The 144,179-nt window shown below is 45.7% G+C and overlaps 1 long non-coding RNA gene and 1 pseudogene across 1 annotated transcript; both read left to right on the top strand.

Moving 5' to 3' along the window:
• Nucleotides 1-33,600: 33,600 nt before the first annotated feature.
• LOC147668349 (uncharacterized) lies at nt 33,601-34,778 on the top strand (annotated as a pseudogene).
• Nucleotides 34,779-45,405: 10,627 nt separating this feature from the next.
• LOC147668348 (uncharacterized) lies at nt 45,406-139,662 on the top strand. The gene is made up of 3 exons (XR_015304124.1): nt 45,406-45,539; nt 111,651-111,751; nt 139,612-139,662. It is a non-coding gene; the product is annotated as an uncharacterized LOC147668348 (long non-coding RNA).
• Nucleotides 139,663-144,179: the final 4,517 nt, after the last annotated feature.

The raw sequence follows: 144,179 nt of genomic DNA, 5'->3' as shown, positions 1-144,179 counted from the left end.
ACTACGCTGCTGCTGCGCATCATGTTATTACAGTACACACTCATGATAATCAAATTCATTGCTAGGCAGATCCTCAACTGGAAAGACAGGCAGGCGTTACAAGTCATTTTATAAATATATTTTGTGAGCACAGTCTCTCACCGGCGTTAGTCGGACTCTCGGGGAAGAGACTTGCCGGAGGACACTCAGGTGTTCTAGTGTCTCTATCGCAATGATCGGGCGACAGGACGAGGAGTCGGTTAATTTATTTGTTCTTTATGATTATGATTTGTATTCTTCTCTACACAATGTGACCGTGACGCACTGACGAGCTCAGACTCGGAGTCGACGCACCGCTCACAGTGACGCACTCTCCCAGTGAGGCGCCGCGGACCGTGACGTGACCATACACAGCACCGTGACGCGTCACCAATTGCGCACAGCGCGCCGTGCGGGGGCTGTCCCAGGGCCGTCACATCGTCATAGGGTAAGATTGACGGCCCTGGGACCCAACTGCTGGCTGGCTGCCTGGGCAACTTCAAGTAAACCAAACCCAATGAGTATGACTGTAAACAACACAGCGCTTACGCGCGCCGTCGGAGGCCGCCAAATCCTGCCAGGGGGCTGCCAGTGATAGTTCCAATCCGAATCCGATCCGATCCTCGGCTCGGTGACGGTCGTCGTGGCGGCCCCTTGGGTTTGGCGGCCCTGTGCAGGTGCACAGTTTGCACATGCCTAGGGCCGGCCCTGTGTTGTGGGCGTTGTTGTCGAGTCGATCCTTGAATGCTGATATCTTGGTGGATCGGATCAGTTGGTGGTGTTTGCGGGTGGCGTTCTTGAAGGTGGTCATGTTGTCAGCGGTTGGGTTATTTCGCCAGGCTTTCTCGAGGGTGCGACAGATCTTCTTGGATTTCTTAAGGTCATCATTAAACCAGGGGGCTTTTTTGCTGCCTTGCTTGATTTAATGGTTTTTCAGGGGTGCTAATTCATCCGCGCTGTGGGTGATCCATTGTGTGAGGTTGGTGGCTGCTTGGTTTGGGTCCGATGATTTTGCAGGAGGGTTTTGGTGGAGCGATGTGAAGAGCTGGTCGGTGGTAATTTTATTCCAGTTTTTGCGGGGAATTGGTTGTGGGTGGTTGTGGGTCGTAGTCTTTTTGTAGTTGAAGTGAACGCAGCTGTGGTCCGTCCAATGGAGAGTTGTGGTGTGATTAAAGGAGATATGCTTGATGGAGGTGAAGATTGGGTCGAGCGTGTGCCCGGCAAAGTGGGTGGGGGTGTTAACAAGTTGTTTGAGTCCAAGATTGGCGAGGTTGTCCAAAAGGGTGGTGGTGTTGTTGTCGTTGTTCTTTTCCAGGTGGAAGTTGAGGTCTCCCAGTAGGATGTAGTCCTCAGAAGGGAGGGCGTGAGGGCTGATGAAGTCAGTGATGTCTTCGCTGAATTGTGCGCGGGGTCCGGGTGGTCTATAGATGAGGGTGCCCCTGAGTGTGGTCTTAGGGTCGGTGTGAATCTGGAAGTGAAGGTGTTCGGCGTTTGTGAGGTTGTCATCTGAACTGGTCGTGATGTGGATGGTGTTTTTATGAACAATGGCGATTCCTCCTCCTGTTTGGTTGGTGCGGTCCTTACGGATGATCTTGTAGCTGTCCGGGATGGCTATGGCGATGTCGGGGGCAGAGGAGGCTGTAATGACAGCGTTTTTGGCTTTATTTAGCAGTGATATAGATCATTAATCTTGCTCGCATCTAGTATAGGTATTCTTAGCCTGTGTTGGCCCTTTTAAGCCCTTTTTCCAGACCTAGAAGAGGATAGCTGCTTAATATGCCTTTATTCTTGACTTTCACCTGTCTATTGCCTATTGGCTTTGACATATTAGACACATTGGTATGGTTTATGTAGGTATTCTGACAGAGCTAAGGAGCATTTCACCCCTTTCAGGCCTACAGGCCTAGAGCTAGAGGGACTCCATCTTGATGAAGCTGAGAGGCTTTTCAGGGCAAAGGCAAAGTTTATAGTTAAGGCTGTTGTGTGCTAGAGGAAGATCCAGTTAGGACCGCTTCTTATCCGAAGAATGTGTTTTTCTCTTGGGCCCAGACGTAACAAGCAGATGGCCACTGCGGTTGCGTGGAAGCCTGGGAGCTGGCACAGGAATTCGGTAAGAGACAGCCCTCTGCTGGAAATTTCCATGAGGGGAGAGGAATCCATATTAGCGAGCTACAGGAGAGGAGGAGTGTTCATTCCAGCTTGTGTGCAGTTCAGTTCAGTTTGGAGTTCAGTTCAGTTTGGAGTGCAGTGCAGCGTGGTGCTCAGAACAGCTTGGAGCACAGAACAGCTGGGAGCTCAGTTCAGCTTGGAGCTCAGAACAGCTTGCAGAGAGAGAGAGGATGTCTGCTGGAGCTGCAGAATAGAGTGCAGTTCTTAAATGGAGAAAGAAGGCAGACGATTGCTGAAGATGAGGAGAGAGAAAGCAGTGCAGAGAGCATCAAAGAAGGCTGTCAGCTGGAGCAACTGAACCAGAGGCGTGGTGATGTGGTGAAGGAGGGAGAGACAGAGAGAGCCCTAATCCCACCAGAGGCAGAGAGAGAGCCCTAATCCCACCAGAGGCAGAGAGAAATCTTCCTTCTAATAGGTGAGGTAGTCTGAACCAATCACACTTACATCTTAATCTTATCTTTATTCCCTAGGCTTTTGCATTGCTAATCTTTTCCCTTTCAGCGGAGTGTTCCTGTTATGTTTAATCTTTTCTCTTTCAGCGGTGTGTTCTACCTATAGTCTTTGTCAGTTCTGTGTAAAGGTTTATATTGTACTAATAATAAATGACCCCATTAATTAGTGAATTAGTGTGCCTGAGTTCTTTAATGATAAAGTTATCCTGGCTTCTAGCCAGTTGCTGTTGAGCCACTGAAGAATCAGAAGGGAGTAGGAGCGCTTAAATCAAGAAATAACTCAATCACATAGTGTGTATCCCATGCAGTGAGGGTAATCCCCTTTTCTAGTAGTATTACTGTTTGAACAGATGCTACCCCTGATCAGGTAAGTAATAGTGAGGGAGAGAGGAGACCTGCAACTAAGGGACCACACCCTCCCATAATTCTGTAAACAGCGTCTTCTGTTCCAAAGCATAGGTAACCTTTTTTCCTCCTAGTCAGATGTCATAGCCAGAACAGATGTTGCCCCTGATCCGGTAAGTCTGAATGAATAGGGAGAACAGGGAGCCCTTGAGCTGGGGAATTGTTGACACTAAGTAATTCGGCTATCCCATAATATTATTGTAGTAGTAGATCCTTAGTGAAGAGACTTCCCAATATATATATATATGTATAGGTGTTCATAGGAATGTGGTCGTCGTTGATATGCGGCGTTAGTGAGAACGCTGGGGAGGATTACCAGCGCTGATACCCACAGGATTGTGGCTTGAATAAGTGAGAGCGCCAGGGGGGACACTGGCGTGGAGATCGACAGGATTGTTGATCGTTTGGAAAAGGGAGCATTGGGTTCTGCAGGCCCATGTGTAGTCGCACCGGATTGTGCGCAATATCTGCCCTAGGGTAGACCGGTCTGGGTCTGAGTGGCCGCGAGACCAACTGATGTGAATATAAGTGTGGTGTAGGGTATGGATATCCCTAGTAATTAGTGAGTATTCTTAGTATCCCTATAGATTTAGTGGTGTTTTTAATAATATGAGCTTGTATATTGCGAGTTCCCCATCCTCAGGTAGGTACTCAGGTGCCTGGATAGTTGGTCCTGAGGAGGGATGTGATTACGTTCTGGCTGGGTTGGAGGGGCCCCTAGGGGCTGATCCCATCTACTCAGAAAATCCAGTCATAACATCTGGCGTCACGAACTGTTTACCTATCCTGTGTGTCCTGGCCATGTGCTTAGAGAGGTTCCCATGTGTTGTGAGTGAGTGCCATGAACGCCATAACATCTGGCGTAGTAGAACAGTTTACAAAACCTGTGTGTCCTGGCCATGTGCTTAGAGAGTTTCCCATGTGTTCTGAGGGAGTGCCCTGAACGCCGGTTCCATCTGGCGTAATGTTGCAGTTTATGTAGCATGTGTGGCCTATGGGCTTGAACAGTTGCAGCGTGAGGAGATTGCATTACATCATGGCATTTGGCTTATTCAGGGTGGAAGGAATGGTTTTCATCTTGGTGTTTAAACTGTCAGGGTTGAAGGATGGCATTACATGAGGAAGCCAGTTACATCTTTGTGATGGTCCAATTGTATAAATGTGTGTAAAAAAAAAATGCTTTTAAATTGCCCATTAAATTGCTTGCTGCATTTGCTTATGCTGTGCAATGTGAAATGTGTTCATTGTAATATGATCTGTGGAGTTCTTTGAATATAGCTCCTTGTAAATATGACTTGTGAATAGCGCCATATTATTGTGGCTTATGAGGTGCATGTTCTCATGTTGATCTGCTGTGTTGCTTGTGAATGGTGCTTTGGATATATTCCTTGTGAAAAGCGTGTCATTTTTTGAGTTTGTTTACTGTCTTGTAAATATGGCTTGTGAATAGCGCCATTTTAATGTGGCTTGTGAGGTGCATGTTCTTATGTTGATTTGCTGTGTTCCTTGTGCATTGCGCCTTGGATTTATTGTTTGTGAAAAGCTTGTCTTGTAAATATGGCTTGTGAATAGCGCCATGTGGTCATGGCTTGGATGGAGCATGTTATCATTACGTTAGGCAGGGGAGAGCTGGATCTCTCTCGGGTGCTTGGGGATAACGTTTTGAAAATATGTGTACGTGTTATCTGTAAACGTGAAGAAATGTGCTCATGATTTTCCCATGTATCTGCAGACGTTGGGAAATGATTGTGCTTGAGCTGCCAAAGGGTTAATATCTTGAGTTGAGATGGCAGTCTTTATTTTTAACATGCTGTCAACATGCATGGTTATTTGACCTGACTATAAAAGTCAGTGGATTATTTGATGGTTTGATTTTGACTTCTTTTTTTGGTTCCTTGGTCTGACTATGTGCTTTGTCAGCTTTTTGGACGGAAAGGTACCATCTTGTGCTTTGCAAAGGGTTCTGTTCATTTCACATTCTTTTTGAAATGCGTCTAGGAATTTGTGTGGGTTTGCCTTGGAACTGTAAGTTATAAATCACCCAGTCGGATTGATAAAGGGTTTGCACGGAGAGAGACAATGAGTGAAATGTTACAAAAAAAAAAAAAAAAAATATATAAGATGGCCCGTTAGAGTGCACGCTACGGAGCTGTTTTCATTAATTATTTCTTTGAGGGTTTTCCATCTAGACAGGAATGTGCTGGTTGCAATGATCACAGGTTGAGAATAATCAATCTTGCCCGACAGTGCATGGTAACATGTGCTTTTAATTAGTGGAAGGCAACCATGTGCCTTTGAAAAAAATGTTAAAATGTAACATTATTATTTTCCCAAATGTAAATTAAAATGTATTCTTTTATAAATGTGTCAGCAAAATCTTTTTTATTAAGTGAACCAATTCAGTTAGGAAATAATATGTTGTTTCTTAGTGTATGAATGTGGCCCTTTTATTAGGCTGGCTTGAATGGCTTGCATGTTAAATTACACTGTAATGTAAAATGATATAATGCCCCTGGTTAAATTAAATACAATGTTGAAATGTATCTGCATTTTATGTTGTTTTACAAATTATTTCTCTTTCAGCAGCTGACAATGGACCATGTTAATTCGTTTTTTTCCCCAAATGCAGAATGTATAATCTTGTGTGCAAAAGTTAGTTGCCACTTTCTAAATAAGTGCCCATATTTTAAATGTCTTGCCTTTAGCTGAATTAGTTAGACAAAAGTCTTTTTAGAAACTGGAGCTTTTAATTGGCAGTACACTGTAACAGAATTGTTTTTTTTTTTAAATGCTAGCTTCCGTTAGTTAGAAAATCAGGCCTGAGAACAGGCAAAGGAATTTGTTTGTCGACCTTGGCAGACCAGCTGGTTTGTGCAGACGAGTTTTTTTTTCCTTCATTCTGCAGGTTTCGATCACGTCCCTGTTCGTTATGATTGGCTACAATCCAATTTTCTTCCGCGAACGGCTTGTTTATTTAAGGGCGGGGTGACCTGGCTCTTCCCTTGGAGTTAGTTAGTCGTAATGGGCCTGGGCGGGCTTCTCTGACCAGGGAAATGGGAGGCTTGCAGTGCCCTGCTGATGCTGTGAGCTCATCATTTGGCGATAATCCAAATTACTTCATACTGTAGCCTGGCTCCTGCTCTGAAGGGAGGGGCTGGCTTAGAGAGGATTAGGGTATGTTAGGCCCTGCGAAATATTATTAAAAGTTAAATTTTGAATGTTTTTAATTAATTAGGATATTTTCTTTTCAATAATGAAAGGCACCCGGGGTGCTTTTTAAATGGAAAATTTTATTTTGCAAGAATAATGATACTTGCTCTCTTGTTCCTAGGATTGCTAAGTTGTGGTTGTGCGTGGGTCCCTCCCCCTTCCACTTCTTTTCTTGTTTTAGTTTTTTACTTTCATGTTTTTATTTTAGTTTATTATTTTTGGATGATGGAATCAGACCAGACCAGACCAGACCAGAAGGGTGATGGATGGCCGCATCGGAGGAAGTGTCCGGCTACCGAAGAAGCAGGGTGGTGGCCTACACTGAAGAATTTGGACTGAGTTACATAATTCCTTGGCCTGCATTTTTTGTTGACATCACTACGAGCAGGCCCCACTTTAAAAAAAAAAAAAAAACACAAACATGTTTTATTTGGGACAGAATTATACATGTATTTCGTTGCATAATCCCTTGGACAAGCAGGCCCCACTTTTAAAGCAAAAAACATGTCACCTATTATAGTTTTTCTGTTTTCTTCAAAACAGTTTTTGCCAATGAAGGACTTTTTTTTGAATGGTGGTGCACACATGTGTTCCACAGTATGATGTAAAACGGCGGTTTTAGGCTTGGTGTTACACCAGCTCTCTTGTAGAAATGGGGTTGTTTTTTTTTTACTGTTCTTACATTTTCACCTTGATTGATCAAAGGGTGGTTACCTTAAACTTTGGATTGTTCTGGGTGGTGTGTCTTTTAGTATGATTATGTATTAATGTTTGCCCAGACCTTGAAACAGTACTTCTCAGATTTCACTTTAAATTGACAAATGTCAGTAGGTAGGCCTCATTTAGGCCCATTGTTATTTTCATCCCACAAACATGCCCCTACACCAATAGTTTCATGAGTCATCATTAGCTTAAGTTGCCTATAGTAGGTAGGGCTCATTTAGGCCCTTTGTTGTTTTCTCATTAGGAGTTGAAACACATTTAGTTCTTAAATTGACAATAGTAGGTAGGCCTCATTTAGGCTTAAGTTGTCCGAAGTAGGCCCCATTTAGGCCCCTTGCTGTTTTCATTCAACACATAAGTCCCTACATCACTAGATTTCACCAGTTATCATTAGAAGTTGAGGCACATTTAGTTTGAGGATGCTTTGGTTAGTTTCTGTTGTTATCAGATCCAATCTCAGATATGTTTCAGCATTCAAGTCAAGGGTGCTTTGATTTGTTTCCAGTTGGTTGTTAGGTTTGTATTCCTTACAATTGAGTTTCAGGTGGAATTTCCTTAAGTTGTCATTGTTTTTAGGGAGTTTTTTAGGTTTTGATTTGTTGATAGATTGTGTTGATGTTTGTTTATCTGGATGTTATTGTTTATAAGATGTTCGCAAGATAGGGATCTAAGGGTGGATGGCAGAGTTTTTGGGCTCTATTTGGCAGTGATATAGATCTTAATCTTGCTCACATCTAGGATAGGTATTCTTAGTCTATGTTGGATAGATTATGTTGATGTTTGTTTAGATGGTTGTTGTTGTTTACTGATGCTCGCAAGATAAGGATCTAAGGGTGGAATGTAATGACAGCGTTTTTGGCTTTATTTAGCAGTGATATAGATCATTAATCTTGCTCGCATCTAGTATAGGTATTCTTAGCCTGTGTTGGCCCTTTTAAGCCCTTTTTCCAGACCTAGAAGAGGATAGCTGCTTAATATGCCTTTATTCTTGACTTTCACCTGTCTATTGCCTATTGGCTTTGACATATTAGACACATTGGTATGGTTTATGTAGGTATTCTGACAGAGCTAAGGAGCATTTCACCCCTTTCAGGCCTACAGGCCTAGAGCTAGAGGGACTCCATCTTGATGAAGCTGAGAGGCTTTTCAGGGCAAAGGCAAAGTTTATAGTTAAGGCTGTTGTGTGCTAGAGGAAGATCCAGTTAGGACCGCTTCTTATCCGAAGAATGTGTTTTTCTCTTGGGCCCAGACGTAACAAGCAGATGGCCACTGCGGTTGCGTGGAAGCCTGGGAGCTGGCACAGGAATTCGGTAAGAGACAGCCCTCTGCTGGAAATTTCCATGAGGGGAGAGGAATCCATATTAGCGAGCTACAGGAGAGGAGGAGTGTTCATTCCAGCTTGTGTGCAGTTCAGTTCAGTTTGGAGTTCAGTTCAGTTTGGAGTGCAGTGCAGCGTGGTGCTCAGAACAGCTTGGAGCACAGAACAGCTGGGAGCTCAGTTCAGCTTGGAGCTCAGAACAGCTTGCAGAGAGAGAGAGGATGTCTGCTGGAGCTGCAGAATAGAGTGCAGTTCTTAAATGGAGAAAGAAGGCAGACGATTGCTGAAGATGAGGAGAGAGAAAGCAGTGCAGAGAGCATCAAAGAAGGCTGTCAGCTGGAGCAACTGAACCAGAGGCGTGGTGATGTGGTGAAGGAGGGAGAGACAGAGAGAGCCCTAATCCCACCAGAGGCAGAGAGAGAGCCCTAATCCCACCAGAGGCAGAGAGAAATCTTCCTTCTAATAGGTGAGGTAGTCTGAACCAATCACACTTACATCTTAATCTTATCTTTATTCCCTAGGCTTTTGCATTGCTAATCTTTTCCCTTTCAGCGGAGTGTTCCTGTTATGTTTAATCTTTTCTCTTTCAGCGGTGTGTTCTACCTATAGTCTTTGTCAGTTCTGTGTAAAGGTTTATATTGTACTAATAATAAATGACCCCATTAATTAGTGAATTAGTGTGCCTGAGTTCTTTTATGATAAAGTTATCCTGGCTTCTAGCCAGTTGCTGTTGAGCCACTGATGAATCAGAAGGGTGTAGGAGCGCTTAAATCAAGAAATAACTCAATCACATAGTGTGTATCCCATGCAGTGAGGGTAATCCCCTTTTCTAGTAGTATTACTGTTTGAACAGATGCTACCCCTGATCAGGTAAGTAATAGTGAGGGAGAGAGGAGACCTGCAACTAAGGGACCACACCCTCCCATAATTCTGTAAACAGCGTCTTCTGTTCCAAAGCATAGGTAACCTTTTTTCCTCCTAGTCAGATGTCATAGCCAGAACAGATGTTGCCCCTGATCCGGTAAGTCTGAATGAATAGGGAGAACAGGGAGCCCTTGAGCTGGGGAATTGTTGACACTAAGTAATTCGGCTATCCCATAATATTATTGTAGTAGTAGATCCTTAGTGAAGAGACTTCCCAATATATATATATATGTATAGGTGTTCATAGGAATGTGGTCGTCGTTGATATGCGGCGTTAGTGAGAACGCTGGGGAGGATTACCAGCGCTGATACCCACAGGATTGTGGCTTGAATAAGTGAGAGCGCCAGGGGGGACACTGGCGTGGAGATCGACAGGATTGTTGATCGTTTGGAAAAGGGAGCATTGGGTTCTGCAGGCCCATGTGTAGTCGCACCGGATTGTGCGCAATATCTGCCCTAGGGTAGACCGGTCTGGGTCTGAGTGGCCGCGAGACCAACTGATGTGAATATAAGTGTGGTGTAGGGTATGGATATCCCTAGTAATTAGTGAGTATTCTTAGTATCCCTATAGATTTAGTGGTGTTTTTAATAATATGAGCTTGTATATTGCGAGTTCCCCATCCTCAGGTAGGTACTCAGGTGCCTGGATAGTTGGTCCTGAGGAGGGATGTGATTACGTTCTGGCTGGGTTGGAGGGGCCCCTAGGGGCTGATCCCATCTACTCAGAAAATCCAGTCATAACAGAGGCGTTCATCCAGGTTTCTGTAAGAAAGGCGACGTCCGGCGATTTGGTGTCGAGTAGGTTCCAAAGTTCAATGGCGTGTCTGTGGACCGAGCGGGTGTTGAGCAGGATGCATTTCAGGTGGTTGGTGCAGGAGTTCTGTTTGGAGTCTGTGGATTTGGTGTGGATCCTGATGCAGTCGAACTTGCAGGAGTAGCAGGTGAAGGGTCCATGGGTTTGGCCTGGGGTGGCTTGGTTGCAGTTTGGGAGTCGGCCGGGGTTAAGTGCTGAGAGGGTTGCGCGTCGTACGTTATGCAGGTGGAGTTGGTTTTGCGAGGACCAGGGGGTCTGGCGCTGGGCGCGGTCCATGCGTGGACGGGCGTAGACGGGCTTACCTTTGGCGCGCCTTCGGCGCGCATGGGGCGCTTCCGCTGCGCGTGAACGCTGCGGGCAAATGCGTCTGACATAAGTGGATAGTGGAGGGGGCGGAGCAAGGGAGGAGCAGCTGGGAGGCGGGAGCGGGGTGGAGAGGACGGGCTCCGAGGCACAACAACAAGATGGCAGCAAAAGCAAAACCGAAACAGGATGGGGCACAAAGTAGGACACAATCGGGTATTAATAATTGTAAATCAATCAGTGATGTGAGCGCTACTATTACAACAGCGCAAACGAGCGGTACCAGTAGGTTGGGCCGTCCGACAGGATCGCGCTCTATGCTGACGACGTGCTATTCTTTCTCACGGACATAAATAGGTAACCACTGGGAGCCTCTTCCTCTTCCCCGCCAAGTACAGTAACGTATGTTAAGTGTCTGGTTCCATCAAAAATCTCTCTATGGCATAAGCCGGATCACTCCGATCTCCATACCGCCACTCGTTTAACACCAACAAATGGGATGCTTGATAATAGGATAGGATATCCGACGCCGCCATGCCACCGCAATACCTAGAAAGGAAGCAGGTGCGGAGAGCCACACGTACAGCACCCCCTGCCCAGAGGAAGCGGCCTAGTGCCGAGTTAACCTGGCGAAACCACTGCGGAGAGACAGGATAGGGGTGGTTCTGCAACTGATAGAGCAGACGAGGGAGGGCCACAATCTTGAAAATGGCCGAGCAGCCATACAGGTTCAAGGGCATACGGGGCCATGTTTTCATGTCTCACCGAACCCTGCCCCAGACTGGAATGATGTTGCACTCCCAAGAGACTCCAGGTATGTCCATTAGAAACACCCCAAGGTACTTAATACCCCCTGTTGCCTCCTGTAGAGCCAACGCCCAGTTACCAAGTGCCACACCATTTCCCAGGGTCCATAAAGTGGATTTCCTCACATTAAGATGAAGCCCTGGGCAGTATATGATACATATAAGAGGGGTCCCCGCAAGACGTGTTATGTCTAACACACACAAACTATATTTTAGAACTAACAAAACAAGAATACAGAGAAAATCAATGAAAATCAAGGTACTGTAATTTATTATCAATACCACGGAATAGTTTCACATTCAAACATTATATAGCCCCAGACAAGGAAGGGAGGGAAAGGGGAGGGGGAGTGCTCGAGGGAGTGTAAAGTCAAAAAAGGTAAGCACAGTCAAGAAATCATGTGATAAGTACAAAAGCTTCCAACAAAATTATAACAATTCAAATACATAAGCCAAAAAAATTGAAACTGTTAAGGGCATGTGCCGGAAGTTCAAGGGGAAAGTCGTCGACGTTTCGACCCCTATGTGTAGGCTACGTTAAGTCCTTAGGCGGGGTCTTCATCAGGACATATGCAGGAGGAGGGTGGGGCAATCCTATCTAAAAAATTAATAATGAAATAAAGGAAGTTAATTGTCTACGTTGTAGTACACTATAGCCATCTCATTTAGACTGTAGTGGAGAAATAAAGTGCTGATTGAAGAAAATTACCATGGAGTCGAGGCCCGACTGGGCTCAAGACGTGGAGGTTAGACGGACCGTGCAATAGTCGTGGTCGATCTCAGCGATATTAATTCGCAGAACTGCAGAGGAGAAGGGGTGGAATAAGCAACCAGTGAAAGAGATTCAATGACATGATACATGCACTACTAGTTTGGAGACCAAATGGCCTTACAAGACCCGAATGGTAAGTTTAGTATGGCACATACAGGTCAGAGGTGCACATAAGGTGCTAGTACTAGAAAATTAAAACCACTGTATTTGAGGATCTGTATATTACTTGTTAACTTGTCTACTAAAACAGACCACAGACGGCCTCTGAATTACACTACAAAAGTCCCATGCATTGCATAAGGGGCCGAAAGGTCAGCTGATTATTTAAGGGAGTATTTGTGTAAGGCGGAAGCCAACGGGTCTCGGACTGTCGTGGATCGCTGTAATTAAAAAACAAACCAACGTTGTAGGCTTTACAAGGCAAAAACACTTCTCAGTTGCAAGATATGCAGCGGGGCGTTTGAAGAAATCGCAACAGCATGACATACCTTTGTTTACAGAGCGGAGGGCCATGTTAGATCAAACATTCTTACGTAACAGCACGTCGGTACTCTGTGGTAGAGTGATTAACCCGCGTCCGATGGATGATAACAGACGGGGGACGGGCTGCCACACCGTCAATTTCGATAATCGGTTAACCTATGGGGGAACCGGGGATGTCGGTCAGGGTCAGAATGAGTAAATTGACGTAGGTTAACTGCAAAAGCGATCCGAATCACACCTACTCATTGATTTTCTCTGTATTCTTGTTTTGTTAGTTCTAAAATATAGTTTGTGTGTGTTAGACATAACACGTCTCTCTTGCGGGGACCCCTCTTATATGTATCAAGATTCAGGCGAGGCAGGATAGCGTGTAGGTAAACCCAGCTCAGCGAGTAAAAGGCTCTATCTATATCAGCCAACAAAAGCGCCGCCTGAGTTCCGGTAGCTCGCATCATTTCCAAAGCCACTTGGGCCCGCCTAATGTTGTGTCTGGTAGCTCTGTGCGGCATTAAACCGGCCTGGTCCGAATGGACCAGGGTGGTGATCAACGGGAGGAGGCGGTTAGCGAGGGCTTTGGCCAGTATCTTCGCCTCAAAATTCAGAAGTGAGATAGGGCGATATGATTCATGACGATCTGGAGGCCTCCCTGGCTTGCAGAAGACCACTATCTCGGCATGCCTCCAATCCCTCGGTAGGCGGCCAGACTCTCTAGCAGCATCCAACGCCTTCTTAAAATGTGTCGCTAATTGGGGATGGTATTTCCAAAAAAACTTGCACGGGAACCCGTTGGGCCCTGGGGCATTCCCTGCGTTCAATTCTCCAAGGGTCTTCCCTAATTCTTCTGCGGACAGTGGAAGCTCAAGACGATTGCGCTCTTCATCAGGGATCCCCCGTGGTGGGAGATCCGCCAGAAATGTATCTACGGCCTCTGCTGGGAGGGATACCCTAGGGGCATATTGTGCCGCATAATAGCGCGCGAAGCCGTCAGCAATTACCGCTGAATTTGACAGAGAATCTCCGGCCTCATCCCGTAGCGCCGGCAGTGTCTGTGCTTGGAACGTGCCCTGGCACAGTCTATACAACATCGTGCCGGACTTATCCCCCCACTGTTAGATTCTGCTCTGCGTTGCAAGCCACACCTGACGTGACTCTTCAAGGTGTAGGGATGCAGTGTCTCTCAGCGCCTGCAGCAGCCGTCTTATATCCTCCTCCACCCCGTCTCTGTGCATTGTCTCTCCAGAGTGCGGACACGATCCGCTGCCCTCTCTAGATCCTCCCATCACGCCCCACGAGCTTTCGCGCACCAGGCTATATCTACTCCACAGAGTGTGGGCTTCAGAGCCTCCCAGAGGGTCATATCATCCAACCCGACCTCTCATTATCATCACAGTAGTGGGCTATGGCCTCTCGCATATGAGACTGGTAATCGTCCTGTTGCAGGTGCCAGGTAGAGAGGCGCCATCGAAATGGCTGCCGCCTCCTCTCTAGAAGGATATCAATCGCAATGGGGGAGTGGTCAGAGAGCCCACGCGGTAATATAGCCATCGATTCCACTCTCCCTATCTTGGTGCAGGGAACGAGCATGTAATCTAACCTTGAGAAAGATTTATGGACCGCCGAAACATAAGTGTATTCCAGACTATGTGTATGCTGATAGCGCCATGCATCCGTCCATCCCATGCCCCTCACCATGTCATTCAATCTCGTACGGGTAGTTACCGGCTGCCCACCACCCGGCCTGTAGCGATCCACATTGCCATCCATAACATCATTCCAGTCACCTCCGATCACAGCCAGCACATCCGGAATCTCGGTCCAGACAGTGAACAGTTTCTCCAAAAGAGACCATTGCAACGGGGGGGAGCATACACACTACCAAAGACTACTGGCTCACCACCAATCGTTCCCCTGACAAACACGTATCTGCCCTGGGCATCTACCCACTGTGTAGAGTGGACATAAGACACCCTACAGTGAATCATTACCGCCACTCCCCGGGATCCCCTGACAAAACCAGCGTGGAACACCTGCTGATATCCATAGCACTGCAAGCTAAGGGTCTTGGTACCTAGGAGATGAGTCTCTTGCAACAGTAGGACATCTGCCTTCTCTCTTTTCCCCTGTCGCAGCACGGCGCCCCTTTTGATTTTATCCAGCATGCCCCTTACATTCCAGCTCACTATTCGCAGCGCCGCCCTGGGGAGCTCCGAAGCAGGACCTCTAGCCGCCATCAACCGGGTAAATCTGCAGTCGCCTGGGCGCAGGGGAGTGTAGCTGCCTACATATCATCAATCGAACCTGGTGGACCATCGTGCTGTAAAGAGCTGCCCCTATTTTCCCCAAACTCACGTGCCCGTGCACCCCTAAGCCCCGAACCAAACCCCAACCCAACTCCCCAAGTACTGGCCTCCCCCTCCCCTATACCTCAGCAACGTTGAAGTATCTGTCGAGGTGTAGGAGCGCCCCAACCCCCAACGGGAGGTCGGCGGCCACTCACTCCAATGGATCCCCATAAACCACACCCTCAATCCCCAACTAGCCCCGCAAGGGGACAATCAACGCCTGTGGAAAACCGGGCTGCTGCTACCCTGAGGCAAATGTCCGCCTTGCAGTCCGCCCCCCCACCCTCCCCCATCCCGCATCCCATAACTGATAGTCTAAGTCTATAACAGAATGTCGGTGCTTCCAGCAATCGTTCATCATCTCTGGCTGGGCCGCTTGTATCCGCTTGCGGATCCCACCTTGCAACACAGCTCAAATAAGTGGCTCATGTCCCATCGCCTTTCTGAGTGTCTGGAGGAGCGGTCTCCTCCGCAGCTCCCTTCTTGGCGGGGGACCTTCTGGTGGAGCGGGACCTCCAGTTGCAATTACTACTACGAGAGCGTCGGTGGGTCTGCCGCGGCGCCATCGAGGACGAATCAGAATCCCGAGCTGGTGGAATGTGCGGCCAAACTCGAACTGTCTCATCAGTCCATGCGAATACTTCTTCCGGAGAGTTGAAGAACAGGGTACGTGATTGATAAACCACTCGCAGACGGGCCGGATAGAGTAGAGCATACTGGATTTTGAGGCCTCTTAGGCGAGCCTTGGCCTCTGTGAAGGATTGCCGTTGTCGCTGCACCAGCTTTGTATAGTCCGGGAATATCAGAATCCGTTGATTTTCACACATGAGGGGTTCCTTCAAACGGGCTTGTCTCAGGATAGTGTCCCGATCATGATAATTAAGCAGTTTGGCTATTACCGGTCGTGGGCGCTCCCCAACTGGTGGCTTCAGAGCAAGCGCCCTGTGCGCCCGCTCTATGACAAAGCAGCGAGAGAGGGACTCTGGTGGCAGCCAGCCCTACAGCCATTGAGTGAGAAAGGCCTCCATATTCCCTTTTTCGCAATCCTCCGGAAATCCAACAAACCGTAGGTTGTTGCGCCGAGCCCGCCCTTCGGTATCTTCCGCCCGGAGCGCCAGGCCCTTCTGAATCCCTTCCATGTTAGCCACTTTCTTCTTCAATATTGCCACATCATCCTCCACTCCGGTGATCCTTGTTTCGGCCTCAGTGATGCGGGCCACTGCGTTTCGTAAGTCCTGGCGCAATAGAGTAACATCAGCCCCAACTGCCCCAATTTCGGCGTCTAAGGTGTCTCTAGATTGGGTGATCGCCGCCAGGAGCGCTGCATTATCCGGCCCCTGGGGTGGGGGTCTCCCGGAGGCCCCGGCCGTCCCACCTGCGCCAGTGAATTTGTCAAGGGTGCCTTGTTTCGAAGCTCCGCTGCCGCCCCGCCTCTGGTCATGATCTGTAGCTGGTGGGGTCAGTTTTGTAGGAAAGCCTCACCTGTGAACCACGGGGTTTCGCTGCCTCGACCCGGGGGGTCCCCTCCGGCAGCCGTCCGCCAGCAGGCCCACTAGCTATTCTCCCCGCGGGGCACCGGGCTCAGACGGTCAGGCGATCCACAGCACGGTCTGCCCCCGGTGGCTCGCCAGACCGAGCAGCCGTCCTCAGCGTCTGTTTCGTGGACCCCCGACACCTCCTCAGCATACTCCAAGCTATCATGCAGCTCCACCTACTCCCGCTCAGGATATGGTCGGGCAGTCTCTAGGCCCCGTGTCACCCTTGGCCGCTCGGCGTGGTCTGTCTATAGCCGATGGGGACGGCTGAAAGGGGGCCCACGTCATGCACTGTGTACTGCAGTGCGTTCCCGGTGCCCAGAAGATCACTGTACCGCAGCTAGGGGGCCCCCCCAGGGGGCACGCCGCGGCCCGACCCGACCGCCGAGTCCTGGGCAACTGTAATTCAAACTGGGCGCCAGCCAGTGCACCCCACCTCAAGAGCAGCCCACTCGCGTCCCGGAGACCCAGTCCGCCGCGGCCCGATCCGATCGCCGGGCCCCCAGCGTCAGCCCCTCCACTCCACCGCCTCTCGAGACTGCCGCCGCGCACCCCGGTGCACACTCACCGCAGGGGTCGCGCCTCCGGGCCCAGGCGTCTCTCAGGGTCCCTGCCGCCACCTCCGGCCAGCCGATCAATGCCCCGCAGGTCGCGACCACTCAGCAGCCGTCCAGGCCCCCCGGTGCAGCGTCGGGCCGAAGATCAACTCCGCTAGTGTCCGCTTGCCAGTGTCTTCACCCCGTTCGAAGGCGGGCTGCTCCGCGGCCCCGCTCGGCCGTCCGCCGTCAGCCGTCGCACTCCCCGGGTGCCTCCAAAATCGAGGTCCCGGCGCCAGTCCTCAATGTAGGCCGCTCCGCCTCCGGGGCCGATTGCACGCGAAACGTGCCGCCGATGCGGTTCAAAGTCGCCCTGCACCTGCCGGACACCTTCCGCTACACCTCACAGCCGCGGGACAAGCACGGGTGAGGGGGAGGCAGGATAATTGTCTGAAGGATTAATCGGCGGGACGGAGCTCTCCTAAGCCACGTCCGCCATGTCGGCTGCCTTAGCCACGCCCCCCACATTTTAATCATTTTTGTTTTATTATTTTAATAGGAGTTTTTACTTATGGTTTACAATAGTATTATCGTAATTTGTTATGCCTGTCTTGAAACAGGAAACTGTTTATATTGATGATGGTTTGCAATGGTTTTAATTAACTTCACATTACAGTATTACCTTGCCTTACCTTACCTCGAGGTATCTGTGTGTCTCTAGGTTGTGAGTGGGTGTTTAAAACGGGACACAATAGAGTTCATGAGTTGAGACTGAAGGCAGTGTGAGCTTTTCAAAGTGTCTGTCAGTAGTTCACAAAGGTCTTCAGAATACAAGCTCATCTAACTCTTTGCCTCTCTTCAGGGTGTACAGAGCAATGGCCACATGTGCCAATTGTAAATTAGAATCTATGCAAAAGTGTGTGAAGGACGTACACAACTGTTGAAATATTAAAAGGGTTCAAGAAATGAAAATGTAGTGCTTACACATGACTGGGTGCACTGGGTATCTGGTCTGGTGGGGTAAAGTAAAGGAGGATCAAGGATGTGCATTGAGAAGAGAGTGAAAAAAGCATGCTGATAAGGAAAGAGGTGAAATATAAGATATGCAGATGCAGGATTTCAGAAAGATTTAGGGGGCGGGCATTATCTGTTTAACAGAGACTGCAGAAGAAAGTGGTGCTAAGAGAACAGGAGTGAGTCAGACACTCCAGAGACCACTACCCCGTCCACCCACCTTATATTGTTAAATTCAGAGTCTTGTGTTTTCCAAATTGAAAGTTATTCAATTCTAATTATTCACAACAACATGATTGTTGTTACTTATTTATCTGATATTACTAGCAAGCAATGTCAAAGCAAGTAGGTTTGGCTTGTTTAAGGTGCATGTGTCTCACTGAGTGATTTATCTGTTGCCAACTCAGGACCAAAACTATAAATAAAGTATAAGGTTGGATAAGCCTGTATGGTACCAGCTGCGTAGGCTACGATGATAAGAAATATCATAAAGGGACCTGCAGAGCAGCTAGCTTCCTGAAAACTATTATCTGCATGTCGATCTCCCACACTGCAACAAAAACATGGTGATGGATGGAACACTTTAACCGCATCGATGCTGCGGCGATTTTAGCGCTGTGCGGCAATTTTTAAATTACCGCGTTACATAACGAGCTCAGCTCGTCATCAGCACACGCCACCCGTGGGTGATGACGAGCTGAGCTCGTCATCAGCATCGAAAGGGTTAATGAATCTGAGCCACTGGCAATCGCTTGATCATTTTTCAACTACTATGGCACTCTAGACAAAGGTTTGCTTTATGCAAATCAGCACTGAAACTGCTCCACGTGGGAGCCATTTGTCTCAAATTGCTAGGCAGAAGGAACCACAAGCAACCAGAGACCGGTTTAGGCTTGCACACTCTTCTTTGACACCCCTGAAGTTTTTGCCTGGACAGACAAAGAGATACATGTGAAGCTCCAAATGCCGCCCCGTCTTGACTCAGACTCCTCTTCTAGTGACCTGCTCGGGCGACAGTCCAAGCCTAAACCGGTCTGGTGTTGCTCGTGGTTCCTTCTGCCTAGCAGTTTAAGACAAATGGCTCCCATGAGGAGCAGGGTCAGTACTGATTTGCACAAAGACAGGCTTGAATACCTTGAATAGTGAGCATGGAACCCATGTCTGGGCACACCCGTCGCACTTAGGGCGCCAAATGCAACAACAAATAAGGTAATGAATGGAATGCCTGAACAAATCTCAGCCACTGGCAATTGTTCAGGGCTGCATTCCAGTCCATTGTTTTTCAACCAGCATGCCACTCTAAACAAAGGCCAGTCTTATGCAAATCAGTACTGATTCTGTTTCTAATGGGAACAGTTCGTCCTGATTTAGTTCGTACACCACCAGGCATGGTTGATTTGTATATGGCTGGGTCTAACCGAAGGTGGCACTATGGTCAAAAAAACAATGGACTGAGATGCGGACTTGAGTATTTACCAGCATCAGAGATTATTTCAAGCATCCCAGACATTATTTTTTGTCAACTTCAGAGTGACGCCCTAAGTGCAAATGTAATGCTCAGATGTGGGTCATATGCTCCCTTTGCCACTGAAAACAAGCTGTACCTGACTCTCCCTATGCATTCTCGGACTGTACGTGAAGCACCCCCATTGACTGAAACATGTGACTCTGATCTTCATCTCCTGTCCAAAACTGAATATATTAGTTTAGCTGCCTCCCGTGTAGGTATCCCTGGACTATCGATCTACAATTCCCGAGCTGTTAGCAAACTAGCCTGCCTGATGGTTAAGTCACTTTACCATACTTCAACTGTTTTATCTGAATTTCTCGTTAGATGCGCAGGGTGAGCGTCGTGCTATTCTGCGAAATAGAGCTGCTATTGACTATTTACTTTTAAAGCATGATCATGGATGTTCTGATTTTGAAGGGCTTTGCTGCTTTAATCTTTCTGACCATTCTAAGTCCATCCAGCACCATATTAATGCATTACATGATTTGTCCCGAGAAATACGACAACATTTAAATCAATGGTGGTTTGATCGGCTTTTTGGGTGGTTACCAAATTTGCATTTACTTTGTCCAATATTGGGTGGTTTATTTCTAGTAATTTGTTTCCTCATTGTTGTTTGTTGTTTTATTCAATGTATTCTATCTTTTTTAGTTATGTTCCGTCCACGTGTTATGACTAGATCTTTTAGTTATGCTTCCTATTATTCTATTATTGATCTACGTCCAACCTGATTATCTTATACTTTCGATGGTGTTGTACATTGGTCAAGGGTGGAATGTAATGACTGAGATCCCGGTACTGATTGGCTTGGCTATGACCATTACCCACCACCATCTCAGTATATGATGTAGTTTCGACTCTTATTCCACCTATTTGCAGGGCTTTCCTATAGACTTTGACAACCTTATGCTGTCTTATACACTGTTTTTACTCCTTTTTGGGCCTAAAGGCCTGTGCTCGAGCGAAGCTATGTTCTTTTCTGACACCATCTTGCTGAGTCTCTTTAGGTGAAAGGCGATATTTTACTTTTAACATGTAATTTGCTAGCAGTGAACCAGCACGGACCGGTTCTTATCGGAGGAATGTGCTCTCTCCATGCCGGAGCCATAAAAAACGCTTGGCCAGCTGCTGTTGTGAGACTGGTACGAGGAGGTACAGGAATCCCATGGGAGCGGTAGGCGGGTCCTTCCAGAAGTTTCGAGAAAGGGCTAGGTTCCATATTAGTGAAAGCGGGTCCAAGTGAGGGTGAGATGAATTGATGGTCTGTGAGACGATGGTCTGGGGGCTTTGATGGTCTGGTGAAACTTCACGGTGCAGACATGCAGTCGTGTTCGTGGAGCAGAGAGTCTTGGCCTAACCAGAGAGGGACAGAAAGAGAGTTGGACCCTTTCTTCGAACTACAAATGCCTAGAGATATGGTCAGATGTTCCATGCATATCTAACTTTATCTAATTTTGCTTTTCATTTTCAGGTTCTATGTGTATGTATGTGTTGATATTTAGTTATTATTTCTTTCTTGTCACCCTTATTATCATGTAATAAAGACCCTTGGAATGTGTATTTGGTCCTTATTCTTTGTAAAGGAAGGTCGGGCCCCTTTTTTACCAAGTACTTACAGAGGGATGGGCAATTTCCCCTCTAATGAGTAATTGTAGATACGGAAGGGAAATTGGCTCCTAAGCAGGAATACCAGAAATATTAGTAGATTAACCAAACATAGCGTACGAGGGATGTACTGATTTGTCACTGGAAGGTGTTACTTGTGCAGATGCACGTTGTTCGTCGGGAGACGTTGCTAATTCGCACCGGGGTGAGTTGCTCGCGTAGGTATGCGTTGTTCGTCGGGAGACGTTGCTGATTCACACCAGGGTGTGTTGCTCGTGCAGATGCGCGTTGTTCATCGGGAGACGTTGCTAATTCGCACTAGGGTGCGTTGCTCGCGTAGGTGCGCGTTGTTCGTTGGGAGACGTTGCTGATTCGCACAGGGGTGCGTTGCTCGCGTAGGTACGCGTTGTTCGTCGGGAGACGTTGCTGATTTGCACCAGGGTGCGTTGCTCGCGTAGGTACGCGTTGTTCGTCGGGAGACGTTGCTGATTCGTCGGAATACGTTGCTATACATACCCTCGGAGCTATGACTTATCTCATCTTTAGTAGTTAGTTCTATTACTTTCTCAGGTAAGTATTCTAAAGTGTGGTGTTCTTAGGCAATCTGGGAAAGGACTCGGATGAGTAATGACTGCATAGTCCACTGAAACACCCGAAGAAGCGGAAAAATCAGTCATTACAACCATGTATTATGATTATGCATTATTTGTAATTCTGTATATAAGCCATTATGGCATTTCATGCATTTTTCTCTGTAATGCGTTTTTAACTATTCTGTATTAAAATTAGGGCTCCTGGTTTATAGTATTTATTTTTTTAACATTTACGTCTGTATTTATCTATATTTATTTTTGGGACATTTTATCTGTATTTATCCATATTTATTTTTAGTTTTGTGTATAAATTAAGTTTTAAAACAGTACATTTCCATATTTATTTAACTGATAGACACACACTCGTACCTTGATGTCTGTAGTGATTTAGCGTGATTTCGCGAATTAAGCTGCCAAATATTAGGTAGCAATGCATCCACTAAATATTAGCATTACACCACAGATGTATGTTGACATATGCCAAATTATTTAAAGAGGTTTCATCCTGTTTTTAGTTTCGCAGGATCTCCACCTGCTCAGCTGTTGGGCTGCAATTCATGAAAGACACCACGGAGAGTCACTTAAAATAAGCACAATTTTCAGTTTTTATCCACTTTTAAAAATATATGCAGACAGAAAACACATAGTTTTCGGTCTGTATTTAGCAACAAAAATCCGTTAAAACGGAAAACAGGGAGCCTTAATTATAATCTACTTTTTGCCTGATTTTTTTCAGTCTTTTACGCTATTAATATTTATTTCTGTTTAACTCTGCTTAACTGCATCGTTCTGATGTAAAGTTGTTGTGTTGAGGTATGTAGCTTGTGTCCCGGCACGGACCCCTGATTCGGTACTAGAGTGCTCAGGTCGTGCCGTGCTGACGGGGGACAGTTGGTGGATGGTGACAGATTGGAGCAGACGTGTTCTGGTGTTGCTGTATCATTGTACCATGAAACTTAATTTTTACTACAATCGACTTCGGAGCATCTTTGACAATTTGGCGACAATCCCGGGATTGGCACCACTATACGGACAGCCGTTCACATGTGCATTATTGTCGTGTTTTTTTGGGGGGTATGGGGTAATCATTAAAGTCTACGTAATTGATTTGCATACTTCCGCCCGTCCTGCCGCCCGCACCTGTGTTTACTGGTATTTCTGCAATTTGGAGTGTTTTCTACATTTCTACCTCTTCATGGCTATTTTCAACTTTGTTGGGACCCCTTGGCATCATTCAAAATATTACTGGACACTCACCGAATCCGTTGCCCTGAGGATTCCGGGTTCGGAGTTCTTTCTTTGCGGAGTCAATCTTCTGGAGTATTCAGTCTCTTTGGTCTGTGTGGCAGCTCTACAACTAGTTACAGGCACTCTTGCCTCTACATACATCTCGATGTCATGCATACGTGACTCACCACGTCGTTGCATGTGTTGCGGCCATTTTGGTATGCCCCTGTACTTCATTTACAATTTCCTCAGAGGCTTTGCATGTTAGACAATAGTCGTGTATCCTGAGGCACGGTGAGGTTTTCCTTATACTATTGGAAGTATTTACCAAGCATTGTGGAGGATTTATAATCGATTCTGGAGTATCGTTGTCTTGTGGAGGAATTACAATTAATCGTTTTCTTTCTCAAGGGTGAAGTTTGGACGCTATTTAACTGTTTAGCTAACAATTCCCTTACATACTTCTACATAGTCCTGACTTTAATTCTATTCAATACCTGAAAATTGAGGTTCTTGTGGATTTAAATAAAAAAAAAAATTTCTCTTGGTCTTTTTCTGTCTGTGTAACTATGTCCACACAGAACTACAGCTTACCTCCTTCTCAGTGTTTTGGCCAGCAGGCAGCTCACCATGTATGAAGTGGCCAGAATGGAAGGCTTATTTTTTAAATTATATTGAAACTTTAGATGTCCAAGGAAAAATGACAGCGGCGCAAAAAAGGATTTTTTTTTACATTTCGTAGGACCTGAAGGACTTAAAGCATTTAATCAAATGCCAAGAGTAGGTGGGGGTAGTGATCAAAATGTGTTAACCGCAGCAAAAATGTGTTAACCGTCCTGACGCTTTCAGAAGCGGTCGCTCCCTTCGCCCCCAGCTCCTGCCTGGTATCGTTGGCTGCGCTCTTGTTGATTTGCTGATCGCATTACTGCTGCCTCCTACATAGCATAGCGCTGTAGTGCGAGTGCCATTGTAGATTATTAAAGACATTTGTAGCGCTTTTGGGATAATTTAACACAGTGCTTTGATTCGCGCTTTCATAGCTGTAGCGCTATTTGTGCTGCTTTGTTTATTGTGCATTGCCTGTTTTTGACTCGATTATTGTCCCGCGTGCAAGACACATTGTCTCAGCCATTGTTGATTCTCTGTGCCCCAGCCTACCTCTAGTTTAGTTTTCGCTGCCATTTTAGTTGTTGTTGTGCCTCAGAGCCCGTCCTCCACAGCCCGCCCCGCCTCCCAGGTGACCCTCCCTCCCACGGACTGCATAGCTCGCTCCCACACCCGTAAGCGCTGTGACCGTCCTGACGCTTTCAGAAGCAGTTGCTCCCTTCGCCCCCAGCTCCTGCCTGGTATCGTTGGCTGCGCTCTTGTTGATTTGCTGATCGCATTACTGCTGCCTCCTACATAGCATAGCGCTGTAGTGCGAGTGCCATTGTAGATTATTAAAGACATTTGTAGGTCTTTTGGGATAATTTAACACGGTGCTTTGATTCACGCTTTCATAGCTGTAGCGCTATTTGTGCTGCTTTGTTTATTGTGCATTGCCTGTTTTTGACTCGATTATTGTCCCGCTTGCAAGACACATTGTCTCAGCCATTGTTGATTCTCTGTGCCCCAGCCTACCTCTAGTTTCGTTTTCGCTGCCATTTTAGTTGTTGTTGTGCCTCAGAGCCCGTCCTCCACGCCCCGCCTCCCAGCTGACTCTTCCTCGCCCCTCCCCTCCCTCTATCAACACATATGACAGATGCTTTCACGCGCAGCGGTTCGCGCCCCATGCACGCCGAAGGTGCGCCAAAGGTAAGCCCGTCTATGCCCGTCTGCGCCTGGACCGCACCCAGTGCCAGACCCCCTGGCCCCCGCAAACCGCACTCCTCCCGCATAACGTATGACGCCGCCACCCTCCTAGCCCTTAACCCCGGACGCACACCACAATGCTACGAAGCTGCCCCGGGACGTACCCACGGTCCCTTCGTCTGCCACTCCTGCAAATTTACCAGCATCAAGACCCATACCATATCCACTAACCCCAAACACAGCTCCGACTCTAACCACCTGAATTGCATCCTGCTGAACACCCGCTCGGTCCACAGACACGCCACCGAACTCTGGGACCTACTCGACACTGCTTCACCGGACGTCGCTTTCCTTACAGAAACCTGGATGAACGCATCATCAACACCCGACATCGCCATAGCCATCTCGGACACTTACAAGATCACCCGAAAAGACCGCTCCAATCAAACAGGAGGAGGCATCGCCATCGTCCATAAGAACACCATCAAAATCACGACCAGCTCCGACGATAACCTTGCAACCGCCGAACACCTCCACTTCCAGATCCACACCGACCCTAGGACCACACTCAGAGGCCCCCTCATCTACAGGCCTCCAGGAACCCGTAAACAATTCAGCGAAGACATCACTGACTTCATCAGTCCACATGCCCTCGCCTCCGAGAACTACATTCCACTAGGAGACCTCAACTTCCACCTGGAAAAGAAAAACGACAGCAACACCACCACCCTTCTTGAAAACCTGGCCAATCTCGGCCTCAAACAACTTGTTGACACCCCCACCCATGTAGCCGGACATACGCTCGACCCAATCTTCACCTCCAGCAAACACATCTCCTTCGATCGCACCACAGCTCTCCATTGGACGGACCACAGTTGTGTTCACTTCAGCTACAAAACCACCTGGACCCACAACCCCCCACAACCTATTCCCCGAAGAAACTGGAACAAAATCACCACCGACCAACTCCTCACATCGCTCAACCAAAACCCACCCGCCCTCTCATCGGACCCAAACCAAGCTGCCATCAAATTCAAACAATGGATCACTCACAGTGCTGACGAATTAGCACCCTTGAAAAACCATCACACCAAACAAGACAGCAAAAAGGCCCCCTGGTTCAACAATGACCTTAAGAAATCCAAGAAGCTATGCCGTACTCTCGAGAAAACATGGAGAAAGAACCCAACCACCGACAACATGACCACCTTCAAGGCAGCCACCCGCAAACACCACCAGCTGATTCGATCCACCAAGAAATCAGCATTCAAGAATCGACTCGACAACGCTCATAACAGCAAGGAACTATTCAACATCGTCAAAGAATTCACCAACCCCACCGCAGCCTCAAACGACATCACTCCCTCCCAAGACCTCTGCGATTCGTTATCCTCCTTCTTCTACAACAAAATTGCCGACATACATAACAGCTTCGAAAACAATTCCAACGAACAATCCTCTCCACCCCCCTCAGAACCTAAACCGCCCTCTAACAACCTCAGCGCCTGGAACCCAATCACCACTGAAGACACCATCCGCCTAATGAATTCCATCCATTCTGGCTCGCCAACCGACCCATGTCCCCACCACATCTTCAACAAAGTAGACTCCATCATCACACCCCATCTCCGTGATGTCATCAACTGCTCCTTCAACTCTGCTACCCAAAAGAGACCTTCATAATATAATATAATATGCTAAATAGGGAGGTGAGAAATAGGTGTTGTTAATTCCTATTATTTTCAGCATTATAACATGCTATCACCGTTCGCATACTATGGACTAGTAACTATGCTGATAACTTTGATACTTATAATCTGTTTGTTAGTATTGTATAAGATACTGCGTTTGAGAACATTGCATTGATTAATAAATATTTCAAATATGCACGTGTCCTCTTTACTTCACGTTCTGGTTTGAAATGATTATAGAGCGAAAGAGTGTTCATGTGTTCCACGATTCCTGAGGTATCATAAGTTCATGTTCTGGTTTGTCTAAGACATTGGGAGTTTATTATGACCAATGAGACACTGTAGCTATCTCGGTAAGGGGATTTCTGATACTAAGGTGAGTTTTGGGTCACCCTAATTCACTAAGGTTCTAGATCTCTATGCACAGTTTTGTGGGAGAACAGAAACCCTGCTACATGACGCCCATACGTTGGTGGACTTATTTCATGACACTCGAGTAGTATATCATTCAAACCTTAACCCCTTCATTCCAGTTTCCGGAAAACGGTGGTGTCGGACAACCTACCTATTTTTGAAATAGGTCTTTTCAAGCTTGAATTTATCTAAACCGGTTTCTTTGAATTACTACCCAGTTGTGCTACAAAGTATTCTTTGTTTTTTCGGGTTCCTGTGCTACCATGGCACAAGCCGTGGACATCCCGCAGCATAGTCGCATTGCGGTGCGTGACCACTTGAGGGCTTTTAATGTCCCTGTGGAAGGCTTGGCTGTGGTTCTGGTGGTGAGTGCGGAACATGCTTACCCGTACGAACTGTTTTATTCGTGGGTGACATTTCCGGTGGTGGACGCTAATTCTGGAGTGTTCCATTCATACACTGCCTCAGCTGTACCGGCGGCGTATGCTCCGTACAGGGCACTGGAGGTTCCTATTGATGCTTGGCAGCATGGAGTTTGGTTTGGTGGCGCCCTACCACACGCTTTAACCGCTCCGAGGTTAGGTCCTTTGTCCATTTCGGGCACAAATTGGCCCGCTTTGGCTGGATTCACTCCTCACCCTAATCGCGCCACTTGTAACGTGGCTGATCTGCGGCAGCTTCATGAAGTCGCAGTGGCAGTGATTAGAGCGCTTGTTCATTACACAAGCCGTAATGTTCAGGACGCAGCCCCTAGGGGTGCGCAGCTTCGAGCAGAGCAGGCTGGTTTAAAAATCAACCCTGTCATGGTTAATTCCGTAATGGGCAAAAAGCCCCAGGATAAGGATGATTTTACTTTCTGGCTTGCGGAGAAATTCGGCCAGCTGGAAGCTGTGTTTCCTAATACGAATCCTGGTGACAAACACCGGATTCTTAAGCTTAGTTTACCGAAAGATTTGGCCCCTGAACTTGTTGACTGTGAGACCTGGGGTAAGACTTTTGCAGCGGTCTATTCGAGGTGCTATGGCACCCCGTCTGTGACCAATCTGGGTGCGGTCCTTGAACGTGTTCAAGACGACCACGGACCGGAGTCGGCGGTTGAGTTGGGTATGCGCCTGTGTGGCACCTTTGATGTAGTTTGTGATCTGATCCTTGCAAATGTCAAGGGGGATGCAGTGAACTTTCAGGTTGCTAACGCTTTAGCGTTAATTCCCGAGGCCGAGAAACCCCGTCAGTTGGCAAGGATAATTGTGGCGGCTTATAAAACGGTTGGCCACAATGCAAAGGGTCTTAAGGCTTTTCCTGATAAAGAGAAAAAGCAGCCCCAGGGTCAGTCTTCGGAAATTAGTGGACAACCTAAGTCCAAGAAACAGAATTGGCCTAAAAAGCAGAATCAGGGTAAGCAAAAACAACAACATACACAGGTTTCTGCTCCTGCGTCTCCGTTGCCTGCGCAGTCGGATCTAGTTTATGATTTGCGCGATCGCGCAATGATTAAATCACCTGAAAGGTTTCAGGCTTCTGACCAACGCTCTCCTCGTTCCTTTCAGGACTCATCGGCTCCGTCAACCGGTGGTGGAGGGGGCGGCAGGGGCCGGGGTGGCCAGCAAGGACGTGGTCAGCCCCGCCCGCGTAACGGTGGAGAGCAGCAGGACGGCGCTACGCCCAAGAGACCACAGTTTGCCACGAAGAAAGTCGCCGCCCTGACAGCGCATCGATATGCCCCAGATAGTGAGAACGCGGCTTCGGAATCTGACGTGGGCTCTGACCTTGCTGGACAGCGCGGCAGAGATTACCATAGTGAGAGAGGCCCTCCGTCCACTGTTGAAGGTGACAGCGACTGACACTTATGTTGTAATTGAAACTGCTGATACGCATGTTGCTCCCCCTGAACGTCTTTTTGAAATTGTCCTGTTAATCGAAGGTGACATGCAGCGAACTGTAAAAGGGGTATTTTGGGAAAATCTTTCGTCTACGTATGACATTTTGCTTTCAGAGGCTGACTGGCCCCCACCTTTTGTTCTCGCAGCTCCGCGAGGGGAGGAGGTGATCCTCCCCAGTTTCGCGCACACTGTATCGAGAGTGGAGGCGCTGCATTTTGCAGAAGAGTGGGCTCTGGCGCTTGCGCCGGCTGTGTACCGCAATCAATGTGGCTGGGAAAAATTGTCTCCAAGCCATGAGATTCCGTTACGGTCTCAGCCGCAGCCGCAGCCTCAACCTCAATATCCCATACGGCGTGAAGCCAAAGCTTCAGTCGCAGCTATCCTTGAACAATTGGAATATCAAGGTGTAATTGAAAGGTGTGTGTCACCGATGAATAACCCCCTTTTTCTTGTAAACAAGCCGGATGGCTCATATCGTTTGGTTTTGGATTATAGGCATTTAAACTCGCATTGCCGTAACTGCGCAGTACAGAATACTCATGGCTCTGCTTTAGTGAATAGTCTTGAGCGTAAACGGTTCAAAACCACGCTTGACATTTCCAATGGTTTTTATGCCCATAGATTAGACGGTCTAAGTTCCCAATGGACCAGCTTTACATGGGGCGGTGTGCAAAAAATGTTTCGCGTCTCCCAATGGGCTATAAGAATAGTCCTGGAGTATTCTCCGCCCGCATAGTCTCTCTTTTGGAGGGCTTCGACCCAGTTGCTTGTTCGTATGTGGATGACATTTATCTCACAGACGACGATCTTTGGGAGCATCTGTGTCGAGTAAATAGCATAATTTGTAACTTTGCAGACATTGGTTACAAATTTAACTTTGCAAAGTCGCACATTGCAGAGTACACAGTGTTGTTTCTCGGCTACGAGCTTAACAACGAGGGAAAGGGGTTGGCACCTCACTTCCTGGAGAAATGCGCACAGTTGCGATCTCCGACAACACTGAAAAAATTACAATCTTTGCTGGGTTTTTTGAATTTCGGGAGGACATACATTCCGGAATATGCTCAGCGTATCAAGCCTTTGTATGCTTTGATACAACCATCTTTTTCCAAATCATGCTGGCTGCCTGAGCATTCAGCCGTTCTGCAGTCTTTGCAGGCTGATTTGCTCGCTTCTGAATATTTACAGACTCGTGATAACCAGACCAACCTGGTGATAAGAATTATCCCTGGGGCGGTGGGTTTCACGTACCTGACTTTTAATGAAGGAGATACAGTTCCTATTGCTTACAAGTCACACTTGTACACTTCGGCTGAACTGCGTTTTTCCACTGTGGAGAAAGTTTTAACGGCTGTGCAAATGGCAATTCTTAAAGAACGTGCCCGGTCACAAGGAAGACGCATGTTGGTTGTTACCCCGTGTCCTGCCTTGGAGGCAGTTACGAAAGCCAGTGTACCAAATTCCAAAGCTTTGCACCCTCGGTGGATTCAGTGGGCTACATCCTTGACATCCCAGGATGTCACGTTTATATTTGACGCCACTTTACGGTCGCAGGAGTATTTACAGTATGAATTTGTTCATCCTGCTCCTTTAGCAATGCGGCCGTTGGAGGATTTCCATTGCATCATTTACACTGATGGTTCGGCGCAGGTTGCGCATGGCTCAAAACACGCCTACGTTTCCGCTTGCGCCATTGTGGTCGGTGCCATGGTGAACGATGAGTTAGAATCCAGTGTTGTGCACACGCAAACACTTGGAGACTGCACTGCACAACTAGCAGAGCTTCGTGCTTTGATGCTTGCGTTGGAGTACGCAGACCCTTCTGTGACGACTTTAATCGTAAGCGATTCTTACTACTGTGTCCAGTCTTACAATGAAAACCTGTTCTTTTGGATTCAGAATGATTTTCATGATTCCAAAGGTAGCACAATAAAACATAAAATGATCTGGGTCCGAGTGGCGGAACTTAAAGACAGGCTGCCACTCGTGTTTGTAATTCATACTCTCGGCCACCAGCGCGTGGGAGTTCACGCTGTTGGTAATTCGCTTGCTGATGAAGCGGCGAAGTCCGCAGTATCTAAATACTTAGTTGCAGCTGTTACACGGTCCAAAAGTAAAATAGATGATGACATTTTGGCGGCTGTTGCTGCCAATGAGAAGGGAGGTAAATATCCTACGGGGTTCCCTTCGAAGTACACATACCACTTAAGTCCTGACAAGGTTCCTTATGTGAAAATTCCTGATGTTGGTGAACGGTTGGTTCCCAACTCGGATCGCAGAGCTTCTCTGATTACAGCGGCTCATGAAGGTGTGGCGTCTGCGCATGCGGGCGTCTCAGCCACTGTAACTCAGTTACAACAGAGGTTCTGGTGGCGGGGACTGTACAAACAGATGCGTGATTATGTCCTTCAATGTGACATTTGCCAGCAGATCAAGCCTTCGACTGCTGCGCGTCCGCCACAGACACAGTTGTACATTTCTAATAAACCACTAGGATGTGTTTATTTAGATCACTGCGGTCCATTTTCATCTGATACTGCGTATAAGTATATCTTAGTAGCAGTTGATTCATGCACACGCTTTGTGTGGGTATGGCCCCATCGCAGCGCTGATTCACGGACTGTCATAAGAGATTTGCGTGTCTTTGTAGGGATTTTTGCCTGTGGTACCTTCCATTCGGATCAGGGTCCGGCTTTCGCTTCTAAAGCGAATAAGGATGCTATGGTTTCGTTGGGGGTCCAAGTCAAGTTTTCGAGTCCGTACAGGCCCGAGGGCAATAGTGTAGTGGAACGAATGAACCGTGACTTAAAGCAATCTTTGACAGCACGAGTTATAGGCCTGGCAGAAACTGGCTGGCCCACCTTAATGGCATGCAGCGTGCTCTTAATAATCTCCCTAGAAGGTCTCTGGGTGTGCGGACCCCATACGAAATGCTCTTTGGTATCAAGATGTATGTTCCTGACCTTGACAGCCAAGACTGCAAAGCCCAGGCCGCGGCCTTTGACGTAGATGAACATTTCAATGTTTTACAGAATCTACAAAAGACCAGAGACAGTCTAGCTAAGGAACATTTGCCCTCCACCTCGGATGATGCGTTGCAGATCCCGGTAGTTGGCTGGCTACCCCAAGTTGGAGAACTGGTTCGGGAGAAGATCGATAACAAGAAAGAATTTGGTCCTTCATATCGTGCACCAGTTCGTGTTCTTGGAGTGAAGGGCACAAGAACAGTCATTTTACCACCACTTCCAGGTCGTAAAGAAAACAGGTTTATCTCTATTGACAATGTCAAGACACACAGGGTGGCCGATTCTTCATAGCATGACACCAGCAGTATCCTGTCCTTCCGTTGTGAGGCATTCTGTGTTGGCCATTACTTCAGGTGCTGAACCAGAGGTGCATATCGAGATGCCTGTTGTTTCCTCTCCATTATTAACTACTCTTGCTGTTAACGACAATGATGATCTGAACTATACCTACCCTACAGATTTATCAATGCCCGATTTGCAGACTCATTTGGCCGCAGAATCCAGATTTTCATTTGACTCTAATTCAACACATTCGAGAAAACCATCACGTTTGGCCGAATATGTCACTTTATTTAAAAAACATTTTTTGATTCCCCCTTGGACATACATTTGGATGATTCTTTTTTCTGTTTATCTTTTTATGTCAATTGGTTTTGTGTTTTATTTTTTCCGTCTGATTGATGGACATTATGTCAAAGAGAGAATAGGAATACGGCACCTTAATGGAACTTTGAGCCCACTTTCCTCTTCGCATTCAGCACTCAGATTGAAAAGAGAACTGAATACAGTTAACATCACTGCTTGGCCTGTTCTTGATGGAATTGTGTGGGATGCGGTTCGGTTTCAAATTCATGGCCCCACTGAAGTGATTCATGTTCCTAATGTGCTTAGGGTGAATATGGGGGATGTAGTGAAACAAAACATCCGGTCTGATGATTGGGATATTAAGGCAGTTGAATCTTTATTCAATGATTTAAAATATTATGCTGCCTTCGATGCTGAGGATTTATACTTAGATTATGTTAATTATGGTGATTTGTTTTGTTTTCAACATTATGGAAATCATTTTTAGCATAAAACAAATTCCAGGAGGGTTCCTGTTAATTATACACAGTGGGAACATTGCCCAGCTCCATTACAAGGGAGCTCCAGTACATTTCTGGAAAAAGACACTTATTTTACGGACTTTAATCAATCAAATCCTGAGTCGTTTTATTTTAAAATGACACAAAAAACCATGTCCAAGGTTAGACTTACCGATACAAAATTGCTGTATTCGAAGTCCTTTCTAGACAAGTTAGCTGTGGATGGCTACGAGCTATGGAAGGAGATAATTGATCTTAAATCGGTTTGGGGTACCAAAAATTGGCAGGTACAAGGCACTGAGGCTTTGCATCGTGCATGTCTCATCCCGAATCACATGTTGTTTCTAAATTCAACCATTTCTCAAACAACATGCTTTGGATTGGCTACTTCTAAAAAATTAAATACACCAATTATCCCAGAATTGGAAGAATATTCGGGTTGGGGTGATTACACAGAATTGTCCATTCGTGATTTACAAGCACTGTTGCACAATTCATCCTTTAATGTATCCAGTTTGGATCCAAAGGGTTGGCTAATGTGGCATAGAAGCTCTGATTCATGCCAACGTCGTTTTCTGGGTTTATCTGAAGGTTTTACACAAGTCAGGCCTGATCCCCGTTTTGAAACAGATCACACAGTTACTACGTACTCAGTGGGCAAATTATGTCAGAATTGGCTACAACATTCCACATTAGCTGCAGTTAAACTACATCTGTCCCAATTGAGTGATAATGTGGATTTAAATGATTTTATAAAAGGTCCGGCAAAAGGTAGAAGCAAGCGCTGGATTTATGCAGTGTACAATGAAATCTGGAAATTTTCACAGATTGAAGCTGCTAAACGCTTAAGAGCTATTGACCAAGCTAATTTGGAAAAAGTGCTTGCAGTGGTCGATAACAGTATTAACATGCTTTCTTCCAGAATTTACACGTTGAATAATATTGTTTCCTCAGTTGTAGATATTGTGCATGATGAGGTATCTGTATTATACCATGGTCTAAATCAATTGCGTTCTGTGATACAGTTTGCCTGGACCCTGCAAACACTTAAGTCAGGTCGAGTGCCTTGGAGCTATATGAACGTTTCTTGCCTGTTTGCCCCATTTAATTTGACTGATAAACAGCGCATGCTTTCAATGCGTGATGCATCTTTTTCAATGTTACATATTGAACGGTTAGAATCTTTACCTTTTTCTGTAGCTGAAGCCACTGCTGCAACGTGGGTTATCCATGGATTAATTACATTACCATTTGCTTTGTACAAATTCACTAATTGTATGCAGTATATTGCTATAGGGAGATATGAACCGCTAGGCAGCGCATTCCTCCATGAGGCTTGGTCCTTACCATACACATACAGATGTTTGAAGGATGGAAAAGAAGTGAATCTTAAGGGTGAAGAATGCACGCAGTCACCTGACCGCTCATTAATATGCAGACACATCCTGTTACACGGTTCTTGTAACCAGGACCGGCCTAATTTAGCCTGCGTTTTGAAAGGCACACCGGTTCCGGCAATAGTTCCCACTTTTACATGATTGACAAATGGTAGTTATTTGCTGTTAAATAACGAGGAATGTTGTGGGTTAATAATCGGTATCGCTTATGTGGTAACTGTATCTGAACGTGTGGTGTGTTGCAAGAACGTGCTATATCCCCCCACGCATGGGAACTCAGATGTTTCCATTTGGCCACGCATCCCAGCCTTGAGAGCGGAGTTCAATGGATTGAGCAGAATAAGAGCCCTTTTGTCTCAAAAAGAAGTGGCCCTGAGCTCGGCCCGTGAAAATTATGTCCTTCACATAGCTAACACACGCACAGAGGTGCAGGCACTTTTAAATACTGACTTGCCATTTCATTTCTGTGAGCTGGTACATCAAATCTTTAATGCCTCCTCCACGTCTGGGCTCGCAGATTTTTTTAAATTAGTTAGCAGTGGCCTCGTGACTACATTTGAAAAGATTTTTGGTATCATTCCAACCTTTTTCCATTCTATATTTTCAAGTTTGTTTGGCGGATTCCCTGTTTTACTGGCTTTGGCTGCAGGCGTTTTGATATTGTTTTGCTTCATAAAACATGGATGCCCATCCTGCGCAAGAAGCCGTTCAACGCCTCCTCACACTGTTTCGTAATCGGATGCTTGATTGCTATGGAACATTGCCGCTTGCAACTTTAAGCACGGCTTATAGACTATAATTTCCATTCACCGACTTCACATGTGTCCAACCTGTGTTTCATTGCCTGAGCTGCGATTTCGACTGGGCCATTGATTTGTGTCTATGCTTGGAGACCTCTCCTGACGTCGATTTTGATCACCTAATGAGCCTCGTAGTTGCTCACGAGTTGATTTGTTCTGGCGAAAGGATTATGGCCTTGGCAGCGATACATGGACTACTGGGTCAATGGGGCATATCTGCAGCGGCGCATGACTTTCTGGCACACAGCGTTCTGGAGAACCCACCGAGTTGTCTTCTGATGTTACAAGAGGATCCGGTGCTGGAGGAGCACGTGTGTTCTTTCCCATTACTGAATTGGATTGCTGAACTGTTTTCGGATGATGGCAGTGATTTCATACTGGAGGCTGTTGCTGCTTATTTTGCATATACTGTCCAATCATGAGAAGTCTTGGAGATTTTGATTGCTATGGCACGTGACTTTCCCGTTACTGAATTGGATGGTTGAACTGTGTTCGGATGATGACAATCATGCGATGCCTTGGAGATTAACATTGATATGGCACATGACTTTGGGTTTTGGATAAGTGCCTCTTTTTCTTCCAGACAATTGAATATATGCGGCCTGGAACTATATCCTTGTACTTTTGAGGCCTTGCAAAAGACTTTTTGATCTCGATTTTTTGGCCACTATAGGAATTCATACATATGCATTCATACATATTTTTTAGCTTAGCTCAATATTATTGAACTCTGCTTTCATGTTATGGCTCTGAATTAGTATTGCCTTTCCCTTTTATTTGACCGTGCTCCGATCATTGGGGGGTTGTCATATAGATACTTCATTACATATATTGTGTTAAGTTAGCATGAGTGTATTACATGTCTAACAGCCATTTTTCCTTCGGGCTTCAGTTTTGCACACGGCACATACTTGTTGTTGTAGCTTTCAACCTAGAAGCGCATGTGATTTATTTGAGAATAATATGTATTACTATAATATCAGTTTTGCTTGATACACTGTCTGAACAGTGAGTGCTAAAATCTCTAAGAATAACTCGTACAAGGTTGCTGGGAGGTCTGATCTTCGCACCACTTTAGACATAACATAAATACAGTTGCTGCCAATATTGGGCTCTACGCGGGTTTAAGATAGAGTTACAGGAAATGCAGAACACACTTGAAGATGCTTCGCATGCAGAGAGCTGTTAGCTGATGATGTGATCTACTCATCCTGACATTTAGAGGTATGGGCCCGCCCTGTTAAAAACCCTAAAGAGACCTTCATAATATAATATAATATGCTAAATAGGGAGGTGAGAAATAGGTGTTGTTAATTCCTATTATTTTCAGCATTATAACATGCTATCACCGTTCGCATACTATGGACTAGTAACTATGCTGATAACTTTGATACTTATAATCTGTTTGTTAGTATTGTATAAGATACTGCGTTTGAGAACATTGCATTGATTAATAAATATTTCAAATATGCACGTGTCCTCTTTACTCCACGTTCTGGTTTGAAATGATTATAGAGCGAAAGAGTGTTCATGTGTTCCACGATTCCTGAGGTATCATAAGTTCATGTTCTGGTTTGTCTAAGACATTGGGAGTTTGTTATGACCAATGAGACACTGTAGCTAGCTCGGTAAGGGGATTTCTGATGCTAAGGTGAGTTTTGGGTCACCCTAATTCACTAAGGTTCTAGATCTCTATGCACAGTTCTGTGGGAGAACGGAAACCCTGCTACACCATTCCATGCCAAAGTCATTGAGATAGCCGTCAATAGCCAACTCGCCGCCTTCCTTGAATCCAACAACTCCCTCGATCCCTCACAATCCGGCTTTCGAGCCAAACACAGCACCGAAACCGCCCTCAGCAACAGACGACATCCGAACACTACTGGACAACGGAGAAACAGTGGCCCTCATTCTACTCGACCTCTCCGCCGCCTTCGACACTGTCTGTCACAGCACCCTCATACAACGCCTCAGCAACATCGGCATAAAAGGAAAAGCCTTGGACTGGATCATCTCATTCCTAGCTGGGAGAACTCAGAGAGTCCGACTTCCCCCATTCAAATCAGAGGCCACTGAAGTCATCTGCTGTGTACCACAAGGATCATCACTCAGTCCCACCCTCTTCAACGTTTACATGAGTCCACTCGCTTCCATCGCGCGTCAACACAACCTTAACATCATCTCCTACGCTGACGACACCCAGCTGATCCTTTCCCTCACCAAAGACCCCAACACCGCCAAAACCAATCTTCACGAAGGCATGAAAGAAGTAGCCGTATGGATGAAAAACAGCCGCCTAAAACTTAACTCAGACAAAACGGAAGTGCTCATCCTAGGATCATCCTCCTCTGCCTGGGACGACTCATGGTGGCCTTCGGATCTGGGCTCAGCACCCATACCCACAGACCAAGCACGTAACCTTGGCTTCATCCTAGACTCTCGATGACCAAACAAGTCTACGCCGTCTCATCCTCCTGCTTCAACGTACTTCGTATGCTCAAACAAATCTTCCATTGGATCCCCGCCGAGACAAGAAAGACTGTCACCCACGCACTGGTTACGAGTCGACTAGACTACGGAAACACCCTCTACGCCGGAATTACAGCCAAATTACAGAAAAAACTCCAACGCATCCAAAATGCATCAGCGAGACTCATTTTGGACATCCCTCGCCAAGATCACATTACCGGCCACCTGAAAGACCTCCACTGGCTTCCCGTCAACAAGAGAATAACATTCCGTCTCCTCACCCACGCACACAAGGCCCTCTACCAACTAGGTCCCGAATGCCTCAACACTCAACTATCCTTCTACACACCCACCCGCCAACTAAGATTCTCCAATCAAGCCCTCGCCGCAGTTCCGCGTATCCAAAGATCCACCATGGGAGGTAGATCCTTCTCCTACTTGGTGACCAAGACCTGGAACTCACTCCCCACCCACCTCCGCCTTACACAGAACCACATCTCCTTCAGAAAAGAACTTAAAACCTGGCTATTCGATAAATAATGAACCCCCTCCCCAATGGCCTTGAGACCCTCTGGGTGAGTAGTGCGCTATATAAATTCTTGAACTTGAACTATTTTGACCGTTACTTTTCACCAAAAGTGTGTATTGGCATTTTAAGGTACTAATTCTTTCAAAGAAAGCAAGGTATTGATGAATCAATAGACAGTTCTGCATCTGTGTTAAGAACATTGTCATTGGATTGTCAGTTTGGAGGGTTACAAGAAGATTTTATTAGAGACCAAGTGGTGGTGCATGTAAGAGGCCCGCTATCTAAGATAGACTGTGGGTGAATGGTGATTTTAAGCTTGATAATATTTTAGCCATAGTGAAAAAGGCGGAAATGTCTAGCAGAAGCGCTAAGGAAGTAAAAGTTGAGGATAATAGGAAAAACAGTGGACTTGTGGCTAAGGTAGGGAGTGGTAAAGTGAAAAATGATGGTTACAACAAGAAAGAAACAGTGAATATAAAAGATCGCAATGTTGATTTTGACAGGGACAAGCTTAAATGTTACAGGTGTGACAGTAAGTTTAATTTGGCTAACAACAAAAATTGCCCAGCCAATAAGCAAACGTGTGCTAGGTGTGGTGTCATTGGACATTTTGCAGAGGTGTGCAGGAAGGGCAGAAACAATAAAGTGAAGTGTGTCGAAGAGGGAGAGTATTGTGAGAGTGAATTTGAGAGCAAAGACACAGAAGAAGGCAGGTCATTTGTGTTAAATATAAGAGATACTTCGCCAATTATTCTAAACATTGATAACCCTATGATTAAAAGGAAGCTTATCTGTGACATGACGAATGGGGGAGTGAAGGTACAAATTTATGCTGACTCTGGGTCCCCATACTCCATAGTAAATGAGAGTGTGTGGACATCCAAGTTCGTAGTAAAGCTGGGAGATAATTTAGAGCCACCTGATATCAGCCCTGAGGGGTATTCGGGCGAGAGGATAGAAATAATTGGGCTTTGTACCCTTGTTCGTTTAGGTTTAAAGACTGTGAATGTGTAGCTAAGTTGTATGTGTCAAGACAAGGACCCTCAGTTCTAGCGTGGTTTGAACAGGGAAAATTTGACATTATACTAAATCCAAACAGTCTCGACCCCGTCATGGTCGTTGGTGAGTACGATGGATGTGCTAAGTATATGCTAAATAAGTTTCTTGAAGTATTTAGAGACGACATTGGGGAATTGGTTAATTGTAAGCACCGGATTATTTTGAAGGAAAATGCTTGTCCTAACATGTATATGGCAAGGAATATTCCGATAATGGTGAGGAATGAAGTGGTAAAAGAACTCAAAAAATTAGTTGAGGGTGATATCATAGAAAAAATTGAATTTCCAGATGGGTTTCTCCTATTGTGGTTGCAAGACGCACTAACTGTAATATCAGATTGTACATCAACTTGCGCCACCTTAACAATAACATTGTGATTGAGCAATTTCCTTTGCCACGCATCAGTGAAATGTTGGCATTGGAGGACAAAGCAACATTTTTCTCCTGCAGTGACCTATCGGCCGCCTATCATCAGATCGTGCTACACAACAATTTTCAAAAGTAGACTGCTTTCATTACACCGTTTGGCTGTTTCCAATTTAAGAGGATGCCTTTTGGTCTTGCCTCAGCAGCAGCGGTGTTTCAACGTATTATAAATAACATCTTTTGAGATTGTAAGAATGATCTTTGCTTTCAGGACGATATTCTTGTTTTTGGCAACAACAAACCGGAGCATGATTATGCGCTAGAGAAAGTCTTGGGAAGAATATGTGTAAATGGTTTAACTGTGAAACACTTGAAATGCAAATTTGGTGCCACTTCAGTTGCACATTTGAGACATGTGCTTTGTGGGGATGGTATTAACCTCAAACCTGACCTTGTGGAGGCCATTCATTTAGCACCATCCCCGAATTCCAAGGATGATGTGAGGTCATTTTTGGGTTGACTGAATTTTACTCCAAATACATACAGAACTTTTCATGCAGAATTTTCAAAATTAGACAATTATTAAAAAAGAAGAGTACATGTGTGTGGGATGCGGAGTGCGAAAAAGAGTTCCAGGATGTTAAGTTATCAATTGTTGAAGCAGCTGCTCTTAGCAGCTTTGATCGTCAACTTACTTGTGTTATTATGAAGGATGCCAGTTCAAAAGGTTTGGGAGCTGTGCTAGCACAAAAACTTGAAAACATTAGTGAATCTATAATAGCTTATCTTCAAGGGCATTGTCCCCTACTGAGGAGAAGTATTCCACCATAGAAAGGGAGACTTTGGCTTGCGTTTGTAACCTTGAACATTTTAGGGTTTTTGTTTGGGGCAAACAGTGTGAAATTAGAAGTGATCACAAACCTTTAGTACGATTACTTACCACCAAAGGGATGATCAAGGCTTCTGTAAGAATAGCTAGAATGTTTGTGAGATTACAGGACTTTATTTAAAAAGTGGTATATGTTCCTGGTAAAGATAATGTTACAGCTGATTTTTTGGCAAGACTATCGTTATCTTTGAAAGAGAATGTCCAGAATAAATGGGACAATTTTCACATCGCCTTAGTACATGCTGAAGGTGCTATGCCTATTAACCGCATGCGCACTAGCGGGTTTTCCCGCTGCGCGCTGAAGATTCGAAATTCGCGGTTTACGTGACAAAGCCAGCTCGTCAGGCGCGCAGCGCAGGTAACGCCCATGACGAGCTGGCTTTGTCATCCGCATCGAAGGGGTTAAGAGTGAAACTTGGTGTGAAGATTATTTGAAAGATGAGACTTTGCAAGAAGTACAGAGGTGTATAGTTGAGTGTTGGCCTTCCAAGAAACACATTTGTCCTGAAGTAAGGGGTTTTTCGGAGGTAAGGAATGAGTTATCTTGTGACAATGGTACCATTTGGAGAGGTGATAGAGAGGTTCACCCTGCATGGATGAGACACACTATAGTTATGCATGACCATGAGGGACACAATGGTATTGTCAGAACCAAACAGTTGGTGAAAAAAACTTTTTGGTGGCCAGATGTTGATACTTTTATAAAAATGCATAGTTGGAGATTGTTTTAGTTGTGCAAATGCTGATAAGTCATTAAAAACGTTGAGGCCTAAAATGGGTGAGCATTCTATTCCTAAAGGCCCTTGGGAGACCATTGCTATGGACATCATGTGGCCAATTGGTTGCAAGAGCAAATATATTGGAAAACACACCAATATGTGTTTTCCAAGTGGCCAGTCATAAAAGACACACTATAGTTATGCATGACCATGAGGGACACAATGGTATTGTCAGAACCAAACAGTTGGTGAAAAAAACTTTTTGGTGGCCAGATGTTGATACTTTTATAAAAATGCATAGTTGGAGATTGTTTTAGTTGTGCAAATGCTGATAAGTCATTAAAAACTTTGAGGCCTAAAATGGGTGAGCATTCGGATAATGAGGATAATGAGGAAATATGAATTTTTATGATCTATTATGTCCCCTATCGTAGACCCCAACGGCTCCATGTACGTGCTTCAAGTACATGTATGTTCCCTCCACTTCCAGCTATGAAGACGCAAATACATTTGCGTCCAACGTTAACATGTCCTCTTTCAGATCCACCATGAATGGGTCAGATATTCCGTTCCTAAGTGTGCCTTGCCAACGTCTTTACATGGTGCACTTTTCACGTTTCCCCTGGCTCTGGCGAGTTAGGCCCTGATTTCTGCCATCGAGCTTTTTCCTGCCTTCTGTCTCTGGATGCTACAGCCTGGACCTGCATCTGTATCCATGACCTTTGTCTTACTCCCTGCGCGGCTAGCGGTGCCTGGCTCGGCCTGCTTGCCTGCCAAGACTGTATTCAACCTTCAAGTTATCTGCTCCGCTCCTCGAAAATACATTCCTGTCTAGTAGTTTAGGAAAACATCCTTCCCAGCTGCAGAGCAAAGGGCCCGGCCTCACTGTCTCCATGCAAGTAATTCATAGCTCCCGTTACCATGGTAGGCCCATGGCCCCTCACATCTCATGTAGACACGTAGTCGCATATGCCCGCACTAGCAGTCAGTATAGAATAGCCTCTGCCCGAGAGACCTTTCCTTCTAGATAATACAGTTCCTCAAACACAAGATATTAGATATGATTTGGGATTAGGTTGTTCTGACACCCCAGACTTCTGTCTCCTCATGTAAGGCTAAATGTCAAGTCCCCTTCACCCTCCAGTTCCACGTCAATCACACGTCATGCTGCTGCGCGCGCATCTCTGCCACATATTTCTGCTGACACTGCAGGATTCTTCTATGGATCCACCCATCTGTGATACGTTTCATATGACGTTGTCTAGCACACACCTCTGTGTACGCCCTCATGCACGCCTTCTGTTACGCACATGTTTCCTTATCTCGTTTCTCTCAGCTGTTACGCCTTCTGCATCTGTCACTATTGTAATGCATTGACTATATATATGATATCCTGTCAATAAAGTATTGTTTATCCCTTCCTGAACCTTCGTGGTGATGGAACATGATTGCCTGGTTCGAACTAATTCCTTTTTAAGGAATAAAACCCCTTTTAAAAACTCAAATGCCCCGGATTCTGCCTCTTATTTTTGACTGAGTTATTCTTATTGAACTTTACCGCATAAATTAAGTATAGGTAATTTAAATTTACCACAAGGTAAGGAATGAGTTATCTTGTGACAATGGTACCATTTGGAGAGGTGATAGAGAGGTTCACCCTGCATGGATGAGACACACTATAGTTATGCATGACCATGAGGGACACAATGGTATTGTCAGAACCAAACAGTTGGTGAAAAAAACTTTTTGGTGGCCAGATGTTGATACTTTTATAAAAATGCATAGTTGGAGATTGTTTTAGTTGTGCAAATGCTGATAAGTCATTAAAAACTTTGAGGCCTAAAATGGGTGAGCATTCTATTCCTAAAGGCCCTTGGGAGACCATTGCTATGGACATCATGTGGCCAATTGGTTGCAAGAGCAAATATATTGGAAAACACACCAATATGTGTTTTCCAAGTGGCCAGTCATAAAAGTTTTGGAGAGTAAACACTGATGCAGTATTGTTGTTTTTGGATGAAGTGTTTACAAAAGAATGTCTATCTATACGTATTATCACCGACAATGGTGTGCAGTTCTTATCTAATAAGGGGAAAGATTTTTTTCAGAGAGTTGGGGCCAGACACTGTACCACCTCTTTGTATAATTCCAGTGGGAATGGTATTATTGAAAGGTTTAACACAGAGTGCTCAAATGAGCGATACAGATTGCAGGTGTGGAAGATGACAGATGAGAAATACAAGTGCTAAAAACTGTGTGGAAATATAGTATTTACCTTAAATGATATGACTGATTGTTCCCCTTTTCAGATCATGAGAGGCAGGTTACCTAGGACCAAAAGTAACCTGTCATGGTTAGTAGCATCTACTAAAAGTTCTGTTGATTTGGACAAAATCGAGCAGTGAATTGAGAGAACCCATACTGTCAACAAGGATAGATTTGACCAAAAGAAAGAAGGAAGGATCCTGTGATTCAGAGAGATATGCTTGTGAAAGTAAAACAAAAACATGGAAAGTGAGTGAACCTTTGTTGGGAAGGATATTTTTTTAAAAATATGTGAGACTCACATGAAGTACGGAATCTAAGCAGAATTGCTGTCCCGAAGGGAGAGGAAAAATTGTGTAAAGAGGAACGTGTTACACTTAAGAAGGACTTTGATGTGGGGGAATATGTTGAAAGGATACAATTAAAAGCGGATATAGTGAAAGTGTCATAATACAAAGGTCTGGAAGTAGCGAAGAAGTTTGTATACAAGAATGCAGTAGAGATCCTGTCGTTCACAGTCCCACGAGCAATGTAGAAAACATTATTCCATGTAATGAGAATGGACATTGCGTTCTCAACCCTGGCAATAATTCTATGCCTCATGTATTAGAAGTCAAACGTTTCCGAAAGAGGCCTGGGTGGTTATCAGATTTAGTTGCTCGCATTAGAGATAAGTTGTACATGTAAATGTTATGCATTTTCATGTTTCTGGTTAAATATTTATTTATTCACATTTTTTTGTTTTCTTTAAAGGAGGAATATGTGTTGTGTTGAGGTATGTAGCATGTGTCCCAGCATGGACCCCTGATTCGGTTCTAGAGTGCTCAGGTCCGTGTGGTACTGAGGGGGGGGGGGGGGGGGGGGGGGCAGTTGATGGATGGTGAGGGGTTGGAGCCGACGTGTTCTGGTGGTGCTGTATCATTGGACTTAATTTTTACTGCAATCTACTACGGATCAGAAGAGATTGGCTTTCTATCGCCCTGCTCGCTCACTGCGCTCGGAATCCCTTTTCACGGCTGTGGTTCCTCGCGTGAGGAAGGCCCGGATTGGGGGGCGCTCCTTTAGCCTCAAGGCCACCCAGCTGTGGAACTCGCTTCCACTGGAACTTCGCAGCACTCCCACCCTGCTTCAATTCAGAAGGAATTTGAAGACTTGGCTTTTTAACCTTTCTGTTTAGGTGGATTTTCTTCTTTGTTCTCGCCTGGGCTTTTGTTTTTTCTTGTTATGTTGTTATACACTGTAGCTTCATGTGGAAAGCGCCGGGACACTCTTTTAGAGTAGCCGAGCGCTATATAAACATATTTTAACATAACATAACATAACATAACATCAAGTCTCTAACCGCTCGATCAAATAGGGACACTGGAGCCAAATTACTTAGGAACATTTTGGAGGTGGTGAAATATTGGGGCTCAGATGATTATTGGGGTTCGGCTTCCACAATACTGCCATTTCCTAATGAACCTCAACTGAGTACAGTTATTACCGAATTATTGAATAAAGTTTACTATGCATGTCAATAGTTTGTTGGAAACGGTTCAGTTTACTATGTCTTCCATTGAGCCAAAAGATAAGGGCTGCCTCATGGCTGGGATCAGCGAACAGGCACACTATTAGAGGGGGAAACACGTATGAGACGGCCAATTCATCAATAACTTTCTGTTCAAAGTTTTGTATTACATCTCAAAACGAGCTTCCTTCCGGAAAAGAGGTAATAGTAGAACGGAGAATAAAAAAACACCATAGAGGAGCGAATAAATCATGCATGCAAATGAGCCCGATTCAGACGGGAGACTTCCGATTTCCGAAGCCAAAAATTGCTTTATTTTGGCTCTCTCCTGCCTGAAATTGCCTCTGCTTCAATAAAAGTGAACAAAGAAAATACATTCTCCCGTTTATTTTATTTTTCAAACTCCCACTGATCTTTTCTAAACTGTTGTCATGTATGCAACAATACACAATATATTCACACCGGTATCGCAAATTGTACATACGAATTTAAATAAAAGTGTCGGTTGATATTCAGAAACAAAATGCCAGTCTCTGCTGTCGCTGTCACCTGTATAGGTCGCCGTTTCTTCGTGAGCCTCTAGGGACAGATTCCCTGCTGCGTCACATGACAGTTGGCGTTATGCTGTGACGTCACAGCCTCGTCTGCGCCGCCTAATAACGGAGTCCCGGTTGTCCGGGTAACGAGGGCGGAAAAGACGTCACAGACTCGTCTGTGCTTCCTAATAACGGAGTCTCGGTTGCCTGGGTAACGAGGACGGAAGTGACGTGCAGCTGCGGCCGGCTGTTGGAGCTGGATGCGAGTGGCGGCGGGTTTGAAGCAGAGAGAGGCGGCTGTGCAGTCCCAGTGCGGGCGGCCTTGAGAGCCGTGGCCGGCTCCGAGCTCAGCTGGTGAGGAGAGGCAGGTGGGCTGCGGGGAAGTGGATAGTAGGCCGTGACAGGAGGGACTTCCCACCTATCCTGTCTGATAATGCTGCCGCTGAATCCAAGTGAATGTGGTGCTGTCCTTCGACCAGCACCTCACAACCTCTGCCCCAGGGGCACCTACATGCTATATATGCACACCTATCTCATATCACTTCTCATGCCAAGGATCCTAAACAGCAGGCGCAAACCGACGAGCAACACACTTCCTGTAACACAACAGCTCCTTACAGCACACTATTGTGTGTCATTGTAATGTCCCCGTTCAAGCCTGGGTCTTTTCTCACCCTCACACCTTTGTGTTAGTATCTTAACTTGCTGTCCACCTCGATTGATGTGAATCGTCAATCAGTCAACTCAGCATTTGTAAAGTGCAACATTGTCACCCCTGGGGGATCTGGGCACTGTGTCTCTGTCGAAGAGCCAGGTCTTGAGTCTCTTTCTGAAGTCTGCCAGCGAAGGGGCTGTATGAAGCTGAAGGGGAAGGCTGTTCCAGGTCTTGGCACCGAAGTAGGAGTGGCCGCAGCTGCATCGGATACAGGATGTGTGTGCATGGGCGAGTGAAGAGGAGCGCAGGTGTCTAGCAGGTTAGTGAAAGTTCAGTCTGTGGTTGAGGTAGGCAGGTCCTAGGTCGCGGAGGGCTTTGTAGGCGTGTGTGAGGATTTTTAACTAGCATCTTTTCTGGATGGGGAGCCAGTGGAGGTCTCCCAGGTGGGCGGCGATGTGGGTTCTTTTGGGGACATCCAAGATGAGTCTGGCTGTAGCGTTCTGTATGGTGTGGAGATTTCTGACGTGCTGGGTGGAGATGATGGCATAGAGGTCGTTGCCGTAGTCGAAGCGACTGGTGACGAGGGTGACGCTCTTTCTAATGTTTGTTGGACTCCATCTGAAGATTTTGCGGAGCATGCAAAGTGTGTCGAACCAGGAGGAGGCAACTGCGTTAACTTGTCGTTTTATGAGCAGTTGGCTGTTGAGGATGATGCACAGATTGTGTGCGTGGTTGATCGGTGTGGGTCCGAGTTCTGCAGGTCACCAGCTGTGGTCCCATGTTGAGGTGTTCTTCCTGAAGATCAGCACAACGGTTTTGTCGAAGTGGAGTTGGAGACAGTTGTCTCTCATCCATTCAGCTACGTTGGTCGTGGCGTTGCAGAAGTTGGTTTTGGCTTTGGAGGGGTCCTCTGTGAGCGAGAAATGTGGTTTCTTAAAGATTGCCATTGCTTAGTACGGACAAAGTGGCATGTTTTCTTCCACCCATTCTAGTTCCTTTATTCCGTGTTTAACCAGATCATTGTCCTATTTCATTTTTGAAAATCATTTACCACTGGACAAGGTCCTACATTTTACATATCTAATGTTGCAGTCTGATGCACCAGAATCCAATACGCTAACCTCTCGTACAGGTGATCGCAATGTTAAGTCTTTACTGTAAGAGTTGAAATTATAAACATGCTATCTAAATAGGCACCTAATGTGTAATAAAATAGCATGTGGCATTTGGCAACATGACTGTTTTTCTAGAATGTTCAACAAATGAATGGTTGCATTGTTCCATGACACTATGTATCTAGTACCACTTTAACAGCTTCTTTTTTATATATTGCTTTATGCCTCACTTTTTCATTTTTAAGCCCTGTGATGTTATTACCAAATTGCATGGGTGGAAGGAGAAATAGAGGTAGTTGTGGCAACTAATTGATATGTAAATTTGAGCTAAAACCAAGAAGCGGTCTGGCTTGGACCAAAGAGTCGAATTGTGTGTTGCGCAATGAAAAGACCAATCATTTCAGTAACAAGATTTGTCTATTTTAACTAAGTGGCAAGCAATGTCTTGAAGAACTATTTAAAATGTGAACGCTTTATGATCCTGGTAGCTGTTGGAATCTGATGGACATTTGCTCTGGTTAAAGGAATGGGCCTTAATTTGTTTATTTATAGCACTATATGTTAACATTACAGTGAGTAATGTTTATTAAAATTAATCATTTCTGAACAAGAACTAACAATTCTGTAAAAATATCCTTCCCTGCATACTCTAACTATGATAGCAAGAGATAATTCAGTGTGTGTTGTGCAGTATTGCATGGTAGCATTTATATAGCACTTACTACTAGTGTGCTGAATGAAGTACTTGTCTATACGGGTAGCATGTTACACTGTTTAGCACATATGGTTGGGAGAGTGTTGTCTTAGCATTGAACCTATGTGGGAAGTGTTTCCATGTTATGCATGATGACCACCGAATTGAAGTCATCGTGTTATGGGACGCAGGGCTCGGCAGTGTGATGAGTTTGAGAGTTAGACATGCAATTTATGTTTTGACATACTTGCAGCATTAGTTAGCTCTGCAGATCCCTTTTTAGTTCTCACCTGTGATGCTGCATGCCCTGTCACTTGTGAGAAATATTGTATAATATAAGTGGTTTAGAGCCTGCCTATTGCTTAACATTAGTTGGCTTCCCTCTCATTCCTATTTACTGCCTTCTAATTAGTCAGTGTGCTGGCTACACTTCCTCTTCTTTTGGATGGAGCATAAACCAAATACTGATTGCTTCAACTTGATTGCTATCCTTCCGCTGACTGCGCTGTATTGAGACTCTACTTACCATTTGCAGCTATGTTTTGCTATGCCACACACACATCGAAGAAGCCTTTTTCTCATTTGAAATGGATGTTTATTGTGACAACAGATTTTATCTCCTATTATTCCGCCAACAGATGTTATCTGATTTCAAATGTATTTTTAGTAAGACATAGGTGCGATTGTTTTCTTTTATTTTATTTTCCAAATGTCATTTTTTTTCTTTTCAATTATGCAGAGATTAATTGGTTTGGTCAGAATCACAGGGGTGTTGTGCTAAGACCTAACACGCATTGGAAAGCCAATAGTTCTTACCTTTTGAAACTATTGGCTCTGCCATTGCCCTTTGTTCTCGCTGTGCCGCATGGGCATTGCTGACTTTGGCAATGATTGTAGCCGAACTGTATAAAAGTATGGCTTCTGCGCAGCATGGCTGAAATAATTTTGAAAAAGGACTATAATAGATCCAGCGCTAATGCATTTCAAAAGTGCATTATCCTTGGCTGTATCAGAGCACTTTGTTAAATTAGTTTTGGCTACACTGCAAAGTATCCGCTGTACAGCATGGCTACAAAATGTTGCCAAAGCCATTGGGCCTCATAGACTGAACCTATTGGCTTTGCCAGTGCTTGTTGGTATCTGTAGTTATTTTAAAGGGCTAGATCACAGCACTGTTTCTGTATTGTTTGCTACATTAAGTTCGACCACATTGCTGTTGGTATATTTCTGAGTTAGGACTATGTAGAGCAGCAGCCTATTTCTTACATTGTCCTCACAAATAACATTTCCAGCTGTGACCTTTTACACATATTTGCATGCAGAACAATGTTGGATTAGTTTCTCTGAAACAAAACTTGATATACATCTAGCTTCACACAACATTATCACAATACCCTGAACATCATGTACAAGGTCTAGTTTCGCACTACATACAAATGTCATTACTATCTTCATCCACGGGGCGACAGGGCTATCTACATATCCATAACATCGCAAGGCTGCTTTCTATTATAAAAGAAGAGCATCCTGCTAGATTAGCAGAGGAGGCACTTCAGCTGACACCGAGGGTCCTTGCATGCTGAGAAATCACCCCGGTTGTGTCCTGAATATAGGATTGGGTCCATCTATAGAAACCACTACAGGCCAACCTCATATGAACGTTCAGGTACTTTTAATTCTATCCAAACGGTGCTATTGTTCTACAAGGGGCCATTTGGTTGTATTAAAACGTGTTTTTCTACATCCTAACAGAATAATAACAAGAGCCCTGATGATAGTTTGGACACTTCTGGCCCAAACTTGAAACGCGTCGGCAAATCCAGCAAGAGCTAATTATAACATTTAGTGTTTTTCAAAAAACATAATTGCCTCACGCTTTGTTGCTCTTGTATTGAACTGGCTCTCTTTACAGATTAATTTGTTTTTGATAATTTTTTGTATATTATATAATTGTGGCACTGCAATGTGTATTGTTTGCACTGTAATGTATATTGTTTGTTGGATGTAACACTTGAATTTTCCTTTTCGTACAGTTTATAAGTGTTTTTTTGTGAATTGTGCTTCGAATAAGATTGTTAATAATTTTGTATTTTGTATTCTTTGTCTGCCAAAAAAAACTTCAAGTAATTGTGTAAAAAAAGGTATAAATAAACATACCAGACTAAATTTAAAGATAATGTTTATTTGGTCCGTAGTTTAAAGTCATTGAGAGAGGGGGCAAAGTTTTTTGTGTTACAGATTCATATAGGGTCCAGCCCTCCCTCAGCCCCACCAAGGACCTATCTCCCTTCGTGCGCCGCTGAGAAATCACCCCGCAGCGGTCTGACATCTCGTGAGAAGTTTCCAGTTTGTGACCTAGACGGGGTCCTTGACTCTATCCCATCAGGTAATGGGGTCGGATCATCCCTTGGGGTGGGGGTTCTTGTCTCTACACCTACACAGTCTCGGTACACTTAGAGTAATGTTCGCATAGTAGGAGTATGCTAGATTACTGCCTTGTTTATATGCCTGCATATATACATTGTTTAGCACCATGGTAGAACTATTCCTACTATTTATGCTTTTGGTGCTTATAATCACGTTTATCTGCTTCTGTGTACTAATCCTTGCAGCAAACTTATTTTATGCAAGAATAACATTGGTTCAATAAATATTATTGAAAACGTCCCACTGTGTATTCTCTGTATATTTCTCAGAGAAAAAGTAAGTACGAGTGACTGAGCGTAAGGTTCTGTGCTTTTTCCAAGATCCCTGAGGAGTCAGGGTTGTCCTGTTCAGTGGTTGCCAGAAAACCGTTTGCTCCCTTGTAGGTTAGGGGGGCTTACAGTGGCACTATTCGCTAGCTGGTCTATAGGCCAACATATCATGTGGAGTGTCCGGAATAAGTCTTCACACCAAACCCCTAGTTTAAGTTGTCCAAACAATACACAGTTCTACGGATTTGTAGGAACTTCACAACACTGTTAGACACAGTTGGACAGCTATTAGGTGGAGGGATTCGAGTGTCAGATATGCCAGATGGACTGTGATACAGCCCTTGTATGTAATCCTCATGGTAGGGCGAAACTGTAGGTCAGAGTATAAAGCTAGTAGCACCTGATGTGTCTGACTGAGTTAGTCGTCCATTGGCGGGCACTGTTTGGCAGACGTTTCCATAGCAGGCTTCTTCAGCAAGTAGCTCTTGAGCTATTGGTAGCTCTCCAGCTACCTTTTAAAAAGCTCTCCTGTGTGCAGCCTGACCAACTAAATTAGAAGTTTTTGTTCTTTTTAATTAATATATGTATACCAAAATTGAAAAGCGTGTAGTAGAGATAGAAAAAGTGTTTTTCAGAACTCAAAAGCTGATGTTTGGAGAACAATGGCTGAATTTCTAAAATATATTTACTGCTGATATTTGAGTGATAAAAATCAAACTGTGTTGAGGAAACTTTGTTACTCATATTATCTTGGTGCAAGGGGCATTTCAGGTATGTCTGTTATGCACTGCCCATATGGAGGCATTCCACATTGACAACACATTTTCACATTACTACAATCGACTGTGCCTGATGCACTGAAGGGTTCACTTCTGGTAATCTTTGCATATGAAGGCCGCTAATGTAATCTTGTCTGGTGTGGTAACACTTGCGTCTCTAATAATATCAGTAGCTTGGGAGGCTTTTCATTGAATGTAAGTAGCTCTTAATACGGAAAATGTTGGAGGCACCTGTTCTATAATATATCTAGTTGCTGTAGTGTGGTTCGTTCCAGCTCTCTGGGATAGGCCCTAGCTCATACTGTTGTTCTAAAATCTTTCCACCTCATGTCTAGCCGTGCTAAAACAGGATTGGTGTTTATCATATAGCCTGTCTTGGTTACAAGTAGCTATGAGACCCTTTGGTGTTTAGGTGAGCAGCAGGCCAGAGAGGTGGTAGGTCTTCTTCGGTGACCATTCTCTGCTGAGAGTGGGTTGGCTGGAGGCTTGAGCTAGCAGCAGTTATTATCATCTATTGGATTATGATGTTCCAGGGTCTTGGTTTGTTGTATGGGGGGTGGCTATTTTGGGAACTGCCAACTTGACACCTCTCTACTGAACCTTAATTGTTCTCGGATTCAGCAGATCTTGGTAGGGAGCTCCAACGTTTTGCTGCTTGGACTGAAAGAGAAGATCATACTGTTGATTCTTTATTTTAAGTCAGTATAGTGATCATATGTTTGTGAAGTTTACATATTATTTGAATGAATAGTAGTTTCTTACCTTTAAAGTCTCTGTGTACTATTCATAGTGCTTTGAACATTGATCTCCTTACTTAATCAGTGGAGTTCTTATAGGATTGGTACTACGTGTTACCTGATGTGTAGTCTGAGGCATAGTCCTTTCTACTGGGAACAAGGGACAAGGGAGCCATACTCACTGGGAGCCTGGGTAGGTAATTTTGTGAGGAAACAGTGGCTCCTGTGGATAAATAAAGGTTTTGTTTCTAATAAAGTTTGCACAATGGCAATGTACAGGGTTGAATTGATGTCAAAAAGAAAGCTGACCATACACACTGAGGATGCAGTCAAATTGTGCAGTAGTTTTATATAGTAAGCAGGTAAAGTAAACCAAACAAACAAAATGTTTGGCAATAAAAATATTTTTTTTAGCAAACAGTTAATAAACAGTAGTAAGAGGTGTCCCAGTGAAAAAAACGTTTGGAACCTAATCTGGTTGTGGCATATTATGTGACATGTGCAAGGTTACACTATACAACATTGGTCGACCATCTGAAAATTTGCCAAGTGTTATACAATCGTAAATGCTGGGTAATGGTTCGCCTTTGTTAACTGCCGACGGCGTTTCGACCCAGTTTAGAATGTAGGGTCTCTTCAGGACCTAGAAATGTCAGGACACTTAAGAGAGATGGGAGGATACCATCAGTGTATGGCCATAATAGGAAACTGTGTAATTGAGAGCAAAATGGTCTGTATGTAAATGTACCTGAATATAGCCCCCTGCTGCAGCTTCCAGAATTCCTTTTACATATAATTAATTCAGGGCATCAAGTTTGATGCCATTGTTATAGCTGACTTTGAATATAAAGGGTGTGAGAATAGCAGAGAGCTTTTTTTGGTATCCAAAGTATGGGAAGATCCGACACAGGTTTTCATAGTGTAAGAGGTGCTTCTAGTGACTTTTCTTAACACGTATCACTGATAGTTTTGGATCCTTGCCCATGCCCAAGTTACTCACCTCTCTTGCTGTGGTTAGCCGGTCTGTGACTGGGGGTGAATATTTTGCCAATGTGCAACATTCCGTCCATCACCTTGTGTGTTTTGCTGTTCGCCCTATGTGGGAAGGGTATGCCCAGACGTGGGTCCCGTGCTCCCTACGCCACTGGAGTCAAGCTATCCTGTCTGATGAAGGCTGATAGCCAGAATCGGTCCTAGGATGCTTGATTCCAGTCCAGGGAAGACATGGCTTGGCAGTTCGGGCTGGACTATACCCATGAGGCACAGGGTCAAGACTGATTTGCATATGGCCATGTCTGAACTGGAGTGGCTTGGTGAGCAAAATAACGATGGATTAAACCAGATCTGTGACTGGGGGTGAATGGTTTGCCAATGTACAACATTCCGTACATCACCTTGTGTGTTTTGTGGTTAGCAGGGTGTCCTGTTTCGTTGGCCAAATGCATATACATTTATGTTTGTGCTGTAGTCCGCAGGTCATAATCTCTGTTTTGATGGCAATATGTTTCAGGTGAGCATTCATCATCCCTCCAACTATGGCACGCAGGTAGTGTTCTAGTCCAGATTCCTGTAGCTCTTCTGGGCTGTCACTGCTTATGGTGATTTCAGTATCCTGTGCATAGTTATAGCATGATAGGTTGAAGGGTTTGATCAGGTCTAGTAAAAGTGAGGTAGATGTTATAATGAATAAGAGAGGGGATATGATGAATCCTTGGCGAACTCCACAGTGTAGCTTGTTAGGAACTGATGTGAAAAGAGGTAGGAATAACATGCTTTTACCATGTTTGAGGTAGAAAGCAATACATTTTAGTGCATTTCCCCCTGTTCTGGGATGGTGGAGCCTCTGTAAAAGAGTATGGTGTTAGACTGTGTCAAATGCTGCTGATAGATTAAGGAGTAGTAGATCAGCAACCCAATTTTGTCCACTGGGGGTTTTAGATCATCCCACAAGAAAACAAGGTGGATTTCCTGATACTTCCTTGCCTAACGCATGAGTGCAGATCCAATATAAGGTTATTAATTTAATTGAAGTTGAAATGTTGTGAAATTCTCATTATTTGCAGATTTACTCAGGGATGGACCATTGGTTATTGGCACATAGTTTGCTGGCTTGACAGGTCAAGGTTCTCCTTGGGTAGTTTGATGAGTAAGGTTGTTAGCTCTGAGGGAATTTTCCTTATTTCAAGTGATTTGTTTGGAATGTTCATAGCTATTTCCTTTGCACAAGATGTTCAAATGATGTCTTCAAAGACCTTTTTGAGGGACCAGGTCTGAAGGTGATCCATATAGTCTATTTGAATTAAGAATGTTGCAGAACTCATTCTTGGAGCAGCTGTTTAATAAAACTAGGGATGTCAGATTGGCATCTGTTTACATGTGAGTTCTGTCAGGTTTGGGTGGTGCATTGGCTGTTTTTTCCTTCGGGTAATTTTCCAGTTTATCTAATTGTGATATGAACTTCTTGGCATTTTTTGTCACAGAAAGCTTGGGATTGAGGGGTATTTCGATTCTGGCTCTCTGGGTTGCAGAATTCTGGAAGGATCTTGTGGAGTTTCTTTGATGGGCAATCTGCCTCCGTGACGAGGGTGTAGGAGTGGTGTCTTTTTGGTGGTCCTTATGGCTACTTTAGTATTTATTTATGACATTTATTGAGCGCGACGAATACCCTAAGGCGTCTCGGCGCTAGACCGTATGCTGCAAGTGTATCTGCAGTGGATAATCTTGTCTTTTTCATTCTTCGATATCATCTGTTTGTGTTGTAGTGAGTGGAGTTGTTATACCAGGAAATTAAATGACCTTGATATTTGATTGTATGGGCTTTATAAGTAATTCCTGCACTTGCACTTTTTATGGATACAGACTTTTCTTGTTTACATATAACCTGGCGGAGTATACGAATCCTGTATCTGTGTTTATTATATTGTTTTCTTATGTCTAAGACTTCTTGATACATATTTCTTTTAAAACTATTTTATGTATGGGTAATTTTATCATCATTATTTTCTTTTTTGTGTATTGCTGTGTATGATGCATATTTGTTTTCGCTTATATGGTTGAATCATTTGACCGAATAAAAGCTTTAAATGGAATCGAGCGGAGTTGTGTTTTTGTTTAATTTTGTAACTGCCCCATATGGATTTTCTCTTGGGTTTGGTGTGGGTGGAGGTTTTTAGTCGTATTTGGTAGTCCATACCTGAGGAAATACATTTGTAAAGGCTTTTTGTGGACAATTGTTGATTGGAGTTTTTGTCCAAAGTGGTGATTTAAGTGCTCCTAGTTCCAGTTTCTTCAATTTTCTGTATGTGGTGGTATCTGTTGATGTCACCTTCAACAGTTTCTTCTGATTTGACATGGACATTTTGGACGAGGTGTTGTGCTGGTCATTCAAGATGACTGGTGACTTGTCAGTCCTATATGTCTGACCCTGAAGACAAGAGCGTGAGTGGGACCTGATGCGATTTGTTAGATGTCAGATACTGATAACTCCCAGGATGTATAATTTGGGGTGATAATATGGATTTGGCCACTGTGTCCAGCTGTGTATCTTTACATTTTCTATTGCTGGGTGGCAGACAGTATCATGAGCAAGCATTTACAATGCAATGGTCTCGTCCTTGTTAAAGTTAGAGCTATTAGCATTGTGTGATTGTGGGGTGTGTGCAGACCGGAATAACAGGCGTGGAGGCCGTATATAGTGGGCTATTTCTGCATTGTCAGTGTACAGAGTTATTAATACTTCAGGAGGGAAAGGGATAGGGGTAGCTCCGGGCAGATAAGAAAGGTTCTTTGATGCGATGCTTGGCCAGAGGTCGAAACAATGGTTCCTCGAAGAGGGCTGATTCTTGGCCGGACGTTGGTTGGCCTTTGTCCACCAGGTCTAGTCGGCCGGTCAACGGGATGATGGTTCCTCGGAGGTATGGGAAGGAGAGAAAGAGAACGGGCCGTTAATCCGACGGATTGAAGATGCGTTGGTACCGAATACCTTCACCAGGGTTGCGGGATATGAACAGACCGTGAGGAAGCTGTGGCCGAGAGGGCTGCTGTGCGCATTGCGAAATATGAATATCAACACAGACGAGGTAGAGTTAACACCAGAAAAGTGCGTATGGTTGTTGCAAAAGCAGGGCTCGATTGGAACCCTGACGAATGGGATGGTGACATTTGGAATTCGTCTGATACATTTTCTTCGGCTGAAGAGAATGCTGCGCATGCGCCGTCTCGCACTAGACGTCATTGTCACTCTAAAGATCGTACTGAGATTTCTGCTCAACCGATTTATCGACGTAAATTACAGGGCAACCCCAATGCTCCCCAGGGAATTCCTCTTGACAGCTTGGAGGATTATACTCAACAAGAATTAAATGACATTTTGGATAGGTTCCGGCAGAAGTCGGGTGAATCCTTGCTTACTTGGATGGTTCCCCTTTTTGATTTAGGTGCTTCGGGTATCTCGTTGGATTAAGGCGATGATGTGAAATTTTGTACTTTGAGTTCTGATCCTACTGTTCAGGAATGTTTCCGTAATTACAATAGCGATGATCAGACTAATCTGTTGCAGTTAGCTGTTCAGGGGTGTAATCACAAGTACCCTACTGAATCTGATTGGCCTATTAATGAGAAGCCGTTGTATACTTTGAGAGATGCTTCTCAGCGATTGAAGGAGGAGGTTATGAAAACCGCTATCTTTTTAGGTACAGCGAATAGATTAATGGATGGTTTGCTTAATGCATCTGTGAGGAACAGAATCATTCATACTTCTCCTGCTGCGTACAAACAAGTGATGATGACTTTGTTAATTAATCAGACTGGTAATTCTTTGTCTGAAGTGATTGAGGCTGTGCGCGAAATTGTGAGTTGGGTGAGTGGATTAAACCTGAACGACAGTCTCGACCGGAAGATCGCAATAATGATTTCAGATTCTCTAGGCGTGACATGTTTTCAAGCTCTAGTCAAGGATGGTGTGAAAGCTGATGATATTCATGATTTACCTAATAATCTGTTATGGGTTATGTTTCGTAAGCGTGGCCTGGACAGGAAGGAAGGAGCTAGAAAGGTCCGTAAACAGGACTTTGATGTTACTCATTCCAGTGGTAGTGGTGATGATGCTATGCCACGTCGAGAGAGAGGCAGAGAGAGAGAGAGAGTGTAGTAGGACACAAGATGACTCGTCCCATTCCAGAAGAGAGCGATAGAGAGACATAGAGGAGAGAAGAGATCAGTCTGTACGCAGAGATGGAAGAGAGAGAGATCAATCCCCAGAGGTGAGAGTGAGAGACAAAAGATCATGATCCCTTGAACGGAGATCACAATATTTTTCAAATGACAAAAATCCTTTTCTTGAAGAGAAAGGGTATGAACGAGAGGTGACATTACCTAAACGATATGAGAGTCTTTATCCTGATTTGTCTTGGGCAACAGAACATAGTAAACGAGACTAGGAAGTAGGTCAAGCTCCAGTCCAAAATTGGGCTCATAAAGATTACAGGCCTTATGTAGACATTGAAATTTATTGGAGACATCGAAATATACAGAGGGCCCGAGCATTGGTGGATACTGGAGCGGAGGCCACTCTAATTTCTGGAAATCCAAAAAAGTTTAAAGGACAAGGTTACACGATTACTGGATTAGGTGGTAAAGAAACCCCTGCAGTACAAACTAAACTTGAATTGAGAATAGGTAGGAACCCCCGAAAAGAGTATCATGTATTGGTGGTACCTCTTGATGAATATATAATTAGAATTGACATTTTGAAAGGTATGACATTGTATTTAGATGACTGATGTTACAAATTTGGACACAAGCATTATATATCAACAAAATCTGTGAGAGTCGGACGCTTAAAAATGCCTCCGATTAAAATTCCGCAAGCCACGAAGGTGGTTTCAATGAAACTATACCGTATTCCCGGTGGGCACAATGAGATCAGTGCTACCATTCAAGACCTGATGGATGCAGGAGTGTTGATTCCAATTACCTCGGCCTGGAACAATCCTGTTCGTGACGCCAAATGTAACGACCGGATTCTCAGGACAGGCAGCTCACCAACCATGGCTAACCCAGTCGTCACGTAACCACACTCATCTCTGGCCACTATTTACAAGATATCTAGAATATCACCTGAGAAAGTGAAAAGAAGCTATTTACAAGCCTGTATAATCTAACATACCACTAACACCTAATGGATTCCATATCTTATCCTATACTTACCTCATCTTATATTCTTTAATGTCACCCGACGATATCTTCTATATTTATAGTCCCGTAAGACTCTTATCTTTAACGTCACCCGACGATCTCTTTAACGTCACCCGACGATCTCTTTAACGTCACCCGACGATATCTTCAACGTCACCCGACGATATCTTCAACGTCACCCGACGATCTCTTTAACGTCACCCGACGATCTCTTTAACGTCACCCGACGATCTCTTTAACGTCACCCGACGATCTCTTTGTCACCCGACGATCTCTTTAACGTCACCCGACGATCTCTTTAACGTCACCCGACGATCTCTTTAACGTCACCCGACGATATCTTCAACGTCACCCGACGATATCTTCAACGTCACCCGACGATATCTTCGTCACCCGACGATCTACACTAATGGGGATTTACCTTTTTAAGAGTTATTTCCCAAATGAAGTTCACACTCTCCCCCAATCATCCGTTACCTTTGCAGAAGGGCATATCCCATCCTCCTGTATGTCAGCACCTGGTTAAAAGGAAAGGTTAATCTCATTCATGAAAACAACATTCAAAGATATTTGTCATTAAATCTTTATTCTACAATCAAACATGACAGAATGAGCAAAAGACAAATGAATTAAGTTAGTCGCTACCTATAACCTAAAGGGGAATAAAGATGAATAGTTAAATGTATTCTACACTAAGCTCAGAACGCCTCACCTTAGACGTGTGTCTTTCCATCTCAGCAGCGGAGCTGATCCCTCTCTCTCTCGTTTTGTCTTCAATGCGCTCGGGACTCTGCTCTCCCTCTATGGCTCACGAATACATGTCTGCACCTCTACGCCTTATCTACGCTGCCATGGTTCCAGGGTACTCAAACCCACTTCTGGACTTAGTCTCTGCCACTCCTGCATGATGTCACTACAGGATTTTCAGTCACTCTCCCTCTTCACTTCAGGATTTCAATTAGCTGATGGTATCAATCTCTATGCACCAGCCTTCGGACACCCTTCTTCGGTCTTCTCCACACGCTGCTCTCTCTGCTCTCCCTACTCGCTCCTTGCTAATATAGAACTCACTTTCTCTATGGAAAATTCCGGTATTAGGCCGACTCCCACCGAATTCCTGTACCAGTCCCCGGCTCCCTTCGCCGTCCACAGTGGGCACCTGCGTATTGCGTCTAGAGCCGGAGAGACAAACACATTCCTTCGATAAGGGCCAGTCTTGACCGGTTCCTCTCTAGCGAACAACAGGATGAATTCTAAACATTACCTTTACCCTGCAAGCGCCTCGGACAGTCGAGGAAGAAATACAAAATGGCTTCTCTCTAGCTTTCGGGCCTGTAGGCCCGAGAAAACAATAAAAGGCACTAAACCCTGTCAAAGCACATAGTCAAGCCCTACAAATGAACGCAAATGCAACTAGGACTGAAATGGTAGTGGATTATAGTCGAGATCAGTCTGAAAATAGACTAAAATTACCCTGTCGCTACACCTCGCCTCGCAGATAACCCAGGTACTTGACTGTTTGGGCAGCTAGGGTGGTTTTTGCGGCGTTAATGGTGAACCCATAAGAACCTAGGGAGGAGACGACTTCTTGTAGGTGTTGATCCCAGTCGTCACTGTAGATGATTGTCATCCAAATAGGCCCCTGCATATCGGGAATGGGGTCGTAACACATGATTCATGGCCCTCTGGAAAGTAGCGGGAGCGCCGTGAAGGTCGAAGGGCATCATTGTGAACTGATATAGTCCTTCGGGGGTAGAAAATGCAGTTTTCTTTTTGTCCTCCTCTCTCAACGGGATCTGCCAATAACCCTTGCATAGGCCAAGCGTACTGATGTATTTGGCCTTCCCTATGCGTTCAATCATCTCGTCAACACGAGGCAAGGGGTAAGTATCAAAGGATGAGATCTTATTAACCTCTCCAAAGTCGATGCAAAAGCTGATCAACCCGTCAGGTTTTGGGACCAACCCTATGGGCGAGTTCCAGCTGCTGATAGAAGGTTCTATGACCCCCAGGCGCAACATCTGGGCTATCTCTTCCTTGATAACAGCTCTACGGGCCGCAGGAACCCGATAGGGCCGTTGGCGTACCGCTTTTCCGGGTTCTGTGATGATGGCCTGTTCAATAACAGAGGTGTGGCCAGGTTAGGAGGAGAATATCTGTTGTAGCGGCCTCAAGGACTTACGAAGCTCCTGTCTCTGCTTTTCCGTCAAATCCTGATCCATACAGACCTCATAGGATAGGACGGTTTCGGGTTCTGTGCTGGAAAGTACGGGACAAGGACCTACCTATTTTTTAAGCAGATTTACATGGTAAATCTGGGAGGTATGCCGGTTAGGGTCTGTTTCTACCTCATAAGTAACCGGCGTCACTTGTAGGACGGAGAAAGGGCCCTGCCATTGACCTAGTAATTTGTGGTCTGAGGATGGCATCAGGAGAAGTACCAGGTCTCCTGGGAGAAAAGACGATGGATTTGTGCCCTTATCATACTCGGATGGCGAGGCCCAGGACCTTGAGGGAAGTGGCGGTTTAGGCAAGGTAGGGGGCTTGTCCCGTTCACACATTGCTTATGACATTTTTGTTTTTAAAACCTATAAATAAATGGCATTGTTATTTACAATGCCAATAGCTTAATCTCTCGCAAATGTATGACCTATTGCATTTGCACCCACACACACACCCAGAGCCACACACAGAGCCACACTCACCCACACACACAGAGCCTCACGCACCCACACACACAGAGCCTCACGCACCCACACACACAGAGCCACGCGCACCCACACACACAGAGCCACACACACACAGACAGAGCCACACAGACAGAGCCACACACACAGACAGAGCCACACACACAGACAGAGCCACACACACAGACAGAGCCACACACACAGACAGAGCCACACACACAGACAGATCCACACACACACAGCTCTCTGCCCAGTAACGCCTTGGAACAGAGGCACGAAAAACCCGAACACAAGCAGTGACCAGAGGCACAAGCAGTGACCAGAGGCACAAGCAGTGACCAGAGGCACAAGCAGTGACCAGAGGCACAAGCAGGGAACAGAGTCACAAGCAGGGCACAGAGGCACAAAAACCGGATCACAGGCAGGGCACAGAGGCACAAAAACCGGATCTCAAACTGGGCACAGAGGCACAACAAGCAACGATGGGGCAGGGGCAGGAGCGCAGGTGCAAGCAATGAGGGGGCAGGGGCAGGAGCGCAGGTGCAAGCAATGAGGGGGCAGCAAGCCCAAGCAAAGAGGGGGCAGGGGGGCACAGAGGCACCAAAACCGGATCACAAGCAGGGCACAGAGGCACGAACAGGAAGAAATTGAGGCACAAAAACTGGATCATAAGCAGGGCACAGAGGCACAAAAACCGGATCACAAGCAGGGCTCAGAAGCACCAAAACCGGATCACAAGCAGGGCACAGGCACAACAAGCAACAAGGGGGCAAGGGCAGGAGAGCAAGCACAAGCAACGAGGGGGCAGCAAGCACAAGCAAAGAGGGGGCAGGGGGGCACAGAGGCACAAAACCGGATCACAAGCAGGGCACAGAGGCACAAAAACCGGATTACAAGCAGGGCACAGAGGCACAAAAACCGGATCACAAGCAGGGCACAGAGGCACAAAAACCGGATCACAAGCAGGGCACAGAGGCACAACAAGCAACGAGGGGGTAGGGACAGGAGAGCAAGCACAAGCAACGAGGGGGCAGCAAAAAGGTGCCAAATTATTCATAACTTCAGTTTTAGAGAAACCCCAAAAAGAAGTCTCAAATCTATTTAGGAGTCGCAGACATTTCAAATTGAAATTCAAAAGGTCTAAATCAGACCCTACTTTGACCAAAAGGGCCGGGGGATGCTAATAACAGAGCCTAACAACCACTAATACGGGCGGAAGGAGGAAATAGATAAGCAGCAGGTTACCTACCTGAGTATCCAGAAAAGAGGAAGGTGTAAAACGTGCTCTGGGTGTCAATCTCGACGCCAGTAGAAAATAAATAAACTGAAAGGCCAAGGTTATAAAAGGCTGTCAGATAGGGAAAGCGAGGAAGAACCAAAAATGCACATATCTAGAGAGATTTATTTCCTTCTTTTCCGACATTACAAGCCTATGAGGACATCCCTAATGACTCACCAGATCGTAGTAGGCAGTGTTATTCAAGTGTTTTTTTCTAGAGGTTTTCTCTGTTCGGGACGTTCTTCCAGATGGGTTAAGTACAAGGTTAGGAAACAGGCCTCAACACCTTTCTGGGTACAGATCTGAGAAAGGATAAGCACTTCAGGTACACAGATAGGTATCCTAATTTCCTCGTATGATCTTTTAGCACAGCCAGGCTATTGTAAATGAGAACAGGGACATACCTAGATGAGGGGCCGGTAGCGGGGCACTGGAAAGATATTCATCTCGAGGAGGATATGGTAAACTCGTGAGTCCGGAAGACAAGTATGCTCCCTATCCTCTCCTGGGATAGGGAAATCAATTCTGGAATATAGCACAAAACGGGCCCCCATTTGAATAACTATTTATAAGTGAAGAGTAAATAAGAAATTTACGGCCGGGAATAAGGCACGGATGTCAGCACCATGCTGGTTATACGACAGACACACTGGGCATGTCTTAGGTCAGGCAAAGGGCGGGTATTTGCCCTTTTACCGGGGGTTACCGTGAGTAAAAAAACTCTGTTTCGCAAACGACCCAGAGCTCACTAAAGTGAGAGTTTAAAGTTATTTGGCGTACCTATACAGTAAAGGTCGAAAGGCGCAAGCGAATGCATATAGCTGCACGTCAGCAGTTTGTTAATCGCGCCGGGCCACCACGCCCATTCTAAAGCATAAAACAAACGGTCATTTAGGCCACCCCCTCGGGGTGATTTATAGAGGCAATGCGGGTAGAGGAGGGGGGAAGGCAATAGGAAAGGAAGGAATTGACGGGAGGGTCGGGAACGGGGTGGGGGAGAGAAAAGAGGGGAAAAAGAGGAGGGGGAGGGGAGAAAAAAGATTTGCGCACAATCCTATATTCAATACGGGAGCGCTCACAGCCAGAAGCCCAATTCAGCTTAATTTACCTGCATCTTCCTGGGTAGGCACAACGGAGCCAGCGGCTTGACAATAACTATTCAGCTTCTCAACAACTCGTGAGAGAAAACGGGCGCTTTTTAAAGGCCCCACGGGGTCCGAAATGATCTGGAGCCGCCCAACAGGAAGTGGAGGAGCTTAAATGCGGATGGCACGAAGGGGAGATTTAAAAGGGGAAAAGGCCAGAACCAAGCGGGGACTACATGTCATATATCGTATATGTGATAGATAACATACACATCTCTTCCCCAATGGGGGACACGCCTGAGTCACATTGTCCAAAAACACTCCAGAAGATGGAATCCAATTCACTCTGGATTCAGAGAATACGTAGAGGGTACAGTTCCGAGGAGTCACAAGCCACGCCCAAGCTAGGAAAGTTAATAAACAGGACATATGGAGAGAAGGAAACGGCACTGGTCACAGAAATACATGCTAGCGATCAACAGGCCGTTCACGAGGCCCTCATTACGTAACAAGAAAAGCGAGGCAGAGTCTGCTCACGCTGCCTGTACCCGCCAGTCGGCCCTATGATTGGTTAATAAGGAACACCAATCAGAGAGCTGACTTGAGCGTGCAGGCAGCGTGATGAGGGCGTGCTCTCTCCCGATGACGTCAGGGAGAAAAAGAACAGCCAAAAAACACCCCTCTATCCCAAAAAGACGGGGCTTGTATGGAGTGATGCCCCTCTCCTCCAATGGCTGGCCTCCGTTTAGGAAGCAAGCCAATGGAGAAGAGGGGTGGGTTCAAGCCCCACTCTGGGAAACAGTAAATCTCGGCTGCGCGACACTTCTGCGCAGTGTACGCTAGGCCGAGACCTAAAAAGGAGTTTATGAAATTAGGGGAATAAAAGCATCTCATTAGCAGGTACTTGCAGTTTGCCATGTTGAAGTTATCGAGGCGGGATCTTTTTTTCATTGCTCACAAATCGTTTCCAAGCCTCCTCTCATCTTATAAGTGCGATTTCTGCTTATAATGCCATATCCAGGTGTGGTGGCAGTGTGTGCAGTCATCGCTGAGCTATGTTTGAGGGATGAATTTGTTGTCTGGGGGGTGTTTCTGTGAGAGTGGATGAAATATATTCCCTAGATTTCTCTTCATGGATCCTGCATTGAACAATGAGCAATTTAATTGCAGATCCTCTGCTGCCTTGTTGAACGAGGAGAAGATAGGGAAATGGATTAAAGAAGTGGAGTGTAAATGGGAACTAGCTGTGCTTTGGGGGAGGGTCCGAAGGAGGGCTGATGTTCTGGGTATCCCTCGTCGTCTGGTAGGAGGGGGAGTCAGGTGGTCAGGTCAATAGAGCTGAATGTGGGAGGGGCAGAGTTGATGTTGCAGGCTAAGCTGGGATTCAGATGGATACAGGAGCAACCAGGGAACCTAGCAATAATACACACCTGTATTCCTTTTGTCTTCAGTCTCCTTCTAGAAAGTGGTGTGTAGAATTCCTCCATTTGGGCTGAGCTCTCTTGAGGGTGATATGTCGTTAAGTCAGCTGTGTGGTTCTAACTGCCAATGTTGGTGTATTAGTAGTTTTTGGTAACTTTGTTTATATATTTAGTTAGCTAGAGTTTTATATAGCGCGAACATGACCCACAAGTTTATCAGAGCGTGTTCTAAATAATCAGGGTGAGAGAAACTGGTACAGCAGATGATGATAATAAGTAATGATAAAAGTGAAAATAACATTACAGGGAGTAGTAGTACCAAGGTTGGCCTTGGTGTCCCTCCATATTTCTCAATTCCTTGTTTCGGTGGAACATGGGTCTTGTTACCCTGAGGGTGGTAGCAGTCTGCTCTGAGACTAAGTGGATCCGAGTGTTGATGTTATTTAATATTGGTTGTTGACCTCCCTCTGTCGATTTCACTCTAGGTGGAGGTTGTCCTTTCCTTCTCTAGGAAGTTGTCTACTCCACCTTCAACTGTAGGTTACATCAGGGAGAGACTCACTCCACCTCCTGTTGATCTTATTGGCTGTACCCAAGAGTGACGTTCCGCCTCCTTGTACGGATCTTATCACCACACCATTAGCATGTTTGTAAATTGCACCTAACAATGGTGTGTCGATGATTAGGGATCCTACCTCCTGCTATGAATGAGTGAGGGCTTTTTAGGCGGTTGATATGTCCAGAAACTAAAATAGTGGGGACCTGAGGGTTAGGTAGTTGGCGGGAATGGGATGGCAACTCACCACAGACACTCACAAATTTGCATAACAATCGTCCTTTAGGATTTGGCTTGCTGGCAATGTCATGGACACAACACTCATTTTGTGCACACAGAAAAAACAAATTCTGCTCTTGTAGCAGATGCAGTGTAGTAGCAATGTTACTGATGCCTCCGTTGTGGTGAATCTCCCTTTTTAAAAATGTCTTTATCAACAAACGTGAAAACAACGAGAATTACAATGGCGTCTATTCGCCCCGCCAGACAATCAAAACAATTCCTTTTGCTAATCACGCTCCCATCTTTGAAATTATTTCCCCATTAGCCTGCTTTAAGTTGGTACACCTTAAGCAGTGACAAACATACAATTTCAGTCTCAACCCGCAACGCTACCAAATAAAGACACTAAAGTGATTAATCACTCCCTTCTTTGATGATATTCCTTATGCTTTAGGCTGTCTTCTTTTGCCACGTGTTACGCAGGAGAGCTAAATTCCTAGTGCCCAGTTGCATCAGTACTCGCAGTTTGGTTGCAACCAGGATTGACTTTTGGTTAGAAGTCATTAGCAGCTGTCCTCTGTAGTGGGCAGAATATCTGACCATAAGCCCTTTCAAGACGCAGACAGTCACGCTTTACCTGAATGCTTTGCCTATACACCCTAATGGTCCTGTTTAAATAGGAGGGGGAAATCCTAACACTCAAGTGACTTGGGTCTATTGGGAACCCTAGCCCTAACCCTGGAGTATCCTGGGCCCAGTGAAAGCCCTAGCAAATGGACTACAAGGGAAATACTCAATAGACTTTATTCTTGCTTCCGGACCGGAGGGACGCCGTAGGTGCCTAAAAGAGGGAGGTATTCTTGAAGCAAATTTGCTGGGATACTGAACCCCTCCGAGTCCATGGGGCACAGTTAGGTCCCATGACATGAACCACGTGTTTGGATTAAATACGTAGGCATTACTGCATGCACTAATTATAGATTGCAGCAATTAATTATATAATTATTTTATTGAAAAGAACTCATCACAGAGCTAAGGAGTGGCGAACACAGGGCTGGTCCCCCTGTGTAGTCCCGAAGAAGTGCTTGGGGTATGCACGAAACATGTTGACGACACGAGTTGATAGGTACACCTTAACACATTACGTTTAGGGACCCCTATCTTTCCACCCCATTTTTAATATTACCACCTAGAGGCAAGAATAAAGTCTATTGAAAACCTACTGGGCAGGTATTTTTTAAATACATCACTTAGTCCACTCCATCATTACATTTTGCACCACACATAGTCATTTGTAAGTGCTCCTACGTAACTCGCAAGTCGCAGCACGCCCCAGCCCGTAGAGGACTGGGATGACCCCAATGATGAAGCATGTCACCATGGGGCAACCCTGGTGAGTGAGGGGACACCTAGAAAAGGAGCAATTTCTCCTTTTCTATCTAGTATGACTTTCCATGACCAACCCCATTGAGTGTTGTGTATGGTGTATAGTGACTAGCAAGGCTCTCAGGTATCTGGTAACAGAGACCTTATGTTAAACAGGTTGGAGGAGCCCAGGGAATTTGTCTGCAGTGCGGCCACTGGACAATATCTTTTTTTTTACATTTTTTTTTTACATTTTTTTTTTATTGTGATGAAAGCAGGTTAATCTGTACAGTTCCTTTTCTGCGGGATAACGTAACCAAGCATCAATTAACCAGGGCAGCGTTACACATCCAGGTCATCGGATCACCACTGCCCAGAGCACAAGTCGAGGAAAACTGCATCTACTATCAATACGGAAAAGGTCATCACTTTTACATTTTCTCCTCCCCCCCCCCCCTCCCCCTCGAAACGGTTGTTTCATGAAATCATATACATTACAATGTCTCATAGCAACTAAAACCATTTGGTCTTTTCAGGCAGCAACTATACTTCTATATCCCTCTCCACCTCCTTCAGTTTTCAAAGATCAATCCCCTAATGATGCATCTCACAATCGGTGCCTCAGGGCACCCCTCATGTGACACTTGGATCCCTTCGGGCCCTCCCCCTCCCCTACCCTCTGGGAATGAGATGACCTAGACCTCTCTTTCCTCCCCTCCCAGCCCCCGTCTAAGCCATGGTATTGTCACCATTTTGCCCATACTCTGCAGAATTTTTTCGGGCATCCCCTTGCCTTGTAAGTCACACTTTCGGCTGCCATATAGAGGTCTAGCCCTCTCCTCCATTCCTCTGTCAGGCGGCTCCTGCGCTCCCCAGTGTTTTGCAATGTCCCGTTTAGCTACCACCAGTGCCAGGACCAGGAAAGTGATGAGTGGGCGCGGGAGGTCAACCTCAGTAGTCAAACCCAGCAACGCCAACTTAGGCTCCTGTTGGAGTGGAACTCCTATAACCTCTCCCAGTTCAGTAAATATGTGTGTCCAATAGATCTGTATCCTATTACATGCCCATATAGTGTGGAAGAAGTCTCCCTCCTGCTGCAGGCACCTGAGGCAACGGGTGTCTGTCACTCTCCCCATACGGAGGAGACGTTGTCGATCATAGTACGTTCTGTGTAGCACATTAAGCTGGATGAGGCGTAGTCTCGATTTGATTGCCACCTCCCTGGGGTGCATCAGGGCCAACTCCCAATCTAGGTCTTCCATCTCTCCCACCTCTGCCTCCCATACGCCTCTGAGCCTTGCCAGATCTCCCAACATGTTGTTCGTTAGAGTCTTATAGGTAAGGGAAACCGCCTGTCCCACCATCTGTTCCTGGAGTAGGCGTCCCTCTAGCGGCGCGTACTCCGGGATGTCCTTTAACGGTATATTCTGAACCCTCCACGCATTGCGGAACTGTAGGTATTTAAAGAGCTGCGACTCGCGGAGGCCGAAGTCTCCCTGCAGGGCCCGGAAGGACTTTAGTTCCCCCTTAACAATCACATCTCCTATAGTGGAGATGCCTATATCGTCCCATCGTTGGAATCCGCGTAGTTTGCTGAGCTCTGTCAGCCAGTGACCGTGCCACAGCGGAGTCTGCTGTGTGAGCTTCCTCTCCCAACCAATTACGTTTCGTGGCCCTAGTCCAGGCTGTGAGGGTCTGGACCGTTGCCGGAAGGAGCTGCGCCCGTCCGATGCCACCATATAGGTAGCTTAGTAGGTTCTTAGGCGACATTTTATGCCTCTCCTAGGTATACGTCGGGTGGTCAGCGGGGGTATGCAGCCAGGCATTGATCGGCGTCAGATGCTCCGCCCAATAGTATACCTCCAGGTTAGGCAGCGAAATATCTCCACTGTATTGGTGCCTCTGGAGCGTGGTTAGGGCAACCCGCGGTTGCTTACCCAGCCACAGAAAAGTGCGCAGGTCCGAATGGATTCTATTGAACACTGCAACAGGTATCGGATAGTAATCGTTTTGCAGCGCATAAAGACATTTTGGCAGGATGATCATTTTGTACATGGCCGCTCTACCCAAGAGTGTGAGTGGGAGCTGTCTCCAATGGTCCATATCAGCCACTGCATTCACTATGATACGCTCCAGATTCCTCCGGAACGATAAAGCTGCATTCAATGTGATGTAGACTCCGAGGTACTGAAAGCCTTCAGTGGTAGTCAGGAGTCGCTACGGTAGCCAACCCCATCGGTCCTGTCCCCCAGGGTCGTACAGGGTGGACTTATGCCAATTTATGGTGTGGCCCGCCCTCTCGCCATACATCACTAATTCCCGAAATAGCGCCGGGACTGTGGACTCTGGTCTTGTTATGTAGAGGAGGACATCGTCCGCATATAGCGAAATCTTTTCTTGGCCTAGCTCTGTGCCTGATTTCACAAAGCCTATTATGTCCTCGTTCTGTCTGATCCTAGCTGCCAGTATCTCGATGGTGAGTGTAAAGAGCAGGGGAGAGAGGGGGCACCCCTGCCGGGTACCCCTCCGGATCAGGAATTCACGAGACAGTCTGCCATTTACCCTCACCCTCGCTCTCGGGGTAGTATAGAGGAGCTGGACCCACCTCTGGAATTTTGGGCCAAAGCCAAACCTATGGAGCACCGCCGTAAGAAAAGGCCAGTGTACGGCGTCAAAGGCTTTTTCCGCGTCAAGGGAGAGGAACCAGTGGGGTTCAACTCTTCCCTTACCTCCTGTAGCCAATTGTGCGTCCTTCTCAAGTTCAATTTAGTCGCTCCTACCTTGTAGGAAGCCAGACTGATCCAGGTGTATGAGATCCGGTATGACCGACCTCAGACGGCCTGCCAGAATTGTCGCTTGGATATTCACCTCCATATTCAGGAGAGAAATCGGGCGGTAGGATGCACAGTCCTCCCGAGGCTTGCCCTCTTTATAAATCGGCACTATTGTGGCCGAAGAGAGGTCCGGTGGTAGCTCCCCTTCTTGATACACGTCAAAGTAGAGACTCTTAAGGTGACGGGACAGAAGGTCCGCCGTATGCTTAAAAAATTCTGCGGGAAAGCCATAAGGCCCCGGTGTTTTTCCCCGGTTTTAATTTAGCAATGGCGTCAGTTTTGTCCTCTGTTGAGATGTCCGCCTCTAGGCCCACGACAGCTTCCGGAGTCAGCACCGGAATGTCAGTCTGAGACATTTAACTCAATGCCTCGTCGCTTGTCCCCAAGTCCTGCGCTGCATAGAAACCTTCATAGTGAGTGGCGAAAACATTGGTTATCTCCCCGTCTGCACAGACTAGCTCCCCCTCACCGTTTCTAATAGTGTCCACCCATCTTGCCGCTCTCTCCTTTTTACTAAGCCACGCCAGTAGCTTGCCGGACTTGTCTCCCACGTCGTAAAGACGGTGGAGGGTGGCCAGGGATTGCGTCTTCGCCTCGTTAGTTACCAGCTCTCTGTATCGCCTCTTGGCGTCTAACAGCCGTCTAAGGGTCTCCGAGTTCCTCTCTCGTTGGTACTCCCTTTCCAAGTCTAGCACCGTTCGTTCCACTGCCGTAACGTCGGCATGGCCCTTACGCCTTTCCTCCCTCAGCCTACCTCCTATTCTGTCTCTCAGGACCGGTTTTAGGGCTTCCCAGAATGTGACCCCGTAGTCCACTGTGCCCTCGTTCTTGGCCACCTAAACCTTGATGTCAGCTCTAATATCCCTGACTATAGATGCGTTTTGTAGGTCCCACGCCGCAAGGCGCCAGGAGGGATCCAGCGCGCCTCGACCCCCTCCCACCCTCACGAACAAAGGCGAGTGGTCGGACACGCCTCTGGCGTTGTATTCCACAGTATCCGTACCTCTCACGTGTTGTCTGGACATGAAGACATAATCTAGTCTCGAGAACACCTTATGTGCCCCGGAGTAATTAAGAGTAAGCTGTTTGGGTGGGGTGGAGCCACCGCCATATATCCAACAGTCCTAAGTTATGCATCGTGTGTGAAAGCGCAGTCTGGGACTCTCCTCTAGCCGTATCCCCTGATCTGTCTCGTTGCACTTCCATGACATCATTCAAATCTCCCCCCACCACTTGGATCGTGTCCGCCGTGTCTAGCAAAATAGTGGCTATAGCCTTGTGTTCATGCCTGTAGTTTGGGCGGGGCGTACACTGAGATTATTGTGTAAATATTCCTATGCCATGATCCCTGCACCCCTACATATGTTCCTAGTGGATCCACCCAGGTTCGAGTTATATGAAATGGTGAGGTCTTTTTGATGAAAACCGCCACCCCCCTAGAATCGGACGTATACCCTGAATGAGCCAGAACTCTATATTGACCCCTTGCAATGAAAGCACACTGTGTTCCTTTGAGGTGAGTTTCCTGTAAGAGAGTGATGTCGGGGTCTACTCTTTTGATGTATGCATTCACCAGCCCTCTCTTAATCTTGGCTCCTAGCCCATTGACATTCCAAGACAGGATGCTAACTCCCCTCTCCCCCAAGCTTGCCGAATCTAGTGTATGCGTCATTTGAGCCCTGGGAATCGTCTCGAAGGCGGATACTCCATTATTCGCACGAGGGCGATCCCCTGTGTACAAGGGTCGTGGCAATTCTCAGCATGTTTCCCAGCCACTTCCCGACTGCTATGCTGCATCTGTATAGGGTTATTCTCTGGCCTACCTTTGTGGTGAGCGTGTTCAAAGTATGCTGCTGCCCTGTCCCCACCCTCTCCCCCCTCTCCCCAACATTCCCAACTCGAACCCCAAACTGTGCCAGTTAGTGACAGATAGCCTCTGACGGTTTGTGACGGGACGTGTCGCCTATTGTGTGTGTCTGTCCGAGATACAGTTGTGATGCTCAGATGGAGTGCCTCATTCCCTCTTCCCTCCAACTCCCTCGCCCTCCCCCCTTGCGCTGTCCCCAACTTTCTGCTTCAACATAGCTGAATTCCCCCACCAACCCCCACCCCACCTCCCTCCCCTTTCAGTCCCATCACTCTGCAAGGCAGAACTGTCAGTAGGAGAAGGTCTATCGCCCTCCCAAAGGTCCCCCTCTCGTGCAACCTACTCTAACAGACTCAGTGCAAACATAGAGCTCCTTCCCCAGTGAATAGTTTCGAGTCAGAAGCAAGAAAAGCGCACAAAAGTCTGCATCCAAACCAGGTCAATACAAAATATGTAGTACATTCCCAGTGTAACAACTACGTAAGGTTAGAAATATGCGCATTAGAAAGTCAGTAACCAATGTAAAGAATAGGTGTAAGGAGGGTGCATCAACTTGCGTGTCTCCGCTGCGTTGAGCTGCAATCTCTGCTGCCCTGAAGTCCCCTGTGTTAGGACCGAGAGTCCTGTGTGTCCGGTCTGGGATCAGTCGTGTGACCCGATGCATCCTGTTCCATCTCCCGAATCGCTTTCTCTAGTGGGTGGACGGAGCGTGCACCTCCCTCCTCTCCGTCCGATGAATGCACTTCGGAGTCTTCTCTTTCATCTCCTTCCGATCTGGCAGTGTTGTCCAGGCATCTGAACCTGGATCCCGTCGCGCCGCTCCTGCCGGGTGAGGCTAATCGACCTCGTCGTCCGTCAGTCGGGCCCCCTCCCGGGTAGGGTGTCAGTGGTGTTCGCCTCTTATTTCTTTGGGTCTTCTGTCGGCGGGGTCTCTGCCTTTCCCACTGTGGGACGCTCGTAGTCAGCCTGTCTGGCCCTCCTCTTCTGGTGTTGTTCTCCTGCCTGTGGAATATGGGTCGCTCCTCCAGCCACTGCCAGGCATCTTCCGGGTGATTAAAGAAGTGCGCTTTGTCCTTATAGATTACCTTTAATTTGGCCGGGAAGAGCAGCATATAGGTAATGTTCATATCTCTTAGTTTTGCCTTGACCGCGTCAAAGGAGCGGCGTTGTTTCTGCACTTCTTGGCTGTAGTCCGGGAAGATCATAATGTTCGTGTTCTCAACGCGTATCCCTCCAAGCTTTCTAGATTCTCGTAATATCAGATCGCGGTCTGCGAAGTTGAGGAAGCGGGCGATGACGGGCCGGGGTCTCTCACCCTCTGGTGGTTTTGCCAGGAGGGCCCTATGCGCCCTTTCGATGATGGAGCACGTCGGGAACTGCGCCGCCGGGAAGGTTGTCGTGATCCAGGAGCGGAGAAAGGCCGCCATGTCCTTCCCCTCAATTCCCTCTCTAAAACCAACAAAGCGTAGATTATTGCGTCGCGCCCTGTTTTCTGCATCATCCACCTTCCACAGTAGCTGGCGATGCGAGGCCTGGAGTTCCGCCATATCTCTCCTCAGGGTGGAGATCGAGTCCTCCGCTTCTCCTATACGCGTCTCCGCCGCAGTCACCCTTTCGTTCAACTTCCGGAAATCCTGTCGCAGGAGCGTTACTTCAGACCCAACCTCACCGATTTTTACCTCCAGGGCTGCCTGCGATTCCTGAATATCCGCCCTTGACGCCTGGATGGCTGCCATCAACAAGTCCGTGTCCGAGTGCACGCCAGGTTCCGCAGGCGCAATCTCAGTGGGTTGCCTAGGGGCTGCAAAGTTGTCCATTGGGCCCTGTTTGGGTGGTTTGGCACCCGTCTCTCTCTTCCCCATGGCTGACGACGGTGAATGGCGAGTTCCACGCGGAGCTGACACCCCTCTCCACCTCCCAAGAATGTTCTTGGCCTTGGGTTCCAGTACCTCGTGCCTGCAGCCTCCTCTCGCTCCCCGGGTCCTTTAGGGCCACGTGGCGTTTCAATTAGGGTGCAGTGCTTCCCAGCCGTCCCAGAGCCCCACTCGTCTCTACACGGACCAACCACTGCGTCTCAGCCTCTCCCCTCAGGTCCCGTGTCAGGCAACAACTCAAGCAGGTCCAGCACTCGACAGGATAGGCCTCCGGGCTTCTCCTATCCAGCTCTCCTTATAAGTCCGGAGGTATCAGGCAGGTGGTGTAAGTCGGGAGTCTGGCCCAACGTCTAGCCTTCCCCTCCTGCCCTACCGGACTCAGCCTGCAGGTATGTACAAGTCCTGAGCGGAGCTGTGGGTGTGCCCAGGCCCTCTAGTGGCGGTGCATCATCAGTGGGGTCGATCCCATTCACCCCCCAGCTGCAGTGGCAGATCTCAGGACATGGCGGGGGCCGGGGGGGGGGGAGGACCACGATACAGAGCACGAACTCGGGAGCAGTTCGCTCCCGCTCCACACAGGCCGATGCTGTCCTCAGGCACGGGACCACTCACCCCTCTCTCCGTGTCTCAAGCCAGCAGTCTCGCCGCCCGGCCCGCCTCCCCGCCCCGACGCGAGCGACCCCCGCCCGGACACCTCACCGCTTCTCCAGGGATGCAGAGGCCTCAGTCGTCCCACTACAGGAGCTCCTCGTTCCGGGGCCGGGGCCGCCCGTACACGTCACCGGGGTCCCCTGGCTCACCGCAGGCACTCAGCAGTTGTCGCTTTTCACGTCGGGAGTCTCCACCGGCGCTCACGGCTCCCGATCGGCCTCCGCAGTTTACGGCGCCGCCATCTTGTTGGCCGTGGTCAGGCCGGGTCAGTCTCCGCTCCGCTGTTTGGGGGTGAATACGGTGCTAAAGCTAGCAGATATTACGCCCAGGGAAGCCCAGCACCTGCAGCACCGCCGAGGAGTCAAAGCGGGGTCTCAGGGCCTTAGTTGTATGTCGGATTCAGTGCAGCCCGACCAGAGCTGCGGTAGAGCACGTCTCAGCCGGCCATGCTGCTGGCCACGCCCCCTTCCGCCACTGGACAATATCAATCAATTGATCAGTGTTTTTTTAGAGAGCGCTACTCACCCGTGAGGGTCTCAAGGTGCTGGTGGGGGTGGGGGTGGAGGGGAGGTGGGAATGTGGGGAAGGAGCAGATCCTGGTCATTCGAAGAGCCGGGTCTTGAGGTCTTTCCTGAATGTGTGGAGGGTTAGGGAGTGTCTGATGTTGACCGGGAGCTTGTTCCAGGTTTTCGCTACGATGTAGGAGAAAGCTCTCTGTTATGTTTCTGCGGATGCGGGGGACCTCTGCCAGGGCGAGGTCGGCAGAGCGGAGGTTGCTCTTGGGTATGTCGAAACCCACTCAGTCGTTAAGGTATTTGGGTCCGATGTTGAGTGATTTGTAGGCGTGGTGAGGAGTTTGAAGGTGACCCTCTTCTCGACAGGGAGCCAATGGAGGCTTCGTAGGTGTTGGGTCATATGTTCGTGGCGCTGTGTCCCTAGGACGAGCCTGGCTGTGGCGTTCTGGATGGTTTGGAGTTTGTGTAGTAGAGTTTTGTTGATTCCGGCATTGAGGGCGTTGCCGTAGTCTAGTCTGCTGGTTATGAGTGCGTGGGGTGACTGTCTTTCTGCGGTCAGTGGGGATCCATTTGAAGGTCTTACGGATGATGTGGAGGTGTGAAGCTCGTGGACGCGACAGTGTTGATCTGGCGGTTCATGAAGAGGGAGGAGTCTAGGATTATGCTGCGGTTCTGACCGTGGTCTGTCTGGTTGGGTGGGCTCCCGAGGGCGGAGGGCCACCAGGTGCTGTCCCAGGCGGAGGTGCAGGGTCCGAGGATGAGGACCTCGGTCTTCTCAGAGTTGAGATTTAAGCAGCAGTTCTTCATCCGAGCTGCTACGTTCCTCATTCCTTCTTGGAAGCAGAGTCTGGTGTCTTCTGGGTTCTTGGTGAGGGAGAGCATGAGCTTGGTGTCGTCGGTGTAGGATATGATGCTAAGCCCACGCTGTCTGATGATGGCGGCTATGGGGGCCATGTAGATGTTGATGAGCGTCGGCTTTAGTGAGTGGGGTACTCCGCAGATGATGTCAGTGGGATCGAATGGGGGGGGGGGGGGTCTGATCATCTGGGTTCTGCCGGAGAGGAAGGATTGGATCCAGTCGAGGGCGGATTCCTGTATTCCTGAGTTGTGGAGTCTGGCGGCTAGCGTGCGATGTGAGACGGTGTCGAAGGCTGCGGAGAGGTCTACGAAGATGAGGGCTGCGGTGTGTCCCTGGTCTAGCAGCATACAGATGTCGTCAGTGGCAGCGAGGAGGGCGTTCTCGGTGCTGTGGTTGCTGCGAAGCAAGACTGGGAAATGTTTAGGATGTTTTCTTCGATGAAGCTGGTCAACTGGGCATTCACAAGTCTTTCAGTGACTTTGGCTGCGAAAGGGAGGAGAGAGATGGGCCAGTAGTTCAACAGGTCAGTGGGGTCAGCCGTTGGTTTCTTGAGGAGGGGTTTCACCTCCGCATGCTTCCAGTCATCTGGGCAGATGCTGTATATGAGGGAGGAGTTGATTGTCCATCCTAGTTTGGGTGCAATGACAGTGGCGGCCCTGTGGAAGATGTGGGGAGGGCAGGGGTCTGTTGGGGCTCCTGAGTGCATTGTCTTCATGGTTGAGGAGATGAGCTCAACAGACGCGGGGGCCCCGGAGATGATGGTTGACTTCTTGGCGGTAGTGGGTAGTGTGGTGCTGTCTTCTGCAGGCTCGCTGAAGTTGTCGTAGAGGCCTTAATCTTCAGGTGGAAGTAGGAGCTGAGTTTGTCGTAGAGGTCCTGAGAGGGTCTGATGTCAGTGGCTTGGAAGGTGGGTTTTGCGAGCTGCTGAATGACGTTGAACAGTTCCTTGACGTTGGATGTGTTGGTCTTGACTTTGTCTCTCATGAAGGTCCTTTTAGTGTCCCTTATACGCTGGTGATAGTTCTTCAGGGCGCTCTGGTGGTTGTTCAGTGGTCTTTTGGTTCTGCCAGGTTTTCTCCAAACGTCTGCAGGAGCGTCTGGCTTCTTGGAGTTCGGTGGTGAACCAGCCGGCCTTCAGTGGGCGTTGTTTGGCGGTGCGACGGAGAGGTGCCAGCTTGTCGGCGCAGCAGTAAATCCAGCGGTGGAATTCCCTGGCTGCGGAGTTGGTGTCGGTCGTGACCTTGGGGGGGCGGGGGGGACAGGGGGTATTGGAGGAGGGCAGAGTTCAGGTGTTCCTCGGTGACCTTACTCCAGTTCCTCCGCGGCAGGTGCGGGCGGGCATGGGTGCAATGGATGCAGTGGTGGTACGTCCAGAGGGGCCCGGTGGTGTGGCTGAAGAGGATTTTTGATCCTCCTGCGAAGATGGGGTCGAAGGTGTGACCCGCTCTGTGGGTGGGAGTGCTGATAAGCTGTTTCAGTCATAGGTTGGCAAGGTTCTCGAGGAGTGTGGTGGAGTCTGGGTCCTGGTTGTTTTTGAGGTGGAAGTTCAGGTCCGCTAGCGGGATGTAGTCCGTGGAGGTGATGGCGTGGGGTGCATTGAGCTCGGTAATGGTGGTTGCGGGCTGGATGTAGGGTCCTGGCGGTTTGTAGATGAGGGTGCTGCACGGCGTGGTCTTGGGGCTGGTCTGGATCTGGAAAGGAAGGCGTTCCGTGTTGGAGTGGGGGTCGCTCATGCTGGATAGTCTGAGGGGGGTTTTGTGTGCGATGGCGAGTCCTCCTCCCTGGTGGTGTGGGCGGTCCTTTCTCTGGAACTTGTGCCTCTGGGATTGCTGTGGCGATGTCGGGGCCGGGGGTGCCGTTGATCCAAGTTTCCGTGAAGAATGCGACGTCTGGCGAGAGGGTGTCGATCAAGTCCCAGATCTCTACGGTGTGTCGGTGTAGGGAGCGCACGTTAAGAAGGATGCAAGTCAGGGTTTTATTGGGTCGTTCAGTAGGTCACTACTCTCTCTAGTTTTTTTTTTACCTACAGAATAACTGTGTGCTTTGTTGTCTTTAATAAGTATAATGTTTTCTTGAAAGCCATCTTCCAAAACATTGGTATCAAATGCAAAATAAATCTGACAATGTAAAGCAAACCACTTTGAATGGGCTGCAGAGAGTGTATAGAGCTCAAAAGAGAAAACACTATTTAACATATAAAGTGACCCAATAAAATACGCAGATTAAAAATGCTTCTATTTTGATTCTATATTGCAAAGTTAAATGTAATTTAGAAAGATTTATTCACTTGTTGTTTGCAGTTGCTTTTTCTGTCCTAACGGACTAACTTGTGAGAAACTTGGCACCTTTCAAGGAATAAATCAACAAACAACGTTGGTGCTTCAATAGAGCTTGTTCTCCTATAACGCATTCAGTGGGATTGTCCAGTCTGTAGAAATACTTTTGCTGATGGTCAAGGAGAAGCACACGTTTTAGACTAAATGTATGACCCTTCCCTAGATACTAGTGAGGGCTCATTAATTTTACAGAACTCTGCATATTTTTCAAAGCTGCTTTATGGAGGGTAGTGTGGTGGGTCTGCCCTAACCATGGAATCTGCTTTTACAACTGGATTTCCCATCATTTATCTGCTTAGGAAGTGATATGGCTACACTTAACTACATCCAATTTGCAGACAAATTTGATCCATCTGCACTGGAAGTGACTTTACCGGTTTACTGCCCAATGTGCTCCTCTCTTCTAACAGGACCTACTTAGAGGAGGTTAGAACACACACACACACACACACACACACACACACACACACATATGCCACAGGTGTGCTGCAAAGGCAAATCTGTCTGCTTCTGACTGTGCCCAGCGCAAGGAACCCCTGCCCTCTTCCCCTCCCCTCTCCTCATCCAACTTATACCCTGTCCGCTCCTTCCCTCAGCTTGCTGCACTAGTGCCACACTGACGCACACAACACGGAAGGAGCTTTAACATGCGCTTCCTGCCAGTTCTTATGCACTCTCCCATACACTACACCCATCCCTCCCGCATCAACAACCCTCAGCACTGCACTTTCTCCCACAAACTATCTACTTACTCACACAGATTAACCACCATGCACACAACATGCCACACTCTCTTGCATGTTCCTCACTTGCTCACCAAAAATACTATGGAGAAATGGGACCCACACAACGACCATGACGTGCTGTTCCTCACCGCAACATGGCTAAATCCAACCTCTGCATTGGGCATCACCACAAATTACAAGATCACCAGGCAAGACTGTCCGCACAAGCTCGAAGGTGCAGTCACCATCCTCTCCAAAGATAACATCCACTGCACTACCTGCACGGACACCCTTATCAGCTACATGGAACACCTAACGTTCAAGGTGTGCATCACAGCCATTTCTCCCTGGCTGGAATCCTCGTACATAGGCCACCAGGATAACACAAGAATTTTGCCAGGGACATCACAGACTTTCTTGCATCCCTTGGCATGGATGCCAGCACCTTGGTCCTCCCCAGGGACCTTAACGTTCACTTACAAAAGCGCACTGACCCAAATTCTACAGCCCCTCTCGAAAACCACATAAACCGTGGCCTCACCCAGCACATTACAGAATCCACCTACACTGCCGGGAACCTTTTGTGCCCGATTTTCTCCTCAAACTGCAGCTTGCAGTTGACAAGCCAGAAACTATGACCTGAACAGACCATGCCCTCATCAGGTTCAGCATACCCATTCTGATTCATCATAGACCTACCACCACAGGACCTGCCCACCATAGCTGAAAACCGTAATAAAGAAAGGAGGGCGTCCTAATACTCCACAAGCACCTGGACAATATGCACAGCAAGAAAACAATTTGGATGCTGCAGACTCGATCAGGGACAATTATTTTTAACAATGAAAGAAACCTTAATTAGTACCTCAAAAGAGAAAATTTCTCCAAAAAACCATATGTTCTTAGTATGCGCAAACACACACCAGTCGATGAACTAGGTTTAGATCATGTTATGTATATTTGTCAAAAGAACACAAATTATCTGAATATACGAACAATAACGTGATACGCAAGAATGTTTTTTGTTATACGTATGTATATTTAACATACATAGACACAATTTCACATCAAAATAAACAAACCTAAAGAATCCTTGTTGCCCTAATTTCTTAAGGGATTGCGAAGAAACACTTTCTTTTCATAAATTATGGGTCGCAACCCAAAGTAAAGAAATAGCCCTTAATGCAGCACCGATTGGGCGTAAGATTACACTATTGCAGGGTACTGTATTTTTTCTTTACTAAACAATCTTATTTCGGCGGGCTTCTCTTTTTTATCATGTCGACGTGTTTCAGCGCTTTTCATCTGTGCCTCATCAGGACTTGGGGCAGAAAAGAAACCTCCAAGAATCGCTGGTGGTGCTGTTAAAGTATGGAAATGCGAGACGGTTCCAGTGACACGACACAACTAGAGAGGAGGTCTTTTATTTTGCAACATGGCAGAGCTCCTTCACTTGTCCCAAGTGAAAATAATTCACTGGCTGACCCTTGTAAATTTCTCCACTTTTCACAAGCAAAGCGGGTTTACTGGTTCCCCGTGTTAATTATTCTAAGCGGGGGTATCAGGAGTTGAGTTCTATGACTGCATGACCTCTCCGTCCGTGGAGACTGGTGCCAACAATGCGACATCGCTGGAAACAATTGCAGAAGAGGAGTGAGCTTCTGCCCTCTCCATGCACAAACCAGAGCACATCAGCAACTTGCCGAAAGCCATCAGTAACCTCAATAATTTGATCACCACATGCGCCAATACCACGGCACCCCTCTAGCGCAAGTCTTTCAGTTCTATACAGACAAATTCGGGCTCCTGAAATGCCTCTGGATCGCAAATGAAGAACAAGTCAAGACACCACAGATAGATATCTTCGAAATAGCCCTAAGATGCTACCACCAACAGATACGGAACACCGAGTGCACAGCTCTTGCAGATCACATTGATGCTGGCACTAACAGCAGCACAGAACACTTGGCCATTATCAAAGATTTCACAGGGCCTTCTGCTTCCCCCAGCAACACCACCCCTTGAAACAACATTTGCCACAAGCTTTTGGAATTCTTCTGCAACAAAATCACTTCCATATACAGCAACTTCGAACCCTCAACCGGACGCCGGCTCATCTTCCCTGAAGAAGAAACCCTGGCCTCTTGGCCTGCCCTCACCACAGTCAAAACCACTTCTGCCATGAAGACCAACCACTCAGGTGAACCATCTTACCCTTGCCTCTGCTACGCTTTCTTTAAAGGATTCCTACTGATCATTGAAGCACTAACACCCATCCTCAGTGCCTCCATTGACTCAGCCACATTCCCGGGCACCTGAAAATATTCCACTGTCACTCAGGAAACAAACCGTTGGCCCAGCCACTCTTTTCAACCACAGACCAATCTCCCTACTACTATATCCAATAAAGGTTTTAGAGAAACTAATAATCTGATGCCTCACCAACCATATCAGTAACCACCAGGTCCTCAATGCCACACAGTCAGGATTCAGGCCTAACCACAGTATAGAAACAGCACTCATCATTTCCACAGATGACATACGAACAATCTTTGGCAGAGAAGACACAGCAGCCTTCATTCTATTGGCTCTCTCTCCAGCATTTGACGCGGTCTCACACACCATCCTCACCCGGCGCCTGCATGAGATTGACATCCAAGGACCATGCTCTCTGGTGGATCTGCTCCTTAGATAGAAACAAGCTATCAATCTGGTACCCCACTTCTCTGAAGCCCCCAAACTCCTCTGCAGAGTGCTTAATGTTCTTCACTCAGCCCTGATTCTCTTCAACGTATACAGGATCCCTCTGGCCAGCATCATCCGCGTACACAAAATCAACATCCCTCTTCTACACAGATGACACACAACTTGTGCTTTTTCTATCTTGAGATGACCCCCAACACAAGAAACAGGTTCACCTCCTGCATGACTGAAGTCTCTAACTGGATGTAAGCCAGCTGTCTCAAGCTCAACACCCACAAGACTGAGGTTGTGCTCTACGGCAAGAACACCTTACAATAGTGGCTGGCCGAACCCCAACCAACACCTGTGCCAGGAACTTCAAATTCCTCATCGACAGAAAAGTGTACATGACCTCAAAAGTCAACACTGTCACTGTATTTTGCTATCACACCCTGAAGATGCTGAGGAAGATCTTAAATTGGCTCCCAGGCAACAATGGAAAAACCGTCACTCATGCCCTAGTCACGAGCAAGTTGGACTATAGGAATACCTTCTTTGCCGGAATCACCAAGCAACTTATGAGAAGAGTGTACACCATCCAGAACTCAGCAGCCAGGCTCCTCCTCAACCTTCCACACAGAACTTACCACTCCGCGGGTAGCTTTCTATACACAAATGTGTTAATTTCAAACTCCTCAAACACATTCAAGTCCCTACTCAACTTAGGCCCCACATATCTGAACAGCTGCATCCCCTTTCACAAATCACCCAGACACCTCTGCTCCGCAGGACTCCTACTCACACACATCCCATGCAAACACAGAACCAGATCAGAAGGATAGTATTCTCTTACATCGCTCGAAGTTTGGAACGACCTCCTACACCCTCCTTCCTTGAATTTTACACATAGCTGAAGACTTGGCTTTTTAAAATTAACTAACTTACCACAGTTGGGGGTAGGCAAACACACCTTCTCAGTATCAGGATACCCTTGCAGGTTATTATGCGCTTTACAAATACACATAACTTTTATAAATGCACAACATTTAGATTAGACAGGTTTATCAATCCTTTGACCGTAGCTAGGCTTGAGCCTTAGCTGGCTAGCCCTCCTGTATCTTAAATTTGCTATAGTCCATGTTGGATGGTCACTTCTTCCCCTATAAATGTGGGGAACATTTGATAACCTTATGTTTCACTTAGTAGAACATACCTTACCAGACTGTAATATGGCATTTCAAGCTGTTAATTACCTATTCAAGTGGTGATAGTGATCTATCCAAAAGTAAACATCACAACACATAGTCACTGTACTGTGCTATGCTCCTACAAAACAAAACAAAGCTAAAACATTCCAATTCAGAAAACCCATTTTTAGGTCTCGCCTGAGCCAGCGTATGCGCTGCTCTGGCGAGACATTTAGTAGCTGCTTTAAAAGTGCTACCTTGCCGTCCACCAGCTTGCTTTACGCACACAAGCGCGCATCGACGCGCACAGCACTTTTTCCCCGTCGCACGCGCACCACTCGCGTCACCACTCACGTTTTTTTGTATTTCATTTTTGCGCGCGTGCGCACACAACTCCCCGGTCAATGCTTGTTTTCTTATGTGTGAGTACATGTTTCCTCGCCACAAGCTGTCGCAACATTATTCCTCGTGCTGTATTTAGAAGGTGACGGCCTAGAGATCGTTACTGAGAACGTAGCTCTCGGTGTTCCTAAGAAAATAAATCTACTTGCTGTTCTTACTGTGATTCTTAGTTACAACACTCAGCCAGATGATCACGAACTTCAAGTCAGATGTCCGGATTACTTCAATGGAGGGATACAATTGCAAAGCCTCCAGCTGTCCAACCCTTAAGTGACCACCAGTTTGCTACTTACAGGGACTGTCCGTGCACTACTTAAATGCAATTCAGCCTGATGGCTGTCCTCCAGTGTTGATATTGTAAAACAACATAATTGCTTCATAATTTTAACACACACGGGTTACATGCAAGCCAATCACAAGAGTGAATACATTCTCAGAGTCATCTAGGAGTGGACAGTATAATGTAAATATGTAAGGGGACCTAGGATTGGCGCGCTGGGGCATCCTAGCTAATCCTAATGCGCCAGGCGAAATTCTGAAGTGATGATTCGTTATGGAGCCTCCTCACTTCCTCTCTTTGTCGTCGTCATTTTACAGCTATCCAATTATGCTGCTGGTTTGGAGCTGGTTGGGCTTTGCTTGCCTGCTTGCGTCATATCTGATATGGGTTTATCGCGATCTGGGTGTTGAGGGCGTTGGGCTGGTAGATGAAATTACTTACTAGGCTGTTGCCGTCTACTGTTCTGTATGACAAAGGGTCGATGGAGGGTAGTCTTTGACATGATGTCTCGATACGAGCGGGATCTGCGGTTGGACTATGTTTCACTCAGTTCTCGACAGATAGCCCTTTTTGCATAGATCTTCACGCACGCAGCCTCCATCTGTCTGTCTCTCTGTTTTACTGGTCCGTCCCTTCTCACCTCGAGCCCTGCCTCCACGGACTTTTCTAGATCTCTTGCACTCTTAGTCGTCCCTCTTTTTGTCCTTTCCACAAGTCACTCCTTGGGCCGCGGCCGTCTCTCTCCGGTCATCCCCCGCTTGTTCTTTGACTTTCTTCGCCATGTCTCCGGACCTAGATTCTTGCCCTTTCTCCCCCTTCTCTGCGCCCCTTCATCATGTCATCTTGCCCACTCAGTTCATGCCACTCTCCGTCCCTTCCTTGCCTGGCATCTTTCACCCTCTGTCTCTTTCCGTCCTGGACTCACTTCTTTCCCTCTCGGACCAGACTTCAGTGCTCTGTTTCCCCCCTCTCCTCCCCTCCTCCACCTCCGCTCTTGCCCCTTCCGCTGTTGCCCCTTCCTCACCTCAACCCTTCCCCTTGCCCCCCTCTCCTTCCCTCTTAGCATCACATCCTCACCTCGCAGCGCGCGCCCTGGGCCACCACCTGGCACTTTCCTCTCCTCCTGAGGCTTGCCCCATCGGTTACCCTAGTTAAACCCCATCCTTTCTTACCCTCTTCTCCCGTTGTGCCCTTTGTCTCCCAGATGTCACGTCACCTCTAGCACCCCAGATCTTGCCTCAGATTGGGTTACCCTCTTCTCACACCCCTAAACTCCTTACTCAGTTAATGCCCATGTGACTTGTCTGACCTGTAACACTGCATACTTTAAGATTGAGAATCTAAGGTATTTATCTCTTCCTTCTGCCTCTGTCCACCCATTGTATACTGCAGATGAACTACTATTCCTACTTTTCTGGTTCTTGATGCCTTAAGTCTCTATTTATGTAATGTGTGCATTTACTTATTTTATTCCTTTGCAGCGAAGTACCTCCTTCATTCACTGTGTGTGTTGTTTATTGTTCACCTCCAGTTGAAGTGTATTCCTTCACAGACCGTGTGTGCTGCTGCTTATATACCCCCCCGCTGCTGCAGTGTACTGCATACACTGAGCTGCCTTCAGTTGGCTTTTTCCTCCAGAGTTTCTCAACTCTATGCACATTACATGCTGGTGATTAGATGTGTATCCATTTCTGTTCCTTGACCTGACCCTCCTGAAAGCCTTTTCACTCTGTCTGCAGTGTGTGGTAGTGATTGATTGCTGTGTTTTTTGCTTCACTCTATACGTGCATTGCAGGGCTTTAAGTGGATTGGAAAAACTGGGGGGGGGGTCTCTCAAAGGGGCGTGACCAATGTAATTGAGCACAAGGGCTAAAAACATATTTTCTAAAAATCTGTGCTTAGCATAGTGTGCCGCCCGTCTTGTATTTTGCGGTTTCCATTATTAGTACTCATAGCCAATAGGTCTCGCTTTTGGGACCTTATAAGTATTTAGTTATGCAGCACAATATATTTCGTGCAACAACATTAACTGTTGCGTTGTTAAACACTTATAAGGCCCCAAATGCGAGACCTATTGTCTATACCAATGCTTGTTTAGCTTGAGCTTAGGCACTGTATGCACTGTCTCTTCAAAACGTGCTGTATCCACTCTGTGGGCTTACAGCCCGCCCATTGCATTTTTATTTTTCCCTTTGATTGCCCTTCAAAAATGCTTGCTTTCTAGTGGTTAATCCTTCCTTTTTGTCCCTCTTTTTTGTGTTTTGGTTCCTCCCACAGAGCACCGCCCAATTACTGGTATTTGTACGCCTCTGTGTTTCTGTTCATTTTTTCCTGCTCGTGTTTGCATTGGCTTTTCTTTGTGTTTCTCGGACTTTACTTCGTAAACTCAGCATGTGCTTGTGATTCATTTTATAAATTCTTCAAGAAGCTCCTTCTGTTTCCTGCTCGTGTTTGACTTTGGCATACACTACATTTAATGAGCGATGACGGTTCTTATTCACTTGTTTCTGTTAAGCTTACAGCAGTGATGTGTAAATCCCGCTAGTAAAAGCGGGGATAGCCACGCTCCAGGTTCCTGTTTATTTCATAGAGCGGAGGTCCTACGCTGTCTGATTCTCATCCCACTTTTAGATTTATAATTGTATTTGTGTGAATGATTTTCTGTCTCTGTTCTTTACCTTGTTCCTTGTGTTCACTGCACAGTCTCCTCCCATTCTGCGTCCATCCCACACCACTTCTTGTGTCAAACTATCTCCCCTCGTCTCTGTGGCTGCCGTCCCCACACCTAGTCTGTGTGCTCTTACATCTGTTGTGTTCTTTTGAATGTATTGTTAGAGTGCATCCCCACTCTCTCTGCTTATGTTTTGTTATCTCTGTGTATGCAGCAGAAAAAAGCTGCTGAGCTCTATAATCACATGTTAACATACAATAATGTGTTTCTGCATTTTTCTACACTGGCACTGCCTATCTGTATCATACTCTGAGTTCTGCATGCCTCTTAACCGAAGGGCACGCATAAAAATCACACCCGAAAACATGCACTCGATTCTATTACCTTGTATGTGTGCGTGTCGATGTGTTGTTTGTGTGCTCACGTTGTAGAGCTTTACAGAAGTAGTTCAGCAGCATGCCCTCTTGGTATGTAAGACAGGGATAGGATAGGAGGAGCACCACACACTCGATTGAATAACCTCAAAAATTGAACAAATGAAATTCACTTGCTGGTTCTGTGTTTGCTGCTGATATATTGACCTCTCGACTCTGCTAAAAATAAAGATGGGGAAAAAAAGCAAGATGGGGCAGTGTTGTAGAGCTTGTGAGACAGAGGGGTGCTGTAAACTAAGTGCACCATACGCTGTTCAATAAACTAGTGAAGCAGTCATACACACGTTCTAGTGCTGTTAACTTGCATCAAAGGACTTGTCTTTCTGTCTGTGCGTTAAAAAGTCTTGGAAGGTGTCAAATGTTTCCTGAGGCAAGCATGTATTCCAGACTCCGACTGCATGACTTTAGTAAATTGTACCAAGATACTCCTGAATTTGCTAATGAGGCGGCCCTTGATATCATATCTGACCCCGTAGCTGGACTAGAATTTACATTGGGTGAGGTAGTTAGCGCCATAGAGAGACTGGCGTTGGGGAAGGCCCCGGGACTCGACAGATTGCCTGGCGATCTGTTTAGATATCATCCAGAGATCTGGGGCCCATGCCTTCTAATTCTCTTTAATTCCATCCTGGGAGGCATGGAGATCCCCTGTACTTGGCTGGGGGCAGAGATAGTACCAATCTTCGAAAAGGGCTCTCCTCTGCTCCCAGCCAACTACAGGCCGATCAGCCTCATAGATGTACCCCAAAAAAATTTTCTCGCCTTCTCCTGGACCACCTTCTAGACTGGATGGAGGATAACGCGATTCTTAGTCCCCTCCAGGCAGGCTTCAGGAAAAACACGTCCACCATGGATCAGATTTTCCGCCTCGTTCTCCTCTACTGGAAAACAGTGAGGATCGAGGGGGGGGGAGGGAGTCTGTACATGGTGTTCGTGGACCTGAGGTCCGCATTTGACTTGGTTCCCTGTAAGAAACTATGGGAGGTCCTAAAGGAGCTGGGCGTTCCTTCTCAACTACTGTATGCTATAATTAGGCTCCACGAAGGCAATTTTGCTCAGGTTAGGTGTGGGAGGGATGGGGCGCTGTCCTCTAGGTTCCCGGTTCTCAGAGGGGTAAGACAGGGTTTCGTTCTTGCGCCGACCCTGTTTTGCCTCTTTGTTAACAGTGTCATACTCCATCTTGACAATGTCCGGGACAACGACGCACCCCTGTTGGCAGGCAGGAGGGTACCGGCTATCATGTTTGCCGATGATACCCTCCTGCTTTCCAAATCCCCGATGGGGATCCTACGGATAGTAGATGAGTTTGGCGTTTTCTGCAGGCAACACGGTCTGGAGATTAATACAGAAAAAAACAAATTCATGATATTTAATCCCTCCTTTACAACTAGGCCTAATTCAACACTGGGTTCTGCAAGGCTGGAAAGGGTAAAAACTTTCCAGTATCTGGGGGTAACTTTACACGAGAACTTATCATGGGGCCCTCAAATAGCCAGATCCCGGTTAAAGCTGTATCTATTGTCGGGGGCAATTCTGAAGGTCGCAAATACATCAACCTTTAAACCCATCAGTCCAGCTGTGGAGATGTATAAAACTAAAGCCAAAGCGGCCGCATCCTATGGTAGTGAGTTGTGGGGTCACAAAGCTGGGACAGAACTTGTCAGAGTAGAAAATAACTTCCTCAGACACCTTTTGGTTCTTCCCCAAGGCACACCCCTGGTACCCCTAAGACTAGATCTGGGGGTCCCTTCAATAGAGGCCGAATTGGAACTAAAACCAATGAGGTTCTGGCACAGGCTCTGGTCCACTGGCGAACTTGCACATTACAGGGAAGACCTCAAGCATGATATGAAACCAGCGTGACAGAATCCCGTGGTTGGCCTTTATCAAGAGAGAACTACATCGTCTGGGACTCCCTGAGTTATGGGAGGTTCCTGAAGAGGCTGTCAAAGGGTCCCCCGCAAAAGGCTAGTTGAAATATTCAGGGAGAAAAGTCTAGTCTCTCTCGTGTGTGCACCCAAAATCGGCACCCTGACTGAATAATTCCTCGATTCTACAAATTCTTATCATTTTGAAGGTTTTATGGACATCATATTTCCTATTTTAGCAAGGAAACTGTTCATTCAATGGAGGCTAGGCACCCTGACCCTGAAAACCTTCACTTGTAAATGGACAACGCGGGAAGATAAAATCTGTCCTCGGTGCAATAACTACGATGAGGAAGAAATTCACGTTCTGTTTTTTTGCCCGGCCTACACTAGACCGAGGAAATACTGGCTGGTGCCATTGTGTAGGAACCTGGGCATAAGAAACTATTTACATTCATACAGAATACTGAAGACCAGTACCCTGCCCACATAGTTTTTGAAGTTGCCAAGTGTATAATGTCCATGTGGCAGATAAGGGGAAAGATACCAAAAGACTGAAAAGTGATAGGAATTGTAATGAAATCATTCCTCATGCCCGGGCTCTCCAGGGAAATGAACTACCTATGAAATGTACCATGTCATTTTTTTTATTGTATGTGGATGTGTTTTAAATGTTTTAATGTATCTTTTATGGTCTCAAATGGCCGACATAAAGAATTTTTGGATTGAAATGGACTGCATGACTGTTAGACCTGGCATCTTTTGGCTTGTTACCCCCGAGTTTTTCTTTCTGCCCTCTCGGTTTTTACTCTGTTTTTGCTGGTATAACGTTTCTGCACGCTTTTCGCACTGCTGATCAGTGGTAGAGCACTGGTGCTCCTGTGGTAAATTGTGTTTTGATTGGATGTGTGACTTACTTTTCAGTCCCCAGTAAAGTGCACTGTGGGTGCCGGGGCTTGTAAGTCAACCGCTACTCGTTGGCCTGCGGCACAGATTGTGCCACCCACGTACGTAGCCCGAAAAAGGTATAAGTGAATAAAGTTTGTGTTGCCTGAACTCTGCGACTAAAGACGCAGCCTTTAGTGAGGGTGCCCTTTTCATTCTGATTTCATGGAGGCCACTTTTAGAAAGTGGGTATTATTTTGCTCTGTCATCCCGTGTGCATCTGCTGGTTCTCTGACGAGCTCAGAGAGTTTAAGCTGGTCTGCAAAAAGCTGGAACGGACTTGGCGCAAAAATTATAATGAGGCAGAAAAAAGAAAGCTCAAATTAAGTCAGGTGGTCTATAAAAATATGATTGGGAAGGCAAAACAATTGTACTTTACCAACCGTATCAATGGAGCTAGGAATTATTCCACACGGTCTCGAGCGTGGCTACCCCTAGGCCAGTGATTACGCCCCCTAGCTTGGAACTGTGCGAGAATGTAGCGCAGTTCTTCTTAAGCAAGGTAGAGAACATCTTCACATCCCTAGAAGTTCAAGTCAGCCACAGCTTGCTAGAATTCACACCAAGGAATCCAACACCCAATTCATACGAGGCCAAACTTCTTAACTTCACCCCGGTTAGCTCAGAAGAGATCAAGAAACCGCTACTAGGCATAAAATCGCCCCCCCATGACCCTTGCCTGGCAACTGTGGCGCAGCCGGCGGCAGCGCCTATAGCCGCCACCTTGGCTAAGTTGTTTAACCATATGTTCGAAGTTGGGGACTTTCCATCTAGCTGGAAACGGGCCTCGATTATCCCCCTGTTACAAAATCCCAACTTGGACATCGCCGATCCTAATGATTACCGGCCCATTGCTAGACTACCGTTACTGCCCCAAACTAATAGAAAGAACTATGAACACTCAGCTCAGCGTATTCCTAGGAGCCACACAAGGCCTAGAGAGGTTTAGAGAGGGTCACAGCACCGAATCTGCCCTGATCAAATCGACGGAGGAGATCAGGAAAATGTTGGACGCAGGGGGCCGAACGGCCCTGGTCCTGTTGGATCTGTCTGCGGCCTTCGACACAGTCCACCATACAATTTTGGTGGACTGTTTGGAAGACTGCAGGATACAAGGAAAGGCCCTTAGCATCCTGAAGGCCTTTCCTACCAACAGGGTCCAGGTGGTGGCACTGGGGGAATTCGAATCAAAACCATTTGCACTACCCTGTGGGGTTCCCCAGGGTTCCTCCTTAAGCCCCACCCTTTTTAATATCTATGTCTCCTCTCTTGCCCCGGTCATTCGTTCATATGGGTTTGAACCCCCATCCTGCGCAGACGACACAGATTGTGGTGTCGCTGCTTCCAGGGAGAGAGGCTGGCATGGCCAGCAAATTCCAGGAATGTATGGCAGCAGTTGGTACCTGGATGGCCAAAAACTGCTTAAAGTTAAACTCTGCTAAAACCGAAGTTTTACTTTTTGGCTCCAATGGCCACTTCTGGAGTCCGAATTGGTGGCCTGAAGAGATGGGGACCCCCCCTATTCCAGTCACAAAGGTCAAGAATCTAGGGGTCCTGATCCACAATAAGCTCTCTTTTAGGCCCCAAGTAAATGCAATGACATCAGCCATCCACTGTTCACTGAAAATTATCCGGAAGATTCTCCCCTTCTTACCGGAGGAGTGTACGAAAACTATGGTTACGGCCCTCGTTCTATCGCGCCTCGACTATTGTAATAGCTTATTCCTGGAGGCTCAACAGGGGCTCCTTAGCAAACTTCAGGTCCTGCAAAATGCAGCAGCTCGACTTATCACAGGCCTACCAAAGTTTGCATCCCTCTCCCAGGAACTGTCGAAGCTACACTGGCTTCCAGTGCGGAAACGGATCTCTGTGTATTGTCTTCAAGGCTGTCCATGGATTTGGCCCTTCTTTCCTAAAACAGCATTTCCAGTGGTATAGACCGGGTAGGCATCTTAGGTCAGCCAACTTGGGGCCGATTAGGACCCCACGTATAAGGAAAGCACGTTGGGGAGGCAGATGCTTCGTCCTGGGGGCAGCAACAGCCTGGAATGCTTTACCTGTGGCGCTTAGACAGATCACGGACCTGATGACCTTCCGTAAAAGTCTGAAAACTTGGCTGTTCACAAACTAGACAAGAGGCTTAGGCCACGGGAACTATCATTACAGCGTCAGGACACCGTCTGGTAACAGCGCGCTTTACAAATGTTATAAATAAATAAATTGCCTGTCTGGTTTTTGGACGACAGATGGCTAGGAAGCAGGGTGGCCCCTGATAGCACAGGTAGGTCAGGAAAGGGCTAAATAGACCTGGGTTACGATGGGGGAAGAGAGAGGAGATTTCCTTGCACCTCAAAGGGCCTGGTCTGCCTCTGGCAAAGCCGTCTCCACCTCCTGCCAGGAATTCACCACAGAGAAGGCGCAACTGGTTCTGGCCGGACACCAACACCCTCTTCCCAGAAGATCAAAGGATTTCTGTGTTCAAATACTCTGTCCCAGACCCCTGAACTTTAGAACTCATCTTGATCAAGAAGACTGCACAGAAGAAGAGCCGGAGAAGCTGCTAAAAGGAACAACCGTTTTGCTGTGTGCTTTGCTGAGCTGACCTGCAGTGGCTATTTCTGTCTTGGTCAGTGAAAGGCCTGGACTGGACTTTCTACAACTGAACTGGTGAGACTCTCCAAGGGCTTGAGTTACAACTTGCCCCCTGTTCATGAAGTCCCAGGAACAGCAAAGACTTCAGGTTCTTCGACCCGCAGCATTGGAGGCTGTGTGTTTTGTGCTGCAACCCAAAAGACGTCACTAGACTACGTCTACGACGACCCTGCCAAACCTGTGTCCTGAAGGCACCGCGACCCTGGTCTCACTGACTATGCCTGCTGACGCCATCACCAAGCCGCTGCTCGCACCGCGACCCGTGGGCACCGCACTCCGCACCGCCTTGCTTCATAGCGAAGCTTTGGTACCGGAGAGGGCACCGCCGCCATACCGCACTGCGACCCTGGTCTCACGGACGACGCCTGCTGACGCCATCACCGAGCTGCTGCTCACACCGTGACCTGTGGGCCCGCACTCTGCACTGCCTCGCTCGGCCTTCCTGACGCTGCCACTTTCCGCCAAAATTGATGCCGCTGCTTGCACCGTGGTTCGGAGGCACCGCTCGTAAGTTACACGACGCACCACCCTCATCCCACACCGCAGGCTTGGCTCACCGACGCCGGTGTCATTGACTCTCGTTCTTCAGCCGACAACAGCGCTTCAGCAATGACGACACCGCTGCTTGCACCGTGACCTGCTAGCACCGTGACGAGCACCGCCTCCATCTCGCACTGCGACCCTGGTCTCACCGACGACTCACCCTAACCTGGGCGCACCGCACGCCGCACTGTTGCTCTTTACACCACATCATGAGCAGGGTTTATTTTAGGCATGTAACTCCCTAATCCTGACTAGAGTGGTGGTTTCTGCCTGGCTTTGGCCCGCTCCCTAGCCTACCAAAAGTCCAATTTCTAACAATGACCCAGTGTGCAGTAATTGTATAGCTCTTCAATCCCTGGCAGCACAGACCCAGGATAATGTGCTGCATGGCTGAACACTTATAAGGTTCCAAAGGTGAGACCTATTGGCTATGCCAACGCTTGTAATTCTTTGGGAAGAAAACCAGCCAATTAGTATCAGTGATCATGTGCGCATGCTATCTGGAAGTTAATCAATATTCGAGATACTCATGTAAAGTACGTTTTTAAAGTATGGATTTGTGAACGAGGCTTGACTGGTACTAAAGTAAATAGATGGTCTCAATGCTCGAATGGTGATCTGTGTAAATTGCCTTGATCTCCTCAAAACATTCGGCCTCCCGACCATAATTCAGGGAGGGAAGCAGTTTTTTTTTCTTTTCATTTTAAAGTCACTTTTTGAATTATTTCTATTGATGTTGAAAGGCTTATGTCTTTTTTGTCTTACAAAAGTTTTAAGTAATTCAATATAATTGGCAATATAGCCTCTTTTTGTATGAAACAATTTTTATTGATTTTGTCAGAAAAAGTATAAACCGTACAGTGCAAACGATCTCGGGCAGCTTCAGAGTAGCAACTGCCTACATACTGTTTAAAAAAAATGTATTTATACATTGCCATCAAATACAAACCGCAATAGGCACTCCAGCTGAGGAATGATTCATGGGATCAGATAAGATATGAGTCCACGTTTGTATTCACAGATGCATTTGTCATATCGTTAACTTTGTGAGTCCGAAAAAGATAAAATGTCCCATTATCCATCCACGTAGCAGACTCCTAACGGGGAAGAACAGTAAAGAAAGCGGGGCAGAGGGCAGAGGGGAGAGGGAGAAGAGGGTCTCTCTGGCCACGGCTGATGATGAGCACATGCAAGGCCTTCACAAATCCTCCCTCCTCGTTCTACCTGCGCATTTGTAGCAGCCAGGTTGTCAGCTCGATTGAGAGGGTGGGCTCCAAGATAGCTCGGCAACGGTTCCCATATATTTTTGGGGCGATCCTCCTCGGGCATTAGCTCCCAAAATTCAGATAGGTCATTATGGCAGAATGCGGAGTCTTTCAGCCATTTATTCACATGCGATTTGCGCTTGCGGCTCCAGCCGATTGCCACCCGCCTTGTCGGCAACAACAACAGCATGGCTGCCAGCTTCCTTTACTCTGCCGGCACACTTCGTATATATCCCAGTAGGGCAGCCAGCGGGGAGCTCCCAAGTCTGTAGCTTACCGTTCTTCCAACACGTCAAAGACGCATCCCCAAGACTCTACCACATCCAGGCACTTCCAAGACATCCAGCAGCGCACACACCCCGCTCTGTTCAGCCATACAGGGGTCCTAGACAAGCAGTTCTTCCGCCTCCAGTTCTTACTTCTTTGTTAAGGTTATTGACCAGATGTGACCTCCAGAGTCGCTAATCTCCTGATTAACCCCAGCAAAGCCATATTTTTAACAAAGTACCGTTTCAAGCATTGATTGGCTTTAGTAATTGAAAATGATATGAAGTTAGTTGTGCCTTTTTTATGGAAGTCCCATGGGCACCCAGTTATGTCCCCTCACGCACACGAGCAACAACCTGTCGGCTTAAAATGAGCATTGGTACGCCTGAGCAGTCTGGCTTCAATGTGGTAACTAGAGACATTCACATATGCAGTTTGCATACACTAGCACATTATAGCCAGGCGTATTGGTTTTACCAATGCTTGATTTCAAATTGCAGATCGTTTTTGGGAACAGTTTAGTTTGATAGCAATCGCGCAGCAAAATAGTTTAGCAAAACGGTGCAACTTTAGTCCTTTTTTGTGTAAGTAAATTGGTTTTGGGTACATTAACTGATTTCACAGTAAAATCAACAAACCTACTTTCATTCTTCTACATGTATTTTCTTAGAATAAATAAGCTTTCTGGCAGCTTTATAAATAGCTCCACATTGTTTTTACTTTGCCAACGTGTGCGCGTTTTTATTTTGCAGCCACTGTAGTTAAAGCACTTGCTCTATCACTCCAAGCACTCACCCTTTCAGGAAAGGCTTTGTCTAGATGAAACATTTACACAATTTTTAATGGCTTGCATATGATGATGCATAACCTGCCTCAGCAACAGAGAATTAACCTTCATGCCTGTGACCGTAAACTGTAGCCAAATGGGGTGCGCTGCAGGGGCAGAGTCTTCTTGTCATGTGGACTGTATGAAATGTAGACTTGTTGTCCTTCACTTCAAAACAGTATGTGTCGCACCTCTGTCCAAGTCTCCGTTTTTATCAGTGACTGCTGATAATTATACCCGGAGCCGGGGGCATACACACACACATTTACACACACGTGCATACACCCAGCGCAGGTGTATCAAGGGTAGATGGAAGTTCAGCCGGTTGTTGATATAGGATGGTCCTTGGTCATGGAGAGCTTTGTAGGTGTGTGTGAGCATCTTTAACTGGTGTCTTTTCTGGTTAGGGAGCCATAGGAGAATTCTGAGTTGAGGAGAGATGTGGGTCTGTTTGTGAAGCTCCAGCATGAGTCCGGCTGCAGCGTTCTGTATAGTGTTGGGTCTTCTGAGGAGCTGGGTGGGGATTTCAGCGTTGATAGCATTGCCATAGTCAAGGCGGCTGATGACGAGGGCTTGTGTGATGGTCTTTCTTGTGTTTACTAGGATCCATCAGAAGATTCTGCGGAGTATGCACAGAGTCTGGAAGCGGGAGAAAGCGACTGTGTTGATTTGTCATTTCATTGTCAGTTGGCTGTTGAGTATTATGCCGATGTTGCATGCGTGGTCAGTCGGTGTGGGTGAAGGACCAAGTTTTTCCGGCCACCAGCTGTGGTCCCATGCAGGTGTTCTTCCCGAAGATGAGTACCTCTATTTTGTCGGAGCAGAGTTTGAGGCAGCTGTCTCTCATCAGTGAGCTATGTTGGTCATGGCGTTGTGGAAATTCGTTCTGGTGTTGGAGGGGTCCTCGGTGAGTGCGAGGAAGAGCTGGTCGTCATCTGCATAGGAGATTATGTTGAGTCCGTGGGCTCTAACAATGTCTACGAGAAAGGGGTCATGTAGATGTTGAACAGGGTGAGGCTGAAGGATGATCCTTTGGGCACACCGCATATGATGTCCTTGGGAGCGGAGGTGAAGGGAGGTAGGCGAATGCTCTGTGTGCGTCCTGAGAGGAATGAGATGATCCACTTGAGGGCATGTTGCTGAATGTCGATGTTGAGAACTCTGTCGATGAGGATGTGGTGGGAGTTGGTGTCGAACGCTGCGTAGAGGTCGAGAGGAATCGGGGCCACTGTTTCTCCTCGGTTGAAGGAGAATTCTGATGTCCTCTTTTGTGTTGATCAAAATCATCCTGATTGTGAGACGTTAAGTAGGTGGTTTCATTCAAGGTAGTTAAGGTTGATTACAATGGCAGGGAGACCGCTACCGACAGGCTGTCAGTGGCGGTCTCCCCGCCATTGTAACCAACTTTACCGCCCACTATATTATGATGGCGGGCGGACGTGTGGCGGTTGTAAAGACTGCTTGTAATCAAAGGGGAAAGGATCACTTGTCCTGAACAACCTTAGGTCTGCAGGATGGTTTTCGGGGGGAATTCTGTCCCAAATAAAAAGACCCTCATGCACGTGATGGGTATGGTGTTGTCTCAGAGCGGTATATCTTGGTTCTCCGCTTCTATTTCACGTGTGTGCATAATCATCAGGTCTACTTAGGTTATGCAGCCTCCACCAGGAGGATTTTACCCAAAGGTTGGTGCAGTAGTGAGCCAGAGATAAAAAGACCAGAGATCAGAAGGGCAAAGCTTTAATAGGTCTGATTTCGGGTCTGGTAAACTCAACTTTTGTGCATCCGTTTGTACTTGTTTAGGAGTTACAGTTGCACTTTGAGTGATGAAGGAATTAAAAGGTTGGTCGACATGTTTCTGCCTCGGTTGCCTTGCTAATAGGACTTACGGGCATTCTTCAGGACCGTGAAATAACGTGCAAAATATCATACAGTGTAATAAGTGAAAAGAAAAGGTTATTGACCTGTTTCTAAGTCTTGGAGGTCTTATGGTACCTGTAATGAGTAAACACATAATTGTAACGCACACACACCGGGTCGGGGGATAGGGAGGGAAAGACACACACCCACAGCGATTTGCGCTGTCATTTTCACAATAAACAACTAAAAAATGGCAATACTTCATAGACCGTTCGTGTCCATTCGAGTGTCAACTCTCATAACCTCTCCATGCTCAGGCACCGTCCTATAGCATGCTGGTAGAGGGGCAGTGCAGGACTATCTTTGTATCGTGAATATATTCGTTTGTGGATTCACGTGACTATAATGGTCGTGAGTTTGTCTGTAGTTATCAGGGCGGGTGAATGAGTCTACTGACACATATTCGTGGCATGCAAGTCATACTCTGCGGCTTGGTGAACTGGGGGCGCCGTGATCGTAGCGGCGCCATGTGGCATGCAAATGTCATTTACGCTAGCAGTTACCTCGCGCATTGCTAATGCACACTTCCTTCAGCCGGTAAGAATATTGGAGCGGGCTAAAGGCGGGAATTAAACAAAAGTAAGCATTAAGGTTAAGGTTAGAGCGGTTGGATGGTACTTGCGGTTTTTGTGGACCGGGTGAGGCTATGCTCCTGGTGGGTTTCGATGTTGAAAGCCTATATACTAGCCTCCCCCAAGAGAAGACCATGGCAACCCTTGAAGATACTCTGTTTAACATTACATGGCCACACAAAACCCCCAGGCACTTCGTTCTAGAGTGTTGCCGCTTGGCCCTAATGGAAAATTTTTTCCAATACAGAGAGACACTATACCTACAGTGCCATGGGACATCGATGGGCAGTACCTTTGCCCCGAGTGTGGCAGGGCTGTACGTGAGCTCCTTCGAGGAGACTCACATTCTGAATGCAAGCAACAATCCCTACCATCACTGTATACGTTTTTGGAAACGATACATTGATGATATCTTTGTAATCTGGGAAGGAGACCACCAGACGCTAACATCATTTCACACCTGGCTGAATCAAAAGGACGAATGCTTACAGTTCACCCACTGTGCCAACAATAGGAGCATTGACTTCCTGGATATAACTGTCTATGCTGCAGAAAACACCCTCCACACCCGAACATTTTTCAAAACGACTGCAAAGAACAGCCTGTTATCTTATAACAGCTTCCATCCCCGCCCGCTACGAGAGAACTTACCTTACAGCCAGTTCCTCAGGCTTCGGCGCAATTGCAGCAACCCTAGAGAATATAAAGAACAAGCGAGTGACCTCTGCAAAAAATTAGAAAAGAGAGACTACCCAAAAAAGATCATCAACAAGTGTGAAAAACGTGCAAAAAACCAGAACAGAGAAGCCCTCCTAGAGATTACTCCAAGAGAACCTGTGGAAGAAGTACTCACATGCGTCACCACGTACAGCCCAATGACTAACAATCTTAAGAAAATAATCAATCAGAATTGGCGCATATTGACATCAGGCGACCTTACTTGGCAAAAACCACGATTTGCAAATAAAAGGAGCAGGAACCTGAAAGATATCTTGGTCCATACAAGACCTCCCCCAAAAAGACTGAGAGAAAATCTCAACCCATGGGGAAATCCACAAGTAAAAGGACACTATCCATGTGGCTCATGCTCAGTTTGCAGCCTAACAACAGCAACAAAAGAACTGCAACTCCTGCCAGATTTCAGATGGACCCTGAACAGTCACACGAACTGCAATACCACACACGTGATCTACATGATTACATGCCCGTGCAAGATGAATTATATTGGGATGACGTGCAGGAAAGCAAAACAGAGACTCTGCGAGCATAAGAGCAACGTGAAGTGCAAAAAGAGCACCACAAAGATGGCCACCCATTACTTGGAAAAGGGCCACACTACACTTGATTTACAATGGGTGATCTTGGAAACTCTCCAAAACAAAGACCACAATGCAGAACGAATCCTCTTTGAGAAGGAGCAGAGGTGGGTCCATAGACTGAAGACAGACACAGAGGGGCTGAATGACAACATACCCTGGCTCTCAGTGGCAAGAAAATAGAGGTCGTACCGTGCACCCTATGAATGAGCAAAACCAACCCAATGAAAGCTATCCAAGAATTCCATTCATATATCCATTCATTACTACTAGCAGAATGATAAGAGCAATCTACCCGTGGTTAATATCTATGAATACTGAAGGTCCAATAGAATAATACAAAGAGCGATAGTACTATTGCAAGAATAACCTCGCCCTCCATCCCCTCCTTCGAAATATCACCTGTGAAAAAACAAATAAGAAATCACAGCGTCACCAAAAAAGACACTACTTGTCAGATAACATCACAAGCTGTGCAAGTAGTCCATCAACCCTCTTTTATAATTCATTGATTCGTGTAACTTTCTTGGACATTAGCGGTATGATAAGAGCACACTACCCGTGTTTCATATTAGTAAACACCGATGGTCCAATAGGATCACACAAAGAACTTCGGCACCGCCCACAAGGCGGCTCAAGAAAAGCGACCCGGAAGAGACAGGAACCACTTCCGGTTCGGTAAGAGCAGAGCAGCGCGCGCAATAGCGAGCTGAGGACGAGGCGAAACAGGTAGCAAGAAGATTTCCCTCACCCGGTCCACAAAAACCGCAAGTACCATCCAACCGCTCTAACCTTAACCTTAATGCTTACTTTTGTTTAATTCCCGCCTTTAGCCCGCTCCAATATTCTTACCGGCTGAAGGAAGTGTGCATTAGCAATGCGCGAGGTAACTGCTAGCGTAAATGACATTTGCATGCCACATGGCGCCGCTACGATCACGGCGCCCCCAGTTCACCAAGCCGCAGAGTATGACTTGCATGCCACGAATATGTGTCAGTAGACTCATTCACCCGCCCTGATAACTACAGACAAACTCACGACCATTATAGTCACGTGAATCCACAAACGAATATATTCACGATACAAAGATAGTCCTGCACTGCCCCTCTACCAGCATGCTATAGGACGGTGCCTGAGCATGGAGAGGTTATGAGAGTTGACACTCGAATGGACACGAACGGTCTATGAAGTATTGCCATTTTTTAGTTGTTTATTGTGAAAATGACAGCGCAAATCGCTGTGGGTGTGTGTCTTTCCCTCCCTATCCCCCGACCCGGTGTGTGTGCGTTACAATTATGTGTTTACTCATTACAGGTACCATAAGACCTCCAAGACTTAGAAACAGGTCAATAACCTTTTCTTTTCACTTATTACACTGTATGATATTTTGCACGTTATTTCACGGTCCTGAAGAATGCCCGTAAGTCCTATTAGCAAGGCAACCGAGGCAGAAACATGTCGACCAACCTTTTAATTCCTTCATCACTCAAAGTGCAACTGTAACTCCTAAACAAGTACAAACGGATGCACAAAAGTTGAGTTTACCAGACCCGAAATCAGACCTATTAAAGCTTTGCCCTTCTGATCTCTGGTCTTTTTATCTCTGGCTCACTACTGCACCAACCTTTGGGTAAAATCCTCCTGGTGGAGGCTGCATAACCTAAGTAGACCTGATGATTATGCACACACGTGAAATAGAAGCGGAGAACCAAGATATACCGCTCTGAGACAACACCATACCCATCACGTGCATGAGGGTCTTTTTATTTGGGACAGAATTCCCCCCGAAAACCATCCTGCAGACCTAAGGTTGTTCAGGACAAGTGATCCTTTCCCCTTTGATTACAAGTTATCTATTGGAAAATGAATGGATCAATATTCCATCTCCCTCACCTCTGATTAGAAGGTTGTAAAGACTGACCACCACGCATCCCACAGGCTTCTTGAGCCTGCGGGTGGGGTGGAGGGTTGTCGTAGTCCCTACAATGCTGGCAGTGCCTACCAGGCACTGCCATAGGGATTATAATGTCCCTTTCCGCCAGCCCTTTCATGGCGGGTTAAACTTCTGCTTGCTTACACCCCAGGTTCAGTGTTGGGGACCTGGAGGAGACGGACAGTGGATATATATTTATTTCATTATTATCCGTTGTAGAGCTTAATACCCTTATTGACTATATCCTGTCAACACTAACATGTCAGTTATCCTTCCTCTTGCTATGTACTCTGATAATGTACCATCATGTATAATCAGGAAGGGAAGAACCAGGAGGATATGACATTCTGATAATATGCAGCCAGTGATGCAACACTATTTGCTTTATAGAGACAAGGTTGGAACACTATGGGATTCTGTAAGGACAACATTTCATGATGATGCCATGTAGGCGAAGGGAATATTGACTGTTATTGACCGTTTATTGCTTTTGTTAGGTGTATATTTTTTCTTTGCATGATTTTTGTAATTCCTATTTCCTATTTCTCATACCTTCTTTAGTCAATTAACATTTTTTGTATTTTAGTTTATCCTACCTTAAGATTATTACACTATCTTAATGTCTATTATTCAAGCATTAACATTTTGTTTATTAATTGTACTAGCGCCTAACTACTTCATCTGCCATGATGCAACCTGAGTGCTTAATACTGTCTGTTCAGACCAACATGTGCTAGACATGTGATTTGTTAAGTTGCTATGGCACTATCAATGTGTGACGATTATGACCAGCACTCCTTACTGGACTTTTAGTATGTCCTCAGAAGAGTCTCTTTTTATTCTCTTTTTATTTGATTTACTTTTACAATAATGAATTTAACCCTGTCCCCAATGGGAATTTTATTAAGCTCTTTGACTTTATTTCCCATCTTGACTCCCAGCAAGAATCATCCAAAATTACTGGCATCCTTTTGGGGGTGACTTTAATGCGAAATTAACAGATTTAGCACGTAGCCCAGGGTCTTACAATCCTAGCTCCACCTGCTGCAGGGGCGTAGAATTGGCTATGTTTCGGAGTACGCATAACTTCACCAATGCCATGGACATCGTGGGTGCAACACACGCAAACAATGATCCTGTGCCAACATTTAGAGGAAGGGGGCGTTTTTCCACTATAGATTTTGTCTTTTTATCTCCCCTTCTCGCAGACCGTTTATTGGAAGCAGAAGTTCTCGCCACGAGTCAAGGGAACCATAACCTAATTAAAATAGGGTTGAGATTAGCCCCCCGGCCTATGTTCTTCTCTGAATGTAGGGCCAGTAATTTAACACCATCTACCGACAATTTGAGATTGATATAGAGGGGCATTGACAATAATGAACTGTTTCAGACAGTGGCAAAGGATAATATGCACCTCATAAATTCATGCCTATCAGCCCAAGACCCATTACCTGAAGCTGTCCATGATTTTAATAAACTTTGCCTAGCTATCAAAACCCTATTTTCAAACCCAATTTCCCTTGTGAATCACGTTCCCAGATGGTTCGATCATGAGTGCTCTGAGGCAAATAAACAATTAACCAGAGCCCTATCATCTAACCCAAGGTGTAATCTTGAAGTGAAATCGGCCAGGCTGAGGTATAAACCCCCTCACCTCTCCCACTCCACTGCTTCAGGCCCCCACTATTTGCTCAGGACATTGCTTGTTTGGTGATCGCAATCACTTGTTATCTTCATAATTTCCTCTGTCGCTTTTTATCTCTCTTCCTCATGGTTCTCTCGCTCTTTCGTTTCCTCCCTATTCACTTCTCCTTTCTCTCGTCTCCTTCTCGCGGCCTCTCTTGTCTTTCGCTTGCTGTCCTTCTTTGCTCTATCCATTTGATTCTTTCCCTCCTCTTGTTTTGTCTCTACCGCCACTATTTCCATCTATTTCTCCTTCCTCTCCTCCCCCGCCTGTTATTTTCATTATTGTTATGAGCTCCGTGAAGTCGCACCTATGAACGAGCGATTTTAAACACTCCTCATCTCCAGTGAAACCCAAGGGCGTGCAACGGTATGCTTACTCGCCCCTCTCGTTCAGTTGTGTCATCGTTTTTCACTATAAACACCCCTAATAAACCTTTATTTATTTATTTTCTCTTTCTTTACTTTGTGCCACGTTTCTTTTCACTTTAGAGGCGCTGTAAAGGCGTGTGCCGCGATTATAGCAAAATAACATAAATAGTTGTATTTTCTATTTCTTTACTTTTGAGTAAAGTTAAAAAGACCAGAACACAGACATCGAAATTAAGGAGTTCGCATAAAATGTCATTCTTCTCTGTTCATGCCACAACAGGACGCTAGGAAAGCACTTTGTGGTTAGTAAAGATGACTTAGCAGGAAAAACACAGAAACTAACTGTTGTAATGAGTTTGTTACATTTTTTATTTGTGTTTTTTCAAGACGTAGACTCATCGAAAAATTCCCGCTCTCTTCCCTCTATCTTCCTTACCCCACCCCCTTTCTTCATCTCTGTTCCAAGCTTCCTGCGTCGTGCGGCCAATGCTCGTTTTACTTCATTTGGGTCCTAATCCTGCATTCTCTGCACCACATCAGAACATTTTTTGCCTCTTTTTAAGGCTTCAACAGGCCGATCCAAAGTTAATTGCGAGCTGGTTTCTGTGCAGACAATTTGATTTCAGAAGACACCGCACTCCTGTGCCATTCTAAGGCATGGACTCGGCAGGCAGGAGAGTTACAAAGCACAGCACCCCTGGGAGCTAGGGTCAATATGCATGTGAGAGCACCGAGGAGCAGCGAGGAAGGGGTCTTAATTGCTTCAATCAAATGAAATGGGGATGCCATTGCTCCCCTCCCTCCTCCCAGGCCTTAGGCTAAAGAGAACTTCCTCAACTCTGACAGTTAGGAGACCCCGTAACCATTTTTCCTCTCTCAAATGCTGCCCTGTGTCGGAAGTTAACAAATCACATCATTATTTGAACCTTTTACAGGTCCGGTTAGAAATGATTTCACTGTCAAATTATAGAAAGGTTCAATGTTGTGCCCTGGCAAAAACCACTCCTAAGTGCATTCGTCTCTTAAGAACAATTTATAAGCTTTCGGGACAATTGCAGTTTCCCTAGGCTGGGGTGAATTACGGTTTATGTGTCTGATGATCAGGCTGTTGCTTTGTACTTTAAAACCATAGTTATGATTTTTTTCTAAACTGCAGTCATTTGTAATTGCTATAAATAATAGGCTTAGTGCTACCTAACTTACTGGTACTCACTTTATCAACCTTGAAAGCGCGGAAGGCTGAGTTGGCCTCGGCAAGATTCAGACTTGAGAACTGCATGTCACCACAGATTCCGTCATCTTTTAACTCAAGACATTTTGTCCTCTACGAACTCGGGTAGCACACATATAGAATGTTTAAAATTACGTGTAAGCAAAATTTGTGTAATTTGTTTTTGCGCAATTAAGTGAAATTGCAGCAAATGATTGCAAAAATAAGAGTAATTATGCAAATTTATAATTGTATACCAAGTTGTAGCACAAAATGCGTACTTGAGTACATTTTTACATTTTAGGATAAAGTGCAAAAAACACCCGAGCAACAGCTGATCGCATTCTGTTGATCCTTGGCTACCACAATAAACATTTACCACGAAGGGCGCATTTGCAGCAAATTTTTACCATGAATGATGCGTAATTAAGCACAGTGTAATTTCAGGCATAATGTGAAATTCACAAAATTGCCTGAATTACACCTCTGTGATTTTAAATTTCACGGAATCCTACTTAAAGTCAGTAAGTTCAGCAGCTTTTTAGGTCGAGCAGCGTCTGCTCGAGACCTATTGTTGCCCGTATTTGGGAATGTAGACACGAGAGGGGCACGAGCGCAGATTTCATCTCGTGGGCTCGCACGGCGCCGTGCCCATCCCGTGCCTCATAATCCCGCATGCGCACATACACAGCCACACGTATATATACACACTACACGCACACACACTGCATACACACACGCACCCCCCCCGTCGCCGCTGCACTTACACACACACTAGCGCACCTACACACACACACAGACCCCCCCCACACACACACCTGCGCACCTACACGCACGCACACATAGAGACCCCCTCCCCCGCCATCGCACACATACACAAGCTCACCCCCCTCCCCCCTACAACTAAGCCCCACTTACCGCCATTCGGGACTTCTGTAGCATGGGAGCCCCGCTCTCAGGCACTCCGTGGGCGCGTGCGCGCGACTTCCGAAGACGGAAGTCCCGCCCAAAGGAACTGGCTCTTCTGTACAGCACTGGCTCTTCGGATACGGGAATTTCACATCGAAAATATATTCATATCAGGAAAGAAATGTCTCGGCAGAACTCAGAAACGGTGAATAATGTGCTCGGAGAGAAAGAAGGTTGACGGAGGACTGCCAAGGTGCTGTAGATGTATTCATGCAATGAAAGTCGTGAGTTTTGTGAATGTGATCTGTGACATTTCACTTAAAAGTGATTTGCCGGGAACTAACTCTCAGTAACAGTTTACAAAACGATGACTGTCTTTCTGTTTTGAAGATGTGTTTACGTGGCTGGGGAGCATGTTAAATTTAGAATTAAGAAGCAGCATAAACAAATTGAGTGCACAACTGGAATTATGGCTGTGAATGAGGCTGCCTTAACCTACGTAGGCTTCGGAAACGGGAGCGCCTGCGAGCAAGGAAGCCTGCTCTTCTCCAGTCGCCCTCTTCTTTTCTGTGAACAAAACTCACGGGCACAGAGTCCATGGACTCAGTTTTCCCCAGAAGACATTTTGCCCCGGTCGTGCAAATGTTGTGACCCACGGTCTGTATTCTGTAGCCACGTAGGTCTCAGTTTTTAATTCCGGACATCCTTGGTGTCTTGTTGACCATGCCCCCTGAGTGAAAACACGAATGCTGTCGCGCCTCCTCCAGTTCAGAACATATTCCGTTTCCCGCCCCTCCATTTCATATTACACATGGTGCCCAGCCAGGTCTTCCCACTGCCCTTTTAAAGCGCAGACGCGCCCTGTCACCTTTCCTACAATTCAGTCCACGCCTGTTGGTCTGCCCCACCAATTCAAAACGTGAGCTGCCCTGTGGCTTCTTTGTAAAACGGACCTGGGGCATTTCTCCACTAGTTGAAAACATACTCGTCTGGTGCCCCCCCCCCTTAAGACCCAGTTCACACCGTACTGGTGGACTGCCCCCGCTGGGGTTAGGAAGAGGGTCGATAGAGTGGGGTCGGGGTCTGTAAAATGTTATCTATGTATGTTTTTATTGTTTTTAAGACTTTTTTCTAAATATAAATAAACCCATCCCATGTGTGTATTGCCTCCTCTGTTGATTGCCATCAACACTCAGCACCACAACAGCATCACTCAGCACCACAACAGCACTGTCCTTGCTTGCTACCAACAAGCATTGCCATAGCCAATATGACTCTCATTAGGAAAGTGTAAGCTATTGACTTTAAGAATAACAATGCTATTAAATTATATATTTTCAAAGCCAACACATATTTAAAAAAATGTCATTTACAATACCAATAGCTCACACTTTTCTAATGCAAGACCTATTGCATTGCAAATGCTTGTTTTAAATAGTGTGTCTGATATGATCGTGATAGTGGACACTGATTCTCCAGGGACCCTGGTTTAAACTTCTCAAACAGGATCGCCACCTTTTTCTTCCGTCCCTCCAGATAAGGATTGAGTACAAGCGATAACATGTTAACAGACAGTACTAATCTTTTTCTAAAATCAGCTTCATCTCGACTGTAGCCTGAATCAAAATTATCCTGTGTATCTGCCAACATGGCTTTCTGTAAGTTTTGACACACACATGCAAACTTGCCAATTCTTCTGCACTTACGCAGGCATTACCAACTGCCGGACAATTATTGGAACTGGCAACGTGAGATTTAGATCCTCATTGGAAACATGTTAAATTTTTGTCCTATTTTTTAAACTCTACCTTAGTATTTGAAGAAGGTTTGGTTTTATGAGATTGTATTCACACTTTCTGCTAAATACACTTTGGATTTACTAAACTCCTTGGATGCTAGAACAGATCTCTCTATGCCTCTAGCTATTTCCAATGTTTCACACCACCGCGTCCAACACCACCACGTCCAACACCACCACATCCAACACCACCTGGTCCAACACCACCACATCCAACACCACCACATCCAACACCACCACGTCCACAATCGCCACCTCCAACACCACAACATCCACCACATCATCCACCACCACTACATCCACCACCACCATGTCCACCACCACCACCACACCCACCTCCACCATACCCACCTCCACCACGTCCACCATCACCACCCTCATGTCCACTACCACCACATCCACCACCACCACATCCACCACCACCACATCCACCACCACCACCACTACGTCCACCACCACTACGTCCACCACCACTACGTCCACCACCACCACGTCCACCACCACCACGTCCACCACCACCACGTCCACCACCACCATGTCCACCACACCCACCTCTTCCACCACCACGTCCCCCACCACCACGTTTTCCACCACCACTTCCACCACCACTACCACTACCACATCCACCACCACTACTACCACCACCACGTCCACCACCACCATGTCCATCACATCCACTACCATGTCCACCACCACCAGGTCCACCACATCCACCACCACCACCCGAGCCACCACCACATCCACCACAAGGCCACTTCCACTTCCGCCACCACCACCACATCCACGTCCACCACCAAGTCCACCACCACCCCGTCCACCACCACGACCACCACGTCCACCACCACCCCGTCCACCACCACCACGTCCACCACCACGACCACCACGTCCACCACCACCACATCCACCACCACACCCACCACCACACCCATCACCACCTCCACCTCCACCACCACGTCCACCACATCCACCACCACCCCGTCCTCCACCACCACCCCGTCCTCCACCACCACCACCACCTCCACCACCACGTCCACCACATCCACCACCACCCCGTCCTCCACCACCACCCCGTCCTCCACCACCACCACGTCCACCACGTCCACCACCCGCTCCACCACCACCACGTCCATGTCCACCACCACATCCACCACCACATCCACCACCACACCCATCAACACCTCCACCACAACCACCTCCACATCCACTACCACTACGTCCACCACCACCACCATGTCCACCACCACCACATCCTCCACCACCACCACGTCCACCACCACGTCCACCACCACGTCCACCACCACGTCCACCACCACCACCCCGTCCACCACCACCCCGTCCACCACCACCCCGTCCACCACCACCCCGTCCACCCCCACCACGTCCACCCCCACCACGTCCACCACCACGTCCACCACGAGGCTACCTCACTCTATCTATCTATCACCCTCATTATCTATCTGTTGCCCTCAATCTATCTGTCGCCCTCAATCTATCTGTCGCCCTCAATCTATCTGTCGCCCTCAATCTATCTGTCGCCCTCACTCTATCTGTCGCCCTCACTCTATCTGTCGCCCTCAATCTATCTGTCGCCCTCAATCTATCTGTCGCCCTCACTCTATCTGTCGCCCTCACTCTATCTGTCGCCCTCACTCTATCTGTCGCCCTCAATCTATCTGTCGCCCTCAATCTATCTGTCGCCCTCAATCTATCTGTCGCCCTCAATCTATCTGTCGCCCTCAATCTATCTGTCGCCCTCAATCTATCTGTCGCCCTCAATCTATCTGTCGCCCTCACTCTATCTATCTATCGCCCTCACTCTATCTATCTATCGCCCTCACTCTATCTATCTATCGCCCTCACTCTATTGCCCTCACTTCTATCTATCTATCTATCTATCTATCTATCTATCTATCTATCTATCTATCTACCCTCACTGTGTCTATCTATCGGCCCTCACTCGGTCTATCTATCGGCCCTCAATCGGCCCTCACTCTGTCTATCTATCGGCCCTCACTCTGTCTATCTATCGGCCCTCACTCTGTCTATCTATCGGCCCTCACTCTGTCTGTCGCCCTCACTCTGTCTGTCGCCCTCACTCTGTCTATCTATCTATCCATCTATCGCCCTCCCTCTGTCTATCGCCCTCCCTCTGTCTATCGCCCTCCCTCTATCGCCCTTCCTCTGTCTATCGCCCTCCCTCTGTCTATCGCCCTCCCTCTATCGCCCTTCCTCTATCTATCTATCGCATCACCACGGCATCACTCAGCACCACCACAGCATCACTAAGGGGCACCACGACATCACTATGCGTTACCACAGCATCACTGAACGCCACCACTCGTCGCCACCACATCACTCAGTGCCACCACAGCATCAATCTGTGCAACCATTCAACAACTGGTTCAAATATGTTCTCTCAATGTTTCAAGCTTTATTACAAATGTCACAAAAAGATGTTAATATTTCACTTCTGTTCTTGGATTTTTGTCACAATAAAATACACTGAACATAATCTTCGCAAAAGTAATTTTTTCCTTAGGAGAGCAGGCAGTTGATTCTGTTAGCGCTTCATATCTTCATGTTATGTATTATGTTTCCATTATTTAGTTAAATATTCTTTTCTCCTTTTACAATCTTCTTAAAATTCTAGGTGATTTAAAGACCAATTACATTTTAAATCAAGCATTGGCAACGCCAATCGGTCTAGCCCTGGAAACTGGTGTGATTTTTTTTTTTTTATAATCTTTTATTTTTATTGCAAGCATACATAACTTAAAAAGAACAACAAACAAGCATTTGCTATGCAATAGGTCTCGCATTTACCCAAGTTTAAGCTATTGGCATTGTAAATGACAATGCCTTTTATTTAGGTTTTAGAAACGAAAACATAAATAAAAGGCTTTGTTATTTGCAATGTCTCGCATTTGCGAGAGTTTAGCCTATTGGCATTGTAATTGACAATGCCTTTTTTTAACCTTTTTAAAAACCAAAACATAAATAAAAGGCAGTGCCATTTACAATGCCAATGGCTCAAACTCTAATAACTGCGAGACCTATTGCATTGCAAATGCTTGTTTTTTGTCCCGATCTTTAAAAAAGGGGATGGTTCCCAACTAAGTTGTTATAGACCTATTTCCTATCTCCCTAATTGACAATACCTTAAAAATCTTGGGTAACGTCCTATATAACATGATACTAGAGTGGTCTGAGGAAAATTGTATTTTAGATCCCCGTCAACTGGGTTTTCGAAGTAAGGTTGGCACCAACGAACAATGCCTAAATCTTAATCTAATTATGGGCAAATACACCATTGTGCAGGCCTCACCAATCTATCTTGCCTTTATGGATTTGACCTCTGCTTTTGACCTTGTCAACAGGTCAAAGCTGTGGTCTATACTTTTGGCCTATGGATTGGATGAGTCCTTGGTGCACTTTTTGGCGCACCTTCATAAAGATCTTAAAGCCCGGGTCAGGATAGGCTGCGGGGGCGAGGTCACTGAAGCCATTCAGGTAGGTAGGGGGTCAGACAGGGCTGTGTTCTGCCCCCCTCCTTTTTATCATCTACATTAATGGACTGAATAAAACACTTAAATTATTGACCCAAGACGTTCCAAAAATGAATGAAAAAACACTCCCCGCACTACTGTATGCGGATGATGTAGTCCTTATGGGCAGCACTACGAATTTCTTACATACTCTAGTGCAGGACTTTAACTATATATACAGCCTGGACTTGTGTACTAATTTTAAAAAGTCTTTTATAATGTCTTGTGGCCCTAGGAAACGTCAACTCTGCTTTAGATCTGTGGGTAATCAGAAGTTGACGAGCACCAGCACCTTTTATTACCTTGGAGTGGTCTTTGCTGCGAACGGCTCCTGGACTGAGCATATGGCTCACTCCAGGAACAAGTTCTCAAAGGCCACCAACTCGATTCTCGGTCTTCCACGTCCAAAAAAACCTGGTGCCATTTCAGCTATTCTAAAAAATGTTAAATCTCAATGTGTGCCAACAGCCACTTATGCGCGTAAGTTTGGGGTATGGCTAAGACTTCCTGCATTCAACAGGAAGAGAATAGATTCTGCAGGAAGCTACTAGGCATCCCAATCTCCACACCTCAATACACTTGCCATAGGGAACTTAACATAAATGTTATTGAAGATTTTATTAGGGCCCGCCCTGCCACTTTTGGTTATCCGTTTCAAAAAACCCGGCCGCATCCCTTACGAGAGAGATCATCAGTGATTGTATAGAATGTGTAAAAGGGAAGGACATACCATGGCTGCCAGGGGTGTAGCAGGGCCTACACAGTGTTAACAATGGAAGCATTTTTACAAATCCTAGCACAGCAGTGACCATGAATGTAAAGGAGCTTAGTAGTGAACGCTATTCGCTATACAGAGCGGAACGTTTTGCAAAGGTATCTAAATAAATTCCTTGTCCATAGATATATGGCTATCGAACACCCTGGGGTGTACGTTGGCTAACTTCCTCTCTCTGTCTATGAGCCATTGGGAGAGGAGCCTTTTGTTCCGCCTAAGGGCAGGCACTATTAAATTTGCATTATGTTTTCCCCTTGGTCACCACTCTGGCCTTGATCACTTACCCTGCTCGTGCTATGGTCAGAGTTGCCAATCTATATTGCACTTTTTTTGTAGTAAATACTATTTAAACTGCATTAAGTGGCTTTTAACCCCATATTTTGAAAGGTTCACACCCATCAGTTTGGAAAATACTTTTTTTAGTTTACTTATCTTGGATGATGAGGAGCTGGTTTTTCGCAAAGGTACTTTCTTGAGAATTGATGTTCGAGCACGTCAGATGATGTCTAATCTTTGAGCTTTTCCACTATTTATTTATGAATTTTTGCATGATTTTAAAAGATTATTGTAAATCGTATGTTGCTAATGGATTTTATTATGACTCTCATCTGTATATCTTTAATTTGTTTGTTGCTGTGCTTTTATGGATACAACGTTATCCGAACAAAGTGCCTTTGAACCTTGTATGTCCCCATTATATTTTCAAGGACAGAAGAAATGCAACTTGAATGATTGGCACCAGAAGTTCTAAAAATATGAGTGGCCAGCTATATTCTTCTCCTACCATAGGTGGTGGAAATGTAATAATTATGTAACATGTCCACTACCAAAATGTTGATATGATATTATTTCTTTACACCATAATTCCTTTGCAGACTAGTCCTGCCCTTTTAACTCCTTGCATGCCCATGACCGCTTCCGGCAGTCATGCGTTACAGTGGGCGTGTGCGCACGACGGACTGTAGCCGTCCGAATCCCGCTCGCCGTTTATTTCTCCCGCACCGCCGGGGAAATAAAACCGCATCCAAAGAGTTAAGCTTCCTTCCAGAAACGTTGTTGTTTCCAAACTTAAGAAATGTGTGGGACCTACAAAAACGTTTAATGCCCTCATACTGGAAACATGATTCAGCAACTCAAATCCTGAGTAGCACACTCCTTCGTTTGTTAAATGCTGAATACTAAATAGTTAGAGCTAATGCAAATGATTAATCTAAATTAACCATGTCTAGTAACAGTCATCATTTTTTTATTTTTTAACCCCAGGAATGTCATTTGTGAGAGTGAATCGCTCTTTTGCTTGCCGTGGAGGAGCTAAAAGGACAAAGCTTAAGAAGAGAAAAGCTGTACCAAAGCAGGACTGGGACGTGAGTTAACGAGATCTGGGCCATGTACTTTTTAACAGAATTTGGGTTGAGGTCTGGTATCTTCTTCCTTCGAATACTTGCTCTAAATAGAAGGCCTTGCCTTGGTCCTTGTTGTAGTGCTCCTTCCATGTACATTTGTAAACTAAGAGAGCACGGCCACTTGCCCCATGTTCTTAGCATCCCATAAGATACACACTCATTGGTCAACAATTTCATTAATTGACTTCAGGAAATAAACATTAATTATACTCTGACTTCTACTTTTGAACACAAGACAGAGGACAGCTGCTCTAGTCTCTGACTGTCCCGTATCCATTTGTTAGAATTCATGTCACTATATGATATTATTTACAAATTAATTGCCAGGTCCTTCATTGTCAACGGATCAGGCATATAATGTGTGAAAGGAGTGGTGGAACCTTGCTAGCAATGGGACAGAATAGATACAGGATATTCACACCCGCTTCAGTAACCACTCTGTCCTTACCTGGCAGGGCTGCATAGAAGAAAGAGATCTGCCAAAAGTGCTGGTTACCAGAGGACCCAAACAAAGTCCACCCTGCACGTTTCAGATAGTCACCTACATTGGAAAAACTGATGACGAAAGGTTCTGATAATGCGGGTCATCTTGGATTTGGCAATCATTTTAAAGAAGGACTGATGCCCCTTTCCCTGTTCTCACTGAGCCATAAGTACCAGGGTGGATAACCTCTGCTGCATTAAGCTTAAGAAATTGGATTGAGAACATATAAGATAACCCATCAAAACAATCGCGGGACCTGTAGAGCTGCTCAGAACTTACAGCATGACACATACAAATGTGTGGCTGTCGCTTTTTCATGCATGCTAAGCTAACAGCACCCTGATGGTTATCATGCACTGTATGGAAACAATTCCAATAAAGGCTCATAACAAAGAAAATATCCTTACAACAACATACCCACATGGTGAATCAAGTTACCTATGTGAACAAGTTCCCCTCATGGTTAGTAAGCGCAGACACGTGTCATAATTCAATACAATGTCAAAGTTCAGTTACAGAGTAAAGAGTTCCCCAAAAATTAATTTGAGGTGGATTGTGATGCTAAAATCACTATAGTGCACCTGGCACAACACACTTCTGCTTACTGAAAATCATAAACTCTTTTTTTCCAAAATGCCAGTCGAAATTAAAAAGATTTGAAAATTGGGAAATAAATGTTAATACCTTCATCAACTTAAATGTTTTCTATTTCATTTTTACATCAATGCAAAACAATTGTTTCTGATGATGGTATTCGTTTAATATGAAGAATTAAGTATTCACCACGGTTTCTTTAAACTCAAGATAATTCCGTATCCTCTTGAGAACAAATCGTCAATTTATTGTTCCATTCCTCCTATAGCTCCTGAGAAAATGTCCATTTTATTTATTTAACTCTGCTGGTGTCTTTGGTGCAGAGTGCACCTTTACTTTGAACCTGCATTGTAGACTGCCCTCATTGCTGAACACATAGAGAAGGTGCCGATCTTCGACATCTATACCATTGACGTTGACCAGAAGCCTCAGGGATGGCTGGAGTGATCAGAATAAAGGAGGCCATAATGTTAGTTCTTCTCCTTGGATCTCTCTGTCCGAAAGTCCTTTGAAGAAGAGGACACAGTCGCAGTGGAAGAGGACCTTCCCTGTCCATCCTGCCATGCAGTTTCCTTTCTTGCTCTACTGTGAGGTCATAGGTTCCCTGAGGGAAATACCTTTCCTGACTTTCAGGGCCCATTTTGTTATAGTTTACAACATTTACACTCATCTAAATATGAAGGAGTTAAATGAACAACACCCGAGCCATATGGCACCATGGCTGCATTCTTCCAGCTACTGGAAGAACACTTCACAAAAAGTGAAGCCATTGTTGACAAAATTCTCCTCCAGAATATCAAAGAATAAGCTTGAAATGTCGAATAAAGTTGAAAATTTTAATTTCTTTGGTAAAACTTCACGAAGTAGGGTATCAAAACCTTGAAGTGTTCAGTGATGTTCTCCGCATGAGCATTGGGAAACTCAAATTTCAGTACAGTGCATGCTGGGACATATAAGCTATTGCCCCTTAACAAAACAGTGCATATTTTTACCTTCTCTTTGCTTCCTGCCTATCAGGCTACCCTTTAACCTCTATTCAACTTTAGCCTTTTGACCCTAGGGTTTCTCTTTGTAACAGTGTGGTAAACTGGACCTGCAATGCTGCCTTATGTTAAGATCTGAGAATTAAAAAGAAAATCAGCCAGCATATAGTATAGACTATAGAGGTTATAACTATATTGGAAAAATGTACGTCCAAGTATATAGATTTGAAGTGTTCCTGCATCCCAGCATGCAGGCAGAAATACTCTACATTCAGGACATTCAGGACTTCGGTGAAGGTTCCTACAATGCAGAGCTAAGATTGCAAGTAAGATCTTGAACTGGGCAAATATGTGTGAAATCAACTGAACACTAACTTGTTGGACAAGCAATTACCATGAACAGTTTATCAGTGTCCTTGTACATATTCAACAGTGTACAACTGCAGGATGCTCGTAGTCAAAAAAGATTGATGGTATAATCAAATGGAATTTTTCTTCAAATGCTCCAAATCCTAGTCTGGCTTCACTTTTTCACAGAAGATCATGAAGTATTAAGGCTAAATAAATCAAGCAATTTACTTCAGGGAGTGGAAATAAACAGCGCCAAGAGACTTTTTGGCTAAACGTTCACCTCCCAAATAAGAGGGCAGAGATGACCTCTTATGATCGCATTGCCACAAATGCTTTATATCCTACAAATTTACCTGTAGCCAGTAACTCCAACGTACTTTAAACACTTTAGTCCCCACCAAGGGTAGCATTTGTTAAATGTGTTCACACAACTTTTTGGGGGAAGGGAGGTCGTCAGCATGGGGGACATTCAATTAAATTACTGGGCCACCCAGATGCTCCTATTAATGACTGGCTCATCAGTGAGAGAGATGATCCACCATTTGATTGGATCGATGCGTCTAGAGGAGCAGTGGCTGCTGACTCCGATGTATAGAATGAAACCCACAAGGTGGTTGACAGCAGTTACAAAGGTTCCAATTGAGTGTTAGGAAAGAGCCTTTAATGGATAGTATGAGGGAAGAAGTTAATGAGGGAAACACCATTGTAGGTTGGTATGTTTATCCTGCCAGTGACAAAACTAGAGAGGTTCAGAGCTGTGGATAATATGGGTATATTGAAGTAAGGTGATGTAGGACTGTCTACTCCCACAAATTCCTATGCTAACCTCACGGCGGAGTGTGCTTTACACAAGCTACTATTGTGACGCCCCCACCTTTCTCTCTACCCCACCCCCATTAAGACATGCCCTGGTGTCATGCTGAAACCTATTCTCATAGAATCCAACTTCGTGGTTGAAAAGGGGAAGGTTGTGTCCAGAGTCTATGGATTACTAGTGGCCAATATACCTGAGAGACGGGTGGACCTCCGATTCGGGGGACATTGACAATATTGAATGAAGGCTAAGATGGCTGCCAGGGTGTTGGCGATCCTGGCAAAAATACATCTAATAAAAATGAAATACTTTCACCAAGTATATTACTCTCTGGATATACTCCGTAGGGTGGAAAAAGCTACTACTCTCCTCTGTAGCTGATGTGTGGCTGTCTATCACTTATGATCTGGGATTGCCCCAGGTTACATACATACTGGGCCCATATTAACAGTACACTACAAACCGTGATAGGTTTCTCAGTGGTTCGAAACCCTAAAAGTTCCATAATGGGTGTACAAACAGATTGTGACAGATACCCGGAGATAAAATGCTAGTGACAGCGGGCTTACTGGTGCCCAAAAGGAATATCGTTCATTCCTGGTGAGCAAATACTGTGGCATCACTTGATGAATAGTTTTGGGAGATAGGCTGAGGTGTACAGAAATCTTGGATGCCTGAGGAAGTATGGCAAGATATAAGGGAAGTGGTGAGAAACTTTCAGATTGTTTGCTTACCTTAGTATCTATGTCAAAAGTGTGTTGTGTACTGGCTGATCATATGTTGTGCGAATTAAGCAATGTAAAAATGGTCATTGCGTTTATGACTTCTGTAAAGCAGTGATCTGTCTGTGTTGCAGATATTATTTTCTTATTTTGTTCATGAATTCAAATAAATATTACTGTTGAAAAACTGTTTGGAAAAAGTTTTAAAGTCCTTATGTCTGAAAGGGACTTTACCACTTTTTGACATGAACAAACCTCCCTGATTGGGCCGCGGCACACTTTGAAGCTGCCGCTGTGGAACTGGCGTCCAGATAATTAAAGCTGGTTGGTCCTGTTGATGCTTTGGAGATTTCTTGCTGACTATTTAAGGTCCAACGCAGATTGGGACTTAGAGTTTTTTCAGAGTTGGTGGGACTGAGCAGGGCAATGATGCAATCCAGTTCAACTCTGTGAGACAGCTATTCATATACTTTTCCCCCCAGGTCTCCAGGAATTCTGAAGGAAATGTTTTCAGAGGTTTCCAAACTTTGTTCTGGTGCCTCACCAACCCACAACCTCAGGAGAGGGCACTTAGAAACTCGCAGGGCGAGAAAATCACAGCAGCTGGCAATTTGTTGCAGATTCCTATGGCCCTGGACCATTTGGAATTTTGCGAATCAGGAAAAGCTAGAGCTTTTTCCTTCCATCACCCTAGCAGAGTTTGAAACTCTGATCCACAGGATAAAATCTAGATATCCTGCAGATCATATCCCAGCTAAAACCATCCCATTTTTGGATAAACAGCTGCCCCCCTGTGGTGCAGTCTTATTAATCTCTCTCTCTCTCTCAGGAGGTTATGTCCCACGGGAATGGAAGGTTGCCCAGGTTAGACCCATCCGCAAAAAAATAAAAATTTTCGGGGACTGACCTCTCTAACCTCCGTCCCATCTCCCTTCTTCCATTCTTGAGCAAGATAATGGAGAAACATGTGAATACCCATCTGTCCAACTATGTCGAACTGACTGGATGTTTAGATCATTCCCAGTCCGGTTTTAGGCCCAAATACAGCACCGAATCTGCATTACTTACAGTAATGGACAACATCGGAATGACCCTAGATAAGGGCCATTCTATGATTCTGGTGCTGTTAGATGGACCTATCCGTGGCGTTCGACACAGTTTCCCATAGTGTTTTGCTCAGAAGATTGGAGGAAGTTCGGTTCAGAGACTCCGCCCTATCTTGGATGGAAAGTTTCTTGTCGGATCGCTCTCAGATTGTTAATCTGGGCCTGTGTCAGTCTGCTCCGGTGGATATGACCAAGGGAGTACCTCAGGGCTCATTCATGTTTGAGCCCAACTCTTTTTAACATCTATATTACTCCCTTGGCCAACCTTATGAGGACCTATGGGTTTATCCCCATATCCTATGCAGACGATACTCTGCTCCTCTTTCCATTCAATAAATTTTCATCCGCAGTACAACTGGCAGTCTCTAATGGGATGAGGGCCATATCTCACTGAATGCGGAATAATTTCCTCCAGTGCAATGTAGGAAAAACTGAGATCATGCTTTTTGGAGAGGCGCCCCTCCTATGGACTCCGGATTGGTGGCGAACAGATTTGGGCCCCCTTCCCTTTCCCAAGCTTACAGTTAAAAATCTGGGGATCCGCCTTGACCGGGATCTCAGTCTGAAAGAACAAGTGACCCAAACAGCGGGTTTCTGCTTCCTTGTAATCCGCATGCTACGTCGAGTCTTCCCCTTACTCCCCGACTCTGCCCGTAAAACCTTAGTCCAGGCGATGGTCTTAAGTCGGCTGGACTACTGCAATGGTATGCTGATCTTGGCAAATGATGCCTTGCTTAGCAGGCTACAGGTGGTGCAGAACACGGCAGCTCGGTTGGTCCTTAATGTTCCACCTCAGACCCTTTCACTTCCCCTTCTTGTGAAATTGCATTGGCACCCTATCCGTCAACGGATTATGTTCAAAACATGCTGTATCATCCAAAAGGCTCTGGTTAATTTGGGCCCTTCCTACCTCGCCGAAAATTCCTGCCTTATGTTCCCCCCCAGATCCCTAAGTTGAGGTGCTAAACACCTTTTGGTGGTACCGCAAGTAAAAAGGGCCAGATTAGGAGGTAGAGCTCTCTCATATCGCGGACCACACCTTTGGAATGAGCTTCCGCTCCCACCAAGACAGTGCTCTGAACATCTGCAGTTCAGGAAAATGCTTAAGGGCTTTCTTTTCTGTCGCTGCTGATCCTGTCGGAATATGCTGCCATCCCCTCACAGTCCTGCTGAAGCGCAAATATACTCCTTAGGGGGTAGATTCTAGTGCTATACAAACAATTACAATGACATTTAAAGAAAGGCCAACAGCAAGGTCCAGTCCAGGTCCAGTTGGCACTTGTCAGCTGGGTACTTCAGGGGAATACATCTTGCAACGTCTTGTGTCCCTGTAGCTACGGAGGAGGTCTGCCAGTGGACCAATTTAATCTACTTCTTTGTCCTGGGTAAGGGAGGGAGCAGGTCAAGTTCCTGGGGATGCATCATTTATGCCTGGCACCAGCTCTTTGGTCAGGTGACTTCTGGGAACCCACTAACCAATTGAGGTAGGAGTACCCAAGGGGCAATCCTACCCACTTTTGCAGTAGTATGTTTGCTCTACAAACCCACTGTGCCCTCACTTTAAAAATTCAAGGGGATATCCTTATCCAGAGCCTATGAGCCTATCTAGAAATGTGGTCAGGGTAATGAGCAGTACACTCCTCTCTGGACATTCAAAACTGGTTTTGTGTGTAGCGTTCCCTCACTAGGGGTAGTGGCTGCCTGATTCTCCTGTATTGAATCTTTCATAGATTCACATGCTTGTATTTTCCCTGTCGTCATGGTGGGAGTCTCCCGGTAAAAAGAATAACCATAGCAGTAGAAGAAAAAACTGCCTGGAAACCATAGAGGAGCCTAACATTAGGCCACCTGTCCTCCTCATTATGTGGTCCAAACCACAGCCAATCAGCTGCCAGCACCAAGATACACCATCCCCAGCAGAGCCACCATACCTCACATTTCGAAACGCCTTCGTGTGAGAAGGAGTCTCCCTGAGCTGAGCTCAGTGTATTCTCTACTGAACTTTTGACCTTCTACATTTGTAAGTGAGGTACTGATTTTCACTCTTATTTACTTGCAAATGTCTGAAGGCTCTAAAAAGAGACTGTTCAGATCTTGCAGATCCTGTGGCAAAGCCAGATTATTTTCTGAAGACCCACATAAGGAATTGCTGTACTGCTTGTATCTCAAGCATGTTCCTAAGGACTGCAAACATTGTCGTACCTTCTCTGCTAAGACACTTAAGGACCGAGAAGCACGCCTATTACTATGGCTTCAAAAGAAGAAAGCTACAGACTGAGTCTGATGGTGATGCCAAAGGACGTTCCTCTAGAAAACACAAGAGAGAGTCCTCTGAGGAAAAAGGAGATCAAAAGGGACAAAAATCAGGAAAGATCAAAGAAGGTGAAACTTCTTCTTCTCTTCCTCCAACTCCTTGCAAGTCTACTTTAGAAAAGAAGATTTCGTCGTCATTGCTGCTGTCAAAAACTAGAGAAATTCCTGTCAAATTGCAGACGAAGGCGTCGACGACACCAACGACTATCTCGTCGTCGACGACGACCATCTCGATGACGACTGTGTCGTCGACATCGATGACGACTCCGTCGATGGTGAGTGTTAGACCTTCGTCGACGTCAAGATCTTCGTCGACGACGACCCCGTCGACTATTCCGTTGTCGACGATCCCGTTGTGAATCCCGTCGATGACGAGCAAGTTGTCGACAATGACATTTGTTAGATCTCCGACGATGATGACTTCAACCTTCATATCTATTAAGAGAATTACCCCGTCGACTGGCTCGCCGACGAGCAAGAAAGCAGAGTTTTAAACTCCCAAAATTTCTCCGCTTCTTCCGTCCACTATTTTGGATTGCCAGGAATCTGAAGATGAAGGGTCTTATGCAGCTGCCTATAGCCCTTCTCAGCTACATATTAAAGGTCAAGAATCAGAGGATGATGACTTCCAAGAGGTTCATGAGCAATTTTCTTTTAAGGATCGGCCAGTAAGAGGTCTTAAGCGTTATGAGTCCTTTCATCAGGCTTACAATTATGAAGAGGAGGAGGAAATGAGTCCCAATGTTCAGGAAGAGTCTCTCGGTGCCTTTGTCTTTAATTTCTGATTTAAGGCACATGATAGAAAGTTATTATTGCTGTTTCCCGGAGGATAACACTGCAGCCCCAGCTCCTGCGAATATTCCTCAGCCTGTGAAGGAAACACCAGTGGTTCAGTCTCCTCCTCCAGTTCTGAGAGTAGACACTCCGAAAATAATAACTATCCGGGACGACTTAATTGATAGTGATCATGACGATCAAGCTGAAGGAGAGATTCCCTATGATGATATAGTTGGGGATGAATGGGACCAATACACCGTTCCAACTTCCCCTTCATCACCGTTACCTCAAGCGAGTTCTCCACCAGAGGATATAGCCAGTTTCCATGATCTGATTGAAAAAAACGCAAAAAGGTTTGAGCTTACAATGCCTGTTAAAGAAAGTGAATGTTTCCTTTATGATTTCAAAGAGTCATCTCGAAAATCAGTAAGAGCTATCGCCATAATCCAACACATATGGGATGAAGGAATAAAATAAATGAAAAATCCGGCATCAGTTCCAGCATCAATTCCAAAAATTGATAAGAAATACCTTGCTCCTGAGACAGCTCCGGCATGCCTAATTGGACATCCTCGTCCTGAGTCTGTTGTTACTCAAGCGGCACAAAGGCGCTCCAAGAATCCGGTGACTGCCTGTTTGGCGCCTCCTGATAAAGAAGGTAAAAGAATGGACAGTATATGAAAGCGCTTTGCTGTTATGGCTCCTCTTTTCAGTCTAACCGGTACCAGCCGAATCATCAACAGGGGTACCGTCCGTTCTCCAGCAATCAGCAGTATCGGTCCTCTAATACAACATTTCAGCAGCAAGGATGGAGAAAATCTGCTGCAAGAGGAAAGGCGCAAGATTCTGGTCGAAGACCGTGACATTCTTCAGGCGCCTCCAGCCCCGTTTCATCTCAGACAGTTCCATTACCTTTCTCAATTTCTAAATTATTGGCAATCAATAACATCAGACAAATGGGTATTAGATATCATAACACAAGGTCACACCCTGGAATTCTCACAAAAACCTCAATCGCCCACCTCTTTACAGAAAACAAAATCATCTTTCAGCCCTCAAGACGGAAATTATAACTCTCCTAATGAAAGGGGCAATAGAAGAAGTCCCACCATAACAACAAGGGACAGGATTCTATTCACACTTTTTCCTCATAAAGAAAAAGCAGTCTACCAAATGGACGGCAGGTAATGGACTTCAGAGATCTGAACAAATACATAAAGAAAATCTTGTTCCGCATGCTGTCCTTACAGGAAATCCTCCTTTTACTTCACAGAGGAGATTACATGGTTTCTATAGACCTTTTGGATGCATATTTCCATATCCCGATCCACAAAAAACACAAACGGTATCTGCCATGGTGGCAGGGTGCCATTACCAGTTCAAAGTAATACCTTTCGGCTTAAAATCTGCCCCAAGGGTTTTCACAAAATGTATGGCACCAATCGCAGCACATTTAAGACAACAAGGTCTCCAAATGTTTCCATATTTGGTCGACTGGCTAATAAAAGGGACATCGTACCAGGAGACACAGCAATCTTTATAAATTTGTTTGGATCTTTTCCCAAAATTAGGCCTTCGAATAAACAGAGAAAGTCCTCCCTTACTACGACACAGTCACTCCAATTGATCGGGCGCTATTAAAAACTCAGGAGGCGAAAGCTTTTCCCTCAGAGGAACACATAAGAAAGATTTTAAATTTGACAGCATCAATAAAATCAAAAAAGTCCACTTCAATTAGGATCTTCAGGTCTTTACTGGGGATGATGTCATCCTGTATCCTATTGGTTCCCAACTGTCATTTGCATATGAAACGCTACAAGAATCCTTAGACAAACAATGGGTTCAAGCTCTAGGTTCGTTCGAAGACAAGCTAGTCATCAACTCTCAGATCAAACGTGCAATGTCATGATGGGGTATCAGAAGCAATTTGACAAAGGGCCTTCTGTTCGAACCTCAATCTCCAAGTTACTTCATGACATCAGACACTTCATTACATGGTTGGGGTGCGCACCTGCAAGACCTAGAGATTCAAGGCCATTGGTCACCTCGAGAAGCAAAGCTACACATCAATCTCTTGGAATTAAAAGCAGTTTTCCTGGGCCTTCAAGCCTTTCTTCCCAGAATTCGTGGTTCTTCGGTCCTGGTAAGGACCGACAGTACAACAACTATGTTCTATCTTATGAAACAGGGTGGCACAAAGTCAAAGCCCCTATCTGCTCAAGCACAGAAAATTGGAATCTGCCATTTGCCACGAGTGGGAGCTAAATCAAGACCAACTTCATCGAATATTCAATCTATGGGGCAAGCCAACTTTGGACTTGTTTGCGAATCAAAGCAACAAGAAATGCAAACATTACGCAAGCAGATTTCCACAAAAAGGATCCAGGGGAAATGCTCTTCATCTCCGCTGGACAGGGAGATTTACTTATGCTTTCCCACCACTTCCTCTAATTCCAAAGATATTGAGAAAGATGAGATCAGAACCATGCCACATAATTCTAATAGCTCCAGCTTGGCCAAGACAGTTTTGGTACACAGAACTTCTCCAATTGTCTGTGGAACCCAGGATACAGTTTCCAATGGTCCAAAATCTGATTACCATGAACAAAGGCCAAGTTCTTCACCCACAATTGACCTCTCTAAAATTGTCAGCTTGGAACCTTATGAACATGAATTTCAGTCTCTCGATATTCCTCAAGAATGTCGTGAAATACTGGCAAATTCTACAGCAATGTCTACTAACAAGACATGTACAGCAAAATGGAAGAGATTTTGTAACTGGTGTATTTCAAATAATGTACATCCTTTTAATTCCTCACCAGAGCAAATTCTCCCATATCTGCTTCAACTAGCCAGATCTGGACTTTCTCATGCTTCAATAAAAGTTAATTTAGCGGAAATCTTCAGATACCGCAAATCTCCAGGCTATCCGTCGCTTTGGTCTCAAAGACTAATTAAAGAATTTCTAAAGGGTTTATTCAGAAAATGTCCTCCAATTAAACATCTTCCGCCTCCTTGGCAACTTAACACAGTCTTGTCACAACTCATGAGAGCTCCTTTTGAACCAATTCACAAAGCGGAGTTGCAATTTATCTCATGGAAGGTAGCCTTACTTCTCGCTCTCACTTCAGCAAGGAGAGTCAGTGAAATTCAAGCTTTCTCTATTCTGGATCCCTTAATGCAGTTTAGATCAGATAAGGTAATTCTCAGAACAAATCTGAAATTTATCCCTAAAATACCTTCTTCTTTTCATCTCAATGAACCTGTGATCCTGCCTACATATTTCAAGAATCCTTCCTCTACGGTGGAAAAGGCTTTACACACTTCATTTCGTAAATCAAGTCAATTGTTTATAGCTTATTCAGGACCAAGGAAAGGATTGGCCCTTTCAAGATCCTCCATTTCCAGGTGGATTGCATCCGCCATAGTTTTCTGTCATGAAAAAGCGAGAAAACCTCTGTGCACAAGAGTACGGGCTCATTCTACCCGGAAGAATGCAACTTCAACAGCTTTACTAGCAGGCGTCACGCTTCCAGACATCTGCAGAACAGCAACTTGGTCAAATGTGCATACATTTACCAATCATTATAGTCTTGACACAGAGTGGAAAGCAGATTCAGCAGTGGGGCAAGCAGTTCTGCGGCACCTATTTAACTAAGGTACTTGTTTTTTCTCTTTACAGTTACTTATTTATGTAATTGTGTGTATTCATAGATATTTTTTAAATTGTAAAAAGTTGTTGCATATTTTCTTGAGTTCTTTCCTAAAGGCAAAGGGGTCTCGCCTAGAAACGCTCTTGGAAAAGGACTGCTATCTATTCTGATACAAGCATGTGAATCTATGAAAGATTCAATACTGGAGAAAAAACTAGTTACTTACCTGTACACTATGGTTCTCCAGTATTATCTTTCATAGATTCACATGTGCCCGCCCACCTCCCCGTTTTCTTCTAGGTAGACCGCCTTTATCTCTGGTTTCTTTCATAGCTCACTCTTGGGCTGTGGCTTGGACCACATAATGAGGAGGAGAGGTTGCCTAATTTTAGGCTCCTCCTTGGTTTCCAGGCAATTTTTTCTTCTACTGCTATGGGTATTCTTTTTACTGGGAGAGTCCCACCATAACGACGGGGAAGATACAAGCATGTGAATCTATGAAAGATAATACTGGAGAAGCATAGTGTACAGGTAAATAACTAGTTTTTTTTATGTGGCAAACACAAGGACGGGACAGGATGGACAAGAGTGCTGAAACTTTTCAGACACTCACCCCCAGTCACAGATCTGGGTTGAATCCATCATTGTTCTTTAGCTCAATTCGCCATCTCAGGTCAGACCCAGCTATATGCAAATCAGTCTTGACCCTGTGCCTCATGGGAACAGCCCAGCCCGAACTGCCAAGCCAGGCCTTCCCTGAACCGGAAAAAAGTATCCTGGGCCCGGTTTCGGGGTAACACCCCTCTTCAGCCAGGCTAGCTTGAATCCAGTGGCAAAGTGAGCAATGGACCCATGTCTAGGCATACTCTGCCAAATTAGGGCAAACAAACCAAACACAAGGAGATGATGAACGGAGTGCTGAAACTTTTCAGACACTCTTCCCCCGGTCTTTGGGCACAGGGTCAAGACTGAGTTGCAAATGGCTGGGGCCAAACTGGAATGGCACGGTGAGCAGAAAAACAATTGATTTAGGCCTAGGTCTCTGTGTCGCAGGGATTCCGTTCTCATACAGAACTGTGCATAGAGACTTGGAACCTCAGTGAATTAGGATGAACCAAAACTCACCTTAGTACCCAAAATCCCCTACCAGACTAGCTACAGTGTTTCATTGGTTATCGCAGACTCCCAATGCTTAGACAAACCAGAACATGGACTTAGTACACCTCGGGTAACGTGGAACACATTAACACTCTGTGTACAATAATTTCAATCCAGAACAAGGAGTAAATGAGGACGCATGCACATTTGAAATGTTTATTTACCAATGCAGTGTTCTCAAACGCTGTATCTTAGCTAATACAAGCAAACATATTATAAGAAACAAAGTAATCAGCATAGTCACTAGTCCACAGAACACAAAAGGTGAAAGGGTGGTAAAATGCTAAAACGGATAGGGTTCAGTAACACTTAGTTCTCACCCTCCCAAGCTAGTATATTCTATTATATCTAAGAAAGTCTCTTTGGATTTTTAGCAGGGCGGCCCCATACCTCAAGATCCTAGTGGTAAGGGATCACATCATCTTCCACCAGCTCTCTGCATGCAAAGCCCAATCAAGTATGTTTGTATGCTCTGTGCAAAGCCATATAAAACTCACCTAAAGCCAGAATTTGGCCGCAGCTGCATGTATGTTATGTCTAGGAACGTGCGAAGATCAGACCTCGCAACAACCACTGTGTTGAGATATTCTTGAAGGTTTCAGCACTCACTGTACAGACACAGCTCACCAAGCAAGGCTGATATCCGAGTAACAACGTATTATTCTCGCGTGAATCAAAAACATTCTACTAGGCTCAAAGTTAAAGCAACAGCTATGTGTCGTGTGCAGAAGCAGCAGAAAGGTAAAATGCCGTTTAAACTCTTAATAAGCTCATACTAACTTAACACAGCATATAGGCAAAGTATATCTATATGACACCCTCCCATGATCCGAGCACGGATAAGATAAGATAAGAGCCTCCATTTTGAAAAGCAGAGTTCAATGAAGTAGTCAGTTCAAATTTGAGCAGGTGAGAAAAAATATATTTGTCACCCAAAAAAACAAAATCTCACCAGCATGACAATTTAGTGTTTACTGTAATTAAAGCCAATAGGTCCGTGACTAAAAATTTCCATCATAATTTCCCACCCAAAAAATATCGAAAAAGTTCCATGATATCAAAGTCCTCGATAGGACTCAGCTTAATACTGAGTATGCAAAATAAGCAGCAACAGCTTCCAAAAGGAAGTCACTGTTATCATCCGAAAATAACTCAGCCATCCAATTTAATAGTGAGAAAGAACATACATGCTCTTCAATTACTGGAGCCTCTAGTACCGTCAGGAGACAACTCTGCGGGTTCTCAGTGAAGCTGTGTGCCAAGAAATCTTGCGCCGCTGCGAATATATTCCAACGACCCAGTATTCTATGCATCGCTGCAAAGGCCATAATCCCTCCGTCAGAACAAAGCAATTCATGAGCAACTAAGGGGCTCAGGAGATGATTAAAATCTACTTCAGGAGACACCATATTGCAGAGACACAAATCCAGGGCCCAGTCGAAATCGCAGCTCAGGCAATGAAAGACAGGCTGGACACATGTAAAATAGGAAAATCGAAACGATAATCCATATGCTGCACTTAAGGTGGCGAGCGGCAGCGTTCCATAGTATTCAAGCATCCTGTTGCGAAACAGTGCTAACCATGGACTAGTGACTATGCTGATTACTTTGTTTCTTATAACTGCTTGTCTTGAAACACAGGACGGGCATCCATTTTTAATAAAACAAAATAGCACTAAAAAGCCTGCAGCCAGCGCCAGTAAAACGGGAAATCCACCAAATAGGCAGGAAAAGATCGAAAGGAAGAAAGCAGGAATGACTCCAAATATCTTTTGGAAAGAAGTCACAAGACCAATGCTTACTACTTTGAAAAAGTGCGCCATGTGCGAGTGTGGAGGACGCGTTAAAGATAGTCTGAATCAGCTCACCGAAATGCAATGGTAGGTCAGTATTTAATAAAGCATGCACTTCTGTGCGGGTGTTAGCCACGTGAAGGACAAATGTTTCACGAGCAGATGTCGGGGCAACTTCTTTTTTTGACAATAGGGCTCTTATTCAACTCATCTTATTGAACTCTGCTTTCAAGGTCGGAATCCTCGGCCAGATGGAAACATCCAAGTTCCCATGCGTGGGTGGGTACAACACATTTTTACAGCAAACTCCACGTTCACTGACTGTAACTACATAAGCTATGCATTTTAATAACCCACAGCAATCTTCATTATTTAAATGTATTTATTTATTTAAAAGTAAATAACTACCGTTTGCCAGTAAAGTGAATGTGGGGATGATATCAGGGACGGGGGTACCTTTTTTTAAAACACATGCTAAATTAGGACGTTCCTGATTACAAGAGCCATGCAATTGAATATGTCTACACATTAATGAGTGATCTGGTGTTTCCGTGCACTCCTCACCTTTCAGATAAACCTCTTTTCCGTCCCTAAGGCATCTGTAAGTGAAAGGGAGCGACCAGGCTTCATGTAAATAGGAGCTGCCAAGGGGCTCGTACCTACCAATGGTAAAGTATTTCATGCAATTTGTAAACTGGAAAAGTGCAAATGGTAAAGTTATTAACCCGTGGATAAGCCACGTAGCAGTAGTGGCCTCTTGCACTGAAAATGGTAAAGACTCCTATCGTTCAATGTGTAACATGGAAAAAGACTCATCTCTCATTGAAAGCAAACGTTGCTTCTTAGTCAAATTAAATGGGGCAAAAAGAGATGAGACATTCATGTAATTCCAAGGCACCTTTCTGGTCTTCAGTGTCTGCAGGGTCCACGCAAACTGCATAATAGAACGCAATTAATTTTGACCATGGTACAAAACAGATACATCATCCTGTACATTATCAACAACAGATGACACAATATTATCCAATGTGTAGATTCGTGAGGAAAGTGTGTTAATGCTGTTATCCACCACTGCAAGCACTTTCTCTAAATTAGCTTGATCAATAGCCCTAAGCCGGGTAGCCGCCTCAATCTGTGATGTTTTCCAGAGTTCATTATAAACGTCATATATCCATCTTTTAGATCTACCTTTTGCCGGGCCTTTTATGAAATCATTTAAATCAACATCGTCAGTCAGTTTAGACAAATGGAGTTTGACTGACGCCAATGTGGAATGTTTGAGCCAATTCTGACATAACTTGCCTACTGAATAAGTTGTTACCGAATGGTCATTCTCAAAACGGGGATCGACCCTGACTTGTGTAAATCCATCAGTCAGACCCAGAAAACGATGCTGGCATGCATCAGCACTTCTGTGCCACAGCATCCAACCCTTGGGATCCAAACTGGATATGTTAAAGGAAGAATTTTGTAATGGAGTTTGCAACTCTCTAATCGAAAATGTTGTTGAATTTTCCCAACCTGAATATTCTTCCAAATCAGGGAAGGAAGGAGTATTTAATTTTTTAGAAGTAGCCAATCCAAAGCATGTCGTCTGTGAGATGGTAGAATTCAAAAACAACATATGATTTGGGATGAGACATGCACGGTGCAAAGCCTCAGTGCCTTGTACCGGCCAACTTTTAGAACCCCAAACTGATTTAAGGTCAGTTGTTTCCTTCCACAACTCGTAGCCTCCAAAAGCTAACTGGTCTAGAAACGACTTCGAGTACAATAACTTAGTATCGGTAAGTCTAACTTTGGACATGGAGTTTTCTGTCATTCTAAAGTAAAATGAAGCGCGATTGGACTGATTGAAATCAGTAAAATAAGTGTACTTTTTCAAAAAAGTACTTGAGCTGCCTCGTAAAGGAGCTGGGCAATGCTCACACAGTGTATAATTTACAGTAACCCTTCTGGTATCAGTTTTATGGAGGTAGTGATTACCAAAATGTTGGAAACAAAATAAATCACCATAATTAGCAGATTCTAAATATAAATCTTCAGCTTCAAAGACAGCATAATATTTCAAATCAGCAAACAAAGCCTCTACGGCCTGAACATCCCAATCATCAGAACGTATGTTTTGTTTAACCACATCCTCCATGTTAACTCTAAGCACATTCGGGACATTTATAACTTCAGTGGGCCCATGGATTTAATATTTAACAGCATCCCATACTATCCCATCCAGGACAGGCCAAGCGGTGATGTTAACAAAAGCCAAGTCTCTCTTCAATCTGTGGGCAGAATGTGACGAGGAATGGGGTGCCAATGTTCCATTTAGATGTCAAATGCATGTTCTCTCCTCGACATAGTGTCCATTAATGAATCGGAAAAAATAAAACACAAAACCAATTGACATAAAAAGGTAAAGTGAAAAAAGCCCAAACCAAATGTAAGTCCAAGGGGGAATCAAAAAATGTTTTTTAAACAATGTTACATAGGCCCTAATCCTTGTGGGCTTACCTGAAGTGCCTGAAACAGTGTCAAATGAAAATCTGGATTCTGTGGCTAAACGAGTTTGCAAATCAGGCATCGATAAGTCAGTTGGGTATGTGTAATCAGTTTTTTCAAGTTGTGTACCAGGCAACGCACTCAAAGGACTAGAAACTGCAGGCATCTCGAGGGCCACCTCCGGTGCAGGATCCGAAGCTGTGGCCAATACAGAATTTCTCACCATCGAAGGACAGGAGACTGCCGGTGTCATGCTAAAAAGAATCGGCCACTCTGTGTATCTTGACATTGTCAATGGAGATATACCTGTTTTCTTTACGACCTGGAAGTGGTGGTAAAATGACTGTTCTTGTGCCTTTCACACAAAGCACAGGAACCAGAGCACGGTATGAGGGACCAAATTCCTTCTTGTTATCGATCTTCTCCCGAACCAGTTCTACAACTTGGGGTAGCCAGCCAACTACCGGGATCTGCAACGCTGCATCCAAAGTGGAGGGCAAATGTTCCTTTGCAAGACTGTCTCTTGTCTTTTGAAGAGTCTGTAAAACATTGCAATGTTCATCTACGTCAAAGGATGCAGCAACAGCCACCGAGTCTAGACCGTCAAGTTCCGGTACATACATCTTGATTCCAAAGAGCATTTCGTATGGGGTCCGCCCACCCAGAGACCTTCTAGGGAGATTATTAAGAGCACGCTGCACGCCATTGAGATGGGCCGGCTAGTTCCTGCCAGTGCCTATAACTCGCGCTGTCAAGGATTGCTTTAAGTCACGGTTCATTCGTTCCACAACACTATTACCCTCAGGTCGGTATGGAGACGAAAACTTGACTTGGACCCCCATCGAAGCCATGGCATCCCTATACGCCTTAGAGGCGAAAGCAGGACCCTGATCCGAATGGAAGGTACCACAGACAAAAATCCCTACAAAGACACGCAAATCCCTTATGACAGTCCGTGAATCAGCGCTGCGTGAGGCCATACCCATACAAAGCGTGTGCATGAATCAACTGCTACAAAGATATACTTATACCCAGTATCAGAAGAAAAAGTACCGCAGTGATCTAAATAAACACAACCTAATGGTTTATTAGAAATGAACAACTGTGTTTGGGGTGGACGCTTAGCAGTTGAAGGCTTAATCTGCTGGCAAATGTCACATTGAAGGACATAATCACGCGTCTGTTTGTGCAGTTCCCGATACCAAAAACGCTGTTGTAATTGAGACACAGTGGCTGAAACGCCCACATGCGCGGACGCCACTCCCTCATGGGCCGCTGTGATCAATGTATGTCTGCGATCCCAGTTGGGAATCAATCTTTCACCAACATCAGGAATTTTCACATAAGGAACCTTATCGGGACTTAAGTTGTATGTGTACTTCGAAGGGAATGCCGTTGGATATTTACCTCCCTTCTCAGTGGCAGCAACAGCCGCCAAGATATCATCATCAATCTTACTTTTGGACTGTGTGACTGCTCCAACCAAATATGTCGATACCGCTGATTTCGCTGCTTCATCAGCAAGCGAGTTGCCAACAGCGTGGACGCCCACGCGCTGATGACCAAGAGTATGAATTGCAAACACGAGTGGCAACTGCTCTTTAAGCTCAGCCACTCGGACCCAGATCATTTTATGTTTTATAGTGCTACCCTTGGAATCACGAAAATCATTTTGAATCCAAAAGAACAAGTTTTCATTGTAACACTGGACACAGTAGTAAGAATCACTTACAATAAGTGTTGTCACGCTAGGATCTGCGTACTCCAATGCAAGCATCCGAGCACGAAGCTCTGCCAATTGTGAGGTTCAGTCCCCTAGAGTCTGCGTGTGCACGACTCTGGACTTGAACTCATCGTTCACCATGGCACCTACCACAATGGGGCATGCGGAAACGTAGGCGTGTTTAGAACCATGCGCAACCTGCGCCAAACCATCAGTGTATATGATGCAATGGAAATCCTCCAAAGGCCGCTTAGCCAAAGGTGCAGGATGAACAAATTCATGTTGCAAAAACTCCTGCGACCGTAAGGAGGCATCAAAAACAAACGTGACATCCGGAGACGTCAATGATGCTGCCCATTGTGTCCACCGAGGGTGCAAAGCTTTAGAATTAGGTACACTGGCTTTCGTAACTGCTTTCAAAGCAGGACACGGAGTAACAACCATCATGCGTTTCCCCTGTGACAGAGCGCGTTCCTTCAGAATCGCCATCTGTACAGCCGTTAACTTTCTCCACAGTGGAAAATCGCATTTCAGCCGAAGTGTGCAAGTGTGACTTGTAGGCAATAGGTACTGTGTCTCCTTCGTTAAAAGTAAGGAATGTGAAACCCACCGTCCCAGGAATAATTCTTATCACCAGGTTGATGTGGTTGTCACGAGTCAACAAGTATTTAGAAGCGAGCAGATCAGCCTGCAAAGATTGCAGTATAGCTGAGTGCTCCAGCAGCCAGTTTGATTTGGTAAAAGTTGGTTGTATCAAAGCATACAAGGGCTTGATGCGCTGGGCATATTCAGGAATGTATGTCCTCCCGAAATTCAAAAATCCCAGCAAAAACTGTAATTTTTTCAGAGTTGTCGGAGCGCACAGTTGTGTGCATTTCTCCAAGAAGTGAGGAGCTAATCCTCGACCTTCATTGTTGAGCTCATAGCCCAGAAATGCCACTGTGTACTCGCAATGTGCAATTTTGCAAAGTTGAATTTGTAACCTAAGTTTGCAAAGCTACAAATCAAGCGGTCAACTCGACACAGATGCTCCCAAAGTTCGTCATCCGTGAGATAAATGTCATCCACATACGAACAAGCATCCGAGTCAACTCTCTCCAAGATAGAGACTATGCGGCAGCAAACACCCCAGGACTATTTTATAGCCCATCGGTAAACGTTTGAAATGTTTTTGGACACCGTCGCAAGTAAAGGATGTCCATTGGGAACTCAGACCATCCAAATGGTGGGCATAAAAACCGTTGGAAATGTCAAGCGTGGTTTTAAACCGCTTACGCACAAGACTATCCACTAAGGCAGAGCCGTGAGTATTCTGTACTGCACAGGTACGGCAATGTGAGTTTAAATGCCGGTAATCCAATACCAAATGATATGAACCGTCAGGCTTGGTTACAGTAAAAAGAGGGTTATTCATTGGTGACATACAAGTTTCAATCACTCCCTGATAATCCAATTGTTCAAGGATTTCCGCCACGGAAGCCTTAGCTTCACGTCTTATGGGATATTGAGGTTGAGGCTGTGGCATAGACCGCAAAGGAATCTTGTGGTGTGGGGAAAATTGATCCCAACCACAGTGTACGGTACAGAGCCGGCGCGAGGGCTTTAGCCCACTCTTCTGCAAAATTCAGCGCATGCTCCTTTGAGACAGTGTGCGTGAATGTTGGGAGGATTACCTCCTCCCCTCTTGGAGCCGCGAGCACAAAAGGTGGGGGCCAGTCTGCCTCTGCTAACAAAATGTCATAGGTAGTCGTAAGATTCTCCCAAAGTACCCCTTTTATCGTACGTTGAATGTCACCTTCAATGAACAGGTCTATTTCATAAAGTCTGTCAGGGGGAGCTACTCCAGTGTCAGCTGTCTCCGCAACATCATAACGGTCAGTTGCTGTCACCTTCAGTAGTGGACGCAGGGCCTCTTGTACTATGGTAATCTCCGCCGCGCTGTCCAGCAAGGTCAGAGCCCATGGCTGATTCGAAGCTGCGTTCTCACTATCTGTGGCATATCTCGCTGTTAAAGCTGCAACTATTTTTTTCTGAAACTGGGGTCTCTTCGGCGTAGTATCGTCCTGCTTGCCTTTACCGTCATTCGAATGGGGCTGGTAGCGTCCTTGCTGGCCCCCCGACCCCTGCCGCCTCCTCCACCACCGGTCTAAAAGGCCGATGACTCCTGAAAAGAAAAAGGAGAGCGTTGATCAGAAACCTGAAAACGATCAGGTGATTTTATCATTGCGCGATCGCACAAGTCCTAAACACATTCTGTGGGCGCAGGCAATGGAGACTCAGGACGAGACTCCTGTTTCTGTTGTTGTTGCTTTCCCTGTTTTTGTTTTTTCTGCCAATTTTGCTTTTTGGTCTTGGGCTGGTCGTCAGTTTCTGACTTCTGCCCTTGGGGTTGTTTCTTCTCTTAAGTAGAAAAAGACTTGAGACCCCTACTATTGCGGCCCACGGTTTTATAAGCCGCCACAATGCCAACTGTCGGGGTTTATCGGCATCGGGAATTGCCTGCAAAGCATTGGCAACCTGAAAGTTCACCGCATCCCCCTTGACATTAGCAAGAATAAGATCGGAAACCACATCAAAGGAGCCACAGAGGCGCATACCCATTTCAACAGCAGCCTCCGGTACGTGCTCATCTTGAACACGTTTAAGGACCGTCGGCAGGACCGTCCTAAACCGAGTGCCGTAACACCTCGTATAGACAGCCACAAATGTTTTACCCCAGGTCTCAGTCACCGATTTCAGGGGTCAAGTCTTTCGGTCAGCTAATTGTCAGAATCCTGTGTTTTTTACCAGGAGTCGTGTTAGGAAATACCGCTTACAGCTGGTCAAACTTTTCGGCAAGCCGGAAAGGAAAATCATCCTTTTCTTGGGGGCGCTTGCCCATCACAGCGTTGACCATAACGGGACTGAGTTTCATACCGCCCTGTCCGGCAGGAAGCGCCGCACCACCTGGGGCCCCGCCCTGGAGATTAGGTCGTTAGTGCAATACATTACCTGTAATCACGCTAATTGTGACTACATGTAGTCGTCTTAACTCAACAACGTTACATGCTCCGTGCTGAGGATGAGGTGTTAATCCAGCCAAAACAGGCCAATTTGCGCCTGGAATGGACAAAAGACCTGACCTCGGAGCTGTCAAAGAATGGGGTAGGGCGCCATCAAACCAAACGCGGTGCTGCCAAGTATCTATAGAAATTTCCTGTGCCCTATATGGTGCATATTCCTGTGGCACAGCCGTGGGAGTGTACATGTCGAACACACGAGTATTTGCGTTCATAGCTGGGAAGGTCACCCACGAGTAAAAAATCTTGTACGGGTCAGCCACCTCTGCACTCACCACCATTATCCCGGCAATGCCATCCACGGGAACATTATAATTTTGCAAATGATTGCGTACCGCAATGCGACTATGCTGCGGAATGTCCACCGCCGGCCATAGCGACACAAAAAGGAAAAGGTACAAAGGAAACTTTGTAGCACAACTGGGTAGTAATTGAAGGAAAGGGTTTTGTAAGATTCAAGCTTGAAAAGACCTATGTAAGTATAGCTAAGTTTGTCCGACACCACCGTTAACCGGAAACAATGGTGTAGGGGTTAATGACTGAATATTGAACTACTCAAGTGTCATGTAATAAGGCCACCAACGTTGGGCGCCATGTCGCATGGATTCCGTTCTCATACAGAATTGTGCATAGAGACTTGGAACCTCAGTGAATTAGGATGAACCAAAACTCACCTTGGTACCCAAAATCCCCTACCAGACTAGCTACAGTGTCTCATTGGTTATCACAGACTCCCAATGCTTAGACAAACCAGAGCATGGACTTAGTACACCTCCGGTAACATGGAACACATGAACACTCTTTCGTTATACAATCATTTCAATACGCCACAAGGAGTAAATGAGGACGCGTGCATATTTGAAATGTTTATTTACTAATGCAGTGTTCTCAAAAGCAGTATCTTAGGTAATACAAGCAAACATATTATAAGAAACAAAGTAATCAGCATAGTCACTAGTCCATAGAACACAAAAGGTGAAAGCATGGTAAAATGCTAAAAACTAATAGGGTTCAGTAACACCTAGTTCTCACCCTCCCGAGCTAGTATATTATATTATATCTAAGAAGGTCTCTTTGGGTTTTTAGCAGGGCGGCCCCATACCTCAAGATCCTAGTGGTAAGGGATCACATCATCTTCCACCAGGTCTCTGCATGCGAAGCACCATCAAGTGTGTTTGTATGCTCTGTGCAAAGCCATATAAAACTCACCTAAAGCCAGAATTTGGCCGCAGCTGCATGTATGTGATGTCTAGGAACGTGCGAAGATCAGACCTCACAACAACCACTGTGTTGAGATATCCTTGAAGGTTTCAGCACTCACTGTACAGACACAGCTCACCAAGCAAGGCTGATATCAGAGTAACAACATATTATTCTCGCGTGAATCAAAAACATTCTACTAGGCTCAAAGCTAAAGCAACAGCTATGTGTCGTGTGCACAGCAGCAGAAAGGTAAAATGGCGTTTAAACTCTTAATAAGCTCATGTTAACTTAACACACCATATAGGCAAAGTATATCTAGATGACATCTGTACTGGGGTGAATGTATGACATTGTTCTGCAATCTGTCCATCAACTGTTCTTTTGGCATTCGCCTGACTATGTGGACAAAGGCTAGTGGCTTTCCATTTGCCACCTAATATTTGCTTGTGGTCAGGCACGCACCTTTAAAGTTAATAAAGTTCCCAGGCCCACCCCAACTGGACGTCTGTCAGGGGAAGAAAACACCTCTCCACTACCAACCATTGTATCTGCTTTGGGAGCAGTTTTCACACCACTTTTATGCTACATTCAGGCCAACACAGGCTAGGCCGTAGCTGGAGACCAAATGCAAAACAGGCTCCAAGAGGTTATATTTCCAAAATATTTCATTCAAAAAACAACTAGATTGGACTTTTAGTAAATATAAAAAATAAGTCTTTATATGGAGCCTGTAGCTTGTACAGGTCAAACGTTATAGATTTATCTATATAATCTATAATTTGGCTTTTGCTATATACCAGTTTCAACTTGTGACATTGTTGCTTTAGACTAGTCACTGGGAAAACACGCCATTCCAAACATCACACATGTTCCACTCTTAAATATGATCCACACTATCTTGTGGGGCAGCAAGGTATGCTTGGTTGTGCAATGTAATAGTTCAGGTTTTCTTACCTGTCAAAAGGGGTGATTTAGCCACGTTTGTGTGGCAAGATTCAAGTTCCTGCTGTCCGTCTACACTAGGTAGGCCTAAACCATGTTTTCACTGCCGCAGTGGCGGATGGAACAAAAGGTGCTGCAGTCCATAAATGGCATTTCACTTTCCTTGACAGTGCTGTATCTCTGCAACATATACTTTGATTTCATAGGAAAGTTAATTTGCTAATCCGGTTTTAAGCCAATGTCCACATGTGTTTGGGGTCCAGGCACGTACCCTTGGCATTGGATTGCAGTGTCCAAGTGATGGCTTCAGGATTACTATTAGGTGAGTCCCAAACAAAAATAGAAAATTGAGTTTTACCACCCAAAAAGGGGCCACGTTGAAACAGTCACTATTTTCCCACCACAATCTCTGGAGTCTCTATTTATTGTAGGTTTTTAAGGCATAGCTTCCTCCACAGCATAATGATATTTTTTGGGGCATTGTTACCTATCCACCCAGTGAGACTGCAAAAGCACACCGCTGACTTATTGTTTTCTAATACTTCCATAGTTTGTTTACTCACTACATTGAATTATGTTGTAATTGGGATGGCTGGGTATGAAATGTATATTGCCATGGTAAGTTGTCTGTTCAGTGCAACAGTTTGCAAGAGGGTATGATATCAATTTCGCCTATTTTATCTTTCTATCTGAACATGTATAAAAGCTTATTGCGCAGTAGTAGAATAATAAAGGATATTCTGCAAAGCAAAATATAGAAACATGGCTTAAGGTGCATAACTGTGGATCTAGGATCCATTCAAGGCAGAATAGGAGCAAGCTGGTGTGCTTTTTGGAGAATGGGGATTCTATGTCTGAGCTGCCTTGCTTCTGTTACCCTAGAACCGGATACGCCTAATCCCACCCCCTACAAAGAACCCAGAACATACGTTCATGATACACCCTCAAAAGTGCTAACTAAATCTCAACATATGTTGCACTAGTGTGGTATCCCTTAGCTATGTTTGTGCAGCACTATCCTGCGTGACAACTTTGGCTACATGACAATTGTCAAACGTGAGCACATGAAACTGCTGTTAGAGAGGCCTGCAAAGCAGAGAACGCCTTCCTTATGTTGTTCTGATGTCGCTGCACAACTATCGGAAAAAATCATCCGTCTGAGACATGAGAACATCAGAAACGCAACATTGCTTTTCCTGCTCAGTGAAACTAATTAAAATGTGAGAAAATGGATGGACAGTTTCTGGCTGTCACCTGGAAAATAAGATCCCGACACACTTAATGCCTGCGACCAAACATCCTTTCTAAAGCTTGAATTAGTTGTGTGAAGGCTTCCAGTATGCAGTTGGCAAAGAAAGCAGACCACGTTGCATATTAACATCTCTTGCGTTAAAGCTCTTTAGCTAATAGGTGGGATGTAAAAAAAGAGGTAATGATTGGTAGAGTTGTGACCATTCGTGTTAAGGTGAGCTCATTTTCCCAAATGGTCTCCCAAGATGCTGCCAGCATTTGGGGCTTCATGTAAATTGTGCAGTCTTATCAGGACAGTGATAATGGTGCCTGGGAGTAGTCAGTGTCCTTCACTAATTACAATAATAAGCCTTCTGGTGCCCCATGTTTTTGAATTAGGTGGATAGTCTAGTGAATTTGGAAGCCATCACTCACTTTTGGTCCTCAATTCTGGTCTGACTGGTTTGAGCGACCCTTCTGAGATTGTTCTAGGTGGCAAAGCTTAGCAAAATCCAGTTTCGGGACAAGTGCTAAAGACGTTAATTACAAAAATTAAATGCTGGTCAGTTGTAACTTGTAGTCCTTATGACCTTTTGCATTTTTCAGATTTTTCTATTGTTACTTGTTGATAATTGTTCTTGAGGAGTTGTTTCAGTGATAGTGTCAAAGCTGATGGGACTTGAAGATCATATTCAGATATCATGGAAGACTCGTGAATCCCAAGATTGCGATTTCAGTACAGCACTTTCTCAAGCCAAGGGAGTTGCTACAGACTCCTCACTCTGGTATTTGTAACATTTACACAGGAAGACATGTTTGTAGAGTTTCGCCCTACCTCTACACCATTTTCAGCTGATTTTTTGTTGAACACTGTTTTCTGCTTTTTAAAAAAAATAAAATGAGTGCATATACTAATAGTTCAATTAAAGTGCAGCAGAGATATATTTTTCAAAATTGTTATTTTGGGATAGATTTTTGATGTCCGAGCTTTAAAGCAAAAAGTAACACTGATAGTAAAGACTTACTAGGAGATCAGACTCTGAGATTGTCTAATCTTAGTAATTTTAATAAACTTCACAAACGATAACTAAATTGACACGTCTTGAATACTTGTTCATACACTTTTGAACTAATAAAGACCCACAAATATGCTGTAGAGGTTCTTATTATAACTTTTTGAGACGTAGTTTATTAGGAGGATTAAAATATGAGTTGGGTTATAAAAGAGGAATAGAGTTACCCTTTTAAGGGGTTGGTACAAAATCTCTGTATACAATTCTTTCTTGATTGTAGATGATAGGTAAGAAGATCTAGCCTGCCAAAGTTTAGGTGATTTTTAAGACCTGCATTGACAGTTCAGATTTAGATCTCGGATCTACTTGAGCTGTCTCTATCAGCTTCCTCGCCAACCCGTTAGGAATGACCTGTTCTTTCAGAGTCAAGTCAGGGGTGTACATGCCATCTATCGTTTTGTAAACACCTGGTTTGTCCTATTTAGTGGTTGCTTAAGATGTTACCCTAGTACTGCACATAGAGTTTTGGTCTTGCTGTGGCCTGTTGTGTGTTTTGAGAAAAAGATTGTTTTTGTGATAGAAAGTCAAAATCTGACCGCCATTATGGGTTTTTCCCAATATTCCAGCCTCGTCCAAGCATTTGTAACATTTAGGTTTACAGTATATAATGATTTGAGTGGACTTCGCTGTTGGCCTATGGAAAAGGGAGACCAGTAAGACCGCTTGATCACCACAGGTAGTGGTTTTTACCCATGGTGACAATGAAATTAAAGCATCATTGTGTTTTTGGCTTCAAGAAGTTTAATTGTGGTCTATATAGTGGTTTTAAAATGTGTCCTTTGAGGTTGTACATGGTTTGCATATCCTAAGCATGAATTCATTTGTAGCAATGACTGAAGTTTGTTTTCCCCTTTGGTCCTAAATGTTTTATTCTCCTCAATCTCTTACAGCAAATTTGAAATATGTTTCCTCTATTCTATCACGATTTACTCCTTACTGATGTAATGTACTTTTTTTACTGGACGAAGCATATGTGTACGTTTTCAACTTTAAAGAATTTCTGCTGACATATATATGTTTCTATTTCAATTCACTGAACACCAATAACTTTTGCCTGTCTCAATTTGGGAAGTTTCCCTCTTTGGTCTCTGTGATGCGGTCACTCTTATCCTATTCATTTGCTTGGTTATTGTGTTTTTTGTATTGTATTCATGTTGTGGAATATATTTAAATGATTTTTCTCTATAAAACATTTCTTCTTGGAGTGAACTTGCTGTGAAAAGAAACACTCCACTATGACATGTATCTTCACTTGTTAAAAGTCATAAATTCCGTTGCTGCTTCCTGGTTAGGTCGTCCAGTGCTTCATGGGTCTGTGCATTAAAATTGTACCTTTCCTTTTTACAGTGTACAATCAGTGACCTAACTGTACATCGTGCTACACCGGAGGATCTGGTAGGTAGCATACAGGCGGTTGCTAATTCTGATGTAAAATTCTGCAGTACAACTGCAATATTAGCAGGTACAAGCACAGCTGAACCTGCCAGGTAGCCATGGAGCTCCAACCTAAATCCATATGCTCTTTGATATGTTAATATGTTGATAATAGTGAATGCACACATATTTGATCGATGGTAAGGCTGTGTGCAATGAGGTCTACTTAGATGTTTCATTGGGTTCTGCACGCGTTTTAAAATTAATATCTGCGTAGCTAGAAATTGTCTTCATGCAAATTTTCAGTTGTGACCTTCTGAGCAATCTGCTGGTTGGTTCTCCAGATGGCTGTCTTTTGTTCTGGCTACCGGAGCCAAATCATCATTTCCGATTGCGAATCCAGGGCCTATTTAAACAAACATTTCCTGCTGCTTATTTGATGTTTTTTGTAGCTGATTATATGGTATGATAGTTGTTTTTTTGGTTAACTGATTGATTTGCTCTTTTAATGTTATCTATATTCTCATATTTAGTAACAGTTCAATGTTCTGTTCTTTACTCTATTTTTCTGCAAGCCAGTATTTGCCGTATGCTTCTGGAAATGTAAAGAACATGCCTAGTGTGGTTTTGTCACCCCACTGTATTATGGTTAATTTGCTCCCCTTAAATCTTGAACGTAATCTTGCTGTAATGACCCTAGAAATTACAATAATGGAGGTAGATGGGGCAGTTCTGTGGGACTTTGTCATTGGCGGCTTATGCTTTGGACAGAAAAGACCCCATTTTACCCTTTTGCTTAAGGAAGGTTTAAATTCACGCCCTTGAAGGTTCCTCAAATCCCACCATTAATCTGACCATGAGAGCGATCCAAAAGAGCCAGCAAATGGATGGAACCCAGGGTGTCCTAGAACCCATCTTTGTTCGGCATCAGATCCACACTAGAGTCACTAGGTCCACAGTGTTATGTGTGGTGCTCCTTGTCCCACACCATCTGTGAGTTTGAACTGTCAGGCTGCACTTCTTGCCTGCTCATAGGAATGCCTCCACTGCATGTCCCTGCTTTCAAAAACAATGTGGGTCACTCATCTTGTTGGGACTCTTTCCTGGGGCTTCATAGAAAAGCCCCTGAAATGTCAAAGCTTTCTGAATTTGCAATGGGTTGCCATCTGGTGCAGTTGCTGTTTGGGATTTCCCAGTGCACAGTTTAGACTGGCTTTACATACTTTATTGTTTGTAATCCCAAAATGTGTGCAGCATCTTCCATTATGCTGTTTATATTCTACTTTAACACCACACACACTGCTACTTAGTCATTAAGGGCCAGATGTACTAAGTTTAGGAATACCGATTTTCAAGTTGCGATTCTCCCCGAATCGGTATTCCAAACGTATGAAACTCTTTTGAGTTTCATTAGCAATTCCTAGTGGGTCACTAAAAGGCCTACCTCATGCGTATTAATGAGGTAGGTTGCGATTTGCGAACCATTAGGAATCGCAGCCATCACAGTGATGGTGAGCTGCTGGTGTCAGCAGACCACCACGTCTGTGATTGCTTTTTCATAAAGCAATCCATTTTTTTTCTTTTTTTTCAGTGCAGCCCGTTTTTCTTAAAGGAAAACTGGAACCATTTAAAAAGAAAAAAATAAAGTTTGCAGTTTTCTTTTAAGAGTGGCAGTGGATCGTGGGACCACTGCCTGCTCTTAAAAATATTTGTTTTCCATTCTCAAAGAGGAAGGGGTCGCCTGGAGGCCCATTTGCGAATGAGTTACCACCTCCTTCAAGGAATCAGTAAAATAAGAATGTTTGGGACCGTCATTTGGTAGCAAAGCATTCATACATCCCGTTCATATTCAGTATTTGGAAGCGATGCCCTACATGGGCTCCTTCCAGAATCTCAAGCACATATTGCGATTTGGTAACGTGTTATCAAATTGCAATTTGTGTTCTATACTTATTAAAAGCCCGATCAGCCGTTTTCTACTGCAAAAATGTTTCGTACATGTGGCCCTTATAGTTTTATCACTTCCTTGTAGAGATGTTAAAGATGTGCTGATTATTTTTAGAGGTAGGGTCATTTAGAAATAGTTTTACTTCTTCTCCACTGTCAGATTTGACAATTTTGAAAAGAAACAATTTTCCATTACTTGGCATTATGGCAGCGTTTTATGTGTCCTTATTCTCTCCCATGTTCATCATCGGGATGAAAGAGTCTGTATTTGACGTCTTTCCTTGAGGCTCAAGGTATGGCGCGACCATTGGCAGAAGCCATCCTGCTGCTTCATGAGACTAGTGAATGTGAAAAAACAGATGTTTTCAGAAAAACGGTACCTGCAATTGATGCTAAAGCCAGTGGCATAAGCCCTTCTATTTCAGAAGTGGAATAATAAAGTTGATATAAACTTATAAGACGGACCACTACACACTGAATGAGAGACACTTGCGGTAAAGCTGAATCCAGGAATGAGTTGGAGGCAGCAGGATGTATCTATTGGAGTTAAATTGCTGATTTCATTTGGTATGAATAAGTCCCTAAGAGAAAAACAATGTGAACAACAAGGAGCTATGAAAGTGTACACCCTGCTGATGAAATGAACAGTTTGTGATATTTGCAGTGTACGCTGTACTTTCATTGACTTGGTTTAACTCTCTTTAATCAGGAGCATGCCAAACCTGGGCACCAGTCCTGAAATAAATGTTCTAATTGGTACTCAGGTTCCTCACGTTTGGAGTACCCCCAGCCAACAGATTAGATCCTGAGATTTTTCTCAGCAATTTCCTCGAGCCTTTGTTGAATGATTATTCATCAGGTCTATCTCACCCCAGATGTGACATTGAGGTCCTTACATGACCACCACCTCCATGTGCTGGTGTCCTTTCATTTCTTAATGATCCTACTGGTACAGATCCGGAGTTACATCCTCAAACTCTGTCAGGTTGACAGGCTTCGTCCTCACATTTTTAGGTCGAAGGCCTAAAAGGCTGCGCTTGCGCAGTCTTAGGCCGGAGATTTAATGAGTTTGAGTAGCGGCGAAGGTCCCGCCTCCGTGCCCCCTCTCTCCTTCATTGGCTGGCTTCCTAAACGGAGGCCAGCCATTGGAGGAGAGATGCGTCACTCCAAAGAAGCCCCGTCTTTTTCGGATTTGGGGGCGTGATTTTTTGCGTTCTTTAGACAGTGACGTTGTCTGTCACTCAGAACCACAAAACCACGCCCCCAATTTCGAAAAATTCAGAGCTTCCCGGCCGCCATTTTGTTTCACCGCAGTGAAGGTGAGCATCGAGCCTCTGCCTCTGCCCCCATTTACGCATGTTTGTGCCGTTTTTCATGCCACCCGATTACAGGCCGGTCCCTAATTACAGGCCGGTCCCTACTTTCCTGGACGGTGGCTGACGATGCGCGGTGACTTGCCCTGACAGACGCAGCAGCAGGCAGAGACGGAGCTCGACGGCCATGGCACCTACAGCAGCAGTATCTCCTTCAGTGCCCCCGGACGCTGTTTTTCCGCGCGGTGAGTGATTCCCTCGCCCCCTCCCCTCCTTCTCCCTTTTCCTGGGTCCTTTCACCGCCCCCTCCCGCTGTTTGTGGCTCCCGCCCCCTCCCGCTGTTCGTGGCTCCCGCTGTCCCCACCTCCCGCCCTCTCCCGCTGTTCGTGGCTCCCTGTCGGCCGTGCTCCAGCCCTAGGAGTCACACTCATGAGTGAATGCTCGTATTCAGTCGTCTATTGATTTTCTCTCATGCCACCGCAGGCCGACAGAAGAGAACCGCCGGTGCGTTTCCAGGGTAGTTGTGGGAGGGCTGCTGTGAGAATGGAGTGTTGTGCCGAGGTGAAGGGTGGGAGTGGGCGCTCGTGAACGGATAGCGCGAGGGAGGAGAGCAGATGGTCGAAAGGCGTGAGAGTGGGCAGCAGGAAACGGGGTGGGGGTGGGGGGGATACAGTAATGCGCAAGAAAGCAAGGGCGGACAAATGGAGGGAGGGATGCCTCGAGTGGTCGGAGAAAACAGGGCTCTGGGCCCCATATGGAACCCAAGGGTCCCGGAACCACAACTGCCGCACATGCCCCGGAGCCCGTCATAGAGCCACTCACAATAGACAAACAATAGCGGGAGCATGGGCCGCCCCCCGTGTGTCCCGAAAACACCGCCGAGCAAAAGGTCAACTGGTACGGTGACAGCTCGTTCCTTTGAACGCATATGTTAGTGTTCATTAATGATTGCACAGTTGCAAGGTATGAATGTACACGAAAGTGTGCTCGGAAGTAACAGTGGTAAAGGCGGAGATGGCGTTAAGAGCTGCGCATTGTGTTCACTCTCCTTGTTACTCCGTAGTGAGAGGTGTATGTGTGTGTGGTGTGGAGGGGGGGGGGGGGCAAGCAAGGGAGGAGATTTCTTAATCTAGCATAATGGCGCGTGGTACCGAAGGTGCGTGCTGGGTGGAGTGCACGTGCAGCCGGCACAGAGAAGATGTGAGGGCTGGTGAAACGATGGAGGTGCGTTTCCAGGGTAGTTGTGGAGGGCTGCTGTGAGAATGGAGTGTTGTGCCGAGG

This window comes from Lissotriton vulgaris, unplaced genomic scaffold (assembly GCF_964263255.1).
Source record: "Lissotriton vulgaris unplaced genomic scaffold, aLisVul1.2 SCAFFOLD_4810, whole genome shotgun sequence".
NCBI classification, from domain to species: domain Eukaryota; kingdom Metazoa; phylum Chordata; class Amphibia; order Caudata; family Salamandridae; genus Lissotriton; species Lissotriton vulgaris.
This window is presented reverse-complemented; position numbering and strand designations above follow the sequence as displayed.